This window comes from Lepidochelys kempii, chromosome 19 (genome assembly GCF_965140285.1).
Source record: "Lepidochelys kempii isolate rLepKem1 chromosome 19, rLepKem1.hap1, whole genome shotgun sequence".
Taxonomy (NCBI): Eukaryota; Metazoa; Chordata; order Testudines; family Cheloniidae; genus Lepidochelys; species Lepidochelys kempii.
The window spans coordinates 4184808-4328331 of record NC_136398.1 but is presented as its reverse complement, the minus strand read 5'-3'; the positions used below and the strand labels follow the sequence as shown (position 1 = coordinate 4328331).

Below are 143524 nucleotides of genomic sequence, written 5' to 3'. Positions count from 1 at the left end.
CTCACCAGCGTATTGAAATTCAATAGGAGGCAGAGCTGAAAGAAGATTAAAAGCACCGGTGCTTTTATTAAACCCAGAAGTGGACACGCATATGCATTAATGTCGTCTTTCTGGCCCTCAGAAGTCTACAGTTATCCAGAGCATCAAACGCTAATATATCAAGACCCAAATACCTGCCCCGATCACGAAGGAAATTAAAGTTCTTCTATTATGTATTTATCTACTCCTGAAGGGAGGTGTTTGAAACAGCAGGAGACGAGGGGAGAGTGGAAGACTTTTTATTCCTATTACTCATCCGAGACGAGAGGTAAATCAGTATAGAGAATGCAGTATTTCCTTGCAGACCTGGGACCCTCTCCTTTGTCCAGCCTCTTCTGTTCTGTACAGTCATCCATGCCAATCCTGGAGCTACCTAGCCCTTCTCTTCCGTAGATCTCAAAGCACTTTACAAAGGAGGTCAGCATCATTATCCCTGTATGTACAGATCTGGAAAGTGAGGGACAGACAGGAAGTGACTTGCCCACAGTCACCCAGTAGCAGAGGCAGGAATAGAACTCAATGGTCCTAAAACCCAGTCTACTTCTCTAACCACTAGGCCACCTTACAGTATCAAGCACTTCAGATTTGTGATAATCATGAGTTAGGTCCTGCCGCCTCTTCTGCCCCCCGTCCCCCTCTCCCCCCCAAAAAAGATTTTGAGCCTTTTGAGCCATGTTTTCCAGCCCTTCCCCACAACCAGAAGGGCTACACACTTAAAAATGAAATGAAATCAACTGAGATTTTTCACATAATCCCTTTACTCCGGGAGCTGGGGCTTTAAGAAAAGAACCACATCCCACATGACTTGCTATGGAGTAGTGAGGGCTGGTAATCCTGCGAGTTCTAATTCATTCTAGGAAGGAGGTGCCCAGGAGTCAAGGCCCCCGTGCACTACGGGCTACACTGGTAAGTAATGGAGGAGTCACTTTCCGCTGCTGGAGAAATCACAATCCTAGCTGTTGATTACTAGTGTTTGTTGAAGTGCTGTAGGTCACATCAAACCCAGAGCTCGTAGATTCCGTGCCCTGGAAAGCTGGATGTCCGTTCAGTGCAGATATAATAATATGTTTGTTTTGGTAGCCTCTAGAGGCATCAAGTGAAATCAGGGTCCCATTGTACAGATAGAGTGAGAGGTGGTCCCTGCCCTGAAGGGGATGTTCTCAGACGTACTTTAGAGATGTGGGGGAACAGAGGCACCGAAAGATTAAGGATAAAACTTTCAGAAGTGATTTAGGAATGTCAGTCTCATTGAAAATGAAGGGTGCTTTGGCTCCTAAATACCTTTGAGGTTCTGCTCCTTAGGCTCCTAACTCCCATTGAAATCACCGAAAGTCAGTGGGACTCAGGCTCCTGGGAAAGTCTCTGGTCTGCTTGTTAGAGCAAGGGACTGGGAGTCAAGACTCGTGAGTTTTTATTCCCAGCTCTGCTACTGATTCTGTGTCCTTTGGCAAGTCTCTTTGCCTTTCTGTGGTGTGTCTTACTGCTCTGTAAAATGGAGGTACTGGTACCGACCTCCTGCCCTGGGGTGTTGGGGTTTAGCCAGCATTTGAGGTTCTTGGGTGAAGGGTGCTCTACAAGTAAGCTGAAGGAACAGTACTATGGAAAGGGCCTAGCTGCGAAAGGGCCTCCTTGTGGGTCTGGCAATCTTCCATTTCTATTTCATGCCTGCTCTCCCTGTGTGGTTCGATCCAGGAGCTCTATTTCTGGGCCAGCCTGAGGTGATGAATTCTGGCACCATCCACAGGATCTAATTCGTCTTTAAGTAGCTTTAAACCCAATCACGCCTGACGTTGCTCGCGGCGCGGTCTCAAGCTGCATGGCCAGCCCAGCACCGGCTCATTTACGCTCTGTCACGCCGACTCTTCTCCCACCCAAACACATGGAATCACACCTGCCCTTTTCTTTCCTGTTTTCCTGCCAAACCAGGAGAGACGCCGTGTGAAGCATTATTGTGATCTGGGACAAAGCCCAGCAGAATACAACTTGTAGAGTGCCAGGATTTATGATGCTGTCCTCAGGGAACTTACAGGCTGGGACTCTGTACTGCTGTCTCCTGTTTCCTGAGTCTTGATTACCATGCTGAAGGTGAAATGGACAGTCACAATCTCCTGATTACACCCTCTCACTGGGAGGGGAGACAGTGGCTGGCCCAAGAGGGGAATAAGCTACGTGGGTGAATAGTCACAACTTCCCAAAGAGCAATAGTGAAGTTTGGGCTTGTGTTTGGAATCATCCATGAAGCCATCCCGGTGGGGCTGGAAGGCAGGCGAGGTGTCTTGGGCTGCTGGATTAGAGCACCACTTCCCGAAGCAACTTCCCCTTCCAGCACTGAATTGACCATGTTTAAATTCTACTCTTGAGCCTTGCAAAGGCAAAACTCCCACCAGCCCCTGCTGGGGTTGTCACAGTTCAGGGCAACTGCCACTGTAGGCGTTGGCTAGGTTTCACCAAGGGCACCTATTCTTAGGCTTCAAGCTCCCCAGCCATCACCTATCATGAGTAGAGACTCACATCTCTCTCCCTCCTCTCCAGACTGCACAGTTCCCTGCCTATTCTGAGTTCCCCAGCAAATCAGACTGCCTAAATTGGCCTGCTTTACTTCTCCTCCATGTAATTGCCCACAGTTATAAGGGACTATTCTTAATGTGAAAATATTCCAGAGAAAACAAGTCCAAAGAACCCACACGCATACTAATAAGCTTATCAGAGATCACCCCAACTCCAGCAAGGGCTCTGGCAGGGATCACTGCTTCAGACCCCAGCAAGGGCTTTTTCTGGGATTACCAGTTCATAATTGCCTTTTGCTCAGAACCAGCATCCCCATGAATTTGAGAGTCACTCCCTTATACAGTCTGGGTCTCTGATCTGCAGAGGTAATCAGCCAGACAATGGTCCTCGCTTCCGAGCAAAGGTTGGGTCTTTCCTTAACCAGAGGTGGTAATTCTCATTCACCTCCCCCCAGGTATTTCCTAGGAATCCCTTAACTTTGTCTGGCATATTGTTTAAAATAGTCCTTTTGAAGCCCAAACGCTTCCCAAGGTTGACACTGGCCATGTCTCCCCCCACATACAATCCCACAATAATACATAAACGCTCACATTTTGAATACAACAAACTCCTAAGAGACTTGCACTCAATTCAGGAAGGTTTGCCCAGGAAATTGCCGCATCTGCCATAGTGACCACACTCAAGGACTTGCAATGGTGAGAGCAGATCTGCATGGCACAGCGTTTAAAATACCTGTGGCACCTTGCTGAATTTGGTGCTCCCACTGAAACTACCCCACACAGAAGCTGCATAACATTTCCTATTGTGGCTACCACTTCTTCAAACAATCTCCAGGTATAGATGTGACCAAAGAGAATCGAGATTTGCGGTCACTGCTGGGTGCTCTAATCTGTCCCTTCACCCCCTGTTCCATTTGTTTGTTTCATCGGCTTGTTGTGTCCTGCTTCACCTTGATTGTGTGCTTGATTTGTGGGGGAAACTCAATGCTGAGCACAGTAGAGTCCTGATCTCTGATTGGGGTTCCTCTGTGTTACATTAATAGAAATATTAAATAACTGTGGTTTGCTCTAGGCAATAACTCTCCCCAAATATTTATTTTTGTGAAAAAAATGCAGGAAATCATAAGTAATAAAACAAGTAATATTAATATATTAATGGTCATGTTAATAGTAATGCAGTGTTATAGTGATTTTAATACTTAATGCTATGGTTTTATGTGATGTTAATAATTGCAGTAATATAGTGGAACTTTGTGTAATAAATATTAATAACACAGTGCAGCTTCCTGGGATTGTTAAACTTTTGTGCTTTTTTTTTTCCTCATATCACTCCTGCCCAACATAAATAAGACTATACCCCCTCTTTCTCCCACAAGGTGGTAGCCTATTTTCCTCCCTGAAAACCCATGAAGTGAATAAACCCACCGGATGTGTGCTCCAGGGGGCAGGAAGAGTCTTCTCATTCCATTCATACAATGCCTAGCATCAAGGGGGCTTGGTCCAGGATTTGGGTTGCTCGGCACCACTTCCACACAAATAATAGTGCAGGAAGCGAGCAGATCCAGTCAAAAGGGGCCAAAGAGACGAACACATTCTCCCCTGGCAAGGCAGTGTTCAACTGTATTTCATGCCCATGGTCTTTGAGAATGTACCACACTCTAATTACATTTAACCACCTGCTCTGTGTTCCCCTGTCTTCTCCCATTACCTCACCTCATTCCGTGTGACTCCACATAGGGAAAATCCCTTCTCATTGTGTTCAAGAGCCTTCCTCTTCTCGTTTTTTTTTTTCTCTCTTTCCCCCTCCTCCTTGTCCTACGGAGCTATAATTATGTTTCTTGGGTCCTGAATGTAAAGCACCATTGTGCAACTTGTCTAAAACTATCTGACAGATCGAATGGCCCAGCTTTAGTGAGATTATGAGAGGAACAGCTGAGCAATGGGACAGGTTTTCTTTATGTGGATATAAGAGTATGGTCAATGGGCCATATAATTTCAGAGGAGCTTTCTTTTTCTAATTGGAATTGGAGCTGGACTTGGGAAGGATACATTTGAAGAGTGATATCCAGAAGGAAAGTTCTTTAGGGGCTTCTGAGCAAACTTTGACCTCTCTATTTGCAGTGATGGCGTTTCTGGTTAGAGATGGTTGAATCTTTGAAGGCTCAGGCTTGAAACTGACATGGAACTAATCCCTCACCTGTATCCATCCATGCATAGCAGTAATATTTTTGCCTGCCTTTGCCATATCACATACTTGGCTGTGCACTTACCTGCATGTATCATTGCTATACCAGTTACCTCATGCCTTCCCAACACCTACCAGAGAGGCAGGATGTACATGCAGCACAGGGCTGGAACTCAGGAGATATGGATTTGCTTCCCAGCTCTGCCACAGATTCCTTGTGTGACTCTGGGAAAATTGCTTCGCCGCTTTGCACCTCAGTCACCGTTTGTAGTAATTCCTTGGTCTATGCTGACCAGCTTTTTAGTGCAGGGACTGTCTCTGTCTAGGCACATACAGACAAAGCACTTGCTTAAGGCCAGGAGTGGAGCAAGGAGTACAACTCGGGTCTCCCAGCTCTCAGTCCACTGCCCTGGTCCCTAGGCCATACTTCCTGCACACACCCCTCTGCTGTGAAACCTTTCAAAGAAGCAGCTGTAGAGATCAGCACCCCATGCTGACACCCTGTGGCCTCCTCACATGCTGCTCCATTAACAGGCTCTCTCTTCCTCAGGCACCCTAGCGGGGATGCTTTGTCCTAAGATCCCAGCAGAGACAACCATTTAGCAGGCGCTTATTCTTCTGACAGGGCTGGTAATCACTGCATTCCACTAGCCGGGGCCAGAGTTCCTATTCATTTTCACAGGCTTTAGTCCTTCATAGTGTATTCATTTGAAAGGGTCTTGCTACTGACAGACTTGAGGAAGGGCCGGGGTGAGGAATCTGTATCCTATTAGTGGTTTTAGCCTTCCATCAAGTCTCTAAGTGGGTTTCAGGCTGGTTGGAAGAAAAAGGTTTTGATTAAATCAGAAATTCCATCTGGAGTGAAGCTCGGAACAGGCAAGTGAATGCTTCCACCTGGTGCTTAATGACATTGCTGTGGGGATGCAGTTGTTCTTTTTCTCACTCTCCGGGCCACTGGGAAGCAGTAAGTAGGCCACGAGCAGCCGCGTGGGAGCAGAGAGTAAACATCCGAAGGACACGAACGCTGTCTCCAGTGAAGGAGCACCAGGACTGACCCAGAACCAAACACTAGTGGGGTAGAGTCTGATAAAGCTTGTGACGCAGCCTTGGAAGAATATGATGTGGATTTATGGTGGGTGAAGGGAGCGGGCCTCGGGTGCACTGTCCTAACCACATTGGCTGCCTGCCTTTCCAGCAGAGTGTGTGTGGAACTGGGATGAAGAGAATACAGGGCAAATCAAAAGTGCAGGTGCAACCCACTGGTGATTGCGTGTTAGAGGTCCCCTGCTCTGCCCCATCCACCGAGGGCATGAGTCTGTTGCTGGGGAGCCAGGCCTCTTGAGCTCAAGCGGTAACCAATCGTGCATTTAGCTGTGGAGGTCCAGGGTGTTAGGCAAGATGGTGGCCGTGACACAAAGTTGGAAGAAGGGGGGTGAGCAGGAGATGGTCCAGTAAGGGAGAGTGAGCAGAGAACCTTGCTGCACAATGCCTCGTTTGGGAAGAGGCTTTCCAGCTACTGAGGCTGTGTCTACACGGGGGGGTGATTCCCAGCCCACGCAGACCAACTCGTGTGAGCTGTGATTGAGCTTGAGTTCTAAAAATAGTAATGTAGCCCCAGCATCATGGGCAGCAACGAGTGTCTGCATGGGGCTTCCCACTGCGAGCCCACACGCAGGGGGTGCTGGTGGGTTTGTACCCGGGGCAGCTAGCTCTTCTTGCCACTCACGCTGCCAGGGCTGCGTGTCTATACTTCTTTGGTTTGGTCAGAGCTAGTCGGGGTATGTCTCCTTGAGCTGGCGTCTACTCCTTCTGGCTCTGGTGCAGGTGTACTGCAGATGCTGTCCGGGGGAAGTGAAAGGAGCCAGACGCGTGCCATTGCAGAGACTGAAGGTGAGCGTTCTCTGTAAGGCCGTGGTATTACAGAGACTTCCTTTTCCCCAAGCACCGAATGTATTAAATGCCCTCTCACTCACGCACACCAAGCCAGTCCGCTAGGCTCGCAGTCACCATTGCTTCTCAGAGCAACTAACCTCCAGAACCCCACCACAATTTCTGCCACGTCCAGAAAGCTGGAGCAGCTAGGTCTGAATGTAATTAATGCTCTCCGGGCAGTAGCTTCTTAGTCAAACTCTGAATAAAGGCCTGGTGAAATACCAATGATGTCCTCTCAGAGAACAGAGCAGCTGTCTGACCTGTTGAATTTGTCAAAAGTTACCTCAGCAGGGCTGCCAGCCCCGGAAACCAAAATTTTATCCTGTTTCCTTTAATGGCTGATGAAATATTCCTAAAGATGGGGAGGAAAGGGGTGTCTGGTGGCTCAGGCACTGGACTGGGAAGCAGGAGACCTGGTTCCATCACTGGTTCAGCCACATATCTGCTGCTTGACCTTGGGCTCTTTGCTTCACCTGTGTCCCTTCCCACCCACCATCTAATTGGACTGTAAGCTCTGTGGGATGAGGACTGTCTCTTGACATTTGTATGTTGAATACTTAGCATGACGGGGCCCTGATCTAAGCTCTGAGCCACAGGTGCTACCATAACACTATTAACAGCAGGTTTGCTTTAAGATGTGGCTGAATTTCATGTTGGATCCTGTTCAATCCATCCCACTTCACTCCCCCTTCTTGGGTTGCTGAATATAAACCTCTCCCAGGCTGGAGGCCCCAAAGCCTGTTCAGACTGGGTAATAAAGGAGTCACCCAGCTGTATTTCATCTGCCCTGCGTTCTTATAAAGAGCTTGCAAGCTCTCTGTCCTTGTTAGTGTTTCCTTAATAGCTGCTTGGATATTTTGAGCATCTTCTGCCGCACCCCTGTATTCACCAGAGTAATTAGAACATCTAAATCGTTCTAGTACATCATCAAGACTTTGTGAAATTAACTGATTAGTGGCACCTAGGCTGCAGAGTTGCAGCATTTCATCCAGATGATCAAGATAAGCATAAATGTGCCTCATTGTTCCCTCTGAAAAGTCTTTGGTCTTTATATTAGTGTGGAATTCAATGGCTTTGCCTTTTGTTGACTCTGGGAATCTTTATGGGGCCTTGTGTGTCATCTGATGTGTAGAGTGTTTCTTGATTGCAGAATAAATGAAAGTCCCCATGGTTCAGTGATGCCTCATGAAACAAATCCCTCCCTGTCCCCTCATGTCCTCCCTTGCACTACACAAATGAACGGATTGGGAAACAGAGAATTAGGAGCGAGGGGAGAAGCATTTGTAACCCTCTGCTGAGCAGGGACAGGGGTTAAACTCACCAAGCTCGAGCACGAGTTGTCAGGGGAACCAATCTACGCCGGCATCCAATCCTGCGCTGAAGAACAGATGCATAATGCAATGGCAGGTCCCCTGGTGTGGCTCATGACTCTGCCTTCCACTCCTGCACACAGCTGAATCAGGTGCTCTCAGGATATTGCCGGGGGGAGGGCGCACTGCGAGGAGTATGCATCCCCCTCTACTAAAAGTGTGAGGGGCTCCACCTCCCTGGCTTGGGTAAGCAGTAGGGTGAATATCTGTCCTGTTTTGGCCAGGATAGTTCCCTTTTTTAAGCCCTGTCCCGGCCAGCCCCACATTTTTGGCAAAACTCAATATTTGTCCTGTCTGCTCTTGCCAACTCACCATTGGGTTTGCCAAAAAAGTGGGGTGTTGAACCCTAGCGGGGCACTGAGAAATGTATGGAGTGGAGGCAGGAGAGTGGCAACCAGCCCTGAGTGGAAGGGAGGGAGGGCTCAGGAAAGCGGCTTGGGCTTGACCAACGCTGTGCGATTGGGTGGCAAGGGGTCTCGGGCCAACTCCCTGCAGGGAGGAGGCAGAAGGCAGGGCACTTAGGGTCAGCCTTGCATGGTGTCCCGTTTTCCCTTTGGGTAAATATGGTCACCCTAGTAAGCAGCCCCCCTAAAGCTTCCCCCTTCTCCTGGGATGGTGCATTGAGAGCTCCCTGTTTTGTTTCATGCTACCTTATGTATTCCTGGATCCATGCCCTACATTCAGCTTCACACACCTATTGCCCAGTAGCAGTGGTTCCCTGCTGGTGGGGAGATGGTCCCTCTGGAGGCAGGGGTGGGATGTTAGCTGGTGAGATACATGGTGCGAGCCGTGCCTGGGCAATGGCAGGGTAAAGGCACCTCTCCAGTGCCCCATCCTTGAACCCTAGGGTTGGGCAGGTCAACTCATTCCCTGGCTCCTCTGCCAAGACAGCCCAGATCTGAGCACTCATTTCGTGCCAGCGTTTGAAGAGCCAGCCATGGGATGGTAACAATTTCTGCCCATTGTTGGGCTGGGACCAGCTACCCACAGACCATGTGTTCCATGTCCCACTGCTGTTTCTCCTGAGTGTCAGGGGATCGCAAAGGAGAAATGGAAAAGAGCATGTCTGCTTCTTTTTAGAGCTTCAACCAGCCCTGTAAACTGCCTCCCATTAGATGCTAAGGCTGCTCCAAACCTGGGAGAGTAGAGCGGTATTTCTCTGTGAAAACAGAGAGGTTTGCAGGCTCAAATGTTCTGGAAGCAACTAGCATGTCTGGGTCAAATGCCTGTGGTAAAGAAGAGAACAGTTTGCTGGAGAGGCAGTGAAGCAATAGGCAGGAAGGGATTAAAGTCTAGTAACAGGGAGTAGTAGCGGGAGTAGGATGATTGGGGGGCGGGGGGTAGGAGAAGCACAGATTTGGGGTATGCTAGGGAATGCTTCACTCAGCCAGAAGCCTGGGCATGGTGGCTGCTTGGGGTGTGAGTTTATAGAAGTTGATCTCTGGGGAAGGAGGAGAGTTCTCCCAGCGAAGCCAGACAGTGGAATGGAGAGAGGTAAAATCTGCATTGGGAACAGACAGCTGCAGCTCAATTAAATATTGAAGCCCTTTTGTAAATAAGTAATAACTCCCAGCACTGAAAGACTGGGGTGGGGAATACCGTGTTCCAGCTGGAAAAGGAGAGGTGAGTGCATGAGCAGGTCCTTTGCAAATCAGTTCCCTTCTCCTCCACTATAGGGAGCAGCTTGTTAAAATAATAGTCTTCTCTGGGTTTGTTGGTTTCAGCAGTGAACCCAGTGCTGCTAAAAGCTGCCAGCTGGGAGCTCTCTCTTTATCTATTCAACAGCAGAGCAAGCTCCCTGCATGTGGCCCTGTCATGGTGATATAACGCTGAGCTGGAAAGATACCCACTAGTGGTGGGAGGGAAGTGGGTTCTTCACAACTCATAGACTCGAGTCCAAGGACTCTGTCCACAACAGTGTGAATTCATGCTATGAATGTGGCTGGTTTTTTGTTATGGGGACACCTGTCCCATAGGAACTGGATTAAACCCCTCCAAACTCAGTGCACACAGGATGCCAATTGGCTTTCAGGTCGTGATTGGACCACATTGGATTGGACTAGGCGATGAAATGCCCTTTCTGCTAGATAGGCTTTTATCTGTGTTCAATTACAGCTGGTCCAAATTTTTCTATCAACTTTTTTCAACTACCACAAATTTAGATGTCTACGTAAAAGAATAAATGGACACAAATCAGATGTCAAGAATTATAACATTCATAAACCAGTCGGAGAACACTTCAATCTCTCTGGTCACGCAATCACAGACATGAAGGTCGCTATCTTAAAACAAAAAAACTTCAAATCCAGACTCCAGCGAGAAACTGCTGAATTGGAATTCATTTGCAAATTGGATACTATTAATTTAGGCTTAAATAGAGACTGGGAGTGGCTAAGTCATTATGCAAGGTAGCCTATTTCCCCTTGTTTTTTCCTACTCCCTCCCCCCCCCCAGACGTTCTGGTTAAACTTGGATTTAAACTTGGAGAGTGGTCAGTTTGGATGAGCTATTGCCAGCAGGAGAGTGAGTTTGTGTGTGTGTGTGTGTGTCCCCGGGAAAAAAAAGGAGGGGGGTGAGAAAGCCTGGATTTGTGCTGGAAATGGCTCACCTTGATTACCATGCACATTGTAGGAGAGTGGTCACTTTGGATGAGCTATTACCAGCAGGAGAGTGAGTTTGTGTGTGTATGGGGGTGGGGGGGTGAGAAAACCTGGATTTGTGCTGGAAATGGCCCAACTTGATGATCACTTTAGATAAGCTATTACCAGCAGGACAGTGGGGTGAGAGGAGGTATTGTTTCATGATCTCTGTGTGTATATAATGTCTGCTGCAGTTTCCACGGTATGCATCCGATGAAGTGAACTGTAGCTCACGAAAGCTCATGCTCAAATAAATTGGTTAGTCTCTAAGGTGCCACAAGTACTCCTTTTCTCTTTGTAAATACAGACTAACACGGCTGTTACTCTGAAATTTAGATGTGTACATTATTTTGCCCTTTCCCCTCCCCCCCCCCCCTCCGAAAAAGCAAGATGGAATCCAATAACCTTATTTTGAGAAGCATCACAGTTGAAAATGTACCATAATAGCTAACTCCTTTATGGCATAAAGAAAAGGAGGACTTGTGGCACCTTAGAGACTAACCAATTTATCTGAGCATGTGCTTTCGTGAGCTACAGCTCACTTCATCGGATGCATACAATGGAAAGTATAGAAGATCTTTTTATACACACAAAGCATGAAAAAATGGGTGTTTACCACTACAAAAGGTTTTCTCTCCCCCCACCCCACTCTCCTGCTGGTAATAGCTTATCTAAAGTGATCGCTCTCCTTACAATGTGTATGATAATCAAGTTGGGCCATTTCCAGCACAAATCCTTTATGGCATATGGCCAGACCATGTCAAGATATGGTATACTTAGCACCTTCCAGCTAAGGAAGCACTTTCCTTCCTGTATGAATCTACTGACTGCCGCACCAGTGCCCTTGTTATAAGACCATGCTGCTTCTCAGCGCCTATGCAATGACTTGTAAGGATAAGTATAACTTAAGTATTGGCACCTTTTAGCCATCTCGCGGGAACCCCAATGAGGCAAGCGGAGGAGCAAGCTCTCCGATTTAACTCCACAACACTGAGGGCTGCAAAATGACAGGAACACACTTTCAAGGGGCAAAAAGGCCACCCTTTAAAAACATGGCCCAGACTGCAGCCATCCTCCCGCTGAGGGACTTCACTGTGCTCTGTGTCACATGGGAAGGGCCTCGGATACTGGGATAATGGGAAACGGTGCAAACCACCCCCCGCCCTCCCCAGATGGATAGATAGTAAGAATCACCAGCAGGCCAAACTCTCAGCTGGTGTAAATCTCTGTAACCCTATTGGCTTCAATAAAGCTACACTGATTTACACCAGCTGAGGATCTGACCCACCTTGTTTTCTTCCTCATTTTTGTACCTGGCAGCCTCTCTCACGGGGATCCTCCATGCACTGTCCATGGTGCTGAAATGCCCCATGGACTAACGCTCTGCCTTGCAGGAAGGCAAAGGACCCTTTGGTTTGAGAGCAAGGGGGAAGGAAGGAAATAAAGAACTCCTCCTCTCCAAGAAGACTTATTCAAGGGAGTTTTCAACTAGGAGGGGCCACAAACAGATTCTGCGACCAATCTGCCCTTTCCATTTTGCTACATAGAAAGGGGGTCCCGGATCAATCCTGTTATTAGAGAAGCATCTGGACAGGCCCTGTTTGGAAAAGTTTGAAAGTCAATTAATTGGCTCTATGGATGCTGGCTCTGGGTCTGAGAGAGAAATTACAGTAGCATCTGACAATAAATTTTGAAGTAGGAGGGGGAATTCTTGGGGAGGAAACTTGTGTGCATGCATGTGTGTGTATCCAGATGTGCACAATTCATTCACTGATCCCTGATCAGTCCCTGCCTCCCAAAGACTAACATTAGGTTTCTGCAATCTGGAGTTGTGTCTTTAAGCATGAATGGGCATTCATCAGCTTGGCCTTGCCGTGCATTTGTGTTAATGATCAGCTGCGGGAAGGTTGCCAGTTCCAGTAATAAAGCAGAGACAAGACTAGACTAAAGCACCATTATTGATCATTATTAGTTTCTTGTTAAATGAGGTGTGACATTGACAATTTACTTGCCTGGTGAGGAAATGGGAAAGTAAGGTGAAGAAATTCCTTTCCTTTCCTGTTGGCACACAGAGGTAAGAATTCCATCCTAGCTTTAAGTTTACTCAAGAGCTGCCCAAATGTCCTTCACACTTTTATCTCTTCCACTTTCCTTGAGGACACTTGGTACTTTTTACAGCCTTCCCATTAAACAAAGAAAGTGACTGGAAACTAATGTAGCAAAAGACTTTGCTGACTAGAATTTCTAAGGATGTTTTAGTGTCCTCCCTTCCCTCCTCTCTGCATTCAGAAAAAATATTGATTGCTATTTTTAATTTAAATCTTGGACAAGATTTCCCTCCCCTCCCCCGCCTGGGTCTTTTGTGTTGCTAGTGATGGAAACTGATTGCAGTTTCTTGGAGGCATTTTGTACTGGGAATATTTAACAGAGCAATGAATGGCATTTGAGAGAGCCATTGACTGTGATTGGGGGAGTCACACACATAGATCAGGGAGTAGAAATTCTCCAGAATCATCCTGGTTCAGAAAATAAAAGGATTGTTGAATAGAGGACTTTATTAACTGACCTTTTCTGAAAATCACCAGTATGTTTGCAGTGAGGGAGAAGCTGGGGGTGGTAACATATCAGACTATTAATAAACATGCACGTTCCAAAAGCCCTGGGTCATTCTGGATCTCGGTGCCGCATTTACTGCTCTTTCCGTTGAGCGCAAGTAAAGGCTGCAATCAAATACCTGTGGCTGGCCTATCAGGCCCTGAATAGCTACATAGCAATTTTATAGCCCTGAGCCTGAGTCAGCTGACACAAGTGTTTTACCGCAGTGCTGACCTACCCTCTCTGACCTCAATGGCCATTCTGAGCTCAGGTGGAAATAAGGCTCAAGGCAAGAGAACCCCAGCACCCAATGATGCCCAGGGAAGTCTAAGGTATTGAAGCCTTTGTCAGGATGAGCCCTTGGGGCCTGGTCCCATGTTCTCGGAAACCCGCAGAAGTCTTTGCACTGACTTCATTGGACTCTGGAGCAGGCTCTTGTGTGCAGCGATGGGCATGTGGCCCTTTAAACCTACAGGGAACGAACTTGGCAACTGGTCTTTACCATGGGCCAAATACTAAAGGAGCCAGTGTGTGGCACTCTGGAGCTGCCATTCTGAGCCTGCAGGAGCCCCTATGCTTCCCCTCTAGTGGGGATAAAGTTTGGAGGAGCAGCACCATCCACCATCTGACCAGGGCATCAGATAGGAATGATGGTTTTGTGGTTAAGGGACTGGAGTAAGACTCAGGGGTAATGGTACAAATCCTGGCTCTGCCACGGACTTTGGGGAAATCTCTTAATATCTCTGTTCTCTGCCTCTAAAATCGGGATAAAATATTCCTTCTCCCAGCATCTGTCCAGATTATAAGCGTTACTGGGGCAGATCCAGTCTCTTCCTATGTGTTTGTACAATTCCTAGCTCAATGGAACCCAGATGCCGCAAGGTGGTCCTGTCATATAAGTAATTCTAACAAATGACATTTTAGGAACCAGAATCTCAAAAGCTGGACTTGGAAAAGCTGAAGTGACTTTGGAAAAGTGCATGTAAAATTCACACAAGGAGTGGCAATCTTGGCATTTGCAGTAATAAAATCTGGCATTCATTGTTTTGTTTCTGCTATCACAATAGATAGAGTTTTTAGAAGTTATATATGCTTCAAAGGTTAATATATGTTTATTATGAATGTGCTTCTTGTAAATGTTAATTATCTCTGGTGCAATTACAGAGGGGTTTTTCACTGCATAGCAAATGCCGTGTGTGTGTTTGTATTTTACTACCTCTTATTATTTGCTATGCTGCATTGTTCATCTAGGAGATAACTCAAGATTAAAGGCTTGTGGGGGCTGTAATTAGGAGCTGAGCTGTAGAATTTTGGACAATTTAAGGAGGAAATGTATAAAGCTTCTTTAAGGGTGAATGCATATAATTTCCATAGCCACGCTGAGACAGCAGGGGAATGGTGTTGAGAGAACCACCATGGAGACCTGATTCAGCGCTCATGATGCTCAGGCTGTGGGGCTATAAAATGGCAGTGCCGATGTTTGGGTTTGAGCTGGCAGCCTGAGCATTGCCAGCCCCACTCAGCTGACCAGGCGAGCCGCAGGTGTCTTGTTGCAGTGTAGATGTACCCTGACATGCAGGCCTCTAAGTGCTTTGGAAGAATATGAGTAACCCTTAGCCATGTCCTTGCCAGTGGGATTCCCCACCCCCCAGTGCTTGAGGTTGTACAGACACACGGAAAAAGATGGTCCTACCCTGGCCTGAAGAGCTTGTCATTTGATTGCAAATATAAATTAAGAGCTTTCCAGGCCTATGAGCCATCCTCAGTTCTCCCCACCCCAGCTAGAATCTAGAAAGGACAGTAGCCCAGTGGTTAGACCACTAGCCTAGGACTATGGTTCAAGTCCCTACCTCTGCCGCAGACTTCCTGTGTCACCTTGAACAAGTCGCTTCGCCTTCTCTGCCTCAGTTTCCCCATCAGTAAAAAAGGGGATAAACTGTGGGACACTAGATGTGATACTGTTGTAATGGAGGCCATATAAGTGCCTGAGAGAGAGAATCAGTGAAGGAGCTTTGAGAGCAGTCAGTTGCCAAAGAGAAGGTTTGTACTAAGTACTGTTCTAAATAGATTCATTCCCTTGAAAAAAGCAACCTTTGCCCCAGCCCTGCGGGGATGCAAAAGGCAACATGGGACATGTTAGGTACCAGAGTGCGGCTGCATGCAAAGGCTGGTGATGGAAATGAATTAATAGTCGAGATTAGACTTTTTTTTCACACTTTAATTGTTAAAGTGGCTTTTTTTTTTTTTTTTTAGAAATAATTTGACGTTTTCCTGGAGCTTTTTTGTTAAAATACTGAATGTCACAGTATGGTTTTTTTGGAAAAGTGATTTGGGGCGTTCCGCTTATCGTTGGAGGGGAAAACCAGGAAGATGCCCACAAAGGTGGGGGGGCATCTGTGTTTTGAGGCCAGTAGAGTGACTTGTGCACCCAAAAAAAAAAAAGTCCTGTTTTTGATCCAAAATCCTGCAACATCTCAGTAGTTTTGCAAAACTGGTTCAGTCTCTTGAAATAAAACTGAACCAAGATGCAAACTCCCCGAACTGTCAGTTTCCCAACCTTTGCTGAAGTGTCTTGTACAGTCCTAAAGCTGTTCAAATTATTACTCGTGTTTAGATGCCTGAATAGCAATTGTGCTAGGTGCTGTACAAACAAATAGTAAGAAACAGTCCCTGCCCCAAACAGCTTGCCCTCTAAATAGCCAAGACAGGCCAAATATCGTGAGTTCCCATCTCAGGACATTTTCAGCCTCAACTTTAGCAGGGAGAAGGGTCATTAATTTCAAAAACTCATTACAGCACCATCATTATAGGGTGACCAGGTGTCTGGTTTTGGACCGGAACACCCTATTGAAAAGGGACCCTGGCGGCTCTGGTGCTAAGGCAGGCTAGTCCCTACCTGTCCTGGCTGGCTCCACGCTGTGCCCTGGAAGTGGACAGCAGGTCTGACTCCTAGGTGGGGGCCTGCTGGTCTCCGCGTGCTGTCCCTGCCCCGAGCACCGGCTCTGCACAGCCAATGGGAGCTGAGGGGGGCGGTGCCTGCGGGTGAGAGTGGCGTGTGGAGTCTCCTGGCCCCCCTCCTGCCTAGGACTCGGACTTCATGGCTGCTTCATGGCTCCAGGATGCACACAGCACGGTGCCAGGACAGGCAGACAGCCTGCCTTAGCTCCACCGCTAACTGGGAGTTGCCCGAGGTGAGCCTGCACCCCAACCCCCTCATCCCCAGCCCCACCCCAGAGTCTGGACCCAGAGCCCTCACCTCCTCCCACACCCCAACTCCCTGCTCCAGGTTAGAGCTCCCTCCAGAACCCTGAACCCCTCATTTCTGGCCCTACCCCAGAGCCCACACCCAGTTAGAGTCTTCACTCCCTTCCGCACCCCAACCTCCTGTCCCAGCCCAGTGAAAATGAGTGAGGGTGGGGGAGAGTGAGCCACCAAGAAAGGGGGGAATGTAGTGAGTGGGGGGCAGGGCCTTGGGGAAGCGGCGGGGCTAGGGTGTACAGTTTTGTGCAACTAGAAAGTTGGCAACCCTAGCTCCATGAACATTAATTAGAACCTCAATAATGTACTCCATTGCAAAAACATAATAACCTGAAGAATTGACTTCTAAATGCCTCTGGAAGGGGAGTATGGCTAGGCCAAGAGAAGAAGGAATAATTTATAAATTATTCCATTTCCTATTAAGTCATATGGCTGTTTATAGCTACTGTTTGATAATCGCTTAGGAACCTGCATTAATCTTTTAATGCTGGCACAATGTCTATCCTTTACAATGGTTTGCAACAGCTTGTCAATGCATCACCTGTTACGCATCTGTTAGTGATGCCATGAACAATAGGCCTTTGTGCTAAGTTATTGATGGCTGCATTTAGACCTTGCTTTTGCAACGTAGTCTCAACAACATGTCTCTTTCCTAGCCACAGTGCTCGAAAGGTGACTCTGTCTTTTGCTCTGTACACAACAGAATTAATATGAAGAAACCACAGGAGTACTGTTGGGTCTCTAATAATCACATCGGCTACATCTACGCCACGATGCCAGGTCAGCGACATCAATTCTGACAATTCTGCTGAGCGCTTACAGCTTCTAAAATGTTAGCGGGTATCTCAAGTCCACACTGACTATTTAAAGGGGTACTACCCTATTCCTATGCTCGAGTGACAGGATGAAACGAGTGACCGCAGGGTGTTCCATTGAGGTAGCCAGTGGACTTCTGTGATGCAGGAGAACAGAAAATGCACAGCGGTTCTCAAACTGTGGGTCGGGATCCCAAAGTGGGCCCCAACCCCATTTTAATGGGCTCACCCAAGCCCCCGCTGCCCTGGGTGGCAGGGCTCGGGCTTTGGCTTCAGTCCTGGGTGGTGGGACTCAGGTTACATGCCCCTGCCCAAGGATGAAGTTCATAGACTTCAGCTTGGCCCCCCACCCTGCCCAGCATGGTGGAGCTTGGGCTTCAGCTCTGACACACACACCCTACTCGCCCGGGATGGCAGGGCTCACGCAGCCTCAGGATTCAGTCCCACGTACTGGGGTCATGTAGCTTGTCAGAAAGGGGTCGTGTTGCAATGAAGTTTGAGAACCCCTGCCCTACAGCTTTGTCAGGAGGCAGCACTGGCCATAGTCTATTGCTCTGACTTCTAAAGCACAGTGGATCTCTAGGGAACCACGAAGCAGAAGTTCCATTTGGAGTTCTGCATTTTCTGTGGCTACTATTTGCCTCACATCACACCTGGCTGCTGGACAATGACTTGACGTGACAAGTTCACCTGCAAATATTCTTACCAGCACCAGGTGATCTTCTGCTGAGACACTGAAGCTGCATGAATAAGTGAGCTGCCATCTTCCTGGGCAGACAAAAACCAGGTAAAGAGGGTGCCCAGAGCATTGTGGCTGTAACCCCCTTTTGTGTGTGTGTGTGTTACACAGGTCCCTTTCTGTGCTGGAACCAGAGAGGATGAGAGTCTGTTAAGCCCGCAGCAAGAGATCTCTAGTTTAAACTGCAGCAGCTCATGTCTTTAGCTCTCGCAATCTCTGGTTCAAGTGTCATTGTCAGTGCAGAGAAACTCTATCCTGGGTACAAAGGCAAACACAGGAACCTCGATCCTCCCCTGGTGCTCATGTTGAATAGTCAGGGCTGGGCTATTTGTACCCCCGGAGCACTTACTACTCTGTAGTTTCTGCCCTTTGCACTGTTTTTTCCACTGGAGTCCTTAGCGGAAAGGGCCTCTGTGGATTTGGCTGACACAGCCTGGGTTTTGGACCTCAGCTGTGATCTGAATACAGGCTTCCCCAGCGTTTGGTGGATTTCAGATCTGGGGCTTTGCCTTGGCCAATAACAAGAGCTGGAATCCAGATCTGAACTTTCCCCAAACTCTGTGGGGGAGGGCAGGAAAGGGTGGCCTCCGGGATTCAGCTCCAAGGGGTTGATTTGGGTCCTCTCATATTTTCAGATATAAGGGATCAGCAGTTTCTAAGTCATTGAAGTTGCTCGGCCCCTCTAGAAATTAGAGCGCTTAGTTTTGGTCCCTATAAGTAAGAGACCAGCTGTAGACACTGGGGTTTGAAATGGCTGTCCGCTAACCTTCATGTGCCTTGGATTCCACAGCTCTAAAGGGAGGTTAGGGTACCTTTGCAAGGTGCTTTGAGATCTCTGGATGAAAGTGCTATGTATTATCATGTGACGCCACCTTGCCAGGTTAACAGGAGGGGGTGGTAGCTCTGCTCAGATGCCACACTTTCTCAGATCTGCTAAACCCCTTCTCTCCTGCCTGCCTTCCCTAGCCCATCCTCCCCACTGACTCTCCCAGCAGGAACGCTGAGGCAACGGGCTTAAGAGACCATTATCCCTCTGGCTCCATTTCCTCTTTTTCCACTCGTGCCTGTGATCCAGCTTAGACCGTCAGGGATGGGAAACTTGAGCCACAGATTTAATCCCAAATCCCCTTCCATTTGCCATGCGGGGAGACAAACTGTGATTTCAATCTGTGAAAGGGGAGAGGAGATTCCCAGCTCACATTAGCGGATTATAATTGCTTTGGGAGCAGAGACTCAACCTCAGCAATGGGTTGTTTTTTTTTCCTTTTCGTTCCTTCCCCATGAGCCAATTTGCAGAAGGATTTCCACTAGCTGGGGAAGGCTGAACATTCCTGAGATGTCTCCAAACATCGCGTTCCCTTCTAGGCTAGCACCACGCAGGGTGCTGTAGTTGTCGAAGCATCATGAGCTTACAAACTAAATAGATGAGAGAGACAGAATCAGATCCAGCTAGCCCAGGATCCAGCTAGCCCCTGCTGCTTCAGGGATGTGCAAGAAACCCTGAAGTAGGCAGATATGGGGATAAGGTGCCCTCATGAAGGTCTCATCCTAGCCCCTAATAGTTAGCCTGGTTGGAGCCCTCAAGCAGAAGGTTTCCTATCCCTTCCACAATATTTGGTGGACAAGGGGGGAAGCAGAGAGGGGAGGTGATTTGTCTGAGGCCCTACAGCTGCTCAAGCCTCAAGAGTTCGCAGGAGTTTGTCACCGCTGGGTCACTTCTGGCACTGTGGTCATTGCACGGGAGTCCCCTGTTACTCATCAACCCTGTTCCTTTGTTTCCTGGGCCCAGGGGAGCTGGGGGAATTGCAAGACCCAGGCACTTCAGGATCACTAGTTCTGAGATGAGCGGGTCTGGCAGGTTCAGGGAGCTAATGAGAGGGACAAACAGGGGATGGGGCCAGGTGTGGAGAGCCAAAGGCAGAGAGGAGTTAAACTTTCTGTGGCTGTCTCCAGGAATAGAAATGCAACAGGCTGGGTCCCCAAGATTGGAACAGCGGGGCCCAGACAGGTGGAAATAAGGTCACTGTGTTGGAAAGGGAAAGTGGGCCTGGAGAACCCAAGGCAGAGAGATTTACAGCTTCCATGGCAGAGGGTCTGTCCACACTCCTATTTGAAGCCAGTGGGAATTTTTGCCATTGATGTCGATATGGGCAGAGGCACTTGGGTACTGTGGCAGTGAGCGTCATGGCGGTGAACAGATAGCCAAGAGCAGCCCCTCAGCCAGCAGGATCGCTTGGAGAGCCGGCTGAGGGGATGCGGGGAGCTTCCTTGCAACCTCTTTGCTCATTGTGTTGAAAAATGGGTCTAGAGAAAGGTGATTCTGTGCTGGAAATTGTTGGAGTTCTTGTGAGAGTGACCGCACCAGCGGGGCAGCTGCCGAGGTCCTTGTGCTAGACGTGGGAATCTGAATCTGATCTAAATCGAGAGGAATCTTCCATGCTCAGAATCTGGGTGTGGGATGCAAGCAGCTTGGGTAGGGAGGAGGTTCAAGATGTGAGCAGAACCCAGTCCCTGAGTCCTGCTCCTGGATGTTTAACCATAACACATCACCCCTCTGTTGCCTTGGGGGATTCCAAAAGCCAGGGCTAAGCTCATCGTGACTGGAAATTGCCCTTTGCAGATCTAACAAAGCCAGGTAGAAATGCCCCTTCCCAGAGAGAGTCCTTGGCTATTGGACTCACGTCCTGGTTAAGCATCCAGAGCAGAATTGTCACCTCACACAAGTGTATGCCAGCCTTCTCCAGTACAGGGCACCACCTCTTTGCACAATGATGATTTATTAATCATGTTTTTTTTAGCTGTAAAGTTCTCCCCATGTGCTGGGCAGGACCTACAATATGGTATGCGCCGACTGGTGCATCAGGAGAGGCAGAGAGACCCCCAGCCCCGGAGTGACTTGCTTACAGCTGGTGAACTAGTTGCCATCAACAAGTCAGCTGATGACTTCAGCATGTACGGACTTCATAGCTTACCGGGGTTGGAGGAGCCACACGCAAGGATTCCAAGGGCATGTCTACGCTGCCGTAAAAGACGCACAGCTGGCTCAGGCTTGTGGGGCTCAGCCTGCAGGGTTATAAATTGCAATGTAGATGTTCAGGCCTGGGCTGGAGCATGTGCTCTGGGACCCCGTGAGGGTATGTTCACACTGCAATGTGAGCCCAGGGTTAGTGGAACTCCCGTTAGCAGATCCTGGGTTTGTTAACCTAGGGCTTCAGCGTCTACACTGGTTTGTAACCCCAGGCTAGGAATCGTTGAACCTCGGGTCCCAGCCTGGAGCTCCAGCATCTACGCTGCATTATGTGGGCCCAAATTCAATCATCCGTATCCCAGACTGCCTAGTGCCCTCTTCAGATGTGGCTGCTCTAGCCCTTTGTTTGTGGTGTTGTGTGGGAAAACTTGATGGTCTACCAAATTTTACGGTCCAGAGGACACACAAAGTTGGTCTGTGGGGCTGTGGGATACTTTTGGCAGATTCCCAAAGCATGAGTCCAGCTGGGTTGTGTCTACACTGCAAAGCAATAGGGCCGGAATCCTGGCTCCTGGCTTGTCCCAGGTTCAGACCCTCTACTCCCATGGGGTCCTGGGACCTGCGTATGAGACCAGAGTTCGTGCAATTTGTGGTGTCAACAGAAGGGGTGGGGGGGTAGGCTTGAGCCTGAGTTTGAACCCTGGGATTAAACTGCAGGATAGACATACCTCAAAGCAACAAGGCATGGTCTTGTGGTTAAGACACTGAACTGGAGCTCTGGGCCCAGTTCCTGACTCTGCCACCAACTCCCTCTAGGCAGCTGACTTAATTTCTATGTACTTTGGTTCTCTTTCCGAACAATGGGAAGACAATGGTTCCTTTCTTCCAGGCATTGACTGTCTTGGCTGTGTAGACTGAAAGCTCTTTACTATTCGAGCGGTAAAAGTTCAGCATGGGTGGGATGTACTAGATTCCCTCTTGAGGTCCCTTCCCTCTCAGCATTGCTATGAATCTCTGAGTCCAGGACTGTCTCTTACTCTGCATTTGTACAGCCCCCAGCGGTGCACAGGGGCTCCTAGGTGCTTGTGTAATACGACTAATACATAATAACAGTCCACTCCACCAGCTTTCATTTAGGGATTGTTTATTTGTGTTATCTTAGTGCCTGTGTACCCCAGTCAAGGACCAGTGCCCCCATGTGCTGTGTGTTCTACGTGGGTGAACACCCAAAAGTTTGGAATTCAGGCATGGTTTGGAAAAGGTGCCATGAGGTTTGGATTCTTCTCTGAACCTCTTGGGACTGTGAAATTGAGCTGGGAATCTCATGAGAACAGCTCATCTCCTCACACCCCGGGAACAAAAAAACCAAGACACAATTTTTCAGACCTCATGGAAGTTTTCGGTTCAAGTTTTCTGACGGTTGCGGGAGGGAGTTAATTTATCTGAACTTGTTCACCGATTGCTAGGTTCAGTATTGGCATTTCTTTCATTAGAAGGCTAAGGATGCCCCTGTTTCCTGCCCCACAGAACCCTCTTTTTCCCTCAGCTAATTCCTCTGGCCTAAAGAACCCAGTACTAGTGGATTCTGAGTTGTGGAAGGGGCTGGTGCATCCCTTTTCTGCACTGATCTGGGAGGCCTGACCTAATTACCCCAAGGAATTAGTCAGCTGTTAGCAGGCAGACGTCCATAAAAATAAAATGGTATTTCAAACAAAGCATCTTCCCTCCCCCTGAATGCTGTTTCCTTGCCACACAAAGGTCAATTGAATTCATTACAGTGTAAAATGAATTTCTCTGATTGAAGATTCCTCTTTAACATTTCAAATAAATGTTAGTTTTGCTTGATGGAATGCTTTAAAGGTCCATTATAAAATACCCATTTGTATGAGAACTAATTTCTTTACATCATTTTTCTTTTCTTTAATTTCATGGAACATAATTATTCCTTCCACTCCCCCCCTCCCTGGTTTTTTCCCTCTTTAACCTGTTTTTCCAGTGCAAACCAAATAATATTCTTTAAAGGGATCCAGTCAGGGCCGATAGCAGATTAAAATATTGTGGATATGATCGAGCTATCTAAGATACATATCTGGTCCCGGTTACCATTGTAACTGAGCGTCTCACAGCCTTTTATATAGTTATCTGGCAACACCCCTGTGAAGCCAGGCAATGTCCTTATCCCCTTATTACAGGTGGGGAACTGAAGCACAGAAACGGTGAAATTGCCTGAGTCATGGACCCTCTCTGTGCCTCAGTTCCCAGCTGTAAAATGGGGCAAGAGTAAATCCTGCTTGTTTTGCAAGAGGCAGGCCAAGGAATTTTCAAGCTATGTGTATGTAGCACAATGGGGAACCTCCAGGTGCTGCTGTAATAGAAATAATAGTGTGTAATAATAGTTTAATAGCACTAATAAAAAGCACTTTTCTCCTCTCTGGCAGCTCCCCATTTAAGGATCTCGCAATTATAGGCTGTGGTTTAAACTCTCAGGCAGACCAGGGTGTCAGACACAGAACTGAGGCTGGTTGAAATCTTTTATTAAAGAACATTTTTAAAGAAAAATGACCATTTAGCAAAAAAAAAAAAAAAAGGATTGACAAATTTCAGGGGTTTTTTCTTAATTTTCTGTTTCATTAATGAAAAATGAAACCCCACGTTTTTGGGGTGGGAGGGGTATTCCCTTCTCCTCTCCCTTTACAGTGGTAAGATGGAAAGAAAGGGGTGGGGGAAGTGAAAATAAAGGAAAAAAGGGGAGGAAGAGGGGTGGAGAAAGGAGAGAGAGCTGAAAAGCCAAAAACTGAAACACTTTTATTCTAGGATTTTATTTCATTTTTGTGGAAAAAAATTGGAAAATTTTGAATTTTTCTTCGTGGAAAAATTGAGGAAAGGAAAAAACGATGGGGTTTGGGGGAAAATGTGAATAATGGAAAATATATGGCGGTTTGTTTATTCCACTTTGAATTCATGAGGCCTATTCTGACAGATAGACCTACAGAGTTCTAAGAGGGCAAAAGTCCCTGTTTTGCAACGACAAGGAGTATGCACCTCTTATGTCCAGTTCCAGCTGTATTTTGAAGTCTTCAGTGGGGATTATGTGGTTCAAAGGACTTTGTGCTGTCTCTCTGCATGTGTGTGAATTACGCTCTCAGAAACCTGTGATCAGTCTAAAGCCTGAACAGAAAGTCAATGAATAATAATTTCAAATAATGGATAAATCCATGGTGCACCCACACCTTGAATACTGTGTTCAGTTCTGTTTGCCCCATTGCAAAAAGCATATAGTGGAACTGGAAAAGGTTCAGAGAAGGGCAACAAAGATGTTCAAGGGTATGAAATTGCTTCCACACGAGGAGAGACCAAAAAGATTAGAGCTGTTCCTTTTAGAAAAGGGATTAAGGGGCTACGATAGAGATCTATAAAATCATGAATGGTGTGGAAAAAGTGAACAGAGATATATTATTGATCCTTTCCACAATACAAAAACGAAGGGTCACTTGATGAAATTAATAGACAACAAGTTTAACACAAACGAGGAACAATTAAACTGTTGAACTCACTGCCAGGGGATGTTGTGATGGTCAAAAGTATAACTGGGTTCAAAAAAGGGCTAGATAGATCCACCCATGGCTTTTAGCCAAGATGGTCAGGGATGCACCCTCTTTCTGGGGGTGACCTTAAATCTCTGAAGTTGGGAGGAGAAGATGGGTGGATCTCTCCAAAATTGCCCTGTTCTGTACACTTCCCCTGAAGCTCTGGTACAAGCCACTGGAGACAGGATACTGGGCTAAATGGATGATGGGTCCGACCCAGTATGGCGGCTGTTCTTATGTAAATTCTGTTCTGCTTGCAAATATCCCACAAAGCAGAAAAAAAGTTCACACTGCGGAGTACATGATTCACTGGCTCTGCTTCCTTCACAGCATTGACAGGGCATGTTCTTTTCATTGGCTGACGTTCGGGTCCTCTCCAAGTCCCATCGATGATGACTGGCATTAATTGGCATTGGATTAGCCCTAAAGTTGTAAAACCTGTGCCCTTTCAGAAAAGTCACTTGAAAACAAAACCTCTCCCATCCCCTTGCCTGCTCTTTTAACACAAAGAGAACCATGAAGTGAGGAGACAGCCCTTGTCACGCCCGCTAGCGTGGGACCAATCCTGGCAGTGCTTCAACAAGCCGAGTCTGCCAAGCGCAGGGCCCATATCCAAGAGCGACTTGGGCACTCTCCACCATGCCAAGGAAACAATAAATGCAGCCCAGAGATGACTCTAAGGGGTGCCTGTGTAAAACGCCCACCAGAGAGAAGCTCTGAGTGAATCAGTAAGGACTTTATATAGGTCATTGGCAGAATTAATGTTCCAAACACAGCAGGCCAACCAAGGTTTGTTGGTTTTTTAAGGGTCATTGTGCCAGTCAGCCCTGTATTAGCTCCCCTTTGCAAGGCCTGTTCAGGGTGTGGGACTTACAAGGAGGAAAACTCATCAGTTGAGATCTGGCTGGGGTGGAGGGCAGATGGGCCAACAGAGGGGGAAAGTGAACAGGCTGCCCTGATGTGAGGCAAGAAACTGCGTTTGAGCTCAGAATTGACGGAAGCCTGGGGGAGGCCCTTGGTAGGAGGGTAAAACTGACCCAGATGACTGGAACCCAGGAGCCGGCTGGGAGACAGGCAGCTGCTACTGGAGGCCTGCCTGTAAGGAAGGGGCTGAAGACTGAGCTCAGTTGGGCTGAAGAGTTCTTTGTTTTTGTGCTTTTGGTTGGACTTTATCTATAGGACTCTGTTACCGCAGAAAGGGTTGAACTCTCTAAAGTAGCTTGGCTGAAGGGCCAAATTCTGTCTATGGCAGGAGGAGGCTGAAGGTCATTGTGGGTAAACTGAGGCGGGAGTGTTGCAGTGCCACTCTATACCACAAGAGGGTGCTCCAGGATGGTGAGTCTTGTGACATGGGTATTAACCAGAGACTTTGAGTCAACAAATTTCAGCGTGTGGAGGTACTCATAAGGGGTTCTCTTTGACTGTCCGCTCAGCAGTTACTCATGGTTAGAGGTGGTCAAGATGTCTTTGAATTTCAAAATCTCAACTAAAAATATTATTGAAGTTTTGAATTTCACAATGGTAGAAAGGGGGGATATTTTTACAATTCCCCCCCCCCCATGGATTTTTTTTTTCCCCAACCAGCTCTTTTCATGGTGCATGATTGGTCCCCTAAGTCACATAGTATGGCTTTTGCTTCTTGATTGGATGATGGACACTGTTAAAACAGAGAAATAGCAAATGGTGCAAAGCCATACTTCACTGCTGTGACATTTCATTCATGATAAAACTTGGGGCCCATGAAAATTTGGATGAATAAATTGTTGCCCACACCTAGACTTGCAAAGAACAATAAGTATGAACTCTTGAGCTTCCTCTGCGAGACAAGGGAATTAGATTCTTAGAACTGTGAAGAATGGTTCATTATTTCAGCAGTTCTCCAGGTGGATAATGGTGCCAGTGACCAGACAGGGATAGAGTCTTACTGGAGGTACCTGATTTTACAAATCATAGGTCTGAGTCTCCATTGTCTCTGCACCTCATATAATCATTTTCATCTCTGCAAAGTGGTTGTAAAACACTATTATTCTGCTTGTTAAGGACTTGCAAAAGAAGAATCGGGGGTATAGAGGGGTATAGGGTAACTGCTTTATTTGTTGCAAGAAATGCAGCTGGTTCTAGAATGGAATTGATGGATATTTCACAGCCACACACCAACCCTGCTCAATGCTTTAGGAGTGGAAATGAAGAAGAATAACTTATCTAGAGGGATTTTAGGGAGGCTGCATGTAATGACCCAACGTGGACTTCAGCCTGGACCCCGAGGCTCCCACCCTGCACGTGAGAGAGGTCACAGGATGCGTAAGTATCGCAAATGTCTGAGAACAGTTTAAAGGTCCAGGTCCCCAGCTGGTGTGAGTCACTGTCACTGCATTGATGTAGAACCCAAAGCCTCACCATGGTGCTGGGGTTGGAGAGGCAGGGTTGCTGGGGGAGAGCCGTCTTCTAGGTGGATGAAAAGCTGAAGGGCAAGGCTTTTGTCTGGCATAAAGCAGTGTAACTTCTCTGAAGTCTTTGCAACTCATCCAGAAGCTGGGACCTCAAGTCTGCCCCCCAGAACCATGATGGGGTGTCGACTTATGGAGAGGTGTGCTGCCAACGGAGTGAACATCAGGGCTTCTTACAGAACCCTCTTGTTGCTTGGAGTCCCCCCCTTGCAAGTCCTGCCCAGGCCTGCCTGTTCAGCTTGTGAGATATGGCAATCTGCCAGCCCCAGGTGGGCAGGGGGCAATATGCAGGAGTGCCAGGGAGCACCATACCCCATGACACACCCTGTCTCCTCACTCACAAGAGCCGAGCAGAATAATCCCACCTGCATGTTTGATTTTCAGGTTTAAAAAGACCGAATCCCTGTGTCCATTCATCCCCAAGGGCTGGTCACGGCAGACCTTATTGTTTGATGAAGTGTCAGTTCTAATGCAGCCCAAGTAATGCTCCTTGTCAGCTCTGATAAAATCTGGAATCTATCACGGCCTTTTTCCTCACAAGCCTTTGTTACTACAGAAAGTAATTACAATTTTTGCTTAATTCCCAAAGTATTGCCTAGAAATATATACGGGGTGGGGAGAACCCAGAAGCTGTTCAAATGGACTGCTGGCCAGGGACTGAGGGACTCTGTAATTGCCCCAAAACTCTCAGCCTCACAAGCATTCTCTTTCATTGTCTTGTTGTCCGAGAAACCATTGGAGCTAGAAATATTCCAGTGAGATTTATGTGGTGGGGGGGAAATACATGGTTCTCCCTTCCTTGTACAGGGATACTGACTCCGATTTTCAGACCAAAGTCCTTAAACCATCCTTAACCCAGCAAGCCTTCCACTGTAGCCAACAGGAGCTGAAGAAACTCAGCACCTCTAAGGCTAATTCAGCACTGGGCATGATAGGACCGAGTGGGTGACCAAGTGGTCACATCGGTCACATGGCATTTTTTCTGTTTCCTGATTGGAGAAGAAAAGGAGGACGTGTGGCACCTTCGAGACTAACAAATTTATTTGAGCATAAAGCTTTCGTGAGCTACAGCTCCATGCATCTGATGAAGTGAGCTGTAGCTCACGAAAGCTTTATGCTCAAATAAATTTGTTAGTCTCCAAGGTGCTCCAAGTCCTCCTTTTCTTTTTGGGGATACAGACTAACACAGCTGCTACTCTGAAACCTGCTTGGAGAAGGGAAACCTCGTCAGCCAGTAATACTTGTAGCATTTGATAGGATCAGAGCACTGTATGCATGGGATTAATCCTAACAATGCCCCTGTGATGGAGCTAATAAGTGATGGTCTCCTCTCCATTTTCCATGGGGGCTGAGTTAAAGAGACGAAGTGGCTTGTCCGGAGTCACACTCAGAGTCTGACGTAGGGCAAGGAAGTGACCCCAGATCTCTGAGATTCCCCCTCCGGTCCCTTAAATACAAGAGCATCCTTCCTTTCGACTCAGCATGTGTAGCCTGGCTTTACCGCTGCCTGCCATCTCTCGTCAGCAAGCTAGCACACGGACCCTGAGCCTCAGCTTCCCATGCTATCACCTGATGGAACATCCCATCAAACCGCTTATTTCCATCTCTGGAGACCTTTCCATTTTCTCCATCCCAGTTTGTTTGCTTGGAAAGGCTCAGACTTTTCCTGAGAGCTCGGCGGTCGACTCCACGCGTCACTAGTGAATTTACTTCCACATCTGAACCTGCCAAAGGCAATTCATGCTCCGAGCTCCCAGAGCATCACCCGCCATCCACCCTCAGTCTCGCTGTAGCGCTGACGAGGACAGAAAGGAACTCAAGCAGTGTCATGTGAACGAGGAAGCGGGACTCTCTCCCAATCAGGTGCCTGCTAAGAATTCAGAGCGGCATCGAGATTTGACATGAGCCAGGTGGGCCCGCTTGAGAAATGGGTTCATCATGTTCTAGGCATGTACAGCTTTGGGCAGTAAATCCAGCATTAAAAGCTCCCCGTCTCCCGAGCAGCAAGCGCCTCCTGTCAGCAATGACAATATTCAGCTGATTAAGGTACCGCTTGTATTTTTAAATCATTTTGTTCACATTCCCTCAGCCAAGTGTCTCTAAAGCCTGGTGTTCAGGCAGAGGCTCCAGCATGTAGGGGATCTGCTGTCTGCAGGACTACACAGACAGTTATTTGAGGGGAAGGAAGTGAAGTAGGGCTTGATGTGATGGGAAGGGTGAGTAAATTTTGGAGGGAGGAGGGGGTGAAAATGCAGATTTGATGACAGAAAACATTTTGCAAATCTATGTCCGTTTCACTGCGTTGTTCGTGTGCGGGGAAAAAACACACAAAGAACTGATGTTTTCAGTTCACATTTCGGAAATGAAATTTTTTGGTTAAAAGACTTTTTTGATGTCAAAGTTTCCTTTAATTTAAAAATCGAACCATTTCAGTCTTGACCATTTTTTAACGTTTCAGTTTTGTCAAAGCAAAAGGTTTGTCTCAACCCAAAACGATTTATTTATTTTTATTTTTTATTTTTTTGGACTTTTAGTGAACGGACCAATCCCTTCGTCCCACAGCTCTCGGGATGGTTACGCAACTGCTGTGGAAACCTCGGTTGGTTCCAAACGCAGCAGCAAGGCTCAAAAGACACGAGGGAAGGGCTCATTCCTGCCTTGGCAGGGTGCAGGCTGAAAGAGTGGGTCTTTTTTTTCTCTCTCTCTCTCAAGTCTTTTCCATGTTTCTATGGCTACATCCACATTACGAGCTGGGGTGTAATTCCCTGCTTGCATAGACAGACGCTTCCTCCCAGTGAGCTAGCGAGAGTGTAATTAGTTGTGTTTCCCCAGTGGCATTGGGAGTGGCAGCAGGCGAGGCTGAGCTGGGCCAAGTACAAACACAAGCTAGCCCCACTCTGTAGGCGAGCCAGGGAACCATACCCATGGCTGGTGGTGTAGACGCAGCCCATGATTCTGGCTCCTGAACTGAGCATGTGCCCGGTTCCAGCTCTGAGCTCTTCACGGTGCTGATGATGCACAGTTGTGCTAGAAAGCGGGTAGCAAGATGCTGCCACTGTTGTTAAGTTACTGTCCCATCGAAGAGGCCGCAAGCCAAAGTACCTTCTCCCCATTTCTTGCGGCTGACACTCCCATGGTCCATTTTTTCCACCCTTATAAGCCACAGGACAACAGAGAATCCACTTCCTTGTAGCTGTGGGACACTGAGTCTAGGCAGCACGGCCCCAGATATAGGATGTGGGAGTTGGCCCTCTTGGGTTCCATAGCCGGCTCTGTGACCTTGGGTGAGTTACTGCCTTGCTTTCTGCCTCAGTTTCCACACCCTTAATAGGGATGATAATGCCTCATCTGCCTGTGTAAAGCCCTTTCAGGTCCATAGGAGAAAAAGCAGAGTCTCAGTACAACACAAAGAGCCTCGTCTTCATCAGGCAATCTAAAGTTGCATATGGAAAGGGATTTCTTCCAAGGCTCCCCCTCCATCTGTATTTCCTGGATCCTGTCTGTGGTCAGGGAAGCACATCGCGTTCACGAGATGCTTGCAGTGGATTGCTGGCCTGATCACATTTGATTGATTAAACAAGGTTGTTTAATCCAATTGTTCCCGATGAAGGGGAAAAAACTTCCATCAGACTCTCGATCTGATGCAAGCAGACATCTGACACCGAAGATGAATTGAGGGCTGCATCTAAAGGTGCTGGATACATAATGCATTCTAAATAGGCTTCATTAATAGCCGCAATTAAAGTTACCACTGTGGATTGGATACATTTTCTATTAAATTTGCCCTTGTGATCCCCAACTCTGATTCACCTCATAATAATGAGTCATGCCACTTCTGATCTATTTCTTGTAATCTCTCTCCCCTCCCCTAACCTGAGGCAAAATATGATTTATAGATAGAACTATAATCCTTATGTCAGGGACATTTACTCTCTCTGAATCAGACAGGGTGAGAGGAGAGCCTGGGGGATGGATCCCTGGCTAAACGTTGACCGTCTTTTACAGACTTAGTTCATTTTTCAGCACACAGCAAGAAGATTCTCAGATCCACTTTCAGGCTTGTATCCTAGTCTCTTTAACCCGCTCCAGTAGGGTCAAGGAGCTGGAAACCAGTTAGATCTCCCCCCTGGGAAGTGCCCTGGCATAAAAGGGATGATCTAGTGGTGCACAGCTGAGGTAATGGCCCTATGTGGATCCTCTCACAACCCTGGGGGTTCGGGGAATAGGACGTGAAGAAAGAGAACAATGTCCTCTGGCTGTTCTGGGGTGTTGGGTGGTCTCTTGGGGACAGTTTCACCCCAGGCATCAGTTAGAACAACTCCTGGGGCTGGATCCAGGGTTTGTGGGATCCATTCTATCCACTTACACTAGGTTTGAGCTGGGCCCATTCTGTTGTTCAGCTCGCTGATGCCCCTCGTAAATGCGAAGGAAGGGGGGAGAACCAAATTCTCTTCGCATTTATTTTTGTCCATCCCAAAGACTGCTCTAACTTTACTCACTGGCTGCAGCAGTCTAGCCCCTCCTGCTCCTAGTGTGCCCCTACACCAAGAAAGGGAAAGCAGCTCATGGTGTTGTTTTCTCCTGCTCCCCCATTTGTCTGTCTGTATCCAGCTGCTGTCTCTTGTCTTACGAGGAGACAGTAAGCTGCTTCGGGCAGAGGCTGTCTTGTTTGGTTTTTGTACAGCGCACAACATGATAGCACCCTGCTCCATGATTGGAGCTCCCAGATGTTACCGCAGTACACATAATTAATAATAACACGATGACCCTTCAGCATGGGTGGTTAGCTGGGTTTAAACCTCCACCACCACATGAGGTTTAAGGGGGACATAGGCCTTCTGAATTTTCCCCACTGAGAACAGAATTTGTCCCTTTAATCTTTGCTGCCCATGCCTAACCCTGGCAGAACGTCCATCTACACTGAGGGAAATGCAGAAACCAGTTTGTGCCCCAGAACGAGGGTTTCAAACGAAATCCCCCAATTCCCAGGGAAGGGACTGATGGTACATCTACCCTGCAATTTTTACATATAGGGAGATTAGGCTGGGTGGGGATAATTTTTGATAGAAAACATTTCCTATCTGAAAGACAATCATCTTGGGGGAAGAAAAAAGAGCGAAACTGTCTGAGGATTAAGCTTGGCTCTCTCCTTCTGCCTTAGCGTTTCTTTTATCGAAGGATTTATTGCTCAGTGAATTACAATTTTAATTTCCTTATTTTTGATTTTGGTACCTGAGAAGGATTTGAGGGGGGAGGAGTGGGGCAGGAAACGAGCAATCTACATGTCATGCGTTAGCATCCTCAAGGGCTGCCTTATAGCAGGGCTTGCAAATCACCTCACAGGGGAAATGCCAGAGCCCCATTCTTCGGAAGGAGCAAAGGCGAGAGAGGGCACATCCCTAGGTGGTGTAAACCAGAGTAGATCCCTTGGAGTCAATGAGCCAGGTGCTCAGCTGATGTAGATCAGCATTGCTTTAGGCCAGCTGAGGATCCTGCCCTGGGAGACTAAGAAAGTGTCGCTGGAAACAGGTGAGGCCAGTGCTGTCCTCTGAGAAATATAAACAAAGGGAAACATGGGGCCACATTAATCTCTAGCAGAGCCCTATTTGCCATTGCACTCATTATGGCCCAGTGACCCCATGCAGGACAGCTGCTGTGTTTGGCCCCAAGATCTGCAAAACAGATCTCTACCGCCGAAACTCCAGGGGTCACTTGGGTAGCGGGCAGACGTGGTGAAGTGTATGGTGAATGCTGCACTTTTCCTACTGCGAAGGATCTCGAAGGGGGCTTTTGTAGACCCCAAAGAAGTTCCTAAATAGTCTTTAAAGAGACACACACTCCATTTCTGATTTGGGGCCAGCCCTGGCAAATCCAGGTCAAGCTTCACACGATTGCCAGTGTGTGTTCACTTGAGCTGGTTGGAAGAAGGCTCTCCAGCTCTCTGGCCCAGCTGGGTGGACTCAGCAATGTGGATTGTTCTTTAGGTTAGTTCTGAGACTCCGCATAGATCTTCAACCACCTAGAATTTCTGAGTTACAGCCTGTAGCCCCTCTCATGCCGTCCCATTGCCAAAGTTTGCTGCTGGGTATCTGGACGTCAGCATTACACGTGGAAACTGCCATTGACTTATGGACTTCTGGCCAGAGTGACCCCAGGAACCTGAGTGAGATCACAGCCTTGTCGTTTTGCTGATTTTCCCACAGGGAAGCTGGGGCAACCGTGCTCACTCAGAAACATCCCCCTGCCGAACCTGCTCCCCTTCCCCTATGGTTCTGCATTTCATATACCTCAGCTGGGTTCATAAGCCTTTGCCAACTGCAGAGCAGCAAAACCCGCCCAACAAATAGCACCCGCCCCAAAGCTGAATGTCTTCATCTCATTATATCAATAGTGATTAAGAGGAAACTGGTAGTTAATCCCCTGCAAGGCATTTTGATGATTAAATCAAGAGTGCCTGGTATAAAATTACAGCATATTACATTGGACTCTGGGCAGAGACAGGCATTTTGGAGCCTCCTCTCCAGCACTCCACGTTGCAGGGAAACATTTTGCTCGGGGCGTCTTTTGTTTTATGCTGAATATTTTTTAAAATATTCTGGGTAAATCCATAGCCAGGGCAGATCCCATAATGGTTTCTGCTTCACATTTTTATTAGCGAGCCAACTGCGATCAGGGTCCTATTACGCACGGTGCTGCACAGACATAGTGAGAGACAGTCCCTGAAGAGCCTATGCTCTAAATAGGGTGGGAGAAGAGAAATTTATTAGCATCAGTTGGTTTACACATGACAGATCATGTTACTCGCCCAAGGTCACACCCGCCATCTCTGGCACGAGTAACAATTGAGCGTAGCTCTCCAAAATCCGAACCTTGTGTCAACCCCCAAGACTTTCCCTGTATCCCATTAGTCACTGCCTCTCAGCTGGGGGTCTCTAAACACTTTCACAAATGTTCATTAATCAGTTGATTAAGCCTAACAACACCAGCGGGGAGTTGGTGACTACTTCTCCTCCCTGTCACCCGGCAGAATAAACTGGGCAACAGGCTTGTGTGAGGTCTCAGAGCAAGGCTGGGTCCCAAATAGGAACGGAACCCAGGAGTCCTGACTTGTACCCTTGGCCTGGCTTCAGCCTGGAGGGTCCCCTGCTGGGAGAGCTTTTGTGTCTGGGTGATGAGGAGGGAAATCAGTCCCTGGCGTCTTCTGCCTGATGTGAAATCAGAATGACAGAGTGGCTGATGAGTGACATCTGCTTGGCTCCCTCGGCTGTATCTGCCATTCCACTCTCCTGCGCCCTCTTCCCCCAGGTTAGTTAGACAGGTATTTATCTCACTGCCTCTGCTGAGAGGGCATGGACCCTTCCTCAGCCCCTCTGGCACCATCAGCGGAAGGTGAAGGGGCCCCGTCGGGCAAGCAGTGTTGGTGGCTGTTAATTAGGATGGCAGACAAACTGGAGTGAGCCACCCCCATGGCGTCTCCCGAACCCTGCTTTGCAGTGAGATCTGCTCCCATGGAAGGGGTGCGGGCAGACACCGGGCACTCATTATGTGACTTGGGGGAGCAGGGAGAGTCTTGGGGGTGAACTGGAGATGTTTTAGCAACTGGGGATATAAGGAGTAAACTCAATTGGCTTGAGCACAGGTAATTCCTGGAAAGGTGCTCTGCAAGCATCCCTCATGGCTCTGCAAGGCCCCCAACTGCTGGCCTGTGACTGGCAAGCTCCTGGGGACCCCACCCCAGAGCCCTAATGCATCCAAGTCTGTGCCTGCCACACTCCTGGCTGCTAGCCTTGCATTCCCCAACAGCTTTGCCAAGCACCTGAGTGCAGAACTGCCTCCATCCCCTGCTCTCCTAGTTCTGGACTCCATCCTCCTACAGCCCCAGCTCTGCCCCAAGCCCCTCAGTCTAGAATGGCAGCCCTGCTTCCCAGTTATTCCAGATGCTGGGGCCTCAGTCCACATCTGCATTGCCCCTTGCTACACCAGTGACGGGTTCCCCAGCCGCTCTGACTTTAAGCACCCTTTGCCATTCCACTCCTGGCCTCCGCACAAATCTCCAAATTCGCTTCAGTCCTAAGGAACTTCTGCATCCTCTCAGATTGCAGTCACAGGCCCCTCAACAGCTGGCTTCACCAGTGCACTTCAGTGGTGACATGCAGAAGCACCAGGTCTATTTCACTCCTAGGGCATTCATGCACATCAGGCAGAGTAGGATAGACCTGTGCGTGCAGCAGCTAGCATGTTGGGCTCGGCTGCGCCCCCAAGAGCGCATGGGGAAGAGACCAAAGGACAACACACGGGGCCAAGTTTGTTGCTGATCTAAAGTTGCGGATGGCAGTAGAGTGGACCCTATACACCAGTATATGCTGTAGCGTAGGGGGCATGTCACTGGCTCATTTCGCATGATGCAATAACTTTAAAAATAACCTGAGCCTAGCAATATGTTAGTATTTGGCCCCAGTTCCCTTCTAGGTTTTTTCCCCAGAGCTGCACCCTTCCAGGTTCCTACATTTTCACCCAACACCCAAGAAGCCTGTGGAGCTCACTGCCACAAGACTTCATTCCAACCAAGCACTTAGCAAGAATCAGACATTTTCTCCAGCACATCCAGAGTTACGACGGTGTGCATTAAAAAAACAAACTGATGGTGTAAACTGGCACAGATCTATTGAATAATGGAGCTATGCTGCCTTACACCAGCTGAGGAGCAGACTCAGAGAGCTTTGGCAGGGATATAAATCCTCATGCTTCATGGCATAAATCAACCTCTCACTAATGAGGGTCAGGAAGAAATGTCTCCTGGGGCCAGGTTATCCCATAACTGCAGGGTTTCTTACACCTTCCTCTGAAGAGGATGATACTGGCCACTGTTAGAGTCAAGATACTACATGGACCTTGGGTCTGATCCATTGTGGAAATTCCTGTGTTTCTGCTCTACCTAGCTGCTGTCGAGTGACAGGCTGAGACTCACTAGCTGACACTGCTGTATGATTAAATGTTCTTCCATTGCTCTTCGCAGACAGGCCTGTTCTTCTGGACCCTGCTGATGACTTTGTCATTGTCACAGTGTCATCACCATGAGCCTGACAAGTTCATGAGGGCTGGGGTGGGGCACGGTTATTAGTTTGGCTTTTTTTTTTCTTTCCCTCCTCCCATGTGTTTGTTTTCTGGCTGGCTTGCTCTGAGTAAACAATGCATCTGAGACAGGAGCTGTGACAAATGCCTTTCTATCAGCAAGAGTTAACAGACTCTGATGCCTCAGAACCTTTGCTGATAATTAAAAGAAACATGCTGGCTCCTCGCTGGTGCTAATTTATTCTGCCACTCTGCCTTTAAAACCTCGCTGACAAGAAATGTCACATTTTCCTGTATCAGGCCATGCTCATCTGAGCAGCCTGGAGTTGCTCAGACATTCGGGTCTTGGCTGTCCATAAATGCCCGCCTCTCCCCCCCCTTCCTGTTTTATCAATCCTCCTCGAGCCCCCATAAATATGCATGAAAAGGCAGCACGCATGAATCCTGACCCAATGTGTCAAGGCTTGTTTCTGTCCCTGTCATGCGTATCCATCTCCACAGGCCATGCTCACCTCTGCCACTTGGCAGCATCAGGCCATGTTTGTCCACACATTTCAGTGTCAGCTTGGGGGTTTTCCTCTTCACTTCTGCTGCCAGTGGACGGTCCCTGAGCTCTGGGGAGAGTGTGGCTTTCCTTGCAAGGATCAGCAGAGCGTGTGCCCCTCGCAAACCCCCGATCTGCCAAACGCTGTACCCACCCAGTTGGTCTTGAGCGTTTTCCTGAAGCAGTGCAGGCTAAGGCAGGTGGATAGGAAAGCTACTTTTGCAGTGTGTGGCTACACCCCTTGGAGGTCTCATTGCCTGGTTTGTTGTAGCAGGACACCAACCTCAATCTGCACCTGGGTTCACATGATTCTGGCTCAGTCCTGCCAGCCAGCCATCTCTCCAGCTGCTGACCCAGCAGTCCACAAGAGGCAGAGAGTCCTGTCCAAAATTAAGGGTAAGGCAGGCTGCCTCCTTCTGTGGGCTGGTAGTAACTCAACACCCACTCTATTTGCCCTGTGGTAGCCAGCACCTCCACTTTGACTTTGCGTTTGCATGTCCAGTGGAGAAGCTGTCAGTGGTACTGGCTGCATCTTGGAGGAGGTTGCTTGCAAGTAGATCTCCAGCTATAAACTTGGAGGGGTTTCAGTGTGTGAGAGCAAGAAAGGTGTATGTGTAGTGAAAGAAAGTACTCTAGATCTCCCTGGGCCAGAAGCCTGAATTCTTTGCTCTGTTCTCATGCCGTCAAAATTCCCACTGGCTTTGGAGTTTGATCCAGGATGTGGTGGCTTTTGCAATTGTATCAGTGGCTCGCGAAGGGCTAGGGACAAAACAGGTCCATTAATAAATGAGGAGGGTGATGAAATGAATGGGGGCAAAGGGAAGAGATGGGAAATGGAATGGCGTAAATGCCAAGGACAGGCAGAAATTATTGTGGCTGGTGCGGGGAGGGATTCAAGAGGGGTGGGATGGAATTAAGCAGGGGAACATGTGCAGGGTAGCAGGGAGCTATTTAGGCTGGGGGAAAGTCTCCCACAGGGAAATAGTGGGAAGCCTGTTGAGGGGGCCTTTGGCAAGGAGATAGGGCGCCCCACTAGACAATGTGCCTGCAGGGAACAACCCTGCCCTGGGAGAGAGACGCAGCAAGAACGAGGGAAAACCAGCTGATGTCTCTGTCCCGGGATGAGGGGCTGGGTCTCAGCCGCAGCAGAGTGGGTGGTGGTTGCCAATCCGCCCAGCAGCGTTTGATAGCGGTGTCAATGTAAAAGACTGCGCAAAGTACAGAGCAATGGAGAGCCACACCCCGTGCACTGACAAGAAAAGCACCTGCTACCACAAATCCTGCTTTCTGACGTATGGCACCCCCCTCTCGCTAATGCCCGCCTCCTTCACGCTACCGGGTCTCCAGAAACTGATGCCGTAGCCGCTAATATTACTATTGTTACTTATATTGTGGCAGCACCTGTGAGTCCCAGTCACGGGCTGGGGTTGCATTGTGCTAGGTGCTCTACAGACCCAGAGCAAAAACGATGGGCCCTGGCCCAATAAGCGTGTATAACGCCAACAGACCCCAGTCGGTGGTGGCTGGGATCGAACCTGGGACTTCAAGAGCTAGATTTGCGAGCCAAAAGCCACATGGTTCTTAGCTAAGAGTGTAGCAGACTCATCGATTGCTGTGTGCCAGTAGAGGGGGACAAAACACCATGTCAAGCGGGCACGGGTTATACTTGCATATTACAGTAATCCTTAAGAGGGGTACCTTCCCCGCTGAGCTTCCAAGGGCTACCTCTTCCAGGGCTTTGTATTTCACTCTCCAGCCCCTCCTAGGCAGACAGGCTCTTCGGAAACCTTATTAAACCGATATAAAAGAGCTGGACTAAATTAACAGAGAGGAGTCGACAGCTGCCTTGTGGCCCTGCAAAGTCTGTTCCAACACACCGTTTTACGGTCTGTCTCTTCCCCAAAAATACTCTGTCTACCTGTTAAGAAACATTGTCACTCTGTTGGCTTTCTCCCCACCACTACGGCAATAATTCCCTTGCCTTTGTCAGGATGAGTGGCAGCCCTGGGAGGAGGAATACTGCTCCAGCGAGAGCTCTAGTTTCAGAGCAGTGAGTTATCCGGAGCAAGGAAAGGCTACCTATCTATCATGAATTGTCTAAGGGGACTGAACTTGGGCTATCTTGACCTAAATCACAAACCGTGACTGTTTGAGCTAAAGGGTGATGGTGCTTGTAAACCTTGACATATGTGGTCTATCCACTAGGGGGAGACAGTGAGCCACACTGTGTTGGCAGCCGGTGCAGACCTACTCACTCACCTTGCCTTAAGTATTTCTAACCCATCCATCACTGCATCTCTCTCTCCTCCTGTTTGTACTTTCCTTTGACTTGCATCACCATTCCAGCTAGCTATTGCCCTCATGCAAGTCCTTCACGACCCCAGCATGACCTGCTCACATGAATAGTTGTAGCTTTGGTTTTTTTGTGCATTGCACCTTTGAATTTCTAAGCCCTCGGTGTGCAGAGACAGCAGTTGTTTTGTTCTCCAAGCCGCTGCAGCATGTTACAGAGATGCACACACTGTGCTCTGGCCTGGAGACTTTGGTTCTTGTTGCATGGGTTCCTTCTGATACCATTCCCCTCTACAGCTGTCACTTGAGGTCTGAAAGTTCATGGGTGCTCTTGACATGTGGAAAAATAGGGATTTCACTAATTATGAATCACCTGTATGGTGGTAACCCCTAGAGTCCTCAACCAACTTCAGGCACCATGGTGCAAGGTGCTGTACAAACCAGACAGCTCACCGTCCCTGCCCCAGATTACTCGAACACTGACAACTCTTGTTTCTGCTGTCCCCTACCCCATCGCCTTTTGACATTGTGGAGCCGGCGGAAGCTTGTACTGTGAGACCAGACTGGGCTTTTGGCCAGTCAAGGGCATCAGATGGCAAGTGAGAGGGGAGGGGGAAAGGAGCCAGCTTCTCTGCTCTCAGCAGCATGCCTGGCTTCACACCCCGCCACGTCTGTCGTGAGAACGTTCCACTTACCTCCGAGCTGTGAATCACCCCTGCCATTATTACTCAACAGGAAAAAAATCAATGTTATTACCCACACTCTAGCCCCCTGCAATCAAGGTAAAGTAGCAGATTTCTCCAACCAGGGCACCACTCTCTAGTTCAGTTACATACCTACAGCAGAGACAACAGACACGGGGTTCTTCTTTTGTTCCGTGCACCAGCAATTTTAATGGGCTAGATTATTCTCTTTGTGCTTTCATACAAGCCAGTCAGCATTACTAGTGCTGGATGCTGCCTTCCTCGGAGACCCAGCTCGTGCCCATGTTCATTTCCCCTAGTGCTAATTGGATGCCTTTGGCTTCCTCTCTACTTATGTCAATGCGGCATGGCATGTCCCTGTGCTCTCTGGAGACAGACCACTGGACTGGAGCTCAGGAGACCTGGCTCTGTCTCGGGCTTGCTGGGTAATCTTGAGCGGGTCACTTTGCTGCTTTGTGCCTCAGTTTCCCCATCTGTAAAAAAGGGGATAATGATACTCGCCTTCTTTGTAAAATGCTTTGAGATCTACTGATGAAAAGTGCTGTATAAGTGCAAGGTAGTGTTATTATCTGGGCTCACCTGGAGAAAGGGGAGGGCACAGAAGGCAAGTATTTACTTGACCACCACAATGCTTTGCTTTTCCAAGCCCTGATGCCCACGCACCTGTACCCCTAATTAGCTCTAGATCTTTGTTCGCCTGTCTTCTGGAGAACTGAGTCTTTTAAGGTTGCTTGAGTAAAGTTTCCAGAGCGGGCAAAAATCACGATGTGTTAACAGGCAGCAAAGGCTGTGACATGAATTTCATCAACTCCTTGTTATTTGTCTCTGCAGATGTTGACAGGCAGTCCTAGTGACCATGCAGATGAACCCTTTGTACATGGATGGACAAGAAGAGCGAAGCGAAAGGGAAGATGGGGATCAGAACAAGAACTACCAGGTGGTGAGGAACTGGCTCCAGGGAGAGACAGCAATGGGTTGTGCTGAAATTTGAATTATCAAACTTGGGGCCAGTCTTCTTTTTATTAATGACTCTGGCACAAAAAGTCTGAGTGTGCTAAGGAAATTTGCTGATGATACAAAGTTGGGAGGGATTGTTCATAAAGAGGAGGATAGGAATATTATACAGGAAGATCCGGATGGCCTTGAAGATGGGAGTGACAGAAATGGGATGCAATTCAATTGGAGAAAGTGTGAGGTCATGCCTTTCGGGTCTGTTGAATCTCTGCCCCAAGCTGGGGGCTCGTCCGTCGGAAAGAACAGAGGAAGAGAAAGACCTGGGTGCGTGGGTCAAAATCCAGGATGACTATGAGCCACCATTGTGATGCGGCTGTGAGAAAGGCAAATATGATGCATCAGATGAGGTGTTTCTAGGAGAGATCGAGACGTATCATTGCCATTGCACCGTGTACAGTTCTGGCCGCCCGTGTTCAAAAGGGATGGATTTAAAGGGGAACAAGTGCAGAGGAGAACTACTAGGATGATCGGGGAACTGAGGGCTTAGGAGACAGGACTGGAAGAGCTTGGCTTGTTTAGTCCAGCATGAGCTGTGCATGCTCTCCCTAAATATATTGGGAAGGGGGGGGGGGCAAATACCAGGGAGGGTGACAAGCTATTGAAGCAAAAGGAAAATGCTGCACAAGAACAAATGGGGATAAACTGGCCATGAACAAATTCAGGCTGGAAAATTAGGTTTCTAACCAACGGGGGGGTGAGGCTCTGGAACAGCCTCCCAACAGGAACTATGGAGCAAATAACTTCATTAGTTTAATGAGAGAGTTGGACCAATTTATGAGAGGAATTGTATGTCGGGGTTGTTTATGATAGTGAGGGGCAGGGCTCATTTCCAGTTTGTATCTTACGTTCCCAAAGTTCATGCTTCAGGGTTTCAGCAGGCCACCTGCAGGGGTCAGGAAGGGATATTCCCCTCTCCATTAATTCTGTTGGTTTTTTTTAATCTCTTTCCTCTGAAGCATCACGGCTGGCCATGGCTGGAGATGGGACACTGGGTGGGGTGGGCCAGGCTCTGAAGTGGCACCGAGCGCTCTCTCGGATAGGTGTGTGGCCAACTGGTTCTTGCTCACATGCTCACCGATCGTCATATGTGGGGTGGGGAAGGAATGTTTCCCCAGGTCAGACTGGCAGTGACCTTGGGTTTTTTTTTATTTTGCTTTCCTCTGCAGCATGAGGGTGTGGGTCACTGGCCGGGATTACCTGGGTCTATCTCACTTACTCATTTCCCTGCCATTGTGGGGGCTCTGGGCCCAGGCCCCTCCTATTCTCTGCCTGTGGCACATCATAGTCTAGTCTCCTGTGGGCTGTTCGGTTGCTGGGTTTAGCATGCGGGAGCTGGGTGGTGTTGGTGGCCTGTGCTCTACAAGGGGTCAGACTAGAACATCTGGGGGTCCCTTCTGGCCTTGAACTCTGTGCCAGAGCTGAGAGAACAACGTAGGAGTCTTGACCTACATCAACTGATCTAACCACTAGCCATAGCCCTCAAAAAGATGAGGCAGCCCTGCTCTTGTTCTCCAGGATTTTTCCTGCCTCGGATATCAAGCTTAGAGAAGCGAGACTTGGAAGACCTCTGCTGGACCCTTTATCATTTGCAATGTTCCCATGCTAGTCTCTTCAGCAAGCCACTGACGTTGCTCCTTTCCCACCTGGGGCCAATAACAGTATTCAGAGTCCGATTAAAGCTTTAATGCTTTAATAACTGTAGCAAACATCCCTCTGCCCTGTCTGAAAATGCCCATTGTCAAGCAGTCTTTCCCATCTCCCTGGATGGCTGTCTGGCATACACTCCAGCACGCACAATCTGTGGCCAGAGGCTAACAACCCATGGCTTGCCTCGATTCCTCTTCGCTTAAGTTTCCCTTCCATCCAAAGGCGGCAGGATTTGGCATTCAGAACGGAGGCAGGGGGAGGGGACAGCCACACAGCTGTGGTCAAATGCTTTGCCAGGGCCCCATCAAAGGAATCCACATCTGTCCCAAGAAGATACTGGAAAGCAGTGAGACTGTATCCTGAGTGGTGCCTGGTAATCAGCACAGTATAAACGCCTGAATGGATTATTATTATTTTCATCTATCCATAGGCCCCTCTCACAGGCCTGCCATACAAAGACCAAGGAATTTATCCTTGTCACCTGCTGTGAGCTGGGGGGAATGTTAGTCCCCATTTTGCACATAGACACAGAGGCCTAGTAATTTTGAGTGTCCAACTTGAGACACCCTAAAGGAGCCTGATCTTCAGACAGTAACTGAGCCCCTGCCCTCTGAAAAGCAGCTCCCTTCAAGGGCTCCCAAGTTGGGCCTCCAACATCACTAGCCACTTCTGAAATTCTCAGCCAAAAAGATGGAAGGTCCTGGTTCAGAGAAACATCCCTATTCATGACAGGTTTCAGAGGAACAGCCGTGTTAGTCTGTATTCGCAAAAAGAAAAGGAGGACTTGTGGCACCTTAGAGACTAACCAATTTATTTGAGCATGAGCTTTCGTGAGCTACAGCTCACTTCATCAGATGTTTACCGTGGAAACTGCAGCAGACTTTATATTTTGAGCATGAGCTTTCGTGAGCTACAGCTCACTTCATCAGATGTTTACCGTGGAAACTGCAGCAGACTTCTGCTGCAGTTTCCACGGTAAACATCTGATGAAGTGAGCTGTAGCTCACGAAAGCTCATGCTCAAATAAATTGGTTAGTCTCTAAGGTGCCACAAGTCCTCCTTTTCTTTTATCCCTATTCATGGCAGCCCTGAAGTGTGTGCTTAACTTTACATATATACTTACGCTCCATTGAAGTTAGTGGGTCGTAAAGCACATGCCAGAGGTCTGGTCTCCAACAGGGTCTACGAAACTCACCCAAGGTCACACAAAGAGTCTATGGCAGAGCCATGACTCAGTTTCCCCAGTCCCAATTCAACGCATTAACCACAAGACCAGCCTTCCAGAAGCAAAGCAGGCCCGTCACAGATAATCCGTAAGCGATTAGTCCCCTGCCTGGAAGAACAAATGACTGCAGAGACCAGAAGATGAAGGGTGCTAAAGGACATTGGTTATATATACATGGTTAGACAGACAGACAGCTGGCTGGATGGACACTTATTATTTATTAAAAAATGGAACCTGAGCTTGTATCAGTCCCAGTGTGGTTAAATTACAGAGTAAAAAAGAAAGCCCCATCCCCAGGCATTTGCTGCTGAGTGTTTTATTTTTTCAGCCTTCCTTCCATTACAGCATATTCCATTTAACACTTGAGTGAAAACACCAGAGGCTCTGCCTTTTATACGCTCTCTGCTAAGCATTATTCTGCCCCCCTCCCCTTTCCCTTGGCTCTTAACCTTTCCCAGAAGTTTTTAATTAATCGCGATGAAGCAATTGCAAAACTTTTCCCTGCTGGAGGAATGAGAAATGTTGAGAATGGAGCCTGTTGCCCGGGGACAGTTCACAGGGAAGCAGGAATTAGCACCTCAAGATCTCACAACAGAACATTTCAGGAGAGCACATACAGACACCCCATGGGGGATTTGAAGCCTGCACCTTTGGCACCACTCTCCACCAATCGGGGAGGATCTAACACACTCATTTGAGACTCACGAATACAAAATTTTGGATACAAAATTCCGTGCTGTATATCAGGCTTCTGGTGTGACTATAGGTAAGTCACGTCCTTGCTCTGTGCCTCAGTTTCCCATCTGTAAAATGGGGATAATCTTTTTCTATTTAGACTTTCAACACTGCCAATGACTGTCACTTACTATGTCGATTCCAGAACAGGGTCCTGATCTCAGTTGGGTCCTGTAGGTGCTATTATAACCCAAATAATAATGATAATCGAAAGGAGTAACCCCATGAGTTAGCAGCAGCAGTAGGCTGTTACTCTTTAGAAGACGCGACATATGCTTCACCAGCGTGTTACATACACCCAGAGCCAGGCAGCATTTCTGTAACAGGATTGTACTGATCACAGTGAAGGTGTGTTTCTGCCTTTTATTATAGACTTCAAGCCACTAAACGTTCATTTCGATGCAAGCTGCTGCCTGCTCTGTCTCCGACAGCATCTTGCTGCTAAACCTATCAACAAAGGTGATGCGCTAGGTTAGTCAAGCATGTTCCTCCTGTTACTATTATGTATTAATTTACATAGCGCCAATCACAGGCAGCTTCATGCTTCCAAAGATACAGGCAGGAATTGTGGAGGCTTCGAAGCAGGTCGGATCCTTTCGGTGCTCCACAGATGCCGTAGCTCTGTGTGCTGTCACAGCAACAGGAACAATGGCCTTGCACGTTCACTGGCCCAGGTGCAGTGGATGGTGTTCTCCACTTTGAGTCCTTGTGGCACTGATGATATAACGTGGTTTTTAGCAGCTCCAGCCAAGGAGTCCTAAATCCAAAGTTCTGACCACTTATCGCTGATTAAAACCATCCCATAGCACTTTTAGCAAGAGCAGAAGGGTCCTGGCAACTCAGACACTGTTTCCTTCCGCAGATCTGGAAAAGAGCTGTGTGTAGCTCGAAAGCTAGTACCTTCCACCAACAGAAGATGGTCCAATAACAGAGATTCCCTCACCTGCCTTCAATACCCACTTGGTTGGATACAATGTTCTGTGTCACTTCCTGTCCTAAACTCTTGCCAAGCACTTGAACAAAAGCTGCCAAGCTCCATCCCAGAGTTGTCTGCATGGGGGTGCTGATTACCTGCTGTTAAAAGTTGGCAAAATGCTTTGGGACCCTTCTGGAGGAAATGCACTAGACAAATGTAAATTCATTATCAGTAATTTTGAAAGAAAAAATAGCCTGGAAAAGATGAGCACGAACCCCACTTTTTTAGGTGCTATCCTTCTTTGCCCCATTGGGAATGTATTTGAATTGACAAACTCCTGTAGGGGGACATGTGACCACAACCATCTTCAGAAAGACATCAGGAACTGAACCAGGGACTCAAGCGCGACGTCAGGCTCTCTAGCTGGATGCTATAACAGACTCAGTTTCTCTGTGTGCTAGGCACAGAGGGGGACCTGTCCCACACACTCAGCTGGGGATTGCAGAAATGCTGTATAATTCTATAGAGATGTATGACCATGAACATCAGTCCCAATCTTGCAATCTTTACTCTGGCAAAACTCCCTCGGATTTCAATGGACTTGGCCCCTGAACTCTGACTCTTTTCAAACAGAAAAAAATAACTATGTCACCAACGCTCAGGGAGAGAGAAAAAATACCTTGAGCTTGGATTTCCCAGTGAGGATTCAGCCTGGCAGGGCGGATCTCCTTGGGGAGCTGAGTCTGGCCAAAAGCAGGGGGATGCACCAGGAGCTCTTGGTTCGGAATGTGCAAATTAAAGAGACCGAGTGGCTCCCTGGCCGTGGCTGGCAGCATTTCAGGCAAACTCGGTGTGATCTATCAGAAGGGAAGACAGGGCTCACACAGCAGGTTCCCACTGGGAGCGTAGCCCAAACTAGCACACAGAGCTGATTGGGAAGTGGTTCGTTGTTGTTGTTGTTGTTTTTCTCCCTGGAAATTTGGACAAAAAGTGTAGGGGTGGAGGAAGCAGGGGAAATTGTTGAAAATTTGAGCAGAAAATTCCAGCTTTTCATAGAAAACTCAAACACCCGAAACCCGCAGCATTTTCAGACAAAAGCTGAAACGTTTCAGGCGAGAGCTTTTCATTTTTCTGTCCAAAAGTCGACATTTTCCACCGAGTGCAGACACTTTCTGTGGAAAATGTCATTTGGCTGAAAACTCAGTTTCCCATTCGGAGAGTCAAAAGCCCCCACGACAGGGTCCTGCACCATTGATTTCATTGTGGGGCCAGCTCAGACCCCATATGCCAGCCTCACCCGCTGAACCACTGAGAACTGGGGGGTGTAGTGGAAATCCTGGGAGCGGCTCTGTCCAGATCACAGTGGCCCAGCCAGGGGGTTCATGACAGCTCAAATAAGAAGCCTCGGGATTTCACTGTCTGCATAGCAGAGCTCTCTTCTTGCCCTGCCTTTTCTCTGCACTAACCCCCTTTCAATACCCTCTGTGCATCTGCTTTCACATTAGGCCTCTCAGCTGGTGCTGCTTCAGCTCCAGCCCATTGCTCCGTGGCTATTACCCCTCTCTATCCCATTGCTCCTGTGAACCAAACCACCAAGGTTCAGCCCCCTCGCTACTTAGCACCCGTCCTAGGGATGCACTGGGCCGGCTCTTTTGGCCATGCCTTGCCTTCCCATGGGAGATCCCCCTAGCCTCAGCATCTCAGAGCCTCCGGCCTGAGCAGTGTTTGCAGCTTGGAGTGGATCATGCAGCCAAGATAATCTTGTGTTTAAGCGGCTTATCTGACACCTGCTCTGTGGATATGATAGGAGGGATCAGTATGGCTCCTCTTTGGTCTGTAGGCTCAGTGCCACTCTGGGTAGCCAAGCACTGTCCCTTCTCCGTAGCCTCCATAGCCTCCCATGTCCCAGCCCTCCAGTGGCAGCCCATCTCAAGGCACATACACAGATGGAAAGCCGCCGCAGCAGCCCCATCTACCGATGAGTCCACTGACTCTCGGTTCATTTCAGGACCCCTTCCTGCCTCTGAAACATTCTGTGGACTCACCCCACCTTGCCCCTGGGAACTTGCCTTGCTCAGCTCCCCTGTGGCACCTCTCTCCCTTCACTTTATCGCAACATTGCTAGCACGAGAGCCTTCTCCTCGGCAGCTCCCGTCACCCTGAACAGCTTCCCTGCACGACCGTGTGGGGGCAGCTCTGCATCTCAGTCCAATTCCCCCTTGCTTGTGCCTCTTAATTCTCCTCTTGCTCAGCTGCTCTTAGCGCTGTCCCGCTGACGAATCAAACCCTTTCTGTTGCCCCGGACTGGCTAAAACGTGGCCCAGGTACAGCTCCGCCCAAAGGCAAGAAGTTAACAAAAATCACGCCCACCTCCTGTAGGCTGCTGAAAGTATTGGCACCGAGTTCAGCAAACGGGTAAGGCGACAAAGAGCGTTGGGGTACCTGGTGCATGGATCAGAGAGCTGCCGAGAGAGAGAAATACGCAAACAAGTCAAATCAAAAAGCACCTCTCGCTGCTTGCTCTCTCCCTTTCTCTTCTGAGGGCTGGATGCTGCTCAAAGACGTGGCTTATCCCGCCTTTTGGCTAATACCTCGCTGCTTTGTAAAGATTATTTCACACTGCAAAGCGCTACGGGGGACATCCGATATGAAAGACGGTGCAGCCCTGGGCTCTGATCCAGCACAGGGTTATGCAGCTGAGTAACTTTGAACTCAATTCATAGGTGCGGCTTTGCAGCCTCAGGCCCATGGGGCCCAATCCTGGTGTTTATTATTTCTTTGTATTTCAGTAGCACCAAGAGTCCCGAGCTGAAATCAGGACCTTGTTGTGCTAGGTTCTGTCACACATGTGCACACAGAGTGAGAGACAGCCTCTGCCCTGGAGAGCTTGCAGTCTAAGCAAGAAACTCTTTGGAGCAGAGACCATCTGTTTGATTCGTGTTTGTCCAGCACCTATCATAATGGGTTCCTGGTGCAGGGCTATGGCTCCTGGACATTACCACAATACCAGTAGTACTCAGGAGGGGGTATGCTCTCTGTGTTCCAGGTGGGGAACTGAGGCCCAGAAAGACTTCAGTGACTTGATCAAGGTTCCAGAGGGTGCAATCCTGCTCTTGCCTAATGCTTTTCATCCACAGACACCAAAGCACTTTACAAAGGAGGCCAGCATCATTCTCCCCATTTTATAGATAGGGAAACTGAGGCACAGACAGGTGACGCAACTTGCACTGAGACCAGAGGCACAGGTAGGGACAGAGTCCCAGTCTCTTGTGCTGGTCATGATGCACAGCCGCTTTCAGGTGATTGAATCCACATCTCTTGTGTCCCAGTGCACCACTTTAATCACCAGTCCTTCTTTCTTCTTAGCCCAGGGGGGTTAGCCTATGGGACTCAGCGACAAAGATTCCTGTTGGCTGCAAGGGGAGCAGCCAGGAGCTCTGTTGCGGCATTGTGTGGTACTGCACATTGCAATGGGTGCAGAGCTGCTATGGAGTTCTGCGTCACATCAATCAGCTCCCTTCTGATACAATCACCTCAATGATCCACTGACTAGCGGGGGTTTATTTTCTGCCTGTTGGGTGAGTTCCTAATGACAAGCCCTCTTTTTTCATTTCCACTTTTGAAAAATACGCATTAATTTGTCTTTCCTATCAATTGATTTTCCTGTTACAGCTGCTCTCTGCCTGTCCTTGATCTATCCCTTGCAGGAAAATCTCTGTAAAAGAAATGGATACCCTATTGCTTAAGAGATTAAAATTTACTGAAGACTTCTACCCCAAAGGGGTGCAAGGAATTGATTTGTAACAATTAATTATAAATGTTTTAATTTAAATGGCTAATGTAGAAGATAGATATAAAACAGCAAACTCCTGAAGTGTTTTATGGGTCCTTAAAGACCACTAAACACTTGTTCCAATTCTGCTAAGATCACCCAAATGACTTGTTTCCGCAGTTGGGAGTGGGTGGGAGGGGATAGAAATTTCCCGCTGTATTTTAAATACATCCAGGCAAGTTGTGATTGATTTATTACTCTGGGGCCAGAAGTTTCCTTCAAAAAACCGAGAGGTCCTTGATGCTATGGAGGGGAGAGAAGGGAATTTTGCGGGATGAGGTTCAGTGTGTCTGGTGTGGAACCAGCACAATGCCTGTTACTTCCCTTACATCCCATCCATTTGTCTCAAGGGACAACACTCATTTTAGTTCTCAGGGCCTTGAGCCTGAAAGGTATTTACACCCCTGATTCCCACTGAGTTCAGATATTTTTGAGGACCTGAGCCAGAGTGCCATACATTGCATGCAGATTTGAAACCAGATCCTCAGCTGGTGCAAATCAGTGACGCCCTATATATTTCAATGGAGCTACACCGAGTTACACCAGCCCCTTGAGGTCCCCCTTGCTTTTACCATCACAATTTATTTTCATCAGAACCACTGAATCATGAAACGAAGACTATAAAGAGCTATTTCCAGTAAAGGAAGGAATCCCTCAATGTCTGAAGTTTCCTGAATTATTCATGTTGTGTGTGTCCCTGTAACAGGGCACTGGCCCTTTAAGGGAAGCTATAGGCTGTGCGCAGCCCCTCCTCCTGGTTTATCATGGCACAAGGGAATTGTGGGAGCTGTAGTTTCCAGAGAGACCCTGGGGATTGTAGGCTGCAGCAAGGCATGCTGGGAAGGAATGCCAGGGATATAAGGAGCAGACTGGGCAGGAGAAGGGCAGTTGAAGTGGGATGAAGCGGTGGTGTGAGCTCCTAGTGGCTGCATCAAGCTGGCTGTAGATCCCTGAACAAAGGTTGGTGGAGGAGGGCTGGGAAGAGAGGGGAAAGGAAGAAACCCTAACACGGTAAGTGGATGGGTAAAGTCAAGCTGCTTGGGGGTGCTGCAGAAGGGGTGAATCTTTAGGCCTGTGGTGGAGGTGGAAGGACATGATCTGGGATGAAAGAAGCAGAGACCTGATGTTTCCCCCCGCTCCTACTTAGGGGCCTCTGACATGACCGAAGGGGGGAGAAGCTCCTCTTTCCCTCTCTGCCTCAAGGGGGCAGACCTTGAGCAAGCCCAGTGTAGCCCTGGGATGGGAAAGCGCTGTCTGTCGATCCTTTCCATTAGTAGTGGATCTACTGGGTGCAGGGGCTGCTGATTGTCTAGGGTCTTGTATCACTTTGGTGCCTCTGCTCCCAACCAGGAGCAGGAAATGTGGTTAAAAATGAAACCTGCATAGAGTGTGTGTATGGGGGTGGGGGGGGGAAATGAACTGAACTCCCCAAAGGCTCATTTTGAGTTCTGAATAGATGCATTGTGCGTTCACCCCACCTCCATAGCAGCCCCAGGGGAAATATCCAGCACCGAGGGGTGTGTGTGTGATGTCAAAGGTTAGAAGGCGTGTTCTGCCTTCGGGGTACAGATGGCCACTGGCAGATTCACTCTCATGATGCAGTGTCTGTAACTGGCTGCTGGAGTGATCTGTTAGGGAAGTGGCCTGGAATTACCCCTAGCTCTGCTCTTGCAGCTCAATGCAGGTGAGTTTCTCTTATGCTAAACCCAGTGACTGTTTATGAGGTGGTTGTTGTTGTTGCTCCCATGATTCCCTTGCTCTAAACACAATGGCCCTTGCAATGGCTACTGCTGCTAGACACTTCATCCTGGCTTTTAATCCTATCTGGTCTTTGAAACAGCATCTTTTGTTGCTGCTCTTCGGAGCTCATGCAAATGCCATTATCTCTTCCTTTCATCCTCCCCATGTGATATCCCTGTCAGTACATACCCTGCAAGATGATACTTCCTATTACTGTGTCTGCTGCTAATCCTCCTCTGTCTTTTACATCTTAATGGTAAAAGGGAAGAAATACTTTTTTTTTCCAGTGTAAGTTGGCTGCATAATAAACCTATTGACTGGCTGGAAACAAAACAGGCCCTTATTTCAGATTGCCGAGCCCTGAGCAGTGCTCTCCTGGAGTTATGAGTCTGTTACTAAAGCTTTGGAGTGATTATCTCAACTAAATGGGCTTTTTGCCCTCCAGTTGAGTCTCATTTACTTCTCTTAACCTATCCTCTCCCAATCCAAATAAAAACAATTAGAGGCACACAAGTCCTCGCTCCAGAATCACAAATGTATCGAGAGTGCAGGTTTCAATACTCCAGTAGCTTGTTGCACCCTGTAATAGGGGCATGAGCTCTGGTGTCCTGTAAAGTATGCATCCGATGAAGTGAGCTGTAGCTCACGAAAGCTTATGCCCAAATAAATTGATTAGTCTCTAAGGGGCCACAAGTCCTTCTTTTTGCAAATACAGACTAACACGGCTGTTACTCTGAAACCTGTCAAATTAGGCAGCTATATTTGGCCTGCGTCCATTACTCCTGCTGCTGCATTTGGATGCAGTGGGCCTTCTTCCTCTGGCGTGCTGGTGTAAGTTCGTGGTGATTCCATTGAACGCAGTAAATTTACATTGATTGGGCCCAATCAAAGAAACTAAGGGGGAATTGTGCCTAGTAATAGTGTTGCTATGAACTGTTTTAACAGCTGCTGTCTTCCCCACCAATGGTGGCTGCATTTTAATGGTGGCTTATACACTGCTGGTGGGTTTGATTTCAGAAAGACGCTGCCTGATCCTATAGGAATACACAACCTGAACAAGCTCTCTGGAAATAGGTAACAGTGTAGGTGTTACGAAGTGGACCTTGCTGCTCCACAGTTAAGATTGAGATGAGCATTGTTTTGTGGGTCTAACTCCCCCCCCACAAAAAAACAAAACTACTCTACTCTAAAGTTCACATGTGAACTTGGATTGTCTTAAACTATTCTGCATAATCAGGGCTTGGAACAAGGTTAGTGGTGTAAATGACTGACTGGGGTTGGTCTGAGCTAGTGTCCGTCACCCACCACTACATGGGGTGAGCAATATTTAAACCGTTATTAAGGATTTGATCTAGTTCTACGAACTGATGCGCACCTGGGATCTGCACTAGAGGAAGTGACGGGTGCACATGCTGTGAGACTGCTGCTTTGTTTGGCACTAAATGTTCCCCTGTAGTATCTCATTGCAGGGGAAGAGAAAGTTGAAATTGATGAGAACTGCTGGAAACCAATGTGAAATTGACTAGTTAACTTCTTATTGAGTGAAATGAAGAAAGTAAAAAAATAAGTGGTAGGAAGTAAATTGCATTTGGAAAATTCTTTCCATTTTAATAATCTCCAATGTAATATTAGTAAGAGTGAGGAAATTGGTTTTCAAAAGTTGTTTTTAACCTGAGTATTTCTCTCTCAGGCTCCAGTCTGGAAACACTTAAGCATGTAGAAAGAAAAGGAGGACTTGTGGAATCTTGGAGACTAACCAATTTATTTGAGCATGAGCTTTCGTGAGCTACAGCAACACAGACTAAAGTTAAACATGCAGTTACCTGTTTGCAGGGTTGGGGCTTATGTCTACAAAGTTCACTGGAATGCTTTCATGTGACAGGAACTAGGGGTGTGCACAAGAATAAATATTTGGCTGCTTTTGGAGGGGCACTTTCTGTGCCCTCTCCCCTATGCAGCCAGGGGAGCTGCCTCTCCATTCTCCCCACCTGTGGAGCTCGCTCTCTCCCAGCAGCAAGAGGTGCTGGATCTTCCCCCGCAGCCCCAGGGCTGGAGGAGCTGTCATTTCCTGCCCGGGGCCAGAGGAGCTCACTCTCTGTCCCAGCCCTGGCAGAGTTCTGTGCCCCTGCTGATTTGTGGGGGTGACCCTGCTTGCCCCCGCTTGCGCACACCCTGCTAATCAACCATTCTGCTGAAGCTGGAACACATGGACTAGGAGCATTTGAAGAGAAAATTGAGTAACTTGATTTGGTCCAGTATATCTGACCACCTTGGGCCAAGATCTTCAAAGTGCTTCCAGATGCCTTAAAGCCTTGAGGTTTGACATGCTGGCTGCTCTGCACCGAGCAGGCAATTGCCTAACTTAGAGTCATAGAATATCAGGGTTGGAAGGGACCTCAGGAGGTCATCTAGTCCAACCCCCTGCTCAAAGCAGGACTGATCCCCAATTTTTGCCCCAGATCCCTAAATGGCCCCCTCAAGGATTGAACTCACAACCCTGGTTTCTGTGAGGCTATGGGTACGCTCTGCGGCTTTTAGCGACACAGCTGTGCGACACAGTGTAGCGGCTGTCTGTCAGCCCCGCCAGCTGGGCATAGCCAAATTGCACACTAAATAGGTGTGCTGGACATGCACCGAACTTGTGTGTTCTCTCCTTCCTGCTTGCCCCAGAAAGGCTGAAGCACTAACCTCCGAGGGTTCCTGGCCCGTCTTAAATCTTAGGCCTCTTTCCCCACCCCTGCCTTTCTTCTGGGTCAGCCAGTCCAGTCACTGACACCCTTTTAAGCAGCTTAGTTTGCGAGCAGACCTTTCAGACTGTTCTCCCCCTCCTCTTGAGGCAGCTTTTATGACTGAAATATTTCTTGATGTCTCTGAGATGGAAGCTTGTTTCTCTAGGTTCTAGTGGTGCTTTAATCTGGCTATTGATCCTCGTTGAATTGCCCACATGAATAAGGGAAATGCACGTGGCCAGAGAGGGCCATCGAGCCAAGCAGACTCCACTGCATCTTGGGGTTTGCTTTGCTGGTCCCACATCCCCTCCAAAGAGAGATTTAGGAGTAGGACTGTTCCCCCTGAACACAATCTGGCCGCCTCCACAGTGATTACGCCACACTCCCACCGTTCACAGCATCCTGACGACTGCAGGGGTGGTACTTGGAGCCTTGTGTTCCAACACGCACCAGGCCCTGATGCTTATGCTTCACTGGCAGCTCTCCTACTGCCATCCAGCCCAGGGCAATGGGAGCATGCGCATCCTGGTGCACGTGCAACACTGTTTTGAGGCCAGGGCTTGCTGATGTCTCAGCTGCATGGGGCAGGGAGGAATTGGGGGGGGGGGGGGGCGGGGGAGGGAGGGAAGACAACCCGGGCAATGCAAAGTTCTCCCAACTGCCTGGGACTCCCAGGGTTTGCCAAGGCAGCTGAGGATAAGTGTGATGGAATGCTAAACCTATATTGTGCTCCACGTGGCTCCACCTAGGGGAGCAACACACCTGACCTGAGCTGGTAACAGTCATACCTGGCAGTGTATTGAAGGATCTTACACAAGAGATCCTTCCTTCCCTCTCCGCAAGGGAAGCTCTCTAGCCAGGCCAAATCAGTTATGGAAGCCTGACCTGCTAGTAGCAGGCCCACAGCCTAGCATGGACAAGGAGTACAGGACAGTTACCTAGACATCCTTGTGCCATGGTATGCCCACTACACTGGCTGCAGGGCATAGTTGGTGTAGGATCCCTGATGGCAGTTCTTTGCCACCTGGAGATCATCCCATAACCTGATCCACTGGGTTTCAGGCCCAAAGATGGGGCAGGATCTGGCTGAATATATCCCCTTTCTATGTGCCTTCCAATTCACATAGGCTATGAGGGCTGATGGGCGGACATTAGCATATTACTATGTGACTTTACACCTGGATACCCCATCCATGTGTAGGATCCATAGTCCCTGGTCATGTGACCTGCTCTTTTACATCATGATTCGCTGGCTCGATCAGCCAGGAGCAAACTGGCAGCCATGCAAGAGGCTGTCTAGCAAGCTGGCTCCAAATTGCTGGGCAGTTGTAAAAGCACTCCTGGCTAGGAAACGACTGCAGTGAGGCTGGTGTGTGAGAACCAGACCCACTTAACTAATGATGGGCTGGGAGCTCATGGAGTGCAGATGCCAGCCATCTGGCGGGGTTATTAGCAGTTTGCTGACTTCTGGAGCGTGCAGCTGTGTGAGTTACTGTGGATTGCAAAGTGGAATGAGCGGGTGAGCTTTAGCTTTTGCAATCCCTGGAAAGCAAAGGGAGAACTGACCTACTGGATGTGAGACCTGGAGCATAGCAAAGGCAGCGAGGTGCTAATAGCACTCTGCCTGTTACACCTGAGGCTCTGTGGTCTACGAAGGTGGTAGGTATCCCCATTTTCCAGATGGGTAAACTGCAGCACTGGGAGGAAAAGTGAGTTGTCCAAGGTCCTATAGTGAGCCTGTGCCAGAATCCAGATCTCATGATTGCCTTGCTCTGACCACTAGCTCATATTGCCTCCCCTTCTAATTGCTCTTGGTGGATGTGTGATGGAGGTAGAGAGTTAGGACAATACCCCTTTCCTGGTCTTCAGCATGACTATTGCTGGCCCAGTTCTGCAACCATGAGTAGCAGTGGAACAGCTGCGGTGCCAGATCCCATATGGGTCACTCACCTGCTTTGCAGGGTGGTACTGAAAGAAGATGCTTGGGTGAGAGTTTGAAGCTGAACTATCCATTGTCCCTGGATCCACTTAAACCAGATCTCAGAGGCTTGAGCATTTAGAGCTAAACAACTAGGCCTATTGGCGGGAGCTGCAATGCGCTCAAACCTCTTCCATGGTCCAGCCACTAGAGGAACACAGGACTCCCCAACCCCCACACTCTGCTAATCTGAGTGACTAATTCAAAGATGGGTCTAGGTTGACTCTGAAGATTCATTATCTTTAAGGATACGTCTGACAAACCTGGGCTGGGATTATAACTATTCCATTCCAAGGATACTCTGCCTGGCTTGGATTTCCATACAGCTCTAGTTAGGAAACCAAACACTGGCCCTCAAGACTAATTGAGAAGGGCCAAAGTGCCCCTTGCAATGATCTCCTTCTAGTAAAATCTCTTATTTCTGCTTTCCAAGTATCCCTACCTGAGGGGGGGGGGGGAGTAGCAATGCTCATGAGGGTCTCCTGGGAAGCTTTGTTGTCCTAGCAACCTACTGCTTGGAGGCTGTGGAGTGGGGAAACTGCCTCTCAAGGTTGGGTTCTTACCCTGAATCTCAGATACCTGGTTTGTTGGGTGAACATAACTGCTGTTCTCCATGCCATTAACTACAGCCAATCAGGGTCAGGAGCAAGAGCATGAGGCTGCTAAGAAGGATGAATCCTCCTCTTGCTTTTTTAAAAAAGCAGGAGGTGTCTCTCCAATGGCTTTCCAATTTCCCAGCCACCTGCTTAACAGACTTCTTGCTTTTATAATTACTTTTAGGCACTTATAAGATCTGGTTTCCAGGCAACTTGTTGCATCTTTTATTTCCTCTTGCCAATCTCTTTTCTGACTTTAAGTGTTGGAACAACATCATCCAGATTCTTAAAGCAGAGGGGTTTTTTGTTTGGGGGGGGGGGGGTAGCCATTTTTCTTTCCTTAACTCTGCTGGGTGAATGTGATGCTGTGCCAGCATTTCAAGACCAGGTCTTGGGTGACAAGGTGTAGCTATTAGCATTGCACACCGCCAGATCCCAGCATCCATAAATCACCTTAGTTTCATTGTCTCTCCTGGAGCTAGGCCAATTTAAACTGGCTGAGGAGTTCACCTTAAGTACTTACAGCCTCCCATCTGAAAGGACAAGGTGGGCAGAACTAAATGAGGTGACTTGGGGAGATCCTATAGAGAGCTCCCTGACTGTGCAGGGAGATCAGTCAGATCTTCCCTATGGGAAGGCAGGTAGCATGCTGGCTACTCACCCTTGGGGTTTGAGCCTGGGGCAGGGCTAGTCTGCCAGGGATTCAGTAGAAGGTGAATGTATGGAAACCTGGATGAAAACACTCTACTGATGTAAATGGAGATGGGGCAGTTTATACCAGTTGAGTCTGGCCCACTGTGGTCCGGTTCTGATAAATGCTGAGGCCATAATTCAAACAAGGCACATGCTTAAAGTCACCCTCTTTACTCATTAAAACAGGTAGGCACAGGCCAAAGTCCCACTAAAGACCATAGACTTAAACATGTGCTTTGCTGAGTTGGGGCCTGGTTGTGGAACCCTTGTGGCACACTTTAATGGCACCTGCTGAAAGGGCTTCTCTGGATCTTGTGCAGAACTGGAACTCAAGCTGCAATCTCTGGATTTTTGGAAGTCTGGGGTGGTTGAGTTTGGCCAGATCTAAAGTGAAGGACCATCTGCAAAATTCTGATCTGGATTCAAGCTGAGTTCTCAGGGCATGTGAAATTGGGATTGTGGTTTGAACCATCACTTGTTAAGACAAAATTCTAGGAGCTGGATTTGCATCTTGTAACCTGGCCCTTGAAAGGGTCTGCACATATGGGCAAGGAGCAGGTTAGAGACTGAACTGTGACTCAGGCTTTACATTTGGTTCTAACTTCCCCTCTCCTCATGAAGGAAGGAAAATGGGCCAGCCCTTTTCCTGGTGTAGGTCGCTTGCTCAGCAGTACTGGCTTCCATGCTGGTTGGTAGAACCACCACTTTCCCTTGTATGCCCACTCCCTGCCCACCTGTGTAGAAGGGAGTAGCCACCTGCTGACCACTGCTCTCCTTACCACACAGGGTCTGCCAATGTGGGTAGCTCATGCAGGGAGGAAGGTGGCACGTGCATAGCCAGCTTCACGCTCAAGCCCATAGTGACTCTGAGTTGCTGCCAGAGCATCAGAATGGCCTCAGCTCAGAGCCACAAGGTCACTTGACATTCCCTGAAACAGTGGTGGGGGGTTTTATGGCCCTGCAAGGGCCTGTATGAAGGAGTAAGGGGAGGGAAAGAACAATGGAAAGAATGCAAAAAGAAAAGGAGGAATGCACTAATTTACAGAGCACGGTGATCTGTGAGTTATGCAAACTATGCAGGCAAGTCCCTGGGCTCTAAAAGGTTAGACATCAACAAGCGTTCAATGACTCTGACCTCCTTGTTAAAGTGTAATTAACTCTTGCTTGACTGGTTTCAGAGTAACAGCCGTGTTAGTCTGTATTCGCAAAAAGAAAAGGAGTACTTGTGGCACCTTAGAGACTGACCAATTTATTTGAGCATGAGCTTTCGTGAGCTACAGCTCACTCCAACTTGATGATCACTTTAGATAAGCTATTACCAGCAGGACAGTGGGGTGGGAGGAGGTATTGTTTCATATTCTGTGTGTATATAAAGTCTGCTGCAGTTTCCACGGTATGCATCCGATGAAGTGAGCTGTAGCTCACGAAAGCTCATGCTCAAATAAATTGGTTAGTCTCTAAGGTGCCACAAGTACTCCTTTTCTTCTTGCTTGACTGTTCACAACCTGGAGAAATTCAGAGATCCATGTGGGTCACACATCTAAAGACTCAGCTGGCCCATATTGCTTGCCCAACAGTTCATTGCAGTGGCCTTTGCTCTCCATCTCACTCCAACCCCATCCCTGGGCTGACAGCTGTCATTAGTGGTCACAATTAGGCCATCAATCAATAGGCTAACTCTCCCATCTGAAATCCTTAGGGACACTGGATCTGAACATTGGCTTTTGCCAACAATTTCTAAAAGTTGATTAATATGGCAGGACCTGCTCCATAGAGCAAGCAATGGGGAATTTGATGTAGAACTGGCCTTCAGTGGACATGACCTCAATTTTAATGACCAAGTTTCTTCCATTCTCCCAACTAACTTAAATAGACAGGGACAGACTATGGGGAGGGACAGATGTAAGGTGATAAGCACTGTACAGTAAGACCTAGGTTGCAGGGCTTTTTCATGGCTAGTGATTTTGGGGAGCCCAACTTGATACACTTTTTTAAGGGGCCTGATTTCATCTAACTGAATGAATGGGTGCGTGGCACTTCCTGGCCCCTCTAAGGTATCTTGTCTTCGCCTAACATTCTAGTTGTCTAGTAACATGGCTGCTTGGAAGCCCAGGCTTGAATTCCAGGATCAGCTTGGCATCCTTCTGGTGAGCCCCTGCCTAAGGTAGGTGAGACTCTATTGTAAGCCAGCCTGCTGCAGGAGCCCCCTTTTTTTAAAATGGGGAGAGACTCAACCACCAGGCTTTCTTAGAGGTGCTGAGCACCTGCAGCTCTCTCACTAATCTCACTGGGAGTTGTGGTTGTTCAGCACCTCTGGATGCCAGGTCACAAATTCCTACCTGACCAGAGTAAATGCTGGGTCCCTGGATGCTTGCAATGTCATTGGCTTTGCACAATAGCAGGAAGGGAATTCACACCCCTTCCACCCCCACAACATGCTGGCCACCTTAAGACTGCTCTCCACTCCCAGAGATGGCTGCATTTCAGTAGAGCTGCTCTGTGTAGAAAAGGCCAAATCCTTTGTGTTGGATGCAGTCTGGCCATGTCCTGGCATTTGAGAGTAGCTGGGATGCTAATTGTTCCCTCCACCCTACTCTGGACTTCTGCGTTTTCCTGCTTGGTCCAAACAAGGCTGAGTTTGATTTGCTCAAATTCAGGGCTGAGGGGTTGGGCAGGCCTCATTCTGCTGTGACTTGGTATGACCCCGCTCAGATCTAGAATCTGAGTTTGGGGGGTTTTTTGTTTTTTTTTTTTTTCCCCCCACACTTTGGGTCTGTGACTCACTGGTTACCATGGGAACACTTGGATTTAAAAAAAGATGAATTTTTTAGATCCTGGGGAGAATTTTTTTCCCCATCTTTGGCTCCAAGTCGTATGACTCATTTTACTGGGCGTATCCCTCTCTAGAGGTCACAACAGAGTCAGCGATTGACAAGCTTGTTCCCTTTCTCATTGACTTGCCAATTCTTGAGTCAGCTGCTGAGTGTAGAGTGGAGTCCAAGTCACTGATTGCTCCGGATGGTGTGTAACCATCACTCTTCCGGAATACACCTTGTGGCCCTAGGATCTTGTCCATAAATCTAGCGGTGAAATAACCCCTTTCACGCCCTCTGCAAGCTCTCTATCTGAACAGTGATACATTTCTCTCCATCGCTTATTTAAGGGCAATGTTTTACTGAGCTTTTTGCCTGCATGTGGCTAATTCTAGTGGGGGCGGTGAGATGAGGAATGAGCAGTGCGTTGTGACTTGCCCCACAGAGTTCTGGTTCTGAGCTGGAAGAATGGGTGTAGTTGGGGCCCCATGTTGGGACTTGGGAGACCTGGGTTTGATTCCTGCAACTGCTGTACCAACTTATTTTGTTGGGTGGCCAATTATTAGGGTGGGTTTTTTTATGCTAGACTTTCTTGCCCCTTTGAGGAGGCAGGGGTGAGTATGTAGAAGAGAGAAATCTGAGGGGCTTCATGGTTTGACCCTTTAAATAAAAGGTAGCAGACCAGAGCCCGCAGCAGGTGTAACCTGAAGTCACAGAACTACAGTAACTGACCTCAGCTGAGGGCCTTGCGCAGCGTGGTTCTTAGAGGCATGTCCAGTCTCCAATACCAGCTGACTTTTTTTCTCTGCTATAAAGCTCTAGCTAATCCTGAACATGACTCTCAAATTTCTGTGTTCTTCTTCCCCTGCACACCCTCCCATTTTAACAAAGTCAATGTGGTTACCCTCAACTTCTCATTTCATCGTGGAATGGTTTCATTTGTCTCAAGGAACCAGTTCCCCCTCATTGTAATTCAGGTGTGGGTGGAAAATGGAATATTTTGGGGTTCCTCTGTGAACACTGGTTAGTGTGTGCTTTCCCTTTAAGAAAGCATCTTTAAAACACAAGCACCGGATGTTCAGCTGGTGCAAAGTGGCATAACTCCACTGGAACAACGGGATACGCTGACTTACTCCAGCTGAGTATTGGGCTTTACAGGGTTTTAAGTACCCTCCCACTATTCCTATGTGGAATGAGATTTAATTGTCTCATTGCATCTTCATGAAATGACTTCATCTCTTCTCAGCCTCTTTCTCTTCTTTTCTCCCCAGCCCCCAGTAAGGGATAATTCACTTCCTTCCCCCAATGCCTGGACTCCATAGTGATGGACACCATAGAAGTGGGGAGAACTGAAAGTTGTAGTGCAACGTAATACACAATCCTCAGATCTCAATGGGAAAAGCATTTGCCTTAAAAAGAGCTTACGTTTCTTTACACAGTAAAATGTTATCCACCAATCTTGCAGGTTCCTCATGTAAAGCATCAAATCTGGATTTGAAGGATTGATTCTAAATCCCCTTCCCACTGTACATAGCAGTAGTAAGTCTCAAGCCTGAGCCACCTGCTTCCATAATCTTTAGGATGTGAGATGTTAAAGGGTGGGGAATGGGCATTTATGGGGGACACCTGAGGTGAAGATCCCAGTCTGCTACAAAAGTTCCTGCTGGTGCTGACCATGCCCTGGAGCTGTCAGGTAAACTCTCCCCTATCTTTCAGACCTCCCTCAACCCCAGTAGGTTCAAGTTTTGACCACCCCAAGCCACCTAATGGGATTGCTTTCCTTGGAGCACACCCATGAATTTTTTTCCACTTGCTGGTTCCTTCAATGGCAGCCTCTTTCTATCATTTCTCTTATCACACCACCTACCAGCCCCAGCCCAGATTGGGACACCATTGTGTTAAGTGCCACACATTCTGAGTAAAACAATGGCCCTGCCTCAAAGAGCTTGCCATCTAAATACCCAAAGAATGGGCAAAGGCAGTGCCATTATCCCCAATTGACAGATATGGGGGACTGAAGCACAAAGGTTTAGGGAGTGGGTGGCACAGCCAGAAACAGAACTTAGATCTGCTGGGTCCCAGTCCACTGCCTTCCTCTCTTGTGAAGAGAGCAAGGGGCAACTTCTCCAATTCTTGGACTGAATTCCTCTTTTTGCCTTCTCCGTGGCCTGTTAAAGTCTATGAAGCCTGGGAATCCTCCAAAGGCCAGATGGGAGGACCATTACAGTACTCTGATCTGACCTTCTGCATAACCCTGGTGAGGTTCTCTGGCCTGTAAGTTCTGCATCAAGCCCATTGCTAATTAGGTCCAGTCTTGATGTGAAGGCTCCAAGTGAGGGTCCCTAGATTTTTCTAATGGCTAATTACCACCAATATCCCAGATCAGTAACCTGTAGAGGTGCTTGTGGTACAAAGATGAGGCTATTTTTCCAGAAAAGGGAAAAGTAGCAGGAGTTTGAACACTAATGGGGTAGCGTGATTTTTTTTTTTTGGTTTGGCTTTCTCATCACTGATGAGAAATGGAAGACCAAAGGATATAAGAGGCATTATTAGCACTGGCTGAGTCTAGAGTCTGAAGTTGTGGTTGAGTTAATTTAAAACACTGATGGTGAACCTGCTGCTGGAACAAATCACGTGAAATGCGATTTTGCTTTTCAGTTACCCAGGCCTTGCTTGCACTGTCTCGTGCTGTACGTCCTGAGTGGTGCAACAGACACGTCATTCATCAAGCTCCTCTGGCTTCTGTAGAAGGCTCACAAGAACACCACCAATATCCCCTGCTAATGCTCATTGCTGCAATGTGTCAATTCTGGCCCTGAACAGATAGCTGGTTGGCAGGCAGAGCTTTCCAGTGGCTGGAGGACTTGGAGCTGTAGTCCATCAAACAGAACAATTTCCAATGTACTTCAGAGCAATAGAGGAAACAGGATTCCTCATCAGCAAACACTTGGTCTTAAGTATCCAGTGATTATGACTTAATTTAGTAATCATTGGCATGGGGATGAGCATAACAAATTGGCTGGGTATTTACAGGAAGGCTGTTCAGTAGTAGCTGAATATAATGAAGGCTTTCAAACCCAGATGACTGCATGGCTCCAAAGTTTGATATTGGGTTATGGAGCCTTTCCAGTGCTTGTCCTGCCTCTGACCTCCTATGTCAACACAGGCAGGTCTGTGTCCCTTCACACAACCCAGCCCACTTTCAGCCTTGTAACACAGTCTAAGGTAATGCACTGCAGCATCATGTCTTGCATTTAAATGTTCCTCACTTGTATTCCTAACTCTCAAGCTTTTGCATAGCAGAAGCTTCATTTCAGTTGCCTTAAGCCTTCTGGACATTAGACCTGTCATTAAAATACCTTCTGTTGCAGGTTAGTGGGAGTTGTGTGCATAAGGACCTTGTCCTGGGTTATGCAGCAATCCTGTTTCAGCAACATGCAGTGAGCAGATGTTTCCGTATGGCCCATAGCAGTGTGTTCAACCATGCACCGTGGCTCTTTGAGGCAAGGGCTTTCTTGGTATTGTGCCCAGCACAAGGGGGCCCTGGACCATGACTGGGGTTCACAGGTGCTAATGCAACAGAAATTGGCTTCTATTTTGTTCTTGAGCAGAAAACCAGGCTTGAAATGAAAACACCTCTGAGGAGCTAGATCAGCCCCAGCCTCTTTCTAGACACTTGGTCAGCTGGGATGTGTAAATCAACCTGGCCACTTCCTGATTTGCAAGGGGCTTTTCAGATGCTTGTCCATGTGCCAGGGTGGTAAAAGGGCTAAAACACAGACCTGCAACTGTCACATGCAGACATCCTTGCTAAGGGAGCAGCTAGAAAAATGGACTCCAGTCCAACCTCAAAAGAGCACCTTCTTGGAGCAGTGACTTCTTTCTACCATTCCAGAACCCACTGAGAGCCAGAAACAAGGGCTAAGCGCATCCTGTATTGGAAAGACTCAGACTCTCAACCATTCTCTAATGGAGGTTAGACAAATTGCTGGAAACTGACAGGCATTTTAACACTGGATCAGAGCCAATCTTCACACTAGTTTTACCTTCCCAAACCAATGTGTTCCTGCATTTATTTCCCTAGGCGGGATGGAGAGTTCTGTTCACCAAGGGCTGAACAGTACCATCGTTTTTGGAATCTGTGATGTAATGATCCCTGCATGAGACCTCACAGTCTCTGCATGTGCACCTACAAATAGCACAGGGCAGCTGCTGGGCACGTTGCCAGTGCACACACTGAATAACCAACCGTTGAATGGCTGTAGAACATCTCCGCTTGCTCAAAAGGTGATCTGCAGGGCTGGACAGGAAATGGGTTTTCTGGCCCCCCAAGAACTTGAGGTGGTTAGAGCTGGTTGTGCGGGAGGGGAGGGACCCCTATTTTGCGTGTTTGTTTTTTATGGCACACGTATGTGCCCTTGTCTCCTCCCCTGTCTAGCTCTGCTCAGTCTGAGGTTGGACTGCAAGCGCTCTGGAGCCTGAAATTTCCAAGGCCTGAATTAGTGGCCGGACCAGCCATGATGAAAGTGTACCCCAGGAGTCCAAGGTCACATAGCAGACGTGAGGGCCTCTTTCCTACCCTCCACCACCTGCATGTTGGAAAAGTGAGTTTTCTTCAGAATAGGTGCTCTGCAGTTCAGTTGCAATGGCTCCCTCTGCCTGTGTTCTAGTAGCCATTCTTGGATGGACTCTGGGTGCTTTAAGGTGTCTTATGGGCAAAGGATGAATTTGTCCCAGCAACATGTCCAATGGCTACTATCCCACCAGAGTGTAGTGGAAGCACGGGTAAGGCAGGCATGGCTTAGCACAGCTCCTACCAGTTTGGCTTCTTCTGACAGGTCTGTAGGCAACCTTGCTGCTCTCTTTTCACTGCCCCCCCACCCCTCCTCACTCACGTGGCCCTTTGTGCAGTGGCAAATAACATGAGATGCAAGGTACAAATGAATGAGGATCCTTGTGAGTCTGATCATCATACCTGTAGAGGGAAGACCTGAGAGAAAGCCGTTTCTTTTAAACTCTGGGTACCAAAAAAGCAGATGGGACTGGAAGAGAAGGAATGAATGCTGTGGCCCTGGTTCCCTATGGGGCTGCAGAAACTGTTAAGGGTCTGACGCACCGGATTTGGTTTCAGTGGAGATGTAATTACCTATAACTTGACTAATATAGTAGTGAATTGCCCCACCCTGTCTCCAGAGTAGCCTGGTTAGAACTGGTTGGAAATCAAACATCCCTCATCCTTTTCTCCCCTTCTGTGCTCTTCCCCCCCCCCCCAAAATCTGTTCAAAACGTTTTTTTGTTTTGAAAATTATTAAAATATTTCAAATCAATGCTTCAAAATGAACCTGTCTTTTTTCAACTTAAAAAGTTTCAGTTTAGACCAGAACCAACAACAATTTGTTTTAAGCCAAAACCAAACTGTTACTCTGATCACCTACATGTTGATAACCAAAGAAGACAAAATGACGTTGACTCTGATTTAGAAGGGAGGTGCTGTATAGACACTTCTGGGAAAAGTTTTGATTTGTCCCATGAGAATTTTCACTTTCTCATTTGGGGGGATTCCAACTTTAAAATTTGTATTTTGTATTCTACCAGTTCTTGTTCACACAATCTCAAATACCCTTTCTCCATTTTGCAGCTGTAGGCATCATGGACACCAGCTCACAAGAGCACATTACACACCAAGGAGTCCCACTGACCTGACTGCACTGAGATAGCTCAACAAAGTTGGGTTTGTTTTTGTTTTGGGGTTTTTTGTGGTTTTTTATGCTTGTGCTTTAAATCCTGTGCTGGATTAGGGTCAGGGCACTCATCACCTTATAGAATTGTACTCCTGATCGTCTTCTCTGAAAGCTCCATGTGGTGGTTTTGTTTTGTTTTTTTAAGCTTTAGTGTAGATATTAAATCTCTTTCCAGTACAGAATGCATCACCACTTTTGGAATCTCTTCATTGTCAGGGCAGGCTCAGAATGAGAGGTTTGTTTTTTTTATTTTATTTTTTAAACGTCCCTTCTCTTTTCTTTCCTAATTCTTCACTGAGGCAGATTGTGGCATTATCTGCCAAACAGAGGTTTTAGGGCACCATCCTCTCTGGGTAAAAGCAAAGCCTCAAGAGGGGATTTGCCTTTCAGTGAAGGTTTTTCTTTCTTACCCATTATTATGTACCTGTCCTTCATGAAACTTGTTCTATCCAGCTACAAAATCACTTGGATCATGGTAAAAGCAAAGTTATAGGTTTGAAATCTTTTTTTATTATAATTCATTTGCTCTCTAAGGAACTTCTAGTGAATTTATAAAGGGTGAGTGGGGAGAAATCAGGTTTCAGAGTAACAGCCGTGTTAGTCTGTATTCCCAAAAAGAAAAGGAGTACTTGTGGCACCTTAGAGACTAACCAATTTATTTGAGCATGAGCTTTCGTGAGCTACAGCTCACTTAATCGGATATGAAGTGAGCTGTAGCTCACGAAAGCTCATGCTCAAATAAATTGGTTAGTCTCTAAGGTGCCACAAGTACTCCTTTTCTTTTTGGGGAGAAATCAGTCACCCTTTATTGTAAGGTGCACTGACTGCAGTCAGTCTGCACTGTTTGATACCTGTAACTACCACTAATTCATATAACCAAAAAGGCCACTGTAGTACTGAATAACTCGTGGAAATACACTGTTTTTAACATACTTTGGTTCTAATTGTGACAGACCTGGAGCTGATGCAGACAGTGGTGAATACTGCTATGTAAGAACTTCATGAGCACTATACATGGCCTGGTCAGGGAACAGAAATTACTGGAATCCTTGTGGCACCTTAAAGACTACCCAATTTATTTGGGCATAAGCTTTTGTGAGCTACAGCCCACTTCATCAGATGCATGGAGTGAAAACTACAGTAGGTATGTGTGTATATTACAGCCTATGAAAAGATGGGAGTTACCTTACCAAGTGGGGGGGTCAGTGCTAATGAGGCCCATTCAGACAGGGGATGTAGCCTAGTCTCCAACAGCTCACAAGAAGGTGTGAGGATTGGATACTGGAATATCTAAATGCTTATAACACATGACTTCAACAGGGGCTGTGTAGGTAAGTGACACAGTGGCTTGCCAAATAAGAACACACAAGCATGTACTCAAAAGACACTGGCGTAAGCATCAAGGATCCTCTGTCTGCACTCTAACAAGTAGCAGAATAGCACTTTAGTGTTTGATCTCCAGGCTCCCGATGTTAGCAAGATTTAGAGCCCTTCTGAGGAGGGGGGACAGGCAGACACAGGCTCTGCTGCATTAGGCCTGCCCAGAGCTGGACAATGGTAAACCATGGGTGACAGCCACTAGATATACATACAGGCTGGCTCGCTGGCAAGCACATTTGTTCTGAAATGAGTTTTATTTATAATAAAAGCCTGTGTGAGGAGGCTAGTCACTAACTTCCTCTAGGGCAATTACAGGGGTAACCAAAGTGCAGGGCCTGAATGTAAATGCAGACCTGATGAGGTCAATCACAACAGGCCTGATCTGAAAGTGGGAAGATCATGTGATTCCACCCCAAGACAAGCAGATGGCTAGAGGCCCCCAACCTGAAAGGGCAAGGGGAGCAGGGTGTACTTGGACCAGGCAGGGTCACAGGTGCAGTTATCTGACTGGGGGTAAGGAAATCCATCATCCCGTTTTACCTTCCGGTTATGAGCTCGTAGTAACTGCATCCTGAAGAGTCCACGGTGTAACACTCCAATTACCACACACTGCAGAATATCTTGTGCACCCCTCTAATGTACAATCTTGGAGCTGGATACTGTGCAAACTATGAAGCAAAGACTGCAGGAAAGTGTAGTATGTAGTGTAGATATTCTGTATTGGGGAGAGTAGTTCTCCATATTTTCACAGAATTAGCCCACCAAAGTTACTAATTTAGGGGAGTAAATGAATGCATCATGAAGAACCAGCTTCCTCCGCTCAGACCAAACAAACTGCCCTTGTGGCCACTTAACCTTATCTGGTGGTTAAAGGAGGGGACTAGGAGTTGAAACAACCTGGGTTCTATTTCTGGCTCTGGGAAGGGAGTGGTTTCTAGTAGTTAAAGAAGAAAATACCCTGCAGGACTCCTGGCTTCTATTTCTTAATGTGACATAACTCATTGTGTAACCTTGGAGAAAATCTCCTCTGTTTTGTTTCTTTAGAGATACAAGGGATAAGGATTACCTAAAATTCCTCAACTTCTTGCTTCTCTTCTGCCATGCCTTTCCTAAACTTAATCTCTCTAGAAACTTAAAATACCACTAGCCTCAAATCCTTCTCTTTAATGAGAGTTCACAATAACACAATACTGTCTTCTAAGAAGGGGAGAACATAGTGGTGTTTAGAGTCTTGTAAGAATCCAGAGCTTCTTAGGTTTTTTGGGGTGGTTCTTCTGTCCATTTAAACTAGATGAGCCAACCTACAAAGCCAGAGTGCAACCTTTTTGCAGTGTCGGTGGGTTGAGACTGAATGGGAGGCTTGAAGGAAGTAGCTGGCAGATTCCCCCAAATAAGCCAACCACCCTGGGTTCAGTAATGGAGTGGAGGGTGAAGAACTATCTTGGGTTACTTAGGGGGAGTGAGAAGGAACGTGGTCTGCATCGCAGAGGGATCAGGGAGGGTGTCTCCAGGATCAAGGAGAAGGGCACCATTTTAAAAAGTCAGCCCTTGCCAAGAACTGTGGTACAGTACAGCAGATTTTTCTCCCCTGCTTAGATTAGGAAATTCTTGGGGGAAATCTGTTGGCGAGTGTTGATCTGTTGCTAGCAATTACTGTGTCGTCTTAGTCCTCTAGCCTTTTCAGAACCTCTTGAGGCGAGGAACAGCTGCTGTCATTCAGAGCTGGTCAAAAGTTTCAAAGAAGAAATTTTATTTGAAAAATAGTTTCTCTCTCTCTCTCTCTCATATATACACACACCAACAAAAAAGCCACTCTTCATAAATTGGAAAAAAATAAATGTGTCTCTGGCCTCATATTTTATAGGGTGGAGAGAAGACAAACACTTTCCAGAACCCCACACTCTTGCTTTAGAAAATTCATGAGGTCTTCTATCTGCTTTATTTTGAAAATATTAAATTGCCTTTTTTTCCCCACAACCAGCACAGTGGCAGGGTAAAGGGGCCTCTGGCAGCTACTTGAAGTGCTATCTGTTGCTTTTTGGTCTTAAATCGATCAGACTTAAACAAACCAAAACTAATGGTGTTTGGATATCCCAGTGATAAATGCTTATAAACACTGTTCCACACTGTGAATAGGGTAGATGAATGCCTTAGATAAGACAGATTTATTGTGATGAAATTCATATAAATCAGTTTATTTATCTTCAGCATTCCCTTGGATGTTGCAAACACACTTGCTTTGGATTTCTCCTGCATTGCAACAAAGTGAAACTGACTAGAAATCCTGGCTCCATTGAAGTTGAGGGAGCTTTGGCTCCATTTAAATCAATGGCAGAGGCGTAACTGACTAAATAGACTAGTCTTCAGGCCTGCTCCTGCTCCTCTGACTGCTTTGTGTCATTCAGGCAGCAGAAGGGTACAGGGAAGTTGGAAATTCCCAGGATGTAGGCGATTCCCCCAAGTGGCCCTTATGAGAGGAGAGTGTCATGATGAACGAGAGGAAGGAGTGGGCATGGTTAGAGCACCTCATGCTGATAGATCCCTAGCTGGTGGATTTGTCAAGCAGGTGTAACATAGAGCAGCCTTTATGCTGCTGTAAATTACATAAGGGCTGAAAAAGTGGTTTGTAGCCAGCTTCAGTAGAACAGATGATCCAGTTCTAGTCCTGTAATAAGTCTATGATACAGACAAGAACATATGGTAACTTCTGTCCTAATGTACTTAAACCATCTGAATTTCATTTTGATTTGGACCATGTCTTCTATTCAGTGTCGCTGTCCTGCAGGTATCAATGTGTGGGCGGAGTAATAAAATTCCCAGCTGTGTTCAGGCAGTACGCTGCTGCATGGAACAACAGATGATGCATAACAATCAGCTGAAAAAGTTACAGCTGGTGTAGCAGAAAATTGATTTCTGATGTCTTCTCCTCCTCTTCCCTACAATCCCCCCTTCCAGCCAAAGACTTGATGACTTGATTTGTAATTTTCTCTACTGTCTTTGCTGCTCCCTGTGGGAGAAGGGGTGAGAGGATAGGGTCTGATGGTGGCAACCGGAATTATTGTGTCATCTTACACACACACACACACACACAGAGCACCAGCCCAGCCTGGAAGGGAGAATGGTCTGATCTGTGACTGGGAGGGGGAAAGGTGCGGGGAGGCCTAGTGTTCCCAAGGAGATGCACCTCTGTCATTCAGTGCTTGGTGGATGCTGCTGAGATGAAGTCAGCCTTGGCTGCATATCATTCTCCTCCTTTCATCTGAGCTCCTGGATGGAGACCAACTTTTGTGGAAGGCATCGGTCTCTCCCCAACCCACTCCAACTTCCAGACCTGTCCTCTTCTCTTTTGCAGTTCTCTGGCCTGTCTTTAAATATTTCTTTCCATGTAATTTCCCCTCTTTGCCCCAACAAACCCCCCTCCATCCAGCTGTCAGCAGATACACAATCATAAAGGCCACCAGCAACCTGGTGTCTTCTCAGGAGAACTCCAGAGCCCAGGCCAAGCCTCTGGCCTGCATAGGGACTGTAGGATCTGGCATATAGCATTCATCAAATCTAAATGATCTGTGTTTGTGTTTGGGTGTTACATGCCAGACAATAGACTTTGACCTCCCTCCTGGACACCTATTGTCCCAGGTAATTTTCTGTAGCCTGTTTGCTAAGGCCACATTGCTTTTACAATGAGGAACCTTGATGGGAAATGAGACATCAGGTTTGCAGATTAGCAAAAGATAAAGCTTGTTCGACTTTGTGTGCTCTGAAAATCTTAGGTACTCGTATAGCCCTCGTTAGCAGCTTGAGCACCGGTCGAATGTAGTTTCCCTCACAACCGTGCTGTGAAGGAAAGGAAGTGCGGTTAGCCCCATATTACAGACCGGGAATGCACAGTGAAACTAAAGCCTTGTCTACAAACATACATTGTACCACCTTGATTAGACAAGCATAGTTAAAGCAACATGACCCTCCTAGCATGGACTCAATTATTCCAGTATAGCTTGTTCTCCATAGCCACTGAAGTTACGACAAGAAGTAATGGGCTTAATCTGCACTGAGGGAGACTTAGGTTAGATATTGGTGAAAGCTTTACTAGAACTCTAAGGGTAGTTGAAGGTCTGGAACAGGCTTCCAAGGGAGGTTGTGGAATCTCAATCATTGGAGGTTTTTAAGAACCAGTTGGACAAACACCTGTCAGGGATGATCTAGGCATACTTGGTCTGGCCTTAGTGAAGGGGGTGGGACGTGTAAAGACTTTGAGAGATCATCCAGCCCCACACATCTGTGATATTCCCACAAGGGAAAGGAAATATGATAGCCTGCTGTACGGCACTGTTCTCTTAGCATGTGTAACTACTTCAGTAAAATCTCTCCCCAGCTGAAATAATTACACAGGGACAAAATTTGCACATACACCAGACCTAAGGGACTTGCCCAAGGTCATGTAGCCTATGGCACAGCAGGGAGTTGAACCTAGGTTTCCATGTCCTAGCCTAGCATCCACCCCTCTGGATCATCCATTCTTTAAATCCTTTAGAGAAAGAAAGCAGGCAGGGAAGAGAGGAGGTTATTAGTTGCCCATATCTAGCATCCTCCAGATACTAGAAGTACTAACTCCTGTCCGTATCGCAAATAGTGCGGCTCCTAGCTGTCCTGGGAAACTTGGGGAGAGCGAAGGGCTTTCTGGAGACTCCCTCCCAGCCTGTGCATCTTGTGCAGCGGAACGGCGGCAGGTGTTCCTCCTAATTGCTTTCCTGTTTTCCCTCCTCGCAGATGCAGCTCCAGCCACTTGACTAGAACCTGAGGGTCCCCGCTTCCTCTGAAGCTATTTCTGTCTCCTTGTAGCTGCCTGCTCTCTTTATAGGTCACTCATTCAAGTGCACTTGCTTCCTGCTCCTGCTGTAGAACAGAGCTGGACCCGCTGGCATTGCCAGTGATGTCAGGGGCTGTAGACCCAAACCCCCTTCTGCCGTGTGGTGCAGGTTGCCGCTTTGCGGTGTGGCGTGCTGGCAGCGATCTCACATCCTCCCATGCTAATCCACACAAATTCTGTTAATCGCGGATTTAATCTTTTAAACATGCCGTAATTAAATTACATGCCAGTCAGTTACAGCCATGTTAATGTAATGTGCGAGCTTCTCTCTCCCTGCCGCTAGGGAGAAGTGGGAAAAAGGAGCCAGGATAGCTTTGTGACTAATGCACTGGGCTGCGTGGTGGGAAGATCTGGGTTTTATTCCCTGCTTTGGCCCTAACTTTCTGTGTGACCTCGGGTACAATCGTTCTCCTTTCTGGGTTGCAGTTTTTTATTGATAAAAATGGGGGACAATGACACTTCCTTTTGTAAAGGGCTTTCAGGAGTGTGGCTGGGGTGTGCTCTGAGAGTCAGGTATTGTTAATGGCAGCTCACTGGAAAAAGACTGGAGACTCAGTGCAGGAGCTAGGGCCTAATCCAAAGTCAGTGGGAGTCTTTCCATTGACTCAATAGACTTTTTGGATCAGGCTGCTAGCAGGTAGTTAGCTAGCACCCGTTGGGATCTGTACGGTTCCCAAGTTCAGTCCCAGCAGAGAGGCAGATGATTCAATAGGCCATGCAGTCTGAACTTTGACTGCTGTTAGCCCAGTAGCTAGGGTACTCACTGGGCATGTGGGAGACCCTGGTTCAACTCCCTGCTCTGCCTGATGGGGAGTCCTTCTCACTGTTTTAAGCCTCTGACTGCCAGATGCTGGGACTGGATGACAGGGAATGGATCACTTGATGACCGCCAAGTTCTGTTCATTCCCTCTGAAGCACCTGGCACTGATCGCTGGCAGAAAACAGGATACTGGGCTAGATGAACTATTGGTCTGATGCAGTATGGCCGTTCTTATGTTCCCTCTCACCGCTGCAGCCACTTTCCATGTCACAGGTGACACACTGGAGCATGGAGTGGGTAAGGCCTGCCCGGCCTTGGCCTGCTGCCCCCGTCCTGTGGGTGTGACGTCAGTCCCCAGGTCTGGTGAGCTGATACCTTCCACCCACACTACACTCGCTCTCAGTTCAAAAGTCCCGTCCCCCCCCCGCCTTCTGTGCAGGGGTCACTTCCAACTGTGAAGTTTTGGACCTTGGAGGCCACCTGAGAGACTCTGCGCTCGTGTTTTGACTATTTATCGGACCCTGTCCATCCAGTGGATTTCTGCTGACTTCTGCTAGCTGAGCTCCATTAGCAAAGAGAGTCATTGTCTGGCAAACCCCAGGCTGCTCCCAGATCTGGGGCGAGAGCAAGGAAGGGAAACCCTTTGAGAAGAGAGATCAGTGGGAATTGTTGTTGAAGCAAATGTTTAGTCTCTCTCACCAGAAGCATCAGTTCAGCCCAGGGGAAACTCTCTTCCTGTCATCCAGGCTGTTGACTGGACTTTAGATAGCATCAGGTGGCACGTTGTTGGGAGCTCTCTTTAACCGCAGCCAATCAGAATCCTCTCACCATAGCTTTGCACCCTCCCTTGGTCTGTTGCATCCACATATCACCTCTAGACTTGGACAGTCACCTCTTCAGGGCAGGGACCATCTGTTCTGTGTCTATACAGCACCTAGCCCGGTGGGCTGGAGCCTCTGGATGCTTCTACAATATAACAAATACAGCACAGCCCTAAAGGGGAGCTGCTTAAAGTCACTCTCACAAAATAGGTGACCTGGATTTAAAAATCAAATGGAACAGAAATAGCTGATGGGCAAGTGCCTCTGGATTTAGTCCATTCTATAGTGTGGGGGGAAGGGGAACCAATCCTTTCTAGCCCCCTTGTAGCAGTTTCTCTGCCTTTTCACCGCAATCTCTGGGCTGCCATGAAACGTCCCACTTCTTTCTCTATTTAAAAAAAAAAGAAATCGTAATCCCCTGGGAATTAAAGATAATCATTGCAAATGAGAATTTTATGAAACATTAAGTCTATTCATAAATCCTGTTGGAGCTGCATGATAGTCTCAGCCGGCCTGCTTGCTGCTGGATGCATTGTCTTGTGCTGGCAGAGTGAAAGGCTTAATCGCACTAAGGTTAAATGAAACCCAGCAGGGATGTGCCGCATGCAGCAGGGGCTCGGATAAAATGCCGTTCCCTGCCAACTTACAGTGCAAGATTTGAATTCCTTAGAGGAGGAAGACACAGACCTCCAGGTGATGTTCCCTACCCTCTTCTCCAGTGCCTGGGGTTAAGCAAAGGTAGTGATGGATGCCATGTTCCAAGCATCATATCTCAATCACTTTTTTTATACTACAGTAACAACCAGAGCCCCTAACCAAGATCAGGACCCGGTTGTTCTAGGAGCTGCAGAATTGCTTAGTATGAGACAATCCCAGTCCCAAAGAATTGATGATCTAAAGATACAGTGAGCTATGCTGTAAGTATGGGGTCCTCCTCTAATGACAAGGAGGTTTCAGTCTACTATAGTGCTTGAGTTAATCGTGTGGGTCTTTCAGCTCAGACTGAGGCTTGTGGGCTTAGATGCAGAGGTCCTAGGTTCAATCCCCCACATCTGACAATCCATCCCAGGGTGTTGCCTTTTCTAAAGAAAGGGTGTATTGTGGATTGGATTGGGAAATAAAATCGAGGGGTGAGGTGACAGTTTTGAGGTCTGGCTCAATTACTTTCCCAGAAACTAGCGGCAGGGAAAGAGGATGATTTGCCCCAGGTCATGTAGCAGATCAGTGGCAGTGCTGGGCCTAGAGCCCAGGTCTCCTAATGCCCAGTCCAGTATCCTCCAAACTAGACTAATGTTTCTCAATTGGTAAGTTACAAATTGCAGTGGAGGCAAGGGAGGTAAAAATTTTCATTCCAATCTTAAAATGTCTTGCTCCTCCATGCCCTACATCCCTTCCCCTTCAAGGTCAAATGTTCTGTCAGCATCTTGATATGTACCAATAAGCCTATGTAATTTCTCATTGTTGTCAATACTCTCTCTTTTTAAAAAAAAGAAAAAAAAAAGGGTAGGTATCATTTCCCCCATTTTATAGATGGGAAAACTGAGGCACACAGCAAGTTAGTGGGTGATATAGAAAAAGAACCCAGGTCACCCGAGTCCTGCTTTAGAGCACTCTGCTCTTGGAAAAGCTAGAGGAGCGCCCAGAGCAGAATTTTGCAAACAGTCTCTCTCAAAACAGGTCCAGCCAAAACCACAGCTGCAAACGTTTGCCCTCTGGATTGAGATGTGACTTCCCTTGGGCCGACTTCTCCCTGACCCCTTCCACAAACATTGTGATGTTGTGCTCTAGTTACAGGCCCTGGCCCTCATGTGCTAGGCATTGTGCAAACACACACAAAGGGAGCCCCAGAGAGCTTACAATCCAAATGCAAGGTGAGAGACCTGAGCTGCACAGGGACACTGGGCCTATGATCAGCAGAAGTCACAGGGCAGAACTCCTGCAGTCTGTGCAGAAACCTAAACCCCAGCAGGGTTCTGTAGATGTTGGCTCAGGACCCTGTGAACTTTCCCTACAGCTCAGTATATTCTTCCCATTCATTCTGCTTCTGTTGCCCAGCTGCCTGGGAACGTACATTTAAGTTGATTCTCCTTATTAATGTCACATCAGACGTGTTTTAGAAGATTAATCTTCGGGGGTGAGAGAGAAAGCAGGGTGGGGAAATGGAAATGAACTCTTCGGCAGAGCCACTCTGACTTTGGGAATGTGACAATTACTGTCTCTTTGTGTTTGTGTTGGGTTTTTTTTCACCATTAAAAGCCAAATAGGGGCATATTTTTGTAATTCTTTAAAACCGTATGAAGCGGCTCCTATCATCTCTAGGCAGTTAATCGGTGCTCAAGAGAAAAGGATGGGGAAATAAGTGTCTCCTAATGAAAGGGTCCCTGTAAGGTCAGCCTCCCGCTTGTTAGCTAATCAGAGACTTATTTGTTTTGCAAATTGCTCTCCCGTTTTGAAGGCTGTGGTAATTTCTATGGCAGGGAAGCAGGAGTGAGTTGATGGGGCTGGGGTTATGTTTTGTGTGTGTGCGTGTGGTGGGTTGTTGTGGGGTTTTTTTGGAAGCCCTCAATCTGTCATTGGGAGGGGGATAAAAATAGAATGGCAAAGAAAAGGATCGTGCTGCTTGTTTTGTTCCAGGCGCGTCAGTCGTGTATTCACTGCTGGAGAGCTGAGGGATGAATGATGACTGGCGGGGCTGACTTGTGCATCTGCTCTGGGCCTGGGGAGGGTATGAATACCTAGATCTCAATGGGATTTACAAAGGAGGTCAGCATCATTCGCTCCACTTTACAGGTGGAGAAACTGAGGCACAGAGTAGGCAAGTGACTTACCTTAGGTCACCCAACAGACTACTGTCTGAGCTGAGGATAGAACCCAGGTCTTTTGTATCCCACCCTGTTGCCCTCTGCTCTTCCCGATAGATGCAATGCTCCTGTTATCAATTTTCACCTAGCTCTACAGGGAGCCATTTGTGCATCTATTCACCAAGTGCCAAGGAGCCGCTACCTTGATGTTGTGCAGGACGACGAAATGTAACGGCTGCTGCATTTTGTGCCTGCAGCGCCTTCATCTCTGGACCCTGGGGTTGGCCTCCAGGCTGGAGAACAGGTTCTGGGTAACCTCCGTCTGCACACGCTGCCACAAGGAAAGTCCATTTAAAAAGGCAAGCGCAGTGTAGTCCTCGTCTCCCCTTCTGTAAACAGCACGTGCAGGATGGGTCAGGAGCGGACAAGGAGAAGTCTGTGCTCAAGCCCCTATTGGTTCCCTGCCACCACGGAGAATCGCTGTGAAATTAAAAGGAAGGAAATGAATCCTTCCCCTCCCTCCTGAACCCCGCTCTGCTGTGATAGGGTGGAGGCCATGAGGTTAGAGAGAGCATGTGGCCATGGCCATGTGTACGCTTCAATACCATGGGCTCGGGTGCCTTTTTAGAAATGCCTCAGACCAGCCAGCCAAATGCACATCAACTGTGCTTGAAATAGTGGCGTTCCCCATTCCAGCTCCGCCACTGACTTCCTGCGCTGTGGAGGGCAAAAGCAAAGCCCCCACCACTTGGTGCATCAGGTTCTCCACTGTAAAATGGGGCGATACTGGCTCTCTCAGCAGGTGGAGATCCTGTCCAAATGCACCTTCCTATTCTCCATCGGCTCCAGAGGTAGCCAGCGACGCACACGCCCCTCTAAGGGGATCCTGGCCTCTGATTGGACCAGGAGCTCGTAGAAGAGATAAAAGAAGCTACTTGCATTACATGGGGGGAAAACCAAGTCAGCCCTCAGTTGTCTGCAGACACCACCATTTGTGCTGGTTCGTACGGAAACGTTCCTAGTCTGGTTTCCCTTCTGCAGCAGACCCAGAAAGGGAGCCCAGTGCTGAGTCCCTGTCCTGCCAGCTCACCCCTACTCTCCCTGTCAAAAGCTCCCCCAGCCCATTGGATGGCTCTGGCTTTAGAAAGTCACATGGTTAAAACCCGAGTCCATAATGCAGTGTGTACGCTCTATGGCAGCAGTTCTCAAACTGGGTCAGGAACCCCAAAGTGGGTTGCGACCCCATTTTAATGGGGTCGCCAGGGCTGGCGTTAGACTTGCTGAGGCCCGGGGCTGAAGCCGAAGCCCGAGCCCCACCTCCCACAGACAAAGCCCCCTTATTGCATTCCAGTTCTCTGGCTCCCAATCAGCACCTAGGTCCAGTACAGTGAGAAGTTATTTTAAACTCTCCTCACATATATACAAAACTGTTTTTCTGACCCCAAGGGGTCAGTCACATTATCAGGTCAATATAGGTTTGGATCTTACCCAAAATACCACACTGCCAGCCAATCCTTTAGTGTCTAAAACTAAAGGTTTATTATACAGAGAAGAGAGATGTTAAATGGTAAAACAGTCACATGCATACAAAGATTTCAAAGTCCGTATATCCGGTTCCTAGCAGTATCGGTGAGTTTGCTGGGTTGAAAGTCCCTCTGGAACACATCCACAGCCTGGACGGGTCATTCAGTCCTTTATTCAGAGCTTCAGTTTGTAGCAAAGTTCCTCTAGAGGTAAGAATCGGGATCGAAGACAAATGGAGAAGATGCAGCTGCCTTTTTATAGTCCTTTGCCCTGGTCCTGTGTTTTCTTTGTTTCAAACACAGGCTGCCCAGCACATGGCTTGAAAGCCTTAGAGTTCTGTCCATAGGCATGTCCCTGCTGAGTCATACGGTGTATCTGCCTTCTCTCAATGGGTCAATTGTACAGCTGATGGTCCTTAACAGGCTAGGCAGTGCTGCTGCCAAACTGTCTGTGGGTGTCACCCAGAAGCATAGCACAAGTTTTGTAATACTTGCACCAGGGCTGCACATTCCCAGAATCTAAGGGGGGGTAGAAGCAGCCTGAAGCCACTTTGGCCCTGTTTCCGTACCATCTGTGCAGGATGGGCGTAACTGACCCAGGCCCGATAAATGATGTGCTCAAGGTCATACACTGAGTCTGGGAAAGAGCTCGAAACTGAAATCAGATCTCCTGACTCCTAGCTCTTTGCATTAACTGCTAGCCCAATGCTTCCTCTTTAAACCTTCTCTGAAGATTGAAGGCAGTTCCAGTGGTGCTAATTCAGAACTGCTGTTGGAGCAAGACTCTTGCTAGGCACTGGTGACCCGTGGAAGCAGCTGCTTGTGGCGTAGGGGCATGAGGCCAGTAGTCTGCCATTTAGAGGAGAGGAGAGGGGGTTTTGCTCCCCTAGTGTCTTGGGTTTTCTTTTCCTCAGACTCTTGTGCCCTTGCTGACACTGAATCGCAGTATGGAAATAGGGCCCCGGGGTTTGCTCTGCATCACCTGCATTCCTGTCATTTGTAATCTGCTCCCTACTGCAAGCAAGAGCTTGTAAAGGAAGCAAGAGAGAGGCAGCTAGCAGAGGACAAAGCCAGACATGATACCTGCAGCAAGTAGAGGAGAGCGTGTCCAGCGGTTAAAGCAACAGGCTCGCATTTGAGATGCCTGGGTCCGATTCCCAGGTGTGACTCTGGGGAAAGTCATTTCATGTCTCTGTGCCATCACTGGTTTGTAGTTATTGTTAGATGCTCCCATGTTCTGCTGGTGAGGTACCTAGGCAGACAGTCTACGCCAGGTGAATTAGTTGGGATGAAGGGAGAACTGGTTTCAGAACAGGGCTGGGTTCTGTCTGCCATGGACTTCGGTGTAGTTACTCTGGATAGTGCAACTCCATTGTCTCTACATCAAATGGAATTTGGCCCCGGTACTCCCCCCGCCCCATTCTTGTTTTTGGGCATCTGGATGTGGAAACTTTCTGAAATACACAAGGAAGCTTTTCCTCTAATGAGGCGTCTGGCCTGGTTTTACAGAGCTGAGAGATTAAGTAAAGCTTTGGAGAGGCATCTGAAATGCTGGATGCTTCTCTGGATGAAACTGACCTGCATGCTGTGAAGCTCGTGTATTACAGATCCCAAGGCTCTTTACTGTGCTATGCAGGATGTGTAAAGCAGCCTCCCAAATTTCAGGCATAGAGGGGTTGGGTCTGGATCACTAGTAATTAATTTAAACTCTGGCCAAATTGAGATCCAAACCCAGAAAGGGCTGTTCTTCCTAGCTTGCTTCAGCTGTGGCCCAGCGTAGCTGAAGAATCTCAAACAGCGATCTCACAAAACTTCCACCAGCCGGGGGTCAAAATCCATGCTAGACTTTGGGCACTAGTGAACCCTTGCCCAGATTCAATGTGGAACCCAAAGTCCCTAACCCTACATCTAACCTAGACCCAAACACAGCCTACAGCTGTAACATACTCCCACAGTCTCTCTCTACCCTTCCTTGAGCTGTTGACTCAACTTCTTGCATTACCTAGTACCTTAGTTGCATTCCCTGCAAGTACTTTCTATCCCTTGGACTATTCATTACCAAAAAGGCTTCTGTCCCTACAATCCAGTGTTCTCTAAATTCCTTTCCCCCCAACTTGGTGGGCGCCCGTACCCAATATAAATCTTGGGTCCTCCTCCAGCATCTTCTGAAGGGTCCATCTCTCATCTTGTGTGAAAACAGATTGTTCCTTCCATGGCTTATATCTTCATGTATTTAATAAGCTGCCATTTATCTAGCCCCAGCTGCAGCCCAGTGAGCAGACCTGACAGATGTGGGCTCATCAGGGGCTGGCGCCCTATTAGTAATGAATGGAGAGTTTACAATCCAAGCAGCTGTTCCATGCGGAGTGCCGGCAGTTCCCAACAACTCTGCTGACTGATGCCGTGCTGCATTCGTTACCGGCAATATGGAGCCGCCTCCTAGCCCTGATGTTCCTGCTGCTGCTGAAACCAGGCTTCCCTGCTCCTAGTCTTCTCCACTCCCTGCCCCGTCCTAATGCACTGCCTACCCACCTCGATTTCCAGAGAACGGCCTGGCTGCCATTTGAGCAATAAAGGCTTCTGGGAGCTGGCTGACACCCCACCTGCCCCGGAGTGTTTCCAGCCATGCACAGGGAAGGAAACGTGCATTGGTGCAGGTCTCTGCACTCTCTTCCCCAGGTCCAGCTGAGCTGATACGCCTCTCACATCTGGCAGCCTTCTGCAGCAGTGTGTGTGGCGTCCTGGTGCTGAACGGAGGCAAGAGGCTGGAGTGCCGGGGGATAGAAGAGAGGTGACTCTCCTCCTGTAAGGGGCTAGAGCGCCTTCTCCACTCTGCCCATCTCGCGGGGGTCTCTCCAGCCGACACGAGGAGTGGGAAAGGTGGGTGTCCGGGATTCAACAGTAGGAATTGACTTTTTTAAAAACCAGCCTCTCCACCCAGTGCTGTGGATAGCACTTGAGACCAGAGAGAGCTACAAAATATCTGGATTTTTATTTATTATTTAGTCAATCTCCTGTTTTGGAGGCCTGACTCCTGATTTTGGACCACTTGGGCTTGACAATGCTGGTTTTAATTTCACTGTAAATTCACTTTTATGGGCAACATGAAAGCCCCGCTCTGCATATTAGGCTCTGAAAAATCCCTTCTTCCAGCTCCTAATTAATTTTTACAAATGTATGTGTGGGGATAAACTAACCGACAGCATGTCCCTTTATATCGCAATCCCCTGGCACATCAACCAATTCCGGGAGTGGGAGATTATTAGATCATTTCTCTCTTGATGGCAGCATCTCTTGAAATCTCATTGTTAAAATTCTCAGAAGCTTTTCTCTGCATTGGGAAGAGAGGGAGGTTTTCTTTGGCAGAAGGGTGGGGGGTGAGGGGGACAAACAAACCATGTTTTAAATAAAAAGGAGACAAGTTCTGTGTAAATTGGGGCTGTCAGCCTTTCCCGAGCAATTCGTCAGCTCCATGGAGTTTACCATTCCCTTGCTTTAGAATGTGTGAGAGAACCGGATGGCTGTCGGTGCTTGTTCCCCTCAAACGCGTAGTCCGAGCAAGAGAGACCCAAAAACTAGAACACCCACGTCCTGACCACGTCTGCTGCGTCTGGCACAAGGCAGCACGCTCCAGGCATGAAGCAGTGGGAAGTGCTTTGCTGGGGACAGTCCAGCTAGGGAAGCTGGTGAGAAGGCAAGCAGGATCCAGCGCCTTGATTTCTGGTTTGAGAACAGGAGCAAGGTACTCCTTCCTTGCCGTGACGGTTGAGTGGCAAGGGAATTGCAGTTGTGTTAATCCTGCTTCCACCTGTAGAGCTGGGAATCGCTTGGAGATCAGCCCCTCCCACTGGCAGTGCAGAGGTCTCTGGGGGTATGTCTACACTGCACGCTGAACCCAGGCTCTCACTCAGGTTGGAGCCCAAGCCTACCTCCCATCCACACACAAATCAGTCTGACTCAGGTCAGCCAGCACTCAGGACCCAGTCCTCAGTTCCTGCTAGAGGGCTGGATCAGTGCCCAAGTCCCAGTGCGACTCAATGCAAGCACTGTGATTTTTGCAGTGTGGACGCAGGTCAAGCTGCAGACCCGAGTCAGAAGGTCTGCGCAGCGCAGTGAGACCCAGTCCAGTAACTGTAAACCCAGATTTACAATGCAGCCTGGATGCTCAAGTGAGGGCCTGGAAACTCCACCTCCATAAGCCCCATTCCTCCAGGCCCGAGTTCATAATGCAGTGTAGACGCTTCCTGTGTGTGGAGTGACAGCTGACGGAGGCACAAATCGTGCCATTGACTTTTGACATTTGGCTTTCTGGCCAAGTGGCCTCATTAGGACTGAAGTTTGCCACAGGCAGCTTTCCTCAGCCATGAAAGGAAACAGAATATTTGGAGAGGGAATGTTGGGTTGCCCAGGATCTATTCCTGGCTCTGCTCGGTTGCTTTCAGCACATTCCACGAGCCTCTGAATGCCCTTGTTTATCCACCTGGTTTAACGTGCGCACACACACATACGACATTTAACCATGCCAGTTTCTCGTCTCAGGGAGCCTGTCTAGCCCAGGGTTATGACAGAGGCCAGGATCACGTGCTTCAGAGGAAGGTGCAAAAAGACCCCAAGCCCTAATAAGCAATTACGGAACAACCTGTGCCCAGGGGAAATTCCCTCCTGACCCCAGGCAGTTGCATGTCCTGAAGCATAAAGGCTTATATAAGAATGGTAGATATAGCCCCCATTACCATAGCATCTGAGCAAGTCACAATCTTCAATGGATTCCTTCTCTTAGCACCCTGTGAGGCAGGGCAGTGCTGTTCTCCCCCGGTGCAGATGGGGAATTGAGGCACAGATAGACTAAGGGACTTGTCTGACATCACACAAAGTTGGTGGTGGAGCTGGGAATTGAATGCAAGTCTTCTGTGTCACAGGACTGTCCTTTTGTCCAGATAACAGCCCCTCATAGTGAGATTCTATATTCTGTGTCAATTTTTATCCTATCTAGCATACCTGGGGATATCTGTATTATTCATGTACATATCTAATCCTTTCTGTTTCTTTATGCTTTGCTGTGACCTCCATGATATCTTGTGGCAATGAGTTTCACAGCTTAATTATGCATGAGAGGCATTGGCATGCAGCCCGTAATGCCCACAGCAGAAATTTATGCAGAGATGAGACTCTGACCCTTAGTGGCTGTAACGGGGCCTGATAATATTGGATGAAGTGTTGTGGAAGCATGAAGTATTGTTAATCAATGGATATTCTGATGTAAGAAAAAACCCATGACAGTGGCAATGTAACCCTGCCACATGCCCCATGCCTGCTATGGCCACACATTTTTGCTATGGCTGGATCAGCAGTCAGCCCTTTATAGATCAGCCCCTTGGAGTTAGAATAAGCATCATTCTGTTACTTAAGTGAGACACTTGCTAGCCAGTCTCTTCCTTCTGCCGTGTGGGGAGAGCAAGGTCTGTAGATGAAAGTGATTCAGCTGGTGTAGATTTCCCTTCTCCTTGGGGTTGCTTTTGGCTTTGGTTTTCAGGATGCCTGAGAGGGCAGGAGTGAGTGACGTGCCAGGGGAAGCCTTTTTCTTGTCCTCGCTTCATTTTTGCTGGGCATACTCCAAGGGGGGAGATGAATGGTGAGTTGGGAAGCTTGCCTCCAAGAGACAGGCCGGATGTTTCATTCTGCTAAATTCTTCAGTGTTTCCCTGTGTAAGAAGCCACTCAGGTGCCTTCCTCTGGGGCCCAGGGTGGGGTGAGTAGGATCCTTTGCTCTCTTTCAAAAGCTGCCCTGTGGAATAGCTTGCAAGAGGAATGCGGGGGGGGGGGGGGGGGTTCAACAGTGTCCGACCTCAGAGCTCCTTGCCACACGGGGACTATCAGTGTACAGAGATGTAGCCACTGCACTTCAATCCCTGTCACCTGCCCATTGCCTGAGATCACTAGCCATCAATACATCAAGCCCTGCGCTCTTCCTCATGCCCGAGGAAACTGAGAGAATACTTCCAGTGCCGAGGTTGGATGTGTGCGTGCACGTTTATCTTGGCATTCATATAGGGCCCCGCACAGGGGTGTCTGAGCACCAGCCCTCAGAACGCTATGCTGCTGCCTTCAGAATTTCCGTCCGCTTTCTATTCCCCTCTGGATAGGAGCAGGCCGGGAACTACCCATCGATGGACACCAGCTGGAAGGCATGCCCGGAATGGAAATAATAAATCTGCGATCCAGCGGGAGCCTGCAGGGGTAGGGCTCGCTGCAGGATTATTCAAGCCTTTTACTGCTCACTGCGGGGTAGGTTTGGATTATTATCCCCATCCTACAGATGGAGAAACTGAAGCACGGCACGGACTCTCTTTGTTTTTTCCTTTTGCCAATGACTTTCTTCGAGTTCTTAACAGCATGTTAGTGGCAGAGCTGGGAACAGAACCCAGGAGTCCTGACTCTTCAGCACTACTAGACCACTCCTTGCACAGGCACAAAAATGTGAAAATTAGACCTCCTAGAAATCTCCTTTCTTTAAAGGCTCTGGTACAATAGGGAGGCCCGTAGTATAAAGAAGGCATCTCGCTGTGCTACACCCTCCCAGTGCTAGGGATGTGGAGGAACTTCAGCAACTATTGTATTTTTGTGTGCGTGTGTGGGAAGAAACTAGATTAATTTGAAAAGGTTATATTGATTGCAGTCAAGCATGAACCTCAGGCAAGGAGTGTTTTGTAATTACCCACTTGGAGCTGTGCAGATGAGAGAACCAGCTGTTTTCCTCTCCGCATAGCCATTTCACTTTAGCATCTCTTCAGTGCACCGAAGTGTCCCCAGATTATTGAGCAGTGTGGAACTGTGCATCTGCATGCTCACAAATCCTTACCTTACAGCAGGGAGAGAGTGCAGAGTGCATGATCCCACACATTTAGGAGCTGGGAGCAGCCTCTCCGAAAAGGCAGAACTTCTTATCTGTTAAGTCAGGACTTGCAGACCAGCTCCAAAGCCGGTGTTCAAACGTTGACAGGAAGTAAAGAGGGTGAACTCTTTCTGGATTCTTATTTATTAGACTCCACTGCAGCCTTGCAGGGCTTCTGTTCTCCTGTCCTCTCCGAGTTCTTCAATGTAACGAAGCCAGATTCCTGCCACTGTATCGAACCACCATGAAAAATGTGGTAAGAAAAGGCTTGGGAGCAAAAATGCCTCTCCTAGCCAGTTAATAAAACCAGGCCTTCTGTTTTCAATCCCAGCTCGAGTTCAGTGCAGGCTGGACTGTCTGCTTTAAAGGGACTTGACCAAGGAGATTAGAGTCTGGATCTTACTCTATTGAAGCCAACGAGGGGATCTCTTGTCATTCACGTCAATGGGAGCAATCAGAAACCCAGATGAAACAGGGGACGCAGACAAGGAACAGAATGTGAAGCTGACCAGCCTCGTTTCACTGTCCGAGCCCAGCGAGGTGCAAAGGGCCATAAAGCAGGTAATGAAGGGTGGACTGACACATCCGCTCTGGATGTGGCCCAGTAGGTATGAGGAAGGCGTAGGTTGGTTGTGTCTCTGTGGGCCAACGTCTGCCCCACTCCTGCAATGGAAAAGCAGCTGGGGAACCAGCTTAAGAAACTACCTGAGAATTCCTCTTTCCTAAGGTGAATCCTTGGGTAGCACAGAGCCACTGTACAAAGCCACCTTTTATATTGGTCCCCATTCCATCCCACCACCAGTGCAGGGAACATGTACTGTGGCCACCCCGCCTACCAGAGTGGCTTCTTAGGGCAGGAGGCAGCCGGGTCCAAGTTAAAGCAATGGAGGCAGGGTAGAATTTTCTCAGTGGGGGATTCCTCCATTGGGAACCCCACATTAAGCAGAGGTGCACAGTTAGCTGAATCCTTGGTGGCTGCTTCCTGCGTCCCTGGTCCTCAAACCCTGACTGCCGACTGGCTCTGTTTTGCATGGACAGAGATGGTTCCAATTTCCTGCTGCTTGTTCCATTACCTGGGCTGGGTTTCAGCCTCTCTCACAAGGACAGCAGCAGATGTTGTCCCTCAAGAACTTGTGCCCCCGCTCCTCCTTCTCAGACAAGACTTCGGAATGGGCTTCTGCTCCCTGGCTGCTTGTGGCCCGATACCTGAAAGACTTTGGAAGCTAATGGGAGAACACCCAGCACCTGTCGCTTCTTCTCTCCCACTGCAAAGGGGAACGAGTTGGCAGATGTCCACCTACCATGGGATGGGACTGGGGTTCAGGACAGGAAGTAATTTTCCAGGGAGGATTTGACCAGGACACCTGCATTTAGTGCCCTGCTCTTGTGAAAATACGATGGGATTTTTTTAATGACAAGTCACCAGGACTTTACCCTGACAGTCCCTTATCTCCCCCTCCACCTAGCACTTTGCTGGAGTGCTGACTCTGCACAAACTCACAGGAACAAACTCCCCATACTACCTCGTGTCATAGCATCTGCATTTTGGCACTTCCCCCCCCCCATCCACGTACAAACTGAACAAGACCCTCCTTAGCTGGCACGAAGTCCGAGGCGGCTTAGCTATAGACACATGTACATGTTCTCTAAGCATGAAAGGTTCTTTTATGGGACGCTGCCTTCCAGCAAGTGTCAAGGAGCTGGGCGGGTAGCTCCTCCCACTCCATTTGTCTCCAGCCGGCCGTTCTCTTGGAGTCAGTCGCTGGGATCTGGCGGCCACATGTTCCCAGGACTCTAGGTCTCAATTATAGAAGAGGGAAGTGTTTCGCCTTTATCAGAAGGGATAAGAATAGAGAACGGCAGGCGGCTAACTGCGGGATCTGGATGAAAGGCAGCTGGCTCTAATTCTTTCCCCGCACAGGGCGCATGAGCCGTAATTGGCACACCACGCCGCAGTTGACTGTCGCACTTCACCAAAGCCAGGAGCATCCTGAGGCCAAGACTCCAGACTCCACGTCAATGAGTTCGAGGGCAAGGAGGATGCTTTTGATCCCGCTCTTCTTCTTCTTCCCGTGTGCTGGAGGATAACTAGCCTCTGTTGAATGTATTTCTCTGGCTTGAGCTTTCCCTCTCTCAGCAAAGAAGACCGAGTGCTGCGGTGCCGTTTCACGAGGGCTCGGAGGCCAACGCCCTGTGCTGCCCCAAGATGCCATGTGCCATTGTAACCAGATGAGCAGATTTGCCCTTTCTTTGAGGCTGCCTAGCTGCTTGAGGATCCAGCAACTGATCCAGCCACTGCCCAGGGCTGGGCTGAAGTGAAAATCCAAATGGCTGATGCCTAAGAAGAGTAGAGTCATCAAGGGCCTGATGGGAAACTTGCTGGAAAGTTGGGGGCGGGGAGGAATTTTAAATGCCCTTCCTTTCAATGGCTGAGTTTAGTGCCCGCAAAAGTGAAGGGCTCTTAAGCACAGCCTGCTAGAATCTGGTGCAATGCAAGACAAGGGCGCGTAAACTCCTCACACCCAGCTCTGCAGCTGCACCTCAACCCTAACCCTAACCCTCTGCTTTCTGCTCCAGGGGTCCCCACTCCCAGCTCAGGCTGTGTCCTGACCTGCAGCAGCCCCTAGGCCTCAACAGCAATTCTGTCCAACCATGTGGCATTCCTTTGAGGGACCCAAACACGTCCTAGGTTGAGCCTGCCAGACTGATCGGCACTTGGGACCTGAGTCAGAGTTTGAATCCAGGGTCCCGAGGAGCAAAGGCAGCACCCTGCCCTTCTGTAAACTTTTGGCCTCCTTTGTAGCCACTTAAGCTTCACAAGGGAATGACTGACCCAATGGACCAGAACCTCTGGTGGCTAACAGTGTTTAACATCAAATATCTACCAACCTGGTACCTGAGCAGCTGGGGAGACCTGAGGCATCGCTAACCATGGGCATTTCATGTGGCACCCAAGGGCAGTTCTGAGCCTTCCTGAACTTTTCCCTAGCACCCAATTCTGGGGCGTGTAAGGATTATATTAGCAATTAAGAGTGGTCCTCTGCCCCTGGCTTTGCAACTGGATCAAAAACTTCCCTGGAGTTTGAGGTGGTTCAGAACTTGAGGTTTAGTTCAGGTCAATCACATGAGTAAGTGCTGTCGGAGGTTTCTCGTGATGGTGGTGTTTTCGCACTAGGATGCCAGAGGTCCTGGCTTCACAAGCCTAGTGGTGGATGTGAAAATGACTAGACCTTCAAATTCTGAAGTCAGACTAGATCACAATGGTCCCTTCTCACACTTAAAATTATTTTCAGAGGGGAGCGTGCTCGGCACTTTCTTTGAAATAGGGCCCCTTTTGACATGTCGCAATGGGAGTACACAAAAACTGAGGCTTCCAAAATCACTAGTGACTCTTGAGTGAGTGTGCGTGTGTTTGTGTGCGCAATGGTTCCTCAGACTTTGTTTTCACTAAATTAACACCAGTGTCCAGCAGTTGAAATTCAGTAATTATCCAGTCCTCCAGTGTGACTCATTTGGTGCAGCGTTCACGTCTAGTCAGCAGATCGTAAAGAAATTCACTGTCACTTCGTGAGGCACAGAGAGAGATTATTCCAGAACTTTAAAGCTCTGAGTTATGACTCCAGCGTAGGGGTAAAAAAAGCAATCAAATAAATAGGATAAGGTTGGAGACTTAATTGATGTAGGAAAAAACCTTGAGTGGGTGACATCTAGATCCGAGATAACAATAACCCAAGTTTTTATTTTCAGATGAACATGACTTGACAGGAGAGCAGCAATGGAAATGAAAGCAAAACAAACACCAGCAGGTCATCGTAAAATGTATGGAAAAAGTCAGAGGCACTGGAGCCATCTGTGTTGGTACAGAGATGCTAGAAAGGAAAAACAGACTCGGAGCTTGTCTTCACGAACACTTAAGGACCTGTTAATGTGCAGCAGCAGGGTCCACAAGGATACTTAGTTTGTGGCAAGCTAGAGTTTAAATCTACCCCATGCTAACCTGCCGTGCACTGTCTGTGGCTGTGGACCATGAAGCTACATTTCCGTTTGAGCTGGGTAGAGGAATGAGGGTTTTTTGGTATCGTTTTGTGCCTGTGTTAATTTTGAAGGTTCCCAAAGTACTTTACAGGCTAGTTTATAGACAACAACACAGGATCAACCTCTTCCACCATGGCTGGCGGCAGTGTCCGGGTGAAACGGAGCGACTGCTGGTTGGTGCATGCGCTCAGCAGTTGAGGCTGTACATGAAGAAGAAAGCCAGGTCTGATTCTCATCTCTTGCGTCAGCCAAAAGCTCCCTGGTTATTTGTAGGTTAAGTCATGGGTGGGGGGGGGGGAATCTGGCCCAATACTATACCAGATTTGGTGCTCCACGGGAAGTTTTGGGAGGCAGATTACTGTCCGTGCCTCCACTCTCTCATGCAAAGTGACACGGGAGTTTTATTGAGAACAAGGAATCAGGATCTCAATTTGACCTCTCCTAGGAAGGATGGCACCTTGAGCAGCCCAGTGCCACCCCCAGCCACTTCCTTACAGTGAGCTGCGGCATTTGGCTCGGTAGCAATGTCGGAAAGGAAGTCTACTATGTGTTCAGCACCTCTACCTAGCATGGCTTATCAGATAGTAGAGGAAATCTAGACTAGAGAGGAGTGGCCAGAACCTCAGCTGCTGAAAACTGGGGTGGCTCCATTTACACCCACTGTCTAGCCTATATTTATGCCGAAACAATTTAAATGAGAGGTACTGCCCTTTGTGGGATCCTGCTCTTCATTATACCTGAGTCTTCTGATGGTCGCAGAGTATTTGTGACGATGGCTGAGGAACCATTGCTTAGGACCAGAGAGGCTATGCTTGCTATTCATTCTTCTTCAAAAATGATTAGGGGTCTGGAACACATGACTTATGAGGAGAGGCTGAGGGAACTGGGATTGTTTAGTCTGCGGAAGAGAAGAATGAGGGGGGATTTGATAGCTGCTTTCAACTACCTGAAAGGGGGTTCCAAAGAGGATGGTTCTAGACTATTCTCAGTGGTAGAAGAGGACAGGACAAGGAGTAATGGTCTCAAGTTGCAGTGGGGGAGGTTTAGGTTGGATATTAGGAAAAACTTTTTCACTAGGAGGGTGGTGAAGCACTGGAATGCGTTACCTAAGGAGGTGGTAGAATCTCCTTCCTTAGATATTTTTAAGGTCAGGCTTGACAAAGCCCTGGCTGGGATGATTTAGTTGGGGATGGGTCCTGCTTTGAGCAGGGGGTTGGACTAGATACCTCCTGAGGTCCCTTCCAACCCTGATAGTCTATGATTCCCTGTTGGTGGAATTCACTCTCGCGCCAGACTGGACTGGTGCCGCAACTCTTCACCGAGGTGAGTTCTCCTTTTAGTCATTCATTAGTCTCCTATTTTAAACACATTTCCGCCATCCAGCTGGGAAGTGGGGAAAAGGGACCATGTGACTGCCCCAAATGGCCTATCATCAAAGCAAGCAGCTCATGAAAATTGTTCATCCACAATCTTCAGCAAATACTGTTGGATAACAAATATAGCTGTAGCCAATGAGTCTGGCTGGGGAGTGATTCAAGAACTGAATTTATAAAAGGCTAAAACTCCTCTCCTTTTTGGTTCAGGAAGTACTTACCTAACCACCTCTGCTCCCCTTGTAACCCTGGGGAGATGTCTGCACAGCATCTGGGACCAAGCCTCCCAGCCCAAGTCCACAGACTTGTGTTCGCGGGGCCTAGAGTGCTACAAACAGCAATGTGGCCATTGCAAGTCATGCTGGTACATGGGCTCGCGACGTCGCCACGGCTATTTTTAGCATGCCAGCGCAAGCCTTGCTAACCTGAGTCTGTGGCCCCGGGCTGGGAGGCTTGCTCCCAGCTGTGGTGTAGACGTGCCCTTAGAGATCCCACATGCAAAACCTGCCCAGACAAGCTCCTGCTTCGCTTGTGGGATCTAGCGAGCTGCTAGAGTCAGCTGTAGGGTTGGGCTTTGTGCTTAGCCGCAGTAGGTGGCTTTGTTGCCCACAGCCACTATCTGAAACATCAGGTTGCTGCCTTTTTCTTTTTAGGAGACACTATTGCCTGGAAGATTCTTTTCTCGGCGGTTTGACAGGCGATAGCATTCATGGAGAACCAAAGCCGCCCTCATCAGAAAGGAGCTTTGTCTGAGAAGCGCCAGCTTTGACAGGCCCCATGTCAAGGGGAAATTCCCATGGGGCCGGACCACTGGCAATCGCCTTTTTCTTCCGCCTGTGGGGTTTTTTTTCTTCCTCTTTCATTTCAATAATGAAATAAAGAGGGAAAGGGAAGCTTTAACGGTGACATGACTCCTCCCATGTCCATCAAGGCAGGGCCTTGGGGGATTGCGGTTGTCCTTCACTCTGTTATCTTATCTTTTCCCCCAGATGTTCTCAGGATCCACCCCTGCTTCTCACCCTCCTTCCCCTGGCTCCAGCTAAGGACAGGCAAACTGGATCAGGTCAGATAAGTTCTGGGGAAGCAGCTGAGATGCACAGTTTGGGACCAGAAAATTAACTCATCATTTATTGATTATTAAGGTAGGACCCAGAGGCTCCAACCAAGATCCAGGGCCCCATTTTGCTAGCTACTGTACAGACACGTAGCAAGAGGCAGCTGCTGCCCTGAAGTGTATAAATCTAAAGAGACAAAGGACGGGAGGGGAAACTGAGCCACAGAGAGGGGAAGTGACTTGGGCAAGGTCATCCACAGAGGCAGGAAGGACACCTCTGTCTCCCAGTTGTCCATGTTGCTTTCTCAGTAATGCAGTCCCAGTCATCAGCTATAGTAAATTAGTATAGCTCCATTGACTTCAATGGATTGACATCACTAAAGTGATTCATACCAGCTGAGGGTTTGGCCCATGGGGAGAAACCAGTCTCAGACTTTGGATTAGGAGCCAGATCCACATTCTCACCCCTCTCCACTGTCCAGGAGGTGTTTGGGTTCCTGGGGTTCAGTATTTGACCTGACCCAAACCTTCAGTCCCATCTTGAACTGACCCTCTTTTCAGTGAGCTGCTTGTTTCTAGTGGGGTGGGGAGGTGGGAAAGGATGCCTTTAAAAAATCAAGGCATCCTACAGTATTTCTGGCAGGACGGGAGGTCTCTGGAGAGACCCCAGCCTCGTCTTGTAGACTCACGAGGGTTGGAGAGTTCAGAGAATCGGGGGACTTCTGACGTGCTGCACCCAGCTGACCAGAGGCCCAGTCAGAGAGCAACAAGGCCAGGCCTGGAGGAAGGGGAGTGATCAGGAATTGGACGGATGAGGCACTGGCTGGCGGGAAGGGAGCAGGAGGGGCGTGCCACCGCAATGGAGCAAGAGGAGCTGCAGAGGGATTTGCAGAGCAGGCGTGGGAGGACACCTAGACTGGAGGCAAGAAGGGAACGGATGCCTGCGTAGGTGCCAGATGGAGAAGATATAGCTGGAGAAGAAAGCAGAGGGAGGGTGGAAGAAAGACCTGCAGATTTTTCAAAGGGTATTTTCCCCTCTATGTTGTTCAAAACACCCCACTCATCCCCGTCTCTGGGATCCCAAAGGAAACTCTCCCGTCCTCTGCAATTGTCAGGGAGGAAATCTGATGAGCCTGTTCCTTCTCTTCACCTTAGCTCTGTAAAGAAAAATGAAAAGCTCTGAGCTATGCGAAGAAGGGAGTGAGTGAGAGACTTTCTGGTGAATACATGTCCTCATAAATACCGGCTGTGGAATGAGATCTTTCTGGCTAGACCAGAGGTCTGAGCAGCAGCCTTCCCAGGTCATGCGTTAGGAAGCGAGACAAAGTGATAACTTGACCTCTATGAAACGTCCAGTGCGCTTTATAACTATTTTATTGACTGCAGCCTCGTTGCCGAGTGGTGCTTGCCGTCAGGCAAGGCAGTAAATCTCCCAGAGTGATCTCAAGTCCCCGGTCAAGCACCGCAGTGTATCTTCCAGCAGATCATGTGGCTCAGCTTCCTCCTCCCAAGGTGGAGGAGGGAAAAAAAGGTTGCACACAAGATTTCTGAGAAAGTAAATGCAGATTTCGACGGAATCCAGTTTGTAGGGAGGGTCGGAATCTCCAGTTCGTTAACCGTCACTTGTCCTACTGTGTTTACCGCACATCCCCACACCAGTGCTTAATGAATGCTGTTAGATTAATAGAGCAGCACTAAGACGTTGCTCTAGCCCCATAGAAACCTAAGGAAAGAGTCCCTGTTGGGTGTTACTGTTACGCATGGCTGAGTGAGACCAGGATTTGGGGCAAAGGGAATAGATAAAGCAACACACACACGCTCTGAGGTTCAGGTGTTTGCAGACATGGGAGGCTCTGACAATAGGGGGTGGAAGCTGGCAGTCATTGCAGGTTTGGGAGGACAGCAGGGCCACATCTTGAATGGGAATCGCACACCCCAGTCTTCATACCCACTTGCACCTCGTTGTTTATAACCACAGAAGCTCTATTCTTCACCCCACTCGTAGGGACCTTCTCTTCCTTCTAACCCTCGGGAGTCACAGATTCCAAGGCCAGAGGGGACCATTGGGATCATCTAGTCTGACTTCCTGGATAACACGGGCCATAGGGCTTCCCTGAATTCATTCCTGTTTGAACTAGATCGGCTCTTGTAGAAAGATGTCTGATCCTTATGTAAAATTGGCCAGTGATAGAGAATTCACCACAGCCTTGGTTAAGTTGTTTCAAAGGTGAATTACCCTCACTGTTAACAATGTGCACCTTTATTTCCAGGATGGGATCTCTACTTTTCTCACAACCAGGTGGGATCTCAGTATGTATCCCAGTTCCACCAGGTGGCAATGATAGTCTGACCAGTGCTCTTGGCCACTTCACACCTACTTGATGGCTATGCATGAGCAGACCAATGCCTCATGATGGAGACCTGCCCCTGCCTGGTAGCCACAGGTACAAACCAATGATCTTAGAAAATTCTCAGTTAACCAATTAATTAGGCCTGGTCCAAGGTTTCCCCAGGGTGGGCACAGATCCAGTTGTCCACATCTTCAGCCTATATCAACTGGTGGTGTTCCACTGAAGTCCATGGAGCTCTACTGATTTGCTGAAAGTCTTCCCCGTGCATCTAGCCAGGCAGGAAGGGAAGAGGGGTGGTGCTGATGAGCTGTTCTGTGCGCCCAGGATTCCGGATGGGCCAATAGTTCATTGACAGCATGGTATTTACATTGGCATCAGCGGGGCTCTAATGGCTTTTGTGGGGCTGTGATAGGAAATGACACAACTTATCACGATGCCCCAGCCGCAAATAGGCGGCTTGGTCACCTTTGCAGGCTTCCAGCGTTTATCGCCTGATCCGGAATGCTGCCTTTAGCTTCCACTCCATTACTGCTCCGGTTGCAACACGTGAGAGGGATGGGCGGGTGCGTGTGCACGGCTCATTTGGCTGGAGCATTTCAGCTGTGCCCTTGCGTGATCCCGCGTTGTGCCTTTATTCTGTTCTGTGCCGGTTCTTACCCTGCACTCATCACCAGAGTGCTGGAGCAATTTCCTGGCGTGAGCTGAGCAATGGGTGCAATGAAGGCACAGGAACTGCATTTATCTGATTTTGTCGCCTGCTCAGAGCAGGGGCCTCCTCTGTCACGATGGTTTGGGGACCTCTTTCTATTGCACTCCTCATTTCCATTGGCTAGAACGGACCATCCCTGCTCAGCTGAACCCCAGGACAGGGAGAACAGAGCCGGCCAGTCAGGAATGAGGTGTATCAGCCATGCTGTACGTGGGGCACGCTGGGATGGAACAACAGAGGATCTGCAGGCTGCGATTGTGGGACATCAGCAGAGCTGTGTTGTGAGATAGCAAAAGGCGGCGCACGCACGCATCAGCAGAGCTGGGGGCAGGGAAGGCCAGGATTGGAATAGCAAAGGAAGTGTTGGGTATTGATAGAACAACGGGAGGGGCCTGCCCTTGGAAAAGCAGATCCGGGTCAAGGCACAGGGGTGCTAACCCTGCCTTCCGTTTGTCCATGAGCTTGCGGGTTAATGGTGTATGTTGCCAGTGTAGCAGGCTGGAAGTCTGTCCATTTCTTGAGTGGAATTTTAATAAAACAATCCCAAGAATCTTTCAGAGCTTCGCTCCTCTGGCTAATGCCTCTCAGCTGATGTGATCTAAACTGCCACTTCCCTGTGCGGGTGTAATCTGAGATGGCTTGGTGGCAAAGAAATACAGTTCTCATTTTCTGTGCTGGAGGGCCCAGGTTCACCTCCCCTGTGAGCTGTGACATAGGGAGTGGAAGGTATAAAGAGGCAATATTGCATAGTAGCCAGAGCACTAGATTAGAACTCAGGAGACCTGGGTTCCATTGCCAGCTCTGCTGCTGGGTGACCTTGGGCAAGTCACTTCACCTCTGTGCCTCAGTTTCCCTATCTGTAAGAGGCTAATGACCTCCTTGTGAGATCTCCTGGTAGCAGCTAGGTGGTATTAGCCTCCTTTTGGGCCTGAGTCAAACGATCAAGAAGGCAGCAAAGACAAGGCAATGTGGGCCGAGCTTATATTTAGGGTTTTTCCGACATGTATGTGTGCTTCAAAATCAATATGGGCCAGTGGGTGGGGAATGGGCTGGGAGTCAGGAGAGCTGGAGTGTAAGCTTGGGCAAGTCTCTGCCTTGGTTTTCCCTTTATCCATCTTGTCTATTGCGCTTGTAAACCCTTTGGGCCAGGGACTGTTTCTTACAACACTTAGTACAATGAGTCTGTGACGTTATCTGATTAAAATATGACCCTATAGATCATTGTTGCAACCACTGTTATATATTTGCGGCAAATCTTCTACGAAGGTTGTCAACTGAGGTGCCTATGAAAAGGTTATGATTTCATAGAATCATAGAATATCAGGGTTGGAAGGGATCTCAGGAGGTTATCTAGTCCAACCCCCTGCTCAAAGCAGGACCAATCCCCGACTAAATCATCCCAGCCAGGGCTTTGTCAAGCCTGACCTTAAAAACTTCTAAGGAAGGAGATTCTACCACCTCCCTAGGTAACGCATTCCAGTGTTTCACCACTCTCCTAGTGAAAAAAGTTTTCCTAATATCCAACCTAAATCTCCCCCACTGCAACTTAAGACCATTACTCCTCGTTCTTTCATCTGCTACCCCTGAGAACTGTCTAGATCCATCCTCTTTGGAACCCCCTTTCAGGTAGTTGAAAGCAGCTATCAAATCCCCCCTCATTCTTCTCTTCCACGGTCTAAACAATCCCAGTTCCCTCAGCCTCTCCTCATAAGTCACGTGTTCCAGTCTCCTAATCATTTTTGTTGCCCTCCGTTGGACTCTTTCCAATTTTTCCACATCTTTCTTGTAGTGTGGGGCTCAAAACTGGACACAGTACTCCAGATGAGGCCTCACCAATGTTGAATAGAGGGAAACGATCACGTCCCTCGATCTGCTAGCAATGCCCCTCCTTATACAGCCCAAAATGCCATTGGCCTTCTTGGCAACAAGGGCACACTGTTGACTCATATCCAGCTTCTCGTCCACTGTAACCCCTGGATCCTTCTCTGCAGAACTGCTGCCTAGCCATTCGGTCCCTAGTCTGTAGCAGTGCATGGGATTCTTCCGTCCTAAGTGCAGGACTCTGCACTTGTCCTTGTTGAACCTCATCAGATTTCTTTTGGCCCAATTGTCTAATTTGTCTAGGTCCCTGGTGTATCCTGTATCTGCTGGTTATTATTCTGCTACCTGTCTGCATGTATCATTTTTGTATTTGAAGTTATAAGGATTGGCTCTACACTTGGATTTCAAATGTTTGCTCCTGGGCTAACGCCCACAAGGTAGCTAGGCAGCACATCTTGGAGGGACTATTTAAATTGAGAGGCCCATCGGAAGAACATTTAACTGAGTGGACCATGGGAGGCGCCTTTCTACATTTACTGGAATTTCCTGCTGTGACTACATGAAATGCATGGACATGCGACTTGCCCATGGGACTCCAGACTCCATCTTGTTGCTGTAAGTTTCCACAGTAAGAACAATGGGATTCCCTACACATGGCAGAAACTATAAAAAGCCCTGGAAACACCTCCGTTTTGCCTCTTTCTTGCCCAAACCTCTGGCCTACACTAATGGAAGCATTCTAACCAAGGGACTGAGGTCCTTCCAAGGATCTGGAAGCAACTTCTCAAACCAGCAGTTTATTCCATCACTGCTACGAGCCTGATCCAAGAACTTTGCCATTACTGTACGTATTTGATTCCTTTAACCAATTCTAGCTCTTACCTTTCTCTCTTTCTTTCTCTTTCTGAATAAACCTTTAGATTTTTAGGTACTAAAGGACTGGCATCAGTGTGATTTTGGGGTAAGGTCTAAGCTATATATTGACCTGTGTGTGTGGCTGGTCCTTTGGGATCTTTTTTATTTGATTAGACTGGTTGTGAAGAACTACTCACCTTTTTAAATCCAGTGGTTTTGGTGGTGATACAAGAACTGGAATGCCTGAGAAACTGCTTTTTATGGCTTCTTGTTAGCCAGTGTGGTGAAATAGAAGTTGACCTTTTGTTGCAGGTTTGGTATATCTTATGGGGGATAAGTCGCCAGTCTTGGTGTGTATCCGCCCTATTTCTCAGCAGTTTATCCTGACTTTGGCATCCTAAGGCATGGTTACAGGGGCCCTGATCTCCATCTCTAGGCACCATAAAAATATCAGTCATCCTGTTTTCTTTGTGTGGGAGGAGGTGGGGGAAGATTAAAGCCTGATAGTCTCTCCAGTTAAGCACATTGTAGGCCCCTGTGCAATAAGATACTTTGGGAAACTTTCACTCCTGGCTGGGGATAAATGGCGTCAAGGTGAAGAAAACAGCAGGACAGGAATGGCAGAGGGACAACACAGCTTCTGAAGAAAGCTGATAAAGGAATTAGGAGGAGAACAGGGAACTGTAGATGCCCAGCTAGGTTATAAAGAGGCCTCTGCCGATACCCACTGTATCTTGCTTTAAAAGGTTTTGGTTCTCCACGGTTGTGTTAATTCTTCCAAGAATCGATCTCCAGTTTGCGTGTGTGACATTCACATGGCCTTTGTTTCCCTGGCTTGTTTTTCACAAACTGAATGGGAAATCTTTGACAAGGGGAGAATTAATACCGCAATAGATAGATCGATCAGTGGATAGTGTTCAGAGCAGGGAACTACGGGTATGTCTACATGGCCATAAATAACGCACAGCACCAAGCCTCAGAGCCCGGGGCAGCTGACTCAGACTCTCGGGGCTCAATCTGAGGGGCTAAAAATGGCAGTGTAGACATTTTGGGCTTGGGCTAGAGACCCTCCCTTCTCACGGGGTCTCAGACCCTGGGATCCTGCCCAAGCCTGAACATCTACCCTGCAGTTTTATAGCCCCACTTCCATAGGCGCCGATACCATGAGTGCTCCAGGGCTGGAGCATCCCTGGGGGGAAAATGGTGGGTGCTCAGCATTGGTGGGAAAATGATGGGTGCTCAGTGGCAGCCCCCCGATCAGCTCCTCCAGTTCCCCCCCGAACCCTCCCGCCTGCCAGCAGCCCTGTCAGTCAGCACCTCCCCATCTCCAGCACCTCCCACCTGCCGCAGATCAGCTGTTTAGAGGCGTGCAAGAGGTGCTGGGAGGGAGGGGGAGGAAGGGAGAGTGGGATGGGCTGGGGGGGGCAGGAAGAGGTGGGGTGGGGATGGAGGCTTGGGGGAAGGCTTGGAGTGGGAGCAGAGCCTGGGGCAGAGCAGGGGGTAGAGCATGCTCCAGGAAAAGACAAAGTTGGCACCTGTGCCCACAAGCCTGAGTCAGCTGATCTGGGCCAGCTGTGTCCATGCCAAGGGTCTTTTAGCACAGTGTAGACCTCCCCTAAGATGCAGTGTTCCTGATGCTCTGTTTTTCCGTCTACACATGCTGCAGACAGATGCTTTCAGTCAGTGTGACCCTTCTTGTACCAAAAAGAGCACATAAGGCCAGCCCTTCTGCTGAGTCCTTAAAGGTGGAAACAAAAGCCTAACAGTTATAAAGCTTAACATGCCACACCTTGGCCCCAGTGTGGCAAGGTACATAATCACCTGTCTAACTCTGAGCCCACAAGTCACCCAAGGAGCTTCAGTGGGACTGCTCACCTGCTTAAAGTTAGGCATGGGCTTAAGTAGCTTCCTGAATCAGGACCACAGCCTCATTGTTTGACCCTGGCTGAGTCCTTTCCCTTCTCTGTGCCTCAGTTTACCCTTCTGTAAAATGGGCATAAGAAATATTCCCAGGAGGGGTGCAAGGCTTACATAATTAGTGGGTTTAGAGGGCTCTGAGAGCCTCAAAATGAAGTCTGCCATAGAAGTGACTTGCCAGTGATGCTGATTATTTAATTAATTAATTAATTGAGGTTTTATGATTATGTGCATTGTGGTAGTGCTTCGGAGCCCCAGTCGCGGACCATGACGTCTTGGAGTTAGGTGCTGTATAAATGCAGAACAAAAGAGATGCTCCATGTCCCAAAGAGGCATTCGCTAGCAGGAGTTAGGCGGTGAATGGGCACCTGGCAAAAATCACCTGGTGGAACAACCTGCAGCATAAAAGCAACACAGGAGTGATGGGAGCAGGGGGCAAAACAAGAGGGTCAGTTGCACTGTGGGAAGTAAAAATGATCTGTCCCCCTCGCTAATGCCACCTCCGTACCTCACCACACAAACAATGGTTCCTCTCCCTTTTATTCTTGATAAAAATGACTTATGTTTACAAGAAGCTGCACTGTCAATGGCCCTCCTCCTTAAAATGCCAAGGTTTTAGTTCTGGCCTCAGAACTTAACTTAACTTTCCTTCCAGCCCTGGGGGCGGGGTGGAGGGGGAGAGGCTGCATCTAATACAGTTGGACTCAAACCCCGTTCGGAGTACTTGGTGATTTTGTTGTTTAAAGGGACAGTGTCAGGGGATTTAGAAAGATGCACACACACAAAAAAACTTTGTGGAAATAGTAATAAATCTGTACAGTGTTATGGCAGGACTCATCAGCTGGTGCTGTTATACTTTTGTCTCATTTAGCATGTGAGCAAGTTTTAGTCTTTTGAAGAAACATTTGTTAGTTTTGTTACTCAGTAGTCCTTTGACAGAAACTGTGGTAGGTAGCATGAATTGCCCACTGTATCGGGAAGCAATTCTTGGGACAAAATAGCTTCCTGGGGAACCAGGGTTTAGCGTGAGGGTGATCTTTGTGGAAGAGGCGATCGCCTGTGTGCTGTCTGTGACCGCCTCTGTTCCAGGATGTGTGTAGGTGAGGCAATAAAGCAAGTCACACTTAGAATACACCCAGACTCTGGCTTGCCAGTGGAGAAATCAATGATGCAATCTGCAAGACCCCAGAATTCTGCCAGCGCTCCACAGACGGGTGAGGATGGACACTGGGGTCAGAAGAAGGGGTGACAGTGCTATGGAAGTGCCCAGAGACCCCTGTCAGGCTTGGGTCCCCATTGGGCAGGGTGCGGCTCAAGCCTCGAGAAGAGACAATACCGACAATACCTGCTCTGAAGAGTTTATAATCTAAAGACACAGACAGATGAATGAAATGTCCCCTTTCAAACCCGCAGGGAAGATGCAGGCCTTATTCCAACAAGGTGGTCTCTCCTATGCTTGGATATGCTGCTGTCGCCACTGGGTCAGAGGAAAATCTGTGGGGCAAATTTCTTGCTTTTTCAAGGATTCCCTAAACTGGGGCTTGTGACCCTATCGGGAGTTGGGGCAAGGGTAACATTTTGCAAACAACTGGTTCATTACATTTAAACGTGATTTTTTTAAAAAATGGCTATAACATAAGCCTTTTCATGGGGTGGCCCTTTAAGGCCACCATAGTGCTGTGACTTGTGAAGCCCAGCTAGCAGCGGAGTGTAACCTACCGCCAGATTCACGCTAGCCACATAATTGTCAGCTATGTCTTGACTACACACTTTTTTATTAGGTTGATTTCGGAGGCAGCTAGGAGCCAGACAGCTCCCGGGCAGAGTTTGCAATGCAGCTGGCAAGCTAGAGAAACTAATCGTCTCCTGACTCGGACAGGAGGCTACCGGTCCAAAATCAGCTCCTGATTTTAGGTGCCAAGCTTGAGACTCTGTGAGGCAGCGTTTCCAAAAATGTTGGGAGCCCCGTCCGAGAGGCACAGAGGAGTCGAGAAGAGAGCCCTGAATCCTTCTCCAGACTCTCAACATTCATTTCTTTTTTTAAAAGTAAAGCTCTGGCTCTTACTGTTGTGAAGAATACCTTTTGAACATGACCTGATATGTATCTCATGCAGCAATGTCCGCCTGCATTTGCTGTGGACCCGAAACACTGCTGTAGTGGGGCCAGATCGCACCAGAATAGCCTCCTGGCGCTTTTGCTGCGTGGACAATGACCAAATGGCATCCTTTGCACAGCGTGACCTTGCACACATTGTACGTGCGAGGTCACGCCTTACAGGGGGTGCTATTTTATACAGAAACAAAACGGCATCTCCCATGCGGGTGCATGAAGGATGCCATTTTATAGAGCAAAACAGTATCCAAAGAGTGTGACCTTGCAGGGGCCACACCCGCGGGGGAAGGACCATGCTGGCAGGGGTGGAGTACCTGCCCTTAAAATATCAGGACTGCATCACTGCTGGAGAGATGTGAAATGCCCTCTTTGTATCAGCATGTGCTAACACCAATGCCAATCGTGCATCATGCTTCAAGAGACGTGAACAGATGGGAGAGTCCAGAGGAGAGCAACAAAAAATAAGAGGTTTAGAAAATCCAGCCTACCAGGAAAGATTGAAAAAAATGGCCATGTTTAGTCTTGAGACAAAAAGGTGGAAGGAAAACATGATAGAATTTTTCACATAGTTAAAGATTTAACAGAGGATGTTTCACCATGCTCAGCGGGATAAGAAGTAACAGCTCAGTTTTCAGCAAGGAAGATTTTGGCTAGATATTAGGAAAAACTGTCTAAGGATAGGTATTGTGCAGGGGGCTGGACCAGGCGACCTCTTAAGGTTTCTTCCAGCCCTGCATTTCTATGATAGTTATATACTTTTTGAGAATGAAATATTTAAGAAAGAAGAGAGAGGATGAGATTATGAAGATTTATACCAGTATTCCCCAAATGTGGGCCACACCCCTAGCACGGTGCAGGGGGACTGGTTGGGAGATGCAGGCAGGTATGGAAGTACTGTAGTACAAACGAAGATGCATAGGGCTTTAACTGTACTTGGTGCACTTGCAGGAAGAGGGAGATTGTCCTTGGTATTGTTTTGCTGACAGGTGGGCTCAGCTTGGGAGACTGCTGCCTTATAGCATCGCATTCGGGTACTCGAAGTTTGAGTTGCTCAGGAGGCCGTGTTTGAAAACCTTGGTCTGATTTCTGATGATCTCACCTGGAATGCGTGGAGGGGAAATAAATACAAAGCTTCACCGTGTCTCTTTTCCGGAGCATAACGATGCTTAGAGGTGGCTTACGGAGTGAAGGAGCTGTGGGCATTTGATGGGCTGAAAATGATGCTGTGACATCCCCCTGCTGACACCAGGGAGGGAAGAGGGGTTTTAGGGGAATGGGGCAGGCTTGGAGTGAAGGGAACGGCAATATTGCAGCTGTTGGGCTTTCTGTGTGATACATAATTTAGGAGACAAAACACAAAAGTCAGCTCAGCAGGGACTCGGGAGTTGATTTGGAAACATGCACAAGGGGAGACGCTGTCCCTTTGATTAGCTAAGTGCGGCGGAGGGATGACAGGCGATGGGAAGCAGTCGAAAGAGAATAAAACCCTGCTGATCCCAGCCTCTGCAGACATGCTGGGGCCTGGACCCCACGCACATGGATCGGAGAAGTTATTCATTCAAGTGCACGTGCTGTGCAAACAGAGGTTGCCTCACTGAACCAGCCACAGATCCTTCTCTCTAACACCTCGTCGGAGGCAATGGGGTCATGGAGGGGCTCACCTCTGCAGGAGAGGAGAGGAAAGCCACAGGAATTTATGCCACCAGGGAAGTCACTAACAAGACAGCTGCAGCACGGTGGCAGGTGAGCACCGTATGGTGAAATGGCAAAGCCCAGCTCATTGGGCCCACTGTGCAAGGGCCGTTTGGAGGGGTGCTGACTTAGCTTGCCAGGGGCCCACTGCCCTTCATGTGCTGTTCTGGGGCATGGTGGGCATCAGGGAACGTGGGAGACAGAGTGGAAGGGGACATGAGTGGAACACAAGGGGTGGGATCCTAAACGAAAAACAAAGTCCCGGATGAGAGTCTGAGCTGGAGGACAGAGTAGTCCCGCCCTCCGATAGCGCCAGGGTGAATGCAGTCTAGGTACAGAGACAGGAGCACAAATGGATGCACCTGTCAATCCCTGTATGGCCGGGAGGGAATGCCACCTGCCAGCAGCCCCCTTTCACCTGTAAATATTGCGGTTAAGTTTTAATACAAACGTCCCCCCGCCCTTTGCTGGGCCAAACGAAACAAGCAAGTCTGCTTCCCCCACGTCCCCTTGCACCCTCGGTTCAGCTCCGACCGTCCTGCTGCAGAGAGGCTCAGAGAGAGAGCAGAAATGGAAATGTGTCTGTTGATGTCGTTCTTTCCCCATCGCCAAGGAATGGGCAAAACAGTGCAGCTGAAATAACAGTCGAGTTCTGTTCGGGTTCATGTTCCATTGAACAGAAGGAAAAGGCATCACTGTGTGTACCTCAGTAGGCAAGACAGACAGGAAGGCAGGCATGACATCACTGGAATATATCCATTAATCAAGAGGGGATGTGAGAGCAAACTATGATGTGTCGCTGCTCACTCTAGTCCCTTTGCTTGGCTACCCTGCAGCCTGCACCCCTCAGCTTTGGATTGTGTAGGGGTTTTGGGGATTGTTTTTTTTTTTGGTCATTTAGACTGTAAGCTTTCTGTGGCAGGGACAGTGTCTTCCTGTGCATTTGTACAGCTCCCAGCACAATGGGCCCTAATCATCCCTGGGGCCTTTGGATGCCTCAGCAAGGCAAATCATTAATAATGAGTGCAGTATAAATGCCCAACCAGTGAGAGTGCTATGTAGACAGATGGATTCACAAATAGCTCTTGGTAGGCTGATCCTGATAGATAGAGCTAGATGGAAAGAAATAGACCAGTGGTTCTCAATCAGGGGTACAGATGCCCCTGGGGGTACGCAGAGGTCTTCCAGAGGGTACATCAACTCATCTAGATATTTAGCTAGTTTTAGAACAAGCTACGTAAAAAGCACTAGCGAAGTCAGTACAAACTAACATTTCATGCAGACCATGGCTGGTTTATGGAAATACTCCATGTACTGAAATAGAACAGGAGGACGTGTGGCGCCTTCGAGACTAACCCATTTATTTGAGCATAAGTTTTCGTGAGCTACAGCTCACTTCATCGGATGCATGCAAGCGAGCTGTAGCTCACGAAAGCTTATGCTCAAATAAATTGGTTAGTCTCGAAGGCGCCACAAGTCCTCCTGTTCTTTTTGCGAATACAGACTAACACGGCTGCTACTCTGAAACCTGTCAATATACTGGAATGCAAGCACATTATTTATCTTTCAATTGATTTATTTTATAATTTCTATGGGGAAAAAATGAGTGTCTAATAGTGTGGCTGGGACACTTGTATTTTTAGGTCTGATTTTGTAAGCCAGTCTTTTTTAAGTGAGGTGAAACCTGGGGGTATGCAAGACAAATCAGACTCCTGAAAGGGGTACAGTCGTCTGGAAAGGTAGAGAACCACTGAGCTAGAGCCGTATGAGAGAAAGAGCACGAGCGTGATCCTGAGGAATGGATGGACAGACGGATGGATAGACCCTAAACCACAGCTGTCAGGAGACACTGACAACCCCCAGGAAGACTTCTCTCTAACGGCATTACTGGGTGAAATGGGAGGGAGGGGTGCAGGCGGGGTTGGAGCCGGGGAGCCAGGAGGAAGTGATGCATTCCCGTTAGCTGATACAATATGCAGGTGCACCTGCATTAAACCCAGAGGCTAGGCACTGAGGTACCTGGTTTGTTTCATTCACATCCAGCATTCAGACAGGGGCTGCCCTGGGAAGGCAGGACCCCTGAGACGCTGCAGTAACACTCGCTGAGCTGAAACCAGGCTGCAAGGGGTTGTGGGGGCAGCAGCCTTGTTTGTTTCCATTGGCCCAGCGAGGCGGGGGCGTGTGAATTAAAACCAACAGCAGTATTTACAGGCCAAAGGGGGGCCGCTGGCCTGCCGCGTTCCCTCCGGGCCATGTGGGTTTGACAGGCCCATCCATCTACCCCGCCTGCTGCGCTAGGCTCTATTGGAAGGCTGTATTATTGTCACAGCACGGAGCTGTTTGGAGTCTGGTGCTACAAACGCTGCTGCTGGCTCCGGTCAGACATTGGGATGCGGAGCTTGTCCCTGGCCGGCGCCTGCTAAGTAAACAATCCAGGGAAGGTGCGTTCCAGACCAGGACGACTGTACCACCAAGCTCCTCTGTTGCAATCTGCCTTTGTGGGACTGCCACGGCCGCATTTTGACTAGGAACCGACCTGCTGCCTAGTTAGAAAGACACTGAGTTGGTGGTGGGCTCTTGGCTCAGAGAACCAAAGATCCTGGGCTCATCCTGCTGGCTTGCTCCTTCCTGGGTGACTGGCACCTGCTGGCAGTGGGCAGTATTTGCCCCTCTCCGGATGGTGTTGGATTCGAGAGCCATCGATGGCACTCAGCCTAGTGAAGGACGTTCCAGCGGGTTGGGTCTCTGCCAGTCTCCCCCTATATTTTTATTGTTAACTGCATTTTGGAAGCCAAGGGAGCTGTGGGGAGGAGCCTCGCAGAGTGGGGGTATGTGGGCCATTGAACGGAGGAGTTCTGTGCCACAAAATCACTGTGGGAGGATGTCCTGGCATTGCACATTGTCACCTCTTGATTGATGCAATATAGCAACTCAGACATGGCAACACATCGGCAGAATACAGGGCTAGGGAGATTTTATGGCTCTCCGTAGTTCTATCTACCCCTCCTGGTTGCTCACTATCTCCGTGCCCATCTCCTTATCCATCCTGACTGCTGGGAGGGTGGGTGGGTTCTCCTTGTTTTCTCCTGTGATGCCACCTGCTTCCGTCCCTGGCTTATGGGGAGAACTGACCCTGATCACTCCTGCTCAGAATTGCCTGGACTGTGCCAGGAAGCACAAGGGAGTGCTTTGGGGACCAGTGCACCATGCGAGGGCAAGCAGAGGAAGAAACACTGACCCCACCACAGTCCCATGTGGTGCCCCATGCTCTTGAGCGTCTCTGTTTTAAAGTAAATCTTGTACTGCCAAGGCTGCCCAGCCAGCTTCATTACAGTGTAAAGCCAATCGATTGACTGCACTTGTGGTTCAATATTTAAAGTGTTCAGGAGACCAGATAACCAAGCTCGGCCCATGTATTGCGTAAAGACAGAGCAGCACGGTATGAAAAGGTGACATGCATACCCCTCCTTTTGGGAAACCAATCTTATGTTGAAGCATGTGCGCTATACACAAGAGGTGTGCTTCAAAAAGACGCCCCCAAAACGACCTCTCCTTGTACCAGACCTGATTACAACTTAGAAAGCAATTCACCCTCAGCTTTTTTTACCTTGTTTTTCTGGTACCGTGGTGTATCTTTCTTTAGCTTTGTTTTGGATACCACATTCCAAGCCGGTTGCCTCTGAAGGTACCTCCCAACCTGTACTAGGACGTAGAACGAATGTATTTTGCCTTTGACAGATTTTATATTTGCTAATGCCAAAAGCTGTGTTTAGTTTTGCAGACTACTGAGCAAAAAGTGAACTGAACTGTGGGGAAGACACAGTTTAATTTGGTGAACACAACTGCCCCCAGGCCGGGTATAATACAACATTAATATGGTATGTGCTACCCTAACATATCTGTTATGGCTAACAGGCACCAGGGCGCTCATTCTGCAGAGCTGAATGGGGGGAGAGAGCGCCCCCTATAGATTCACTTCCTGCAGCACCTGGTGGAGAGGCCCCCTTGCTCTGTTTCTTGCTACCCTGCTGTCTTCCTCCCTGGATTTGTATAGCCCGTGAGCTGCGCTAAGAAAGATCGCTGGAACAAAGCAAACCCTCCAAGAGTTAATTCACTTGCGGTGTTCCTTTGTGTCCAAGGCCATTGAGTCAATCCTCTCCATGACCGCAGGATTGGATCAGTAAAAGCAAGGATTGATTAGGACATGATCTAGGCAGTAAACAAGGGCGGTGATAAGCTACAGAACAGGTCTTGTAAGCAGCAGGCCTCAGGTTTTCAGGGGAGGTAACATTTTCCAGCAGAGAACCCTGACGGAGTGGGCTGTCCGCACAGGCCGTGTGGGCTGTCCGCACAGGCCGGGGGGAGCTGAGTGATGAAATACGAGAATATTTGTGAGCAGATGCGGGTGCAGGAGGATGGACCAGGGGCTAGAGTGCTAGTCTGGAACTCAGGGTACCACTCCGTTCTGCCACAGCTTTCCTGAGTGCAAATCTTTTACTCTCTTTGTGCCTCAGTTCCCCGTCTGTGCAATGGGGATAATAGCACTGCCCTGTCCCACGGAGACGCTGAGACGATAAGCATATTAGAGTGTAAAATACTCACTACGGTGGGAGCCATGTAGGTAGGCTGTAGATAGGTACCGTGTGGGCACGGTGAGCATGCTTGTGTAAGACAGGAGCAGCCATCATCTGGGATCGAACCAGGGACCTTCTAGAGTTTATGCTGAAGGATGAACTCCCCCAGCTGACCGTTGAGGCAGAGTCACAGTCTCTGTGGGACAGACACATGACAACACACACTGAACAGCGTGTTACAAGAGCCCGTGAGTGGGGGTGTGCACATGTGCGGATGGCAGTGTTTTTGAGCAAGTGTGAGCACGCACGGAAGCAGTTGTATATGGGCCTATGAAGGTGTGTGTGCAAAAGTGTGCATGTCTGTACAACATATCTGTGTGAACCTGGCAGGCAGGAATTCAGTGGCCTTTAATACCTATCCTTTCTGTTCGTTCTCCGTGGGCACTCGTTTAAAGCCTGAACACCGCTGCCCATGTTCCTAGCCGAAGCGCCTTTAATGCTGTGCCCTCTGAAACCTTTGCTAGCAAACTCATTTGCTCTGTGAAAGCTCCAATTTGCTCCTTAAAAAGAAGCTGCTGTTCTCTATTTTGTTAAGGAATAAGCGGTGAAATTCCATTAGCGAAGCATTCAGGGCAGGGGAGAATTAAACAAAACCATTGAGACGGGAATGGGGTGGTGCGGGGGGGGGGGGGGTGTACCATTGAGAGCATGGAGGATTTCAGATCCTTCCTATGCGCCTAGTGCTCATACAGTCATAGGAGATGCCCCCAAAAGATTTGTGAAGACAAGACTGCTAGGACCGGCCAGGGTTTGCCTATGTGTTTGGGCCGTGCCTGGCACTATGGGATCCCAATCCAGACTGAAGCCTCTGAGCGATGTCACAGTACAAATAAATAATAATTAATGGCGATGGTTGTTGGTAAATGCTAAAAAAATGATCCCCCTGTATTTTTAAATAATAATCATGGGCTCTCAGCACATTTTATAAGGGCATCTAGCATCTACAATGTAGCTATAGGCCTGTCAGCTTTTCCCTTAGAAACTCGGGCTCCAATTTAGCAAACCACTGAAGTGCATGCTTAACTTCAAGCGCTGTGTTGAATGAGATGGACATAAGCCAATGTTTAATGTTAAGCACATGCTTTACTGAATTGGGGCCCCTAGTATTCATGGATTTAGATGTAGCAAAGCTCATAAAATGCACTTTAACTGCTCAAAGTCATGTCTGTGTCTCTCTTAATAATATACAGTGCTTTTCATTACTCCATCTTAAAGCATTGTACAAAGGAGGTCAGGCATCATTGTCCCCATTTCACAGAGGGGGAAACTGAAGCATAAAGCAGGGACGTGACTTAGCCAAGGTCACCCATTAGGCCAGCGGCCGAGCCAGGAATAAAAGCCAGGTCTCAAGGTTCAGTTGAGTGAGCTAGCCACTAGACCACACTGACCTTTTAACTAGGATTTGTGTGATTATTTCCCACTCCCAGCATCTTCCATATATTGTTGAATCCATTAACATAATTTGAAAATAGTTTTTAAAAGAAATGAAAGATAGAAAAGATCTCTTGGGTGGCATTTAATTCTCCCCCCCTTTGACGGTTCAGCCTCGGTCCTTAATGTAGTCGCAATCCAGCTTTAAACGACTCAAATGATGGAACTTCCCCCAGTTCCCTTAGTCTCATGGAGTTCACCATTAGGATAGTCTCCCTGGTATCCAGCCAGCACCTCCCTTTGCTAACAGTTAAGAAATAGCATGTAGTTTGGGAGGGGAAAACCTGCCTCTTCATACTTTGGAAGCTTGAATTTTTCTGGGGGCAGTATGGGAGGTAAAGGGTCAAATGGAGCCTTTGGCTTTGAACTCCACTTCAGAGGCCTGTTCTGACTAACCATTGCTAGCCATACACCAGAGATTTTACTAGAAATGAGCCAAAGCTGGGAGAGTAGTTGCTTCTGAAAAGAATTCTGATTATCCCTGTTAACTAGCAGAAGCAAACATCAACTTGCATCTCTAGCGAAACCCAGACTGAACACAATGGGACTGGCTCTTAGGCAGTGCCTTTCGTTCTGAGGGTGTCTCAATCAAAGCATTTTACAAAGCAACCATCCGTGACTGCGCGTCGGCAAATGCAGCAGCTGTTCTGTGCTCGACAATACTTGCACCTCGGTAAATGCAAAGGGGTTTGTTTCTCCACTTCTCCTTGTCCTTTTGGGTCAGCTCAGGAGCCCTTTTGACTTCAGTGGGAATTGTACAGGCAGAAGGCTGGTGAGGTCAGGACCAAGTGTAGAATCAGTCTAGAATCTGTTGCATCTTCTGCCCGGAGGACAATGTCCTAGGCTTTGCCTTTGCAGCAGGAAAGGATTTAGTGACTTACTTCATCTCTAACTTCTGAGGAATGTTCAAGCCATCTTCAAGCTCATAGGAGCTTCCAGCATCTAGATTCCACAGTGAATGGTGCTTGACAGATATGGACGTTGGACCAGTATTAGTCCCAGTTCCAGACCCTTTGCACTGCCTGTGAGAATTCCCACAGCCTCAGAATTCTCAGTTGGTGTAAAGGCGGCATGGTCTCTACCAGTGTTTGTACAGCACCTAGCACTATGATAACTATCTCAGGAGGGGCCTCTAGGCGACACTATAATACAGAGAATAGATACAGGATGAGGCGGTTCTTTGGAGACGGGCCCGCTGACGTGTGGGTTCTGTGCTGAGGGCATAAGCGGGGGAAACACAAAGAAATAAAGTTATGCTGTTTCATGTAGTGGAATGCATGCGTATTTCATATCAAGGGAATAAAGGCTTTGCTGAGGTAGCGGTAGAAAATGCAGTGGTTGGAAGGACTGGTTGGGGAGGGTGAAGAAATAATTGGACGACACACCGAGGAAGGAATCATGAATACTGAGGAATCCTTGTACATGAGATTCTATCCCCCTGCACCCATGGCTGATGATTAAAGGGAAACCTCAGCTCATTATAGAGTGTCTCACAGCTTCCTTCATGCCTTTATGGGTCCATCTACACGGCAATAAAAACCCACTGCACCAAGTGTCAGAGCCTGGGTCAGCCGACTCGGACTCGAAGGGCTCCAGCTGCGGGGCTATAAAAGTGCAGGGTAGACATTCAGGTTTGGGCTGGCGCCTGGGCTGTGAGACCCACCCCCCTGGAGGGGTTTCAGAGCCTGGGCCCCAGCCCAAGCCTGAATGTTTACACTGCAATGTTTAGCCCCATAGCCCGAGCCCTGCAAGCACAAGTCAGCTGAGCTGGGCCAGCCCGCAGCTGGGCAGCGGGTCTTCTATTGCTGTGTGGACGTAGCCAAGGAGCCACACGTTATCTGTCCCTAGGGACATTTGAATGAGCCATGCTGATGCTGCGGCACCCTGGGGACCTGTAAGGTAAAACGCCCCCCTTGATTTGAATACGCTCCCCATGAGCAGCCCTGGAATGCTGACTCTCGTGGCTGCTGGTCTGCAAGGGGGTCACCTAGCTGTGCTGAAGCAGGGGTTTAAATCCCACTATCATGGACGGCGCACCCCCAAACAGCCCCGCCCACGCTCCTCCCCGAAGCCCCCTCCTGCTTGTATTCCCCTTGGCCCCTGCCTGGGCAGGCTGCTCCTCCTCAGTGCTGCTGGGGATAGGGCGGCTGTGACTTGGTGGGGGGCTGGGGCTGCCCACCCTGTGCTTGCGGGGAGGCTGGGGGCACTGGGGCTGGGAGGGCCACCCGCCCGCCCTGCACGCAGGGGCCGGGGGGGGTGCATGCTGCCCGCTCACCCGCCCTGTGCTCCCTAGCCTCCCCCAGCCGGTGATTCACCCGCCGCCCATGTGCACTGTGTGTTTGGTGCTGTCATGGGATCATCCGAGCAATTTCCTTGAAGGATGATTAGAAGGTGGAGAAAACAGGGCATGTTCAGTCTTGAGAAAAGAAGACTGAGGAGGGGGGAGCTGATAACAGTCTTCAAATCTAGTAACGGCGGGTATAAAGGAGACGGGAATCCATTGTTCCCCCGTCCACTGAAGGTAGGACAAGCAGCAAGGGGTTTAATCTGCAGCAAGGGAGATTTAGGTTAGATGTCAAAAAAAACCTTTCTAACGCTAAGGGTAGTTTTGCTCTGGGACAGGCTTTCAAGGGAGGTGGTGGAATCCCCATCCCTGGACACTTTTAAGAACAGAGCTTGGCGAAACACCTGTCAGGGCTGGGCTAGGTTTACGTGGTGCTGTCTCAGGGCATGGGGTGGGACAGGATGACCTCTTGAGGTCCTTCCAGCCCTCCGTTTCTAGGGTTCTGTGATGGTTGCTAAGGTCAGGAGGTGTAGTAAACAGTGCTCTGACTTTACCAGCCCAGCCTGCATTATGCCCAGCCCGTCCACGTGATGAAGGTGAACGGTGATGGACAACGCCAAAGAGGCTAGAATACACCAAGTGACGGTGATGGCTCCGGCTGCAAGCAGAAATGCAGCATTTTGGAGCTGTCCCTCCTGTGTAGCCATAAAGCCTTTCGATGCTTGCCTATGGGCCTGTGACATTCAGCACCAGTTCCCCAAGGAGAGTCAAATGAATGCTCCGCACGTGTACCTGTTGAGCTTCCCAAGAGGCACTGTGTGCCCACCTGGGCACCCATGCATGCAATTAACGACCCATTCTGCTGGGCGTTGCAGGTTCCAGGTGCCACCTCCTTTGAAAAATGTGGCACCTAAAGCCCCTATTGGCCAATCAAAGCATCCAACTACGGCAAGTTGAATTGTTTTCCTGACGTTCCCACGCCAGATCTCCATGCAGATCTGGGAAAAGCCGACACCCAGGCCACTGGAATACAGGAGACGGGGCGTTGCCAGGTGGTACTTCCAGAGCGAAGGTGGTTTATGGGCATTGTGACCCTTCCCCCAGCAAAGACATTTTCTGCTCTGCTATTCTGACTTTCCTGCCTTCCTTTACCAGACTGTTTTGGGGAGAGAAAGGACGGTCCAAGGCCTTCCCCCCCGTTGGTTAGCCTCCAGGACAGACACTGTCCTGCTATTCTTTTCTTTTCTTTTTTCTTTTCTTTCGGGCACCAGTTCTTGTTTATTATAAGATGGTTTTAGAGGCCCAATGGTGCTTTCTGGCTCGTTATGAACAATAGTACCGGTGAGAGTAATACCTGGCAGGTGCACAGGTTTGACTTGATTATGTGCTATATAATTTCCATTCTGCAATAAAATTCAGCCCCTGGGGTGGGATGGACAGCAAGGAAACAATGGCATGTCCGGGTGATTAAAGTCATTCAGCCCCGTGTCTCATAACTCCAACACACCTGAGGCGAAATCACTCAGAAATGCATTGCCCTGTCCTATTGCTGGTGGATTGGGAGCACAACCTCTCTCCCATTTAGCTGCTATTTCAAAATAACATAACTTGCCAGGGGCCTGAGATGACTCGAGCTGGTAATGGGATATAAAGACACTGACCCGCAGGTCACCCGTTCGAAAGTAGCCAAGGTCAGGAGTGAGCTGAAGATGTTGCTGGCAAAGGGGCTATTCAGTGACGGAACCATAATTGGTGCACTTCCCGCTGGCAACAGCTGATCCCCTTCAAAGTGATCTTCACGCAGAGGCCAAGGTCTGAGCAGCTGGGGCATGGCCGTACCTCACCCCCTACAAGGCAGACCTTTCAGGGTGGTAGAGGAGATGCCTGCAATGCAGCTGCCTCTTCTGTGAGTAGTAACAATACAAAGCTCGTATACAGCTCAAAGGAGGTCAGTGTTGTTATCCCCATTTTACAGAAGGGTAAACTGAGGCACAGAGAGGGGCAGCAGCTTGCCCATGTGCCCAGGATCGCCAAGGGAGCTACAGGGAGTTAGGCACCAGACTCCCTGTGACTGTCAGTGGGAATTGGGAGCCTTCATTGCTCTTTGAGCCTTTGGAAATCTCCTCCTGGGGTTTTTAAGGGCTACAAATCCAGCCCTTTTGATCCCCATCCATGCAGGAGCTGCCTCGCACACCAACCCAGCTGAGCCGCCAATTAGCAAGATCTGCAGTGGCTCCCCATCCCCTGCTTTGGCTACGGTAACACAGCAATGATCCTCTCATATCGGGATTGCTCTGATTCCTTTGAGACAAGGCACTTCCTTTGGTATTGCCAAGTCTGACCAGGAAGCCTCTTCAAAGGTTCATGGCTTCACCTGCCATCCGTTGGCCATGTTTGCATTATTTGGGCAGCCCGGCGTCCATGTCCTGGTAATGATGCCCAGCCTGTTGCTTCTTTAGTTTAGTTATCGCCAAGAAGAACTCCTTTCCCTTGGTTCTCTCCTTTATCCACACATGCTCCTAGCTCTCTGGGTAACACCCACCTCTCCCCAGACATCCTTGGCCTTGATCTTAGCCTCTGCTCCATCCTGCCCCTGGGGGCTCAGCGGGGCAGAGTGCTTCCCAAATCTTACGTGCTGCTGGCGGCAGGGCATCTGCTATCAAAACAGGGGCCTTGTTGTTCATTTGGGGCCGGTTGTTTCCAGGACATTTTCAGCAAAACGAGACCCAGATTAGCTGATCTGTATGGTTTACGGATCTCTAGCTTTGAGCCAAATGCAAACACGTATAAACACGTGCAACTCCTATGGAAACTTTTGGGCCAAACTGACTTGAATATTCAGTATTGGGCCTGCTTGCTGGTGTGGGGAGTCGGGCTGTTTCATCTTCCACCCCCTTATCCCATCCAGTTAGCAGCTCTGCATGGCCCCGCCCCTTGTTCCTTTCCGTGGGGGCCCGATTCTTCTTTCTGTACACTGGGGCGTAAATCAGGAGGAATCTATGGAGTCACACCAGCGTAAAACCAGTGCAAGTGAGAGAAGAATCAGCCCTGCATGTGCAAGTGACACTTAACGTTGCACACTCACCGAGTGCCAGATGGGTGCAAGTTACACTGCACTGCACTTACACTAGTTTCACAGACTAAATACCCCCCTCTCCCCCCCTGCTTTTTTTTTAACTGATGCAGCAGTTGAGGTCACTGTTGAATTTGGTCCCTGATTGAGCAAATTCCCAGTGCTTGGGCAGTGAGGGGGGGAGAGCTGTGGTCCTCCCCCTCCAATCCTTGCGTTCTTCGCCCTCTGCTCCCAGAGCCAGCCAGGGACTTGCAGGGCTGGCAGGGAGAGCAAAGCGCCAGGAAAGCTGCTTGCTTTGTTTGTCTTATGGCTGGCGCTGATGCTGGAGCAAGAAAGGAGGATTTGCTTCCTCACTTTCTGAAACTGACCCAGGCCACTGCCCCTTCTGCACCTGCCAGTTTTCTTCCCTGTGTCCCAGCAGTCTGTGAGCCTCCAGAATGCAGATCCCCACTCTTGTTTCTGCTGGGGCCAGCGTCTCTGTGATCAGAGCCGCCAAGCACCACTGAGTCTATACATAAGAACGGCTACAGCTGCACTTCCGGCTGTAGAGGACAGGCACTACGCATGTACTTACACCCTGCAAAGAAAGGCTGCATCCACCCTTGTCACTGCCAGGTCCTTTCTCTGCTTCCCCACCACCGCCACCACCGCTGGAGACTTTTCCTGCTGCCAGAGCCTTTCACTGTGATGGGGAAAGGCTCTGGCACAGGGGTGGGCAAACTACGGCCCACAGGCCACATCCGGCCCACCCGCCGATTTAATCTGGCCCTTGAGCTCCTGCTGGGGAGCGGGCTCGGGGGCCGCTCCACACACACATGCCGCGTTTCCGCGCAGTTCCCGGAAGCACCGGCATGTCCCCTCTCCGGCTCCTATGCGTAGGGGCAGCCAGGGGGCTCTGCACGCTGCCCCTGCCCCAAGCACCACCCCCGCAGCTCCCATTGGCCAGGAACTGCAGCCAATGGGAGCTTCAGGGGTGGCTCCGCAGACGGGGTAGCGCGCAGAGCCGTCTGGCCGCACCTCCATGTAGGAGCTGGAGGGGGGACATGCCACTGCTTCTGGGAGCTGCTTGAGGTAAGCACCACCTGGAACCTGCACCCCGACCCCCTCCCAGGCCCCAACCCACTGTGCCCCCACCCTGATCCCCTTCCCCCCTCCGAACCCCTTGGCCCCAGCCCGGAGCACCCTCCTGCATCCCAAACCCATCATCCCCAGCTCAACCGCAGAGCCCACACCCCCAGTCAGAGCCCTCACCCCCTCCTGCACCCCAGCCCCAATTTGGTGAGCATTCGTGGCCCGCCATACAATTTCCATACCCAGATGTGGCCCTTGGGCCAAAAAGTTTGCCCACCCCTGCCCTGGCAGCAGGACACTACACTACACTTCTAGCAGTGGAGACATGGGAGCGCTGCTTGGGCCTGTAGAAAGCCATGTAGTGTATATACCCTGGGGTTTCAAGCATGTAGGGCACTCTACTCGACTCACCTATGCCAGGCCTAACTCTCTACGCTGGTATTTCTACCCATGCTAGCTGGGCACGCGGTGTCTGCACTCTACACGCCGCTGTTAAGTGTAGACATACCCTAAGATATTCAAGTGGCGCCCCCGTGCCTTCCTCCCTCTGCTGCCTGAATGCAGATGAGAGTTTCCCAGGGCAGCCCTGCCCTGGCGTTCTCGCTTTTTGATCTATCGTTTTATTTTGCCATGCGCTCCCGGCATGAGGAGTCCCTCGGCGCATTCACAGGCACCGGCCGGCCTGATTTAGGATCCCTCTGACCCGTCCGCATCCCACTCGCTGCACAAATTTATTTCCTCAGTAGCAAAACCTTTCGTAGAGTTGGTTTGATTCTGTGATTAATTAAGCTCTCAGCAGAAATGAGGTTGCTCCCTGCAGCCACCATTATAAATATTAGCAGATTAATGGGTCCTGGGTATATTAGATGGTCGCTACCAGCCTGCATCCGGGATAGTTCGTCTCAGCTGTAATCCAAAGAGTCCTTGAAGACGAGCTTGTACTGAAAAAGCTGCTAAACTGGCGCAAATTGTTTCAGCTGCAAACTACGGCCTTGTCTGCATCAAGGAAATTTGCATCGGTGCAAACCACTTAGGTAAAGAGGTTGGGTAAGTGCAACATATTCTGGAGCAGTTTGATCCAGAAACATGCCAAGGCAGGCCAGTGTTCTCCCACTAGTGTGCATTTCCTTAAGGGACTATGGTGCAGGGGGGCAGGTGCCAGGACACTTGCGTTCTAGTCCTGGCATGGCCACTGACTCACTGTGTGGCCTTGGGCAAGTCACTGCGCGGCTCTGTGCCTCAGTTTCCCCCCTACCCTTTATCTGTTTAGATTGCAGGCTCTTTCCATTCGGCAGGGATTGTCTCTTACAATACGTATGTGCAGCGCCTGGCATGATGGGGCCCTGCTCATTCTGTAGGTCCTACTGTAACATGAATAAGAGTGGACACCAGGCTTATAAACCTCCTTGACACCCTTCTCGGAACTGGGTCAGGTTCTCTCCCAACCACCTTTCAGGCTTTCAGCAGCATCCTCGGCCAACGTGACATGGCGGCTCTCTGCTGGTGGAGCGGTGAGTCCCTTCCTAATTAGCGCTCTCCCTTCATCCTGCTGTTGCTGCAGAGCTGGTGAGATTGCTGTCCCACTCGTTAGCACTTTCGTGTATTCTCCATCCTACCTTTCCTTTCATTTTAGAGCTCTCCGCGTTCCCTTCCCTGTGAGTTGGCTTGGGATGAGAATTTACAGGCGGCCTTGTGAGCCAAGGGTAACTCTTAAGGAGACCATCAGCCATACCTGGCCGTGGTGTTTCCTGCTCTTCTTCTTCACATCCCACAAGAGAGGTCACTCCAATGACAAGGCTGCGGCTGTCCAGAGGATGCTGCGTCGTGATCTTTAGAGATAGGGAGTCCATCAACACTTGCTTCCTAGACCTGTCTCCAAAACATCCCATTCCCTGCCCCCAAAACTGCTCATTTGCATTTTCCAACGCATGGGACAATTCTTCAGATAGTGTAAATCATCAGCGCTCCATTAATTTCAGTGGCTCTGTGACAGTGGCATTTTGATCGTTTGTGCGTGAGAGGAGCTGGACCAGGACCTTAAAGAGCAAGTGACTTAATATTTTAGGGGCAAGTGACATCATATTTTAGGGTAAAATCTTGTAGCGTGTGTGTGGATCTCCTGGGTGGACTCAAACTGCTCAGCAACTTATGGTGCTAGCATCCTCTACCATATCTTCTTCGTGCTGATGAGGGATACCAGATGAATGTACAGCTGGACTCATTCTCATGGAATGCTGTTGCTAGTTAGATGCACAGAAGAAGCCCTATTTGCAATACACAACGACAGGAAGTTGGCCTGATCCTGCAAAACCCAGGAGCAATGCTGCATCTTCTCAAGCCCCATCTGTCGGCACTGTATTGATTAACCAACTACACTTATACAGACCTCTCTCTCGTATAGCACTCTTGTAACGCAGCCCTTCAGAAATACACCAGCACCCCGCCCTCCCCTTGCAGTGAATGACAGCCTCATCTCCATTCCCATTTCTTATCCTGCATGGTAGAGAATACTGTAGCAGGGCTCACTGGTCACTGAAACAATGGATAGCTGTAAAGGTTCCTGCAGGGGCTCTCCGAAGCTGAACTGCAGCGCATTTGCCCAGTGCATGGGGCAAACTGATGGGCTAACAAAAGCGTATGAAGTGATTCGTTTGTCTGACGGTGAGACCAGCGCGTTGTTCCAGAGGTCAGCACTATGATTTAAGCCAAACTCTCGGTGCTATAATGGAGATGAAAGATGCCCTTTTCATCACTCTCAGATTGCCTGCCATCTCGCCTGCAATAATAACTAAAAATAAATCTACACCCCCTCCATGATTTCCTTCCTTCTGTCGGAGTGGCCAGGGAAGAAACCCCAATCCAAGCCCCCTAGCACCCACCTGTGGGAAAGCTATGGAAAGAACGCAGTACTAAAAGCGTCTCTGACCTGGCAGGCCAGCAATCCCAGCCATCTCCTTTCATACAAGAACATTGCTGATGGATAGTGCAAAAGGGGAAAATACAATAGAACACGTAAGTAGCTGCATTACTCCAGATCTATCCCTTCGGCTTTGATTCTGGACTCAATCAGTCCCCCCCCCCCCCCCCGGGGCTTTCTCTGTCTTTCATTTACTTGGTGTGACAATGTGGGAATTTTCTGTAACATTTTTCTGAATGATCTGCATGGCAGTGACTTGTATGACTAGGGATTGCTGCCCAGTGAGTGCAAAAGAGGTAGAATGCTCCTGGGCCAGAGCAGGAGACAGGCAGTGGATCACAGAACTGTCTGGGCTGGAGTGAACAGGTCATTAAAGGACTGCCTGAAGCCGACCCACACTCATGGAGGGTCTGAAAAGACAAGTGGGAGCCCTAAGGACTCGGGAAGGTGGAACCTGTGAACTCAGGGGCTCTGCCGGAGGAAGACTGTGGGTGGAAAGGGGCCAAGTGGTTGGGATAAGAGCTGGCTTTTGGATGGACTTAGCTGTTCTCACCGGGGACAGACAAAGAGACGGCAGGAAGGAGCCACAAATGGATCCCACAACAGCTTGGCTGGGTGGAGCACTGGCTTGGCCAGGTGGACTACGTCCATTTTGTTTCTCTGTGCTAACCCAGGGACCTCCCAGTGCTGAGTTACAAGGAGCCCTACTCCGTTCGGAAAAGGCTGCCTGGTGTCACCGCAAATATTTGCGGAGCTGCACCGGCCCCTGGGGAGTGTAAACGTCTGGCCAGGAGTCTGCCTCAGTTGGACTCCCTGGCTCAGCTCACGGTGGAGGCTCAGTCTCAGAGGTGTTGGGGCTCCGTGGCCTAAGGGACAGTGGTAGCGGCACACTGAAGGGGGACTGTTTAAAAGCTGGATTCTTTTCTCAAAGGTGAAACATCCTCCAGTGTGTGGCCGGCAGTGCCCAGGGACCTACGGCCCCCTGGCAAGAGTGGGGAAGGGTCTTCAGGAAGTAGAGATGCTCAGAACATTTTTGACGCAAATCGGAATGGTGGCACCTCACGCCCGCTTTGCACCGGTGTCAATAGCTACAAGAGGTTCAGGGAATGGCGGATTAGATTACCCGTCTGTGCCTTTCAGCTCTTCCCTCATGCACTCTGGTTCCGGCTCGTCTCTTCCTCTTTCCTGCTAGCCCTCTGCAAAGTGATCCCAGCCTGCGTTGCACTTTCCACTCCATGCACAGCTTTTACAAGAGGGCCACGTTAAAGAGCAGCGAGGTTGGGAAATAAAACAGCCTTTATCTCCCAGCTCGTGGTTTGCTCTCACTCCATCTGCAGTGGTGGAAATTCATAAGTGTTGAGGGGAGAGGGGGAGTAAAGATGCAAAAAAGGAAGTAATTAGCCCCATTACTTGAAGCAAGAGATTACACAGCCATGCAAAGCAGCCAGCAATTTCGCAGGGTGCCTAGCCAGCCACACTCAACAGCTCACTAAATCCTTGGTGCTGCCCTTCGCCGAGATGCTTAGCTACTAAACGGAGATTTGCAGATAACCATGGGGCGCTTGAGTGGATCACAGCTCCAATAAGGGGAGAGGGATAATTATAGGCTCAGGGCCAGATCCCTACCTGCACCGGCAGGGGAAAATGTTCTATATGTCTGACAGGGGACTCACTCCCTTTGCTGCATATCTTTTGAGGTAATACTAGTTTGCAGGGCTTTTCCCTTTCTACTGTCAAAACCGCCCCTCCAGGAGGCTTTCCCTTCGCTTGCACCCAGGAGTCAAATTAGCCCTATATTTTGGGATGGAGGGGACCAGGGATTTCCTCTCTTCTGTATGCACAAGACCCCAAAGTCACCCCCTGGACCCTTTTTTCATTAGCATCTCAATGTGCCACATTAGAGCCTGGATTCTGCCATGCCTTGCCAACGAGAGCACAAACTGCATGTTGGCACCAGCAAGGTGATGCGCTGGGCCTGGCTCTCTGTACTGAGGCCTTGGCTATGCTGGGAAAGCCACACTAGCTTACCTGAGCCAATTCCTAGGGTTGCCAACCCTCCCGGTTTGGCCGAGAGTCTCCCAGAATCGAGCTCCATCTCCCGGAGGTTACTGAAATCAAACCGGGAGATTTTAGGCTGCTAAAAGTCCGGTGGCGCAGTGGGTCTGAGGCAGGCTCCCTGCCTGCCCTGGCTGTGCACCACTCCCAGAAGCAGCCGGCATGTCTGGCAGTGGCTCCTAGGCAGAAGTGTGGCCAGGGGGTCTCCACACGCTGCTCCCGCCCCGAGCACCAACTTCGCAGCTCCCACTGGCCAGGAACAGGAAACTGCAGCCAATGGGAGCTGTGGGGGTGGTGCTGCAGACAAGGGCAGCGCGCAGAGCCGCCTGGCTGCCCATGAGCCTAGGAGCCGCTGCTGGACATGTCACCACTTCCGTGAGCCATTCGAGGTAAGAGCTACCCATCCGGAGCCTGGAGCCTGCACCGCGCACCCTCTCCCACAGCCCAACCCCATGCCCTGAGCCCCCTCCCATACCCAAACTCCCTGCCCCAGCCCCCTCCTGCACCAAACTCCCTCCCAGAACCCACACCCTGAACCCCCTCCTGCACCCCTGCCCCAGGCTCAGACTGGAGTCCCCTCCCACACCCCAACCCCCTCCCCAGCCCGGTGAAAGAGAGTGAGGGTGGGGGAGAGCGAGCGACGGAGGGAGGGGGGCTGGAGTGAGCAAGGGGCGTGGCCTTGGGGAAGGGGCAGGACAGGGGGAGGGACAAGGGTGTTTGGGTTTGTGTGATTAGACAGTGGCAACCCTACCAATTCTGAATCCTAGAAAAACTGGTGCAAACCCTACTATTCCTGGCTCTGCCAGAGGACATTGGGCAAGTCACTTTCCATTCTGTGCCTCTGTTTCCCCTTTGCCTGTTTAGATTATAAGCTCTTCAGGGCACGGCCTGTCTGTCTCTGACTCTCTGTATGTAGGTCCCAACTGGAGTGGGGCTTTGCTGTCGGGGAGGGGGGGTCCCATTGGTGCTACTAAGGGTGGGATGAAAGGAAATCCAAATGCAGCCTGGACATCACCAAGGTAGGTGGCTGTGCTGAGGTCCAGAAGGCCCTGCCTGGAGTGTGAAAGGGGTAGATACTGAGTGCAGTGGTGCAGAGTTAGGCCAATAGGGTCTGATTCCAACCCTCTGACTTTGTTGGATCAGGTCTTCAGCTGTTAGGCAAACTTGTATGGAAAAGAAAGGACCTCAGGATCTGGCCCTGAACGTCGGCTCCACAGAAAGTCTCTGAACTGTGTGATTCTGTATTTCAAGTACACTAGGGACCAGATCTGTAGGTCCACCGAAGTCAGGCACTTTGGGGGGACAAACAGACTGATAGACACACACACACACACACACAATGTGAAGTCACTGGAGCTACGCCGATTTACACCAGCTGAGGATCGGGTCCTCTTTCTGTCTAGTGGAGGGCACAGCTCATAAAGAACAGCAGCTGGATGCATAGATCAGCACAACGAGGTTGTAACTTTGCAGCTGCCACGGTTTAATTAGCCACAACCCTTGAAGCATTGTGTAGCAGTCAAGGTCACTTTCTCAGCTCTGTGGGTGCGAACATTGTATCCCCAAGTGGAAATGCTTCTGGATCAATTATAAAGGACACAGACAGGCAACACATTTGGTCTTGATTTGCACTGGGCAGCCAAAATAGCAGGGTCAGTTGGCACAGGGATTTAGAAGCCTTGAAATATCACCTGGCAATGCCTCTGGCTTCTCCTCGCTGAGAAATGGGCAGTTTCCATTTGCACTCCATCAGTGAAGTAATAATCAGTCGAGCTGGTTGGAACCCAGTGACAGGCTTGCGGTGAAAAACACTTCGCATTTTTTCAAAATGAAAGAAGTTTCGGTGCAACTTGAAAAACTTTGCAGCTGAACACAAGCTGCTCTGGCATCAGCATTTTGGCATTTCCATGGCAACTTCCATCTGAGGATCTCAAAGCTCTTTGCAAACAGGATTGTGATTTTTTTTCCCCCAGCAGAGAGCAATTGCTCGATTCCGTTGAAGTCAGTGGGGCTGCTTGGGTCAGAGGCGTCACTACAGTGGGAGAAAGAGGCTCACAGTCGGGCCTGAAGTAATCCTCACACCCTTTACCTCCTTGATGAGGTTTGGGATTGTCGTCGCCTATGCTTTACAGATGGGTAAACTGAGGCTCAGATGTCAAGGCTAACAACTTGAAAAGTGGTCACTGATTTTTGGGGTGCCTCCGTTTGTGAGCACCTGGCTTGGGGAGGAGGGTCGGGCTTGTTGTGAAGGGACTGGACTGGGAATCAGGAGATCTGGATTCTGTTCCATGTCTGCCATTGCCACTGTGGGAAGCTCCCGCAGTCTGTCTCCCATCTGTCATAGCACTGGTGTTGGGAAGTTAAATCCATAGTCTGTGGTGATGGGGGCTATAGAAACCTTGCTAATGTAAGGTGAGACACCCTGGGCTTGATTGTCAGAGGTTCTCAGTGCTAACAGCTCCCGTTGGCGGTTGTAATTAACTGCCAGCCTGTCGAAGTCTGGCCAGGGCCAAAGCCAGACCAGCTTCTCTCTTGGCAGTATCCTCTGGCTCTTCCCAAACTGCCCTGGATGCGGCAGGCGCAGGCCTGTTGTGTTTTCCTCATTGGCAACCGCCACTTCATCGACGTGCCACTTGGCTCCAGCCCAGTGCCCACGCAAGCTCGAGAGCGGCGTGAGCTGCCTGAGGAGAAGGTTTCTGGGCAGCTGGCTACCTTGGCATCGAAGAGGGTCCCAGTGAGAGGCAGGCCCACAGAAGGGAATTAAGGGAAGGGCTGGTAGGGGACGTACCTGCTTCTCTGCCTTTGATACAGACTGGATGCAACCTGATCCCATCCCAGACTGCTCTCCATGGTCCCTGGGCGCATGGGTGCTTTCTCTGTCAGCAATCCTGAAAAACCAGTCCAGTGAAGGGTCCTTCCTCCCTGTCCCCACATTACCATCATGTCTATCTCAGTGCCTCACGACAGAGATGGGAATATTGTCAGAGTCCCAGCAACAGAAGTGGCTTCCGATCCGTCCTTTGCAGAATGTAAAACAACCATGCCGAATTCTCAGTTACTCCGGTCCTGTGCTTAGCACGGTACGTCAGCACTTCACAATCGGTCCTGTCTTTATCCCCACGTGGGGCAAAGCAGGGGGGTTACCCTCCTTTTCCAATGGGGAGCTCAGGCAGTGAGACTAAGGGCGCGTCTATGAAGCAAAATAAAAATCTGCGCCGGTGAAGTCTCCGAGCCCAGGGCAGCTGACAAGGGCACAGAGGACTTGCACTGCAGGGCTGAATATAGCAGTGTAGACATCTGCGCTCGGGCTGGAGCCTGGGCTCTGAGACTCTTCCCCAATTTTCCAAGCTTGGGCTCCAGATCAAGAGTCTACGTGGCTGTTTTGAGCCCCGCAGAACAAGCCTGAGTCAGAGCCTGACCTGGGCTCTGAGGATATAGAACTGGAGTCTCTGGCTAATACCCAAACCACTGGACCAGCCTCCAGGTCCTTGCTACGTCTGCAAGGAAAGGGAACAGCTCTGCCTTGCGCGCAGTATTATCATTTATGTCAGTTCGATGTCAGTGCAAAACACGTGGGTCAGTTCCATAGCTGGTGTATATTGGCATTACATCCTTAGATCATAATGTTGCTCTTGGCCAGAGTGCTTAGTTGCACAGGTCAGTGCTACCCGGCTCTCTTTTGACTGGCTGGTTGTAACCAATGGAGCTACTCTGATTTACATCAGCTGAGGATTGGACCTTCCCATCCTGATCTGGTAGCATTTTACACCCATTCTGCGTAGGTGTAACAACTGGGCCCATTCTTTCTAGAGCGGCTCGTGGCTTCTTCTGTGTGTTATCTTGGTGGGATAACTCACTCGCTCTGTGCCTCAACGTACCCATCAGAAACTTGGGGATAATAATGTTCACCCGTCTCCTAGGGGATTCAGGAGCCTCACTTGGTTCATGTTGGGACTTCAGCCTGAGATTCTTGGATGAACGACGCTACATAAATGCAAAGTGTTATTAATATTTCATGTTGCAGTGCAAATGTGTTAATGGGGCTTGTTACGGGAAGATAAAGTGATGCCATTAATACACCTCCCGCTGGGTTCCGGTGGCAGCAGTGAAGGGAGCGGTTGTAGCGATTGATGGAATGGCTCATGAGTGTGGACAGAAATTACGAGGCTCCTGTTTAATTTCTGGTTGTCCCCACTCCTGCAGTGACGTGGAGCGATGCAGCCCAGATCTCACCACAGGCGTGACGTTTGCACAGGTCACCATCACGAGCTACCACTCCCCTAAGCAAAGACATAGTTCAGTGCGTTGATGTTAACAGTGCAGTGCTAGCAGGCAAGAGCATCTGAGTTAATAGACCTGATTCTCCACGGATGTGGGTGTGAATCAGGGGTTGCTCCATTGAAGTCAAGGGGGCTATATCCTCAGCGGGTGTCAATCAGCACAGGGTCATTGGCTTCAATCAGATTTACACCCGCTTAGGCCCTGGTTCCCTAAGCCTTTCCCTGCTGCATCCCCCTTGCCGGAGCCTTTCACTGACACGTGGATGCAGCTTGCTTTTCACTGGGGCGGGTAGCTGCATGTATCCTGCCCAGCGCTGTGGTGTGGCGTGTAGATGCAGCATTACTCAGCTCGAGCCCAGAGCAGCTTGCAAAGGAGATGCTGCTTTTTTCACAGGCTGCCCAGCGTCTGCTCAGGAGCTTGGCTTGATGCAACTACAGAGACGCCACAGGAAGCTCCCGTGCCCACAAGATTGAATGTGCAAAATCTCCATTGGAGAAAAAAAGACATTTGGGATGAAATCCTGCCCCCATTGGTGTCAGACCAATCACTGATGGGTCAGAGAGAGACTCCTCTGATGGGCAGGGTAGCCCGGAACAACAGGGTTTCTTGCACCTTTCACTGAAGCAGCTGGTGCCAACCACTGACAGGGTACTGGGCTAGGTGGACCCCCAGGCTGATCCAGTGTGGGAATTCCTGTCTTCTGCTATTCCCAGGCACTAACTATGTGGTAACGCCATTGGAGATGGCCGTAGCTACGTAGAAACTCCTCTGGAAATACCAGTGACCACATTGAGACTTCTGTGCCCAGCTCTGTGGTGCTCAGCAGCAAAGCACCCACTTGGGCTGCCTAGAACTAGCCGTGCCCAGGGAAAATCCACTACACCAGGAGGAGCCAAGCACTGCCTCAACTGACCACCATGCTCCCCGACTCTTCCACCGCTCAGAAGGGAGCCACAAGGCCCTAAGCTGGGCACCTGGGCACTCCAGCCACTAGCAACGTGGTGCGCACTCACATATAGACCTGTCTTCTGGAGTGAAACCTCTACACGATGAGCTAAACTACAGAGCCTTGCCTTTTTAAGAGGCTGCAATAAACTAAAATGCGAGTGATGAGGGATAAGTAGGTAAATGAGTGGGGTGTGGGGGATGGATAGAAGAAGGCTGTGTATGGGGATGGATGGGTGGGTGGGTGTGGATGGAGATGGATGGGTGAGTGTGGATGGGGATGGATGGATGGGTGGGTGGGTGTGGATGGAGATGGATGGGTGAGTGTGGATGGGGATGGATGGGTGGGTGGGTGGGTGTGGATGGAGATGGATGGGTGAGTGTGGATGGGGATGGATGGATGGGTGGGTATGGGGATGGATGGGTGGATCTATGGATAGATGGGTGTGTATGGGGATGGAGATGGATGGGTGGGTGTGAATGGGGAGGGATGGATGGGTGGGTATGGGGATGGATGGGTGGATCTATGGATGGATGGGTGTGTATGTGGATGGATGAGTATGTATAGGGATGGATGGAGGGAGGGGTGTGGATGGGGATGGATGGATCAGTGGATGGAAGGGTGTTTATGGGGATGGATAGGTGGGGATCGGGATGGATGGGTGGGGATGGGAGTAGATAGAAGTATGACCTCTTAGAATGACCAAGTCCCCCGTCCAGCTGAGATCAGTAACAGCCGTGCAGTTCATTCACACGCTATCAGGTAAGAAAAGGCTGATACCCAAGGACAGACCTTTAACCACAGCCTGTGCGGCTCTCACCGTTGGATCCTGCCAGTGATGTGCACAGAGAAGATGGGGAGCAGGTGCTCGACTGTGGCCAGCAAGCCTGGGTAAATGCTGTCTGTAGAGCGGACAGCAGGGAGCATCCGTCCGCCGCGCACATGCAGCACCATCTGCTATGGCTCTTGCTAGTTGGTTTTCAACCCTGCCTGTGGCTCAGAAGGGAGAAAGGATGGCAGAGCAGCACCTGGGTAGATAGATATAAGAGATATCCAGTCTTCTCCGCAGAGCATTTAACAGACAGCCCGGGGCTGACCTCCTCTCTGGGTTCACTCATGACAATCTCAAACAGCGGGATGCGAAAGGGGAGCAGCGTGGTCATCCGCTTGTGCTCTTCATGTCTTCGAAGCAGCTGTGTGTCTGTGTGTATCTGTGTGTGCGTGTGCGCTGGTGGGAGGCTCAGAAGCCCCTCCACCCCCACTGACAGCCTGTATCCCTCCCCCCCGGGGATCCCGTCTTGGAACATCAAGCACATACCTTGCTGTCAGGCGCGTCTGCTGAGAGGTGGAAGGTGTATTCCACCTGGAGTCATTTGCTGATGATAAAAAAAAAGTCCATCATCCCTGACAGCTCAGCTCCCTTCCATTGGGCCAGCTGTCAGGGAGCGTCAAGACGGGGGCTGAAAAGGACGGAGGGAGAAGACAGGAAGGAAGCAGCGGGATCATCTAAGGACACCCGGGCTGGCCTCTGGGAGAGGAGGCTTTGTGGGCAGGCATCTTGCTGGCCGTATCCCAGTCTGTGTGTTCAGGGTCTGTTTGAAATAATCCTGGGATTTTTGTTCACTCATTTACCCCTACACTCCGCAGTGCCCTGTCCCTACCAGATCAAGATCCTTAGTTTTTTTTTTGTGCTGCTAGGAGCACTTGCCAAATTAACTAGCTAGGAAGGCAGCATCAGGCCTCAGATCGTCTTGACAGGCCATATTAACCAGAGGTGCTGGGAAGTTACCCTGGGGAGCCCTGTTCTTCCGGTGGCAGCCAAGCACAGGGTCTGCTTCCATTGCATGCTGGGTTAGATCACTGTTTAACTTGCCTACTCAGGTTTCTTCGTCTTAGTCAGCAACGCCAAGAGGCAGGTAAAACGAAGCAGCTTGGAAGACGGCAAGGTGCGAACGTGGGATCCGGGGAAACCACTTGCACTTACAGAAATACCCCTGGGTGGGGGTGTCTTGTCAGAGTTCACAAACGAAGCAGACTGGTTAGTGGTTGGATGGGGAGACCAGCCTGGTGAAATGGGCAGCGGTGTTGGAGAGTCCATAGGGGGCGCTCTTCCCGCTGAGTTAACACTGAGCCACCGGTGCCAGAGAGCAGGGGCTGGGCTGGTTTTTGGATGAGACAAAAAACCAAGATACAGACTCCTCAGGGTGGCTGACAAGCCCAAACTTTTTTCCCCCCACAAGATTTTTGGGGCATGAACCAAACTGTCCTGGCCAATTCCAAACAATTGTTATGCCTTACCTCTCTATATTCCCCTTTGTGCCTCAGCTGGATGCCACTTTCATTCTCCTTTCAGCTGTTGTGTTGTGCTGGTAGAGAGCTTCTGTGCTCACAGCCAGAAGTGGCTGCACTTGTGAGGAGATTCCTTCAGCTCCAGGGCAGGGTTCTCTGCTGCAGTCAGGCCCACTTTGCACTGGTCTGGTGGCACAAAGGGGCTAGAAAGCCACTAGATCACCCCAGCTGGAAGTTCCCCCAGCAAAGGGAGTGCGGCTGAAGCACTACTGTGCTCTCCCTGGCCGGCAGATGGGCCACAGCCCTCTGGTGTGGATTACAGCAACCCTGAGGCTGCTCTAAAGTCCACCAGGGCTGGTATAAATGAGTTACACTGGAGTAAACCTGGGGGAGTCGGATCACATCAGCCCCATCCCTGTATCAGCCTGGTCCCTTATGGAAAACCGGGCTCACTTCCGCCTCAGTTTGATGCCAGCGCAGAAGGGAGCAGGAGTGGGTCGGCTCTCTGTGCTGGCCAGGGGTTGCCCAAAAGAGGCAAGTTAAACCCAGAGAACTGCAAACAGAGCCAGTTATTTACTCTGTTCAAGTCAGACCGCAGAACAGCCTGTCAGTGAGAGGTGCTCCTGGAAGGAAACCTGGATCGGAGAGCCCTCTGCTGGGAATCGGTGGAAATTCAGATCCGGATCAGAGCTTGGATCTGTGTCTGCTCTTCGTTTCAGGGGGCGCTGGAGTTTGTAAATCAGGCCACACCCCTGCATCCCGTCATGGGTGTTGAACGGGGTAATATGAAAAAATGAGCTCCTTTGATTTAAAATTGCAGAGCTCTTCCTCGGAGCTATCACCAAACAAAAGTAATTTACTTTACAGCTGTTTAGATGTTTCTCCACGTTTTTTAAAGCCCAGTGGAACTGCAGAGAAAACCAGCAGTCGCTACTCAAATGATTCCAAGCCCTACCTGCATTCCCCCTAGCAGTGCCCCTGATTAGTGAGACAATCTGGCAGCGTAATGACTCCTTATCGCCGCCAGTTCTTCCCTCTCCCTGCGCTCTTCCATCATGAGCTGGTTTGCACTGGTTGGCTCTGCAGTGAGGCAAGCGCCTGGAGATTGTACTTTTAAATCTTTCTTTTGAAATGCCCAAGGAAAGGTTGCAGCCCCCTGGTATGAAAAGCTCTTGGGGTTCCTTCACGTATCACAGACTCTAAAGCCGGAAAGGACCACCGTGATCAACTAAGACTGCTGTGTTGGGCGGGAATGAACCCCAAACTTCCTGGACGGCAGATGAGAAGCGTCCCACCAAACCACTAATGCAAAGGCATAGCATCAATCCAGGCCTTTGCGAGGACTCATCCACAATTTGAACCAGGACCTTCTTGCATCCAAGGGAGAATCATATCCTTAGCCCAACAAGCCGCTTTCATGGGTGAGTTATTCAGATAAGTATTAATATATTTGTAGGAATGAAATGATTTTGTTGGGGTTACCAGCTGCTTCTCCCCTTCAGGTTTGCACTGCTGCCCAGGGATATACATTGAATTAATCAGGGACAGAGTTGCAGACGGCTAAGCATGCTGCAGTGGGGTATTGCAATGGCCTTTCGCCTCTGACACTTTCAGAGCCCACCAGATATGGGCCACAAAACTCAGGTTTGGGCTTTGCAAGGGGGTGAATTGGATTTTTATCAGAACTAGCAAAGTCTCGGGGGATTCAGAAAATAGGGTCCTAATTTGGCATGTCACTAGTTCAATGGGATTTAGGTCAAAAGTAAAAATGACTTTGGTGTGTCCCTGTCCCTGTGCCTGAGACAACTGCCCTCCCACGAGTTGCTTGTGTATATTCCTCTGTTTTTACATCCCATGTGATGTTGCTGTGTGTGTAGCTGTTAAACAGCCACTGCGTTCCACACCAGGAGTGGCTGCATTTCAGTGATGGGAGAAGTAATTCTTAGGCACACCAGATTTTCCAAAGAACTCAGCTGCCGGAGAGGCACCAAAGCAAGGGCCAGAACTGCAGAAGTGCTCAGCACCTGCCGGTTCCCGCTGAGACTCCGATGGCCAGAGTTTCCAAAGAGCTAAAATCCGGCCCCAGTTTTGGGTGCTGAGCTTTGGTGGAAAATCAGGCCTGCAGTTTGTAAATCTGTACGCGTTCCGGGAGCTCTCGCGAAGTGACAGATGTTCTATAAGAATGGCGGAGCACGATTATAACATCGCAGCAGAGAATGGCCCAGTTAGCACCGTCCTCACAGGAGCAAAGAAAGCCTGTGGGCCTGATGACTTGCATTTGCAGTGCTAGTTTGACTCCTCGTATCACAAGAATCTGCTAATCTTGCCGCATCTCTTGGTTTTAAAAATGCTTCGGGGAAACTTCCTAACTTGGTGAGTCAGAAAAGGGAGGGGGGAAGCACAGAAGACTCTTAAAGTGATTCCCCCCCGCCTCCGGAGACAACTGGATAAAAAGAAGAACCAAAAAACTCATGCAGCGGGCTTGCAGGGCCAGTCGCCTGCGTTGCTCCAGTGCAGTGCTGGGCCACCACCTAGTGGCGAGCAGCGGTGCATCCACAGGGTTGAACCCCTGGGGGTCCTGCCTCGGTCATTATATTTCTCTGCAAGGGGTAAAACACGGCGCACTGGGAAAGACGCTATTGCCCGGTTGTAGCGAGGGGAGTCAGACATTGCTGAGACGGCTGTTAATTAATTCCCTGAGAAATAATTAACCATCATCACTCGTTAAAAGGGGAGATGAAAAATTTCCTCCAGCTGCTGGCACACTAGAAGATGTCATCTAAAAGATGTCATCCTGTTCGGGAGGTGAAGCTAACCTGATCTGGAGAGACCTAGGAGACCGGCTGATTGAAACTCATTCTCAGCTACACTTCAGGCTCCTTGATGCCACAGTGGCAACCTAAAGGGATGGAAATGGCCACCTGAGAATATCCCTTGCCTGAAGTCCTTCCCCTAGCCCTGCTCCAGTCCCTGGTATAGGGAGCAGATGAGGGGCGTGGCCAGAGGGCATGGTACGACATCTGTTCTCTGCCTCCTAGGGCCCATGGGAAGTAGTGTGTTTGAGCAGCCCCGGGGAGACGTGTGGTGTGCACACAACCCGGCCTGTTAGAGACGAAGGCCAGGCCAGTGGTTAGGACGTGAGCCTGGGGTCGCAGAGATGGGGGTTCAGTTTCCTTTGCCCCCACAAGCTTTCTGTGGGATCTTGCGGGAGTCACTGAGCCCCTTTGTGCCTCAGTTCCCCACCTCTAAAATGGGGATAATAGCACTGACCTATCTCCCAGGGTGTGCAGATGTGATGCTGGTGAGGTAATGGGGGTTGGGGAGGAAACAAGTACCTTTGATAGATAGGCAGGGCCCTAGGCGATCTCCTTTGCCTGGTCCTCCAAGCTCAGGACTGGAGTGATTGAGAATCAGGTCCATGCTGCAACGGAGGGCTCCAGAGCTGGGCCTATGGCCGGGGGCTTGATGATATTCCCCACTCCTTGGCCTTCATCGGCTTTAGACAAAATATGTTCCTGTGAATTTGGTGCCAACCTGAGCATCCCGGGGCCCAGAGTCCTATCGGTACCGGGAGGCAGCCACAGGGCAAGCGTCCCCTACATCGTGCTCAGCCCGGACCTGGAAAGGCCAGCCCTAGGAATGGGAGGGGAGAGCCTCAGCCGTGGTCTGTTGAGTCCTTCCTTGGCTTCTTGGCAGAGATGACCGATAAAGAAGCCGCATGGTGCCAAAGTTACGACGGCAGTGTTGGGGATAGGCTGGAGACCCACCGAGTTCGTGTCATCTGCACCACCAAGCAGCCATTGCACGGTGAGTGACCTGGGCTGGACTCGGGTGAAAGGCTCCTTCTCCCATTACCAGTCCCCTGAGCCACATCGTCCCCCCCACAGAGTGATCTGCTGAGCCGGTCTGATAGCTCGTCCCAGGAGGAAGGTTTTCCTGCATTTGGTGTGTCTTGCCCCCCTTGCTCCGTAGCATTTCGCCTCCCAAAGGGCACCACCAGAGGCAGCAGGGGAAGGCTGCCACTGCTTTCTCTGTGCCCACGTACAGCGCCGGACACCTCCTGCACAAGGAGCAGGCCCTATGGGGGAAGGGCACTTGGATTAGGCTGTTAATGGTGTGCATGGTAGCGGCGCACGGCCACGCTAAGCCAAATCCGGATGAAATCAGAGGGACAGATTCTGTGGTGCATCTCGCAGGAGGCACAACCCAGAGGACAGGGGACTAGGGGCACAAAGGTGGCTTTAAAAAAAACCCATAAAAGTGGCCCGGATTCTGGCTCTAACGTTTGGCAGCATTAGGCTGCCCCGGGGCCTACGCTGCAGCAGGGAATCTCTATGGCTCTATGTGATAGACACTCTTCCTCCTGCCCCCACCCCGGCCCCCATGTTTGGGGCTGCGTGCACGCGTTGGGCAGGGGGCAGTCGTCATGGCCCCTGCACAACTGGGCTGAAAGAGTCTCCCCCAGCCAGCTGGCAAGGGCTAGAGTGCAGCCAGACCTGGCCCCCACGGGGCCATTGCTGGCATGGCTGCAGCGATCATTTTCTTTGCCTCCTCGTTTTGCAAGCACCTGGGTGTCGGCTGAATAACTCCAGGGCTGGCTTGTATTGTGTAAGGCTGCAGCCTCCATGGCTGTTTGCAAAGAGCCGCAGGGGGCATTGCTGAGCTCCGGGTGGGGAGGTGTATAGGGCTAGGGGGGACTGCATAGGCAGAATACCCTGGCCACCCAGGCTTGAGAAGGGGTGGTTTAGTGTCAACTGCAGGCATGGCAGCAGCTGAGGGATCTGCTACAGGCTACACCTGTGACCTGTGAGGATGGGAGGAAATGTATCGTTCTCTGTGGCCGGCATCCTCTTTGCTGGCACCAGGGTACAGCATGCCCCAATTGCTGGCACCGGGCCCTACCTTATTTACACTACCGGCTGGAGGGCCCCCGTCAAGATCAGCCCTGAGCAATCCTATTGACGCCAACAGGGCTGCTCAGGCAAGTAAAGTTAAGCGCGTACCTTAAGAGTTTGCAGGATCAGGGCCTAAAAATGCCATTGGGACGAGCCTCTCCTTCCAGCAATCCTGCAAGCTGGCAGCCAACAGGTGTCTTGGAAATCCACCTTAACTCCTAGTCCCGCCCCCGAGAGGGCTTCCCTCTGAAAATTCCTCCTCCTGGCTTCTGAAAATGCAGGGATGCATTGCACTTCAGGCTCTGCCTTGTGCGCCGAAGTCCCTTAAGGAAGAGAAGAACTCTGCAGGGGACCTCCCACCAGGTAAGGGGCATTCGCCACGGGAGGAGGAGCTGCTTGGAGCTGGACCTAGGGAGGCTGCGGGGCTGGAGAAGGTCTGGGAGCCAGGGCATGTGTCTCAGACACATGGGCACAAAAAGGAACTTTGGCTGTCGGTTTGTCTCGGAATTATGCCCGCAGTACAGCGGAGAGAAGCAAAGCATCCCCGGCTGGTCTTAGGCATTTGCAATGAAGCATGTCAGCGTGTGTTTCGTATGTGTCTTGTCTTGTGTCTGGCTCCGTAGCTAGCTAGAGGGGGAGTGAGAGAAAGTTACTCCAGGTTTATACCTGAATAAGGGCAGAGTCAGCCCCCTGGGCTCTGAACGTGTGTCCTGTATATGCCTGAGTTTGTGTGTGGTGCGTGCTGTGTTATTTGCTGCGGGTGCATACTGGGGCTGTGTGGTGTGTGTCAGTATGCCTCTATGGCAGAGTATCTGATTAATAAGAGTAGTTTGCATTCATGTAGCACTGTACATGTGCTGCTTTCAAAGAGCTTTGCAAAGGACGGTGAATATCATCCTTATTTACTGGTGGGGAAACTGAGGCACAGAGGTCCGGTGACTTGTCCAAGACACACAGTGATTCTGGGTCAAAGCCAGGAGTAGAAGTCAAGTCTCCTGGCCACCAGGGCTAACCACTGGTCCATTTCCCTCCCTCTATAACCTAGGGTAGCTTTTCCTAACTTTCCTGGTCCTTGATTTGTGTCTGTACTGAGAGTGACTCAAGCTTTCCCAGTCCTCCCGCCCTCCTCCTCCTCTGCCTCCTGGTATTTATCCAGGCTGTTCCACACTATCCAAGCATCCACCTTGTGCGGGATGCAGCAGCCAGGTTTATCAACATCCTTCTGCCCAGACTTTGTTTTGGTGCCAAGTTGGGATGTCGGCTGCCTTGCCTACACAAGGTACCAGCTCCAGTTGCTTGTCAGGCCTTCCGCTCCAAAGGCACAGCGCCCTGGCCTGGAGGGTGGAGGGATGGCAGCGTGGGAGATCTGGTTCATAGCTCTGCCATGGTAGCAGAGGTCAGATTCCTGCCATGGGAGAGGACCTTGGCATCAGAGCTGCAGATTTATTATGTGATTAATCCCTTATCTTGTTTTCTGGGTTGTTTTCTGAGGCCCTGCCTGGCAACTCAAGGCAAGTGAATAACAAATAGCTCGGTAAAGAGGGGCCGGCCTAAGAGAGAGATGGGTGGGGGAGAGCCACCTTGCTCCGAAACCTGCACCTGGGAATGGTCTCCAGAGAAAATCTGGAGTTTTGGTTTCTTGCTGGCTGGAGGTCTAACCCCACCATACAGGCCATCTTTTATTCCAATACAAGACTTGCCCAGCTTTGCTCAGTGGCTAGAGATGTGACCAAGAGAGGAAGGGGCATGGAAGGGGACTTTGAATTAGCAGCCCCGGTTCAGACTGGGAAGGGGGTCAGCATTGGCCTGGGCAGCTCAGTGACAGAGTCTATTTAGATATTACCCTCTTCTACGCTGGCCTCAGCCATGAGTCCACCCCGGTTCCTTAGGGCCCTTGGGGTAACGGACTTTCTTTCCTCACTTGCCCTGCCTTTGCCTTTCAGGAAGCGGCATTTAGGAAGGTATCAAGCATCGCTAAGCTCCAATTCGTGTGCTTACACGAGGTCTAGACTTCCCTTGCAAGCTCAGACACATTTGGTGGGGCGGCGGGCTCTGATTTGCATCACCCTGCCAGCTTTAAATGTGGTGCTTCCTTCTGCTATTTGTACCTTCACGGGGTTGTGAGTGTCAGATGGTAGGGACTGGTTAGGTTCCTCGGTCACTTCAGACACCAACAAACTTTGCCTGGACTTCCAAAATGCGGCAGGGCCTGAGGGGTAACTTCACCCCTGTGCAGAGAGCCAGTACATGGCCTAGACACTACTTAAACCTCTCCCGCAGCTAGCCCTATTTTGAGAACTCGTGTGCTGCATAGGCCTGCGCTAGGGGTGAGTTTCAGCCTATGTGTTAACAAAAAAATGCTCTCAGGGCTGAGTGGCGGTCATAAAACCCCTCCAAGATTGCCCTGTCCCCCGTAGACACTCTCAGCATCACAGTCTGGGCCATGGCTGTGGCCAGCCAGTCACAGGATGCTTTGTCTATGCCCACTGCAGCATGAGCACATGGGTTCTGTTCCTGGCTCTGGGAGGAGGGGTGTTCGGGCAGTGGGGAGAAGCAAGAGGCAGGACTTCTGGGTTATATTCCCAGCTATTAGAGGGGAGTGGGGTCTAGTGGCTAGAGCTGGGGAGGAGTGGAACTGGAAGTCAGGACACCTGAGTTGCATTCCCATCTCTGAGAGGGAGCGGGGACAAGTGCTTAGAGCAGTAGGGGTGGCACTAGGAAGCAGGACTCCTGGGTTCTCTTCCCAGCTCTGGAAGGGGAGTGTGCTTAGAGCAGGAGCCTGGAATATTGATTTGTGTTTTTTTATTTCTTCCCCTTGCAGACCCAATGAACGGGCACCACGGACCATGAACTGGGGTGTCTTTGAAGGGCTCCTGAGCGGGGTGAACAAGTACTCCACGGCCTTCGGCCACATCTGGATCTCCCTGGTCTTCATCTTCCAGGTGCTGGTCTACGTGGTGGCGGCGGAGCGGGTGTGGGGGGACGACCACAAGGACTTCGACTGCAACACGCGCCAGCCCGGCTGCTCCAACGTCTGCTTCGACCACTTCTTCCCCGTCTCCCACATCCGCCTCTGGGCCCTGCAGCTCATCCTGGTCACCTGCCCCTCCCTGCTGGTGGTCATGCACGTGGCCTACGGGAAGCCAGGGAGCAGAAGCACCGGGAGGTAGCGGGCGAGAACTGCCGCCGGCTCTACCCCAACCCCGGCAAGAAGCGGGGAGGGCTGTGGTGGACCAACCTGCTCAGCCTCGTCTTTAAGGCTGCTGTGGACGTGGTTTTCCTCTACATCTTCCACGAGTTCTACAAGAACTACACTCTCCCCGGCGTGGTGAAGTGCGAGATCCCCCCGTGCCCCAACATCGTGGACTGCTTCATCTCCCGGCCCACGGAGAAGAACATCTTCACCCTCTCCATGGTGATCACAGCCTGCCTCTGCATCCTGCTCAGCTTGGTGGAGGCCTGCTACCTGGTAGGGAAACGGTGCCGAGAGTCCCTGCTGTCCAGACGCGAGAGCAGCCGGAGGGAAACGAGGCAATTCAGGAGCGTCGTTCATAGCAAGGACTGTTCCCTCTCCCATGGCGAGCAGAACAGCCTCAAGCCGGGAGGGTGGGTTTTTCATGATGCAGATTGCAAGCTAGTCGCGGCTCCAAACACAGCCAGTTCCCCAATAGGAGAAGATGTTATCTCCTAAGCAGAGGGCAAGACGTAGGGAGGCTGTCTCCATGCAGAACGGCCCTCGTTTGAGACCAACCCTCCTTGTTGGCCGGGCCTGAAGACATCGCAAGCCAAGATCAGACCCGGCCTCTGCTGGCAGCTCTGCTCCCATCACACGCCCGGGTGTTAACGACATTGGGTGTTCCCCCTGCATTGCATTGGTCTGGTGAAATAAGTGGACTCAGGCACTGTAGAGAAGAATGGTCTCTCTAGTCAGAGGGAAGCTCTATAGGAACCACAGGCTGGAGAGAAGCAGGGAGAAAGGGAATGTTCAGAGGATGTTGTGAAGGGCAAGACTATAACAGGGTTCAAAAAAGAACTAGATAAGTTCATGGAGGATAGGTCCATCAATGGCTATTAGCCACGATGGGCAGGGATGCGGTTCCTAGCCTCTGTTCGCCAGAATCTGGCAATGGGCGACAGGGGATGGATCACTTGATGATTCCCTGTTCTGTTCATTCCCTCTGGGGCACCTGCATAGGCCACTGTCAGTAGACAGGATACTGAGCTAGATGGACCTTTGGTCTGACCCAGTAGGGCCGTTCTTATGTTCTTAATGCAAAGCCGAGAGTTGTAGGATTTAGACGTAGGAGATTTGATGGGTCTGCTGCTGGCCACTACTGGAGACAGGACACTGGGCTCAAAGGACCCATGCTGTGACCCGGCCTGCCAATTCCTGTGGTGAGGTAGCATGCAGGATTGTGCCCCCCTGTGTTTTCCAGTGGCCTGCCCAGACTAACTTTAAAGGAGTCAATTGGAAGGTCAAGCCTCAGAGAGAGGAGTGGGATGTAAGGAACAAGCCAGACTTCTCAGCTGGCCGTGAGAATTTCTCAGCCAACAGCACTAGTGCCACTGTGGAAACAGACCCAGGCCCTTCTGTCTGGCCCTGAGCTGACTTGCCAAATGGTAGGGGAAGGTTGGAGAAATCCGGCCTGGCCGTGAATGTTCCTGGGGTGGGGAGGCCTAGACCAAGTGGGTATTTTCTCTCCAAGCCTGCTGGGGAAAAGGGCGTGAGGTCTCCAGAGTGCCTCATTTCATGAACAGTTCTTCAGCTTTGCTTAACCCAGCCGGACCAACTGGAGGTAGCAGAAGACACGACAAAGAACAGAAGGCTTCCCAATGAAAATAATGCAGCATTTTCCCGTCTACGGGAAATGACCAATAATCCATCCTGCCAGAGATTCAAGTCATGGAAACTAAACACATGCTAATGTTGGTGATGGGGAATCCATTCACCCTTAGGGAATTAAAGAGTTTTGCTGACGGGGGAGAGGGGTAAGGCGGCGGCCAAGGGGAAAGAAAAAAAATCTCCTAGATTCACTGGTTTTCAAGGCCATTTTGATCATCCCGTGTGACCTCCTGCATCGTACAGGCCAGAGAACTCCACCCAACCATTTCGGCATCAAGCCCATAACTTCCAGTTGAGCTAGACCTCATCTTTTCGAAAGGCATCCAGTCTTGATTTAAAGACTCCACACGGTGGAGCATCCACCACATCCCTTGATAGGAAGTTGTTCCATTGAGTAATGTTGATTGGTGGTGCAAAGGCAGCTGTGTAGGTGACCCTCTTCCTGCGGAATCATTTGTCATTCAACATCCCATAGCATCCTTCAGGGAGTAGCTAGTGATGAGAGAGCCAAAGCAGGAAACTGCATCCTGCTGCCCTAAATTCTCAGATACCTCACTCCCCATCCTAAAAAGAAAATGATAATTTGAGGGCATTGGCACTGGATGGCTGCTGTGTTCCACCCCAGAGGTGGTGGCATTTCGGGGGTGATCCGCTCCCAGAGGGTGGAATTCTATACTCATTCCATGTTCACAGAGCTAAGGTAGCATATGTAGCACTGATGACCTGCAAAACCATGCGGTGTGGACATGATATATATTATTTAAAAGCTCAGCGTGAACAATTTGTTTAGCCACTGCACTGCGCAGTCCATAGACCAGCCCCTCAGCTGCTATGAATCCGCTCAGCTGCGCTGTAGAGATCGGAGTTGTGCCCATTTACACCCGCTGCAGATCTGACCCCCGTATGTATTTCTCGTCTTGTGTACCCTTGCAACAAATAAAAATGTCTCTTTATAAGAAATGGGCTTTATTTCTGTTTCTTGTTCTTTGTTTTAGCTTAAAACCAATATAACACTGCAGCATAAATATTTGTGACTATGAACACCCCAAATAAACCATTTTTACAGCGTTGAAGATTTGCTTGCGGAGACGGGTGGAATAAACTCCCTAGTTCTCCGAAAGAGCTTCTCACCCTTGGAAATATGGCCCTCTTTCATTTTCCTTTGAAGCAGCTGCTCCTGGCCGCTGTTGGGTATCGGAACCTGGACAGCCTGTGGTCTGGTAGTGCCTCTATTCATGTGTGTGGCTTGGGAGAAGCCTTCTTGTAATATAATGCATGGAAAGCAATTTTCTAAACACTATTAAAAATTTAAAAACCTTTACTTTTATAAAGAGCCAAGATTCACCTACAAACAACCACTGAATCAGAAAGAGAATAGCCTCTGGAAGCCAGCATCCTCATAGCTAATCATCTTGGATTAGCAGGGTGGGAGCTGAGAGGGGTTGGAGCTGAGAACGGGGGACCAGGAATCTCTTTTGGTTCAGTTTCCAGCTTCACTCGTGTAATGTCTTGTGAATTGATTATTACGTGCCGAGTGCTGGTGGTGTGCCCGGCCCTGACTCTGCTCCAGGACCTTGGCTGAGTCATTTCACCTCTCAAAGCCGTGGTCTTGTTGTCTGCAAAATGGGGGTAGCACCTTAGTGGATAGCAGGAGTGGGGTTGGCACCTTAGTGGATTCCTGCTTCCAAAGCAATTTTGCTAAGGCAGGCAAAACATTATCCTTCTGCTCTCACACATTGTGCAATGTATCAAAGCCCAGATAAGGCCAAGCCCTTGTCTCTATGAAGTCCATGGCAAAACTCCCACAGAGCTCAATGGGCACTGGCTATAATTCTGAGCTAACATGTCAGGTCCATTTTATATTTCTGTGACTCTAGGCTTTTTTTTAAAAAAAACACCTCTCTGAAGAAGGGCTGCTGAGCTTGTTGGCGAAAGGGAGGCACGCCCAGCAGGTGTACGCATCCCCGGTGCATCAGCAAAGACAGTGAGACCTTTCAGACTGTGCTGCAATGGAATAGCTAGAGAGAGTTTATGGGCTTCTCTACTGTCAGGTAAGAGGCATGGAGGGTGCTCACTTGGGCTAGGGGAAATACCCTGGGTGGGAGGATGCAGTATGATTTAAAGGAGCCTACATGCAGGATGATACATTTCGCAGTTCTGCAAGCTGGCATAGCGTCTCCTCTCAGGAGGCAAGTGCTGTGTGCATGGGGTGTGAATATGTAACAGAGACATTCACGCGATAAGACACACGGTATTACTGCTTACCATGTTTCACATTGCTAAAGCATTTTGACAGCGCAAAGTTACATTCCAGTCGTAATTTATTGTCACTGAGGTTCTGATCGGTTCGTGAATTTATGTATGTGTCACATTCAGGTATCAAAGCGAAGTGCATGGCATAAGCCCCAACGTTGATAGATCAGTAGCTCCAGATGTTGTGAATACGATAGATAGCATCATCGACTTGCTAGAGGGTACACTGTATAGTCTGGTGATTTCATGGAGGTGAGCTTTGTTGTTTATTTGCTATGGAAAGCTATAATCAAATTACTGGCAGTATTTAATATCGATATTGTAGAAGCCCCCCAGCCCCAATTGGGATCAGTGCCCCCTGTGCTAGGGGCTGCACCAACATGCATGAGGACACAGGCCCTGCCCTGAAGAGCTCAGAAGCTAAGAATGCTCGACATTATCACGAAGGGGGTATTTTCAAATTTTCTGAAAAATTTAAACTGGGTGCAAACTGCCAGTCTCCGCAAGTAACGGCACCTGCTTTTTCACTAGCGCTGCAGATGTTTGGAACTGGATGGAAGGGTATGTCCAATGCAAAGCGCGGACCCAAACCCAAGGGAAACACCTTGCAGAGTAATCTTATTGCATTCCTGGAGTGTGTAGGGGCCACAACAAAAATCTGGTCCCCGTTGTGCTAAGCATAATACATGCTCCAAAGAGTTTATAGTCTAAGAAGACAAGACAGCCTAAGGGTGCTAGGAGAACCAAGTACAGTGACGTCAAGTGACTTGCCAGAGGTCACACAGCCCATCAGTGGCAGAGGGGAGAATTGACTGCAGGTCTCCTAGCCCTGTGCCCTAGCCCCTACATCATGCTGCCCCTCCCCCCGATTGTTATCTCATAATTTTGCCTTTTCTTTCACACACTGAATACACAGAAGGCCAGATTCTGCGCCCCCCACCCCCACCTTCTCCCCACGCTTGGCTGGAACAGCACCTTGACTTCAGTGGCCTGCTCAGAGCAAGGCACTACACAACAGTGTGTACTTTAGGACTCTTCATGCAAACCCTTCCTTCCCTGTGGAGTCTCTGGACTAATCAGCGGCACTGCCCATCGGAGCAAGGCCTGCTCAGGTAAGTAAAGGTGGACAGGGTCAGGCCAACAACTGGAGAAGTGAGTGACCCAGTGGAGTGAAGAATCTATGAACAGAGCCCCATGGAAACACATTAACCCAACATCCCCATCTCGTTAATAAACAAAAACGGATAAAACACCAGCACTAAATGGCAAAGCCTGATCTGGTTTACTGCAGTAACATGTTGTGTTCTGCAGTGACTCGGGCTGCACGGCGAGGACCTCAATCCATAACTGACCGTTTTCTGGAATGAATAACGAACAATAATTCCATTGTAAGCGTGCTCGTCGGTAACATTAACGTTGAATGTGATGTTCAGTTTTTATTATTGGGTTTTCATTGTTATCTTGGACCGAGATTTTCCTAAACCACTAGTAATTTAAGGAACTTCCATTTTAGGGGGGGGGGGGGGGGGTTTCTGACTTTAAGTGCCTTAAAAAGGCCAGATTTTCAGTTTTCTTTCTGAAAGGCAAGTCTCTTTAAGGTGTCTGAAGTTGGATCACCTGAAATCACTAGTCCCTTTGGAAACTCTGGGCCTTTGAAAAACCCACACGGAGAGAAAGGTACTTTCTGAAAACTTTGCATCTCTTTAAGAGAATTTGGAGGGGAGGGAATTTCCTCCCTGTGGCCTCCTGGTGTGAAACTGTCAACTCCAATTAAGTCCCTGGTATGCAGCATGCTGTCACACCCGAGGCAATGCTCCTGGTGGTTTCTGTTCTTTTCTTCAGACAACTGCACCCATTTTGCTCAGCACGGCCTTGTGGAAGACACTGCGGGTTGGGAGGGGGCAATGGGTAATAGCAGACGGTGTGAAGTGCATGCTGGGGAAAACAAGCACAGGTGTGTGGGCCAAGGGTGAAATCCAGCCCTGTACAACGAGCCAGCAAAAGGACTAGCCGCCACTTGAAGGACTCTGTCGTCTTAAGCAGAGGTTATAGGCAGAGGTCAGCGCACATGAGGGCTTAAATTTGATTTAAAGGGGGCCTGAGCTTGGTGCTGCGTGGGACTGAATTTCATCCTAGAGTACAAGCGGGCTGTGGTCTGTATGCTGATCCCATTACAGACTCACTTGCTTTCCTGAGGTCATGGGCTTGATCTCCAGCAACGTGCGTGGCTCCGATCAGTGCAGGCCGTACGAGAACGCTGGCGGTGCTCTTCGCTGGCGGGGAGACGAGAGCCGTGGTAATGGGGCTTATGTCAAATCCAGAGGTACATTGTTCCTTCAGACACAGCCCTGAGCAAGGTGTGTCTATTAGCGGCACCACCCCAAGAAGAGCCGGGGAGGGAATCCTAACTCAGAGACCCAACCATGAGGCACAGTTCACCCCTGCCTCTCCCTTGCTCAGGGTGAGGGGCAGGAATTTACGGATGGCCTGCACCCCGGACTGTCTCCACTGCTGGCCAAGGGAGTAGGGCTGGCGCCAAGGCCCCAAGAGACCCCAGGGATGTGTAGCCCCCACAGGGTGGTTCTTACTCCCTTGTGCAGGAAGGCAGTGCTTGCTGCAGTCTAGCCCTCCTGTAACCCATTCCACTCACTGCAGCTTGGTTGTCTCCACTCCAGCTCCTGCTCTACTAACCCCCAACGAGAGGATGAATTGGTCCTGGCTCCAGGAGCTCCTGAGCGGGGGGAACAAGTACTCCACGGCCTTCGGGCGCGTCTGGCTCTCCGTGGTCATCGTCTTCCACTTCCTGGTCTACGTGATGGCTGCGGAGCAGGTGTGGAGCGACGATCAGAGGGACTTTTGAGTGCAACACGCGCCAGCCCGGCTGCTCCAACGTCTGTTATGACCACTTCTTCCCCGTCTCCCACATCCGCCTCTGGGCCCTGCAGCTCATCTTGGTCATCTGCCCCTCCCTGCTGGTGGTCATGCTTGTGGCCTACCAGGAGACCAAGTAGAGGAAGCACAGGGAGGCGGAGGGAGAGAACTGCTGCCAGCTCTACCCTGACCCCGGCAAGAAGCAGGGAGGACTGTGGTGGACCTACCTGCTCAGTCTCATCTTCAAAGTTGCTGTGGCTGTGACTTTCCTTTGCATCTTCCACCGGCTCTGTGCCAATTTTAACCTGCCCCGCGTGGGGCGGTGCACCGTGGCCCCCTGCCCCAACACGGTCAACTTCTTCATCGCCAGGCCCACCGAGAAGAAACTCTTCACCTACTTCATGCTGGCCACCGCCATCCTGTGCATCCTTCTCAATCTCTGCGAGATGACCTGCCTGGTCGCCAAGCGGTGCTGGGAGCTCGCCACCAGGCGCCAGGACAGGGAGCTGCTGAGCAAGCCCATAGGCTGCCATCACTGTGCACAGCAGAACCAGAGTCTTAGTACATCGTCCTCAGAGCAGGCTCCATTCGGGTCTGTCCCTTTACATAGCGGGGAGGGCGCTGCTAGTGAAGGGAGAAGAGGGTCCTACATCATCTCCTGGCATTCACAATCCCTTGCACAGACTCCATCAACCAGTGCAAACTTCTCACCAGCTTCATTCCCTGCAGACTCACCAACAAAGTAATCAAAGGCTTATTAGAATAATTTCTCTAAGGGTTTTCAATCCAGCGCCCATTGAAGGCAGGGTCGCGCTGTGTATGAAAAGTACATTGACAAATAGCAGAGCCAGTCAGCACTTTCCAAATTTCTATTTTTTTTTTCAACAACAACAACAACAAAATAAAAAGGGATGAAATTTGTGAGAAAATTTGCCGGTTTCTTGGTCATCTTCAGTACTTTACAAAGGGTCGATAAATGATTTGTAGATGTTCTAGGCATGTTATAGACAGAGTCATGTGTTTTTTAAATGGGCATAAACATACTAGTGGAAAGTGTCGCGGGAGGTTTGAAGCCATGTCTATAAGCAGCTGTTGGTCTCAATAACCGTCAGTAGACATTTCAATAAATGGTTCCTCAAGTATCATAAACGATTTATAAATATACCTGGAATATAAAGTCCTTCTGTGATGATTTGGGAGCTCTTTCAATGTACAGTTTATGAACTCTGTTTGAAACCAGGAACATTCTTTGGACTGAAAACACCATTTTGGATATGGGGTTTGGTTGCCTTCTCTGTTGTCCTTTTACCTCCAAGATGGCCTGCGATTCCAAGGGGTAGTGGCACAAAGCTAACAATAGAGGGTT

At 49.4% G+C, this 143524-nt stretch overlaps 1 protein-coding gene and 1 pseudogene across 2 annotated transcripts; both read left to right on the top strand.

Annotated features, from left to right (window-relative positions):
- The first annotated feature begins 49891 nt into the window (after nucleotides 1-49891).
- LOC140900580 (gap junction beta-4 protein-like) lies at nucleotides 49892-142904 on the top strand (annotated as a pseudogene). The gene is made up of 2 exons (XR_013634836.1): nucleotides 49892-50073; nucleotides 141963-142904. The product of XR_013634836.1 is annotated as a gap junction beta-4 protein-like (transcript).
- LOC140900419 (gap junction beta-5 protein-like) lies at nucleotides 132602-138365 on the top strand. Its single transcript, XM_078849428.1, is given in 3 exon segments — nucleotides 132602-132782; nucleotides 135013-135326; nucleotides 135329-138365. Coding segments are annotated over 3 exon segments (885 nt in total). The 5' UTR covers nucleotides 132602-132765; the 3' UTR covers nucleotides 135883-138365.
- Nucleotides 142905-143524: the final 620 nt, after the last annotated feature.